Source organism: Homo sapiens, chromosome 4, assembly GCF_000001405.40.
Source record: "Homo sapiens chromosome 4, GRCh38.p14 Primary Assembly".
Taxonomy (NCBI): Eukaryota; Metazoa; Chordata; class Mammalia; order Primates; family Hominidae; genus Homo; species Homo sapiens.
Window position 1 is genome coordinate 132,570,858 of NC_000004.12, and position 144,179 is coordinate 132,715,036.

Genomic DNA, 144,179 nt, shown 5'->3' on the forward strand with positions numbered 1-144,179 from the left:
GTGTTTGCAACATCTTGATTATCTTCCTCATCATGTTTCAAGCCAAACTAAAATAATGTTCTACAACTATAGGTCTGTGAGTTGTTTTAGAATAGGATGTATCAGCCTGTCAGCATTGTTTTAAAATAAAAACTGAATTTATGCTTGCATCTTATTTTGGAGAATTCTGCTTTGGTAGAGAGCAGGAAGATTAAAAATTAAGGCTGTACATGTAGCTAGAATATGCCTGCACATCGGCTCCTTATAAGAACTCTAGCACAAGCCAACTGTGAGCTTCCTGGTAGCAAGGTGCTTCACCTTAATGTTGGTAATGACTGGAGACTTGAAGACAAGGGTTGCACAGTGGTGAAAACGCAAAGAATCTTATTTTTGAATTCCAAGGTTTCCTTTCAACACATATTCTTCTTTCATTCTTGAAGTCTGCACTTAACAACAATGCTCTTCCACAAGTTTGAAGTAGTGGAGCGGAAGAATCCATTCAGCATTCTAACACTTACAGTTAAATTAACAATTAACACTTTTAGTTAATGTACTTACTCAGAGAAAACTATCTGTACATGAAGAACAATAATTTTTCTCAGAATAGATTACTAGAACACAATAAATTTCTCTTTATTATCATTTTGTACAATGCAATTTCCAAATTTTAAAAAGTTTTGGTGTATATTTTCTTCCATGATGTGGTAAATTATGAGAACAAGAAGCATCTCTTTTTTATTTACATATATGTCCATTGAACAACACATAGTACTCAATAAATATTTGTTGACTGGCTAAAAAATAATGTAGCTGAAAAAGAGTCTTTAAGATGTATGGTAACTGAAAGTATTTTAATGTCACTGTGTCTTAACCAGTAAAGAGAAGTAAAGTTATGGTAAGGCATGGATCAATTACAGTATGGTCCCTGATGTAATGAAAAAAAGATGTTATCCACACTAGAAAAGAAAAATAAAGGGTAATATTATTTACTAAAAACAACTCTCCTCCTCTAATAATAAGTGAGAAGAAAAGGAGAATAATTAAGATAATACTGGCATTTCAAAATGTACATTTAATAAATTTATTTTTTCTCTGAAATAAGTGAAATTTTTCTGCTTGAATTAAGGGAAAGGTAGTAAGTTATAGATTAATGTTTCCGTAGAAAACCTGAAAATAAAAGAGGAAGAAGAAGCCTTACTAAAGCAGCAATTATGTGGAGAAATTGGAACACTTGTACGTTGTTGGTGTGAATATAAATGGTACAGCTGTAACTGAACCCAGCTTTGGCTACTCACACAAAGGATGAATACTATTGGAAGGAAAAGCAGGTTTAATTGGAGAGCCAGAAAAATGAGAAGATGGTGGACTATATTCACAAAAACCACCTTACATTTTTTAATTTATATGCAGGAGTGGTGCAGAGTGCAGGGTCTCTGTCTTTGTTTCAGTGGCTACCTTGGGTAATTGTTTATTCAGATATACGGTTGGTGTTATCTTGACTTTGGCCTGTTGGTGGTAGACTAATTGTTCATGACTCCCTCTACGCAGGAAAATTCCTGAATCTGGGCTGTGTGCCTGGTTTGCCTCAAGATCAGTCTCTGGAATTCCTTAAGCACGAGCAAAATTAGATAAGGATGCATTCCTGGAGGGAATGTCTAGAGAGGGAAGAAATGACGGAGTGAAAGGAGTGAGAAGGAAGAATATGAAAGTGCGTGATTAATATATGCTTTTTAAGTTGAGGCCCCCAGTTACACAGTCACGATGGAAAACAGGATGAAATTTTCTCAAAAAATTAAAACACTTTCCAACAACTGTTGGAAGAAGTATATATGTTCTCAAATTAGGCACCAATGAAAGAACACAAGAATTATTAAAATTCAAGAAAATATGAGACCATCAAAAGAAACTAATAAAGCTCCAATAATTGACCTAGAAGAAACAGAAATCTGTGAAATAAATAACAAAAAAAAAATCAGAATAATCATCTTAAAGAAGTTCAGGGAAGTCCAAAAAATAAAGACAGCAAATTAAATGAAATTTGAGAATTTGTGAACAAAATGAGAAATTTGATAAAGAAATAGAAACAATTAAAAAAATGAAATCCCTAGATATAAAAGGTACAATAACTGAAATAAAAAATTTATTAGGAATCTTTGACAACAGCCTTGAACAAGCAGAAGAAAGATTCAGTGAGCTTGAAAAGAGGACATTTGTAATTATCCATTAAGAAGAGCAAAAAGAAAAAAGATTAAAAAATAATAAAGACCTATGGAAATCATGGAATGCCACCAAACAAATTTGTCTTTGCATAATAGGAGTTATAAAAGGAAAAGAGAGAGAAAACAAATCAGAAAGTATATTTAAGAAAATAATGACTAAAAATTTCCTAAATTTGGGGAAAGATGACAATACCCAGGTGCAGGAAGCTTAGCAAGCTCCCACAAAATGTACCCCCACAAAAAATTTACCAATATACATAATAATCAAATTATCAAAAATAAAAAATAAAGAAAGACTACTAAAAGCAGTGAAATGTAAGAAACATATCACATTCAAGGCATCCCCAGTCAGCTTTTAACGTATTTCTCAGCAGAAACTCTGCAAGCCAAAACAGAGTGAGACGATATATTCAAAGTACTGAATGGAAAAACTGCCAATCAAGAATACTTTACACTGGAAAGCTGTTCTTCAGAAATGAGGAAGGAATAAAAAGTTTCTAAAACAAGTAAATGTTAAAGGAGTTCTTCACAACCAGGCCTGACATATAGGATTTGTTAAGGGAGTTCTATAAGCTGAAACACAAGACTGCTAATTAAAAACAAAAAAAAATTGACAAATAAAAAGTCAAATGACCTAAGTAATATGTAGACATATTCAGAATTTTTTAATATTTGTAAGCTCAGTATGTAAAGCAAGTTTATCTCTACCATAAGGGTTAAAAACAATTGTAGCTACAATAAATTGTTAAGAGACACAAATTTCCCTCCAAATTTAAATTTTCGTATCAAAAATCATAAAGCGTCAGGGGAGGAAGCAAAAGTGTAGAGTTTCTGTATGTGTAAAGAAAGTTATTGTCAGCTCAAAGTAGCCTGTTATAAAAATAAAATGTTTAATGTAAGCCTCATAGTAATCAGAAAGCAAGATCCTGTAGAGTTGCACAAAATACAAAAAGAAAGAGTTCAAGGCATACCACAACCGAAAACCATCAATTCACCAAGGAAGACAACAAGAGAGGAAGAAAGAAACCAAGAACCTGCAAAACAACCAGAAAAACAATTTTTAAAATATCAGTAGCAAGTTTTTACCTATCACTAATTATTTTGAATGAAAAGAGTTTGAATTTTACAATCAAAAGGCACAGAGTGGCAGACTGGATTAAAAAACAAAACAATCAAATAAACAAAAAAAACCCAAGATCTAACCATATGGTGTCTACAAAATACTTACATTACTATGAATCTTTTATATGTAAAGACACATAGATAAAAAATTAAAAGATGGTAAAACATATTTCACACAAAGAAATGTTAAGAAGAAAGCAGGAGTAGTTGTATTGATATCAAACAAAATGGACATTAAGTAATAAAATATATAAAAAGGGACAAAAAATGTAATTACATAATGAAAAAGGGGTCACTTCACCAAAAGGACATAACACTTGTAAAAATATATGCACTGAATATTAAAGCACCTAAATACATAAAGCAGTTATTAAATAATCTGAAGGAAGGGGAAGTCTGTAATACAATAATAGTAGGGGACCTCAATACCCCACTTTCAACAATGAAAGGATCATCTAGACAGAAAATCAATGGGAAAACATTGAACTTGAATTAACTTTAGACCAAATGGACCTAACACACATATATAAAACATGTGATCCCCAAACACCAAAAGACACATTCTTCTTAAACACATATGGAAAGTTAATCAGGATAGATAATAAGTTAGGACATAAAACAAGTCTTAAAACTTTAAGAATATAGAAATCATATTAAGTATTATTCTGTATCACAATTATATGAATCTAGAAATCATTAAGAAGAAAAATCTTGGTAAATACATAAATCTGTGGAAATTAAACAAAATACTTCATAACAAGCACTAGATCCAAACAGAAATAAAAAGGAAACCAAAACAGTATTTTGAGACCAATGAAAAAGGAAAGAACATACCAAAACCTATAGAATGCAGCAAAACCAATCCTAAGAGAAAAATTTATAGCAGTAAACACCTGTATCATAAAAAATTCAAATAATCTAAACTGACACCACACAGAACTAAAGAAAGAAGAAAAACTGATCCCAATGTTAGCAGAAGGAAAAAAAAAAGATTAGAGGAGAAATAAATAAAATGGAGACTAGAAAAACAATAAAAATATCAATGAAACTGAGTTGGTTTTTTGAAAGCATACTCAAAATGGAGAACCCCTTAGGTAGACTAGGCTAAAAGAGAGACATCAAATTAATAAAGTCAGAAATGAAACAGGAGACATTACAACTGTTACCACAGAAATACAAATGATCATAAGAAACTACTATGAGCACTGATATGCAAACAAATTGGATAACCTAGAAGAAATGGATGAATTTCTAGAGACACAACCTACCAAGACTGAAACATAAATAAATAGAAAATCTGAACATATCAATAGTGAGTAAGGAGACTGAATCAGTACTACAATTCTCCCAAAAAAGAAAAGTTCAAGATGGTCAGCTTCACTGCACAATGCTGCCAAACATTTAAAGAAAAACTAGTAGTAATTCTTCTATAACTGTTACAAAAAATTCAAAGTGGAGGAAATACTTTCAAACTCGGTTTGCAAGGCCAGCATTATCCTGATACTAAAGCCAGACAAGAACACTACAAGAAAATTACAGGCCAATATTCCTGATAAACATGGATGTCAAAATTCTCAACAAAATATTAGCAAACCAAATTCAACAATACATTAAAAGAATCATTCACTGTGATCAAGTGGGCTATTATACCTGGGATTTAAAGATGGTTCAATGTATGCAAATCAGTAAATGTGAAAGCCGGCATTAATAGGATAAAGAATAAAAATGACATGATCATCTCAGAAAAAGAGTTTGATAAAATTCAGCACTCTTTTGTGATAAAAACCTTCAACAGATTAGGTATATGAGGAAAGTACCTCAAAACAATGAAGACCATATGTGACAAACAGGTAGTTAACATCATTCTCAGTTTCTGAAATTTCAAAGCTTTTTTTCTAAGATTGGAGACAAGACATAGATGCTCACTTTCACTACTTATTTTCAGCATAGTACGGGATGTCCTATCCAGAGCAATTAGGCAAGACTAAAAAATAAAAGGTATCTAACAGGAAAGGAAGAAATAAAATTGTCTCATTTTACTGATAACCTGATCTTATATATAGAAAAGCCCAAAGACTACAAAAAAAGAGAGAAATTGTTAGAACTGATAAACTAAGTCAGTAAAGTTGCAGGATATAAAATCAGTGTGCAAAAATCAGTAGTATTTCTATAAGTTTATATAACATGTGAAAAGGAAATGAAGAAAACAATTCAGTTTACAAAATTAAGAAAAAATTAAAATACTTAAGTGTAAATTTAACCAAGGAGGTGAAAGACCAGTATAATATAACCTATAAAACACTGATAAAAAGAAGTTGAAGAGGACACAAATAAAAAATATATATTCCATGTTCATGGATTAAAATAATTAATATTGTGAAAATGTTCATATTACTTAAAAGTATCTACAGATTCAATGCAATCCCTATCAAAATTATAATGTTATTTTTCACAGAAATAGAAAAAAAATCTTTAATTTGTATGAAACTACAAAAGACCCCAAATAGCCAAAACAACCTTGAGCAAAAAGAACTAAGCCAGTGGCATCACACTCCCTAATTTTCAAATATATTATAAAATGATCGCATTTAAAATAGTATAGTATTCACAGAAAAACAAATAGTTTGACAAATGGAACAGGATAGAAAGCCAAAAACAAACCCATATATTTAAGGTCAATTGATTTTTGTCAGAAAAACAAATATGCACTGTGCTGAGTACACACAATGAAGAAGAGACAATCTCTTCAGTGAATGGTATTGGGAAAACTGGATGCAGGCATATAAAATTGGATCCTTATCTAATACCATACACAAAAATCAATTCAAAATGGATTAAAGACTTAAAAGTAAAACTTGAAACTGTAAAACTACCAGAAGAAAACATAGGGATGTATCTCTGTAAAATTAGTCTGGGCAATAATGTGTTTGATATGATCCTGTAAGTAAAAGAAACAAAAGCAAAAAGAAAAAAATGGAATGGTATCAAACCAAAAAGCTTCTTCACAGCATAGAGAAAACAATTAACAAAGTGAAAAGCCAATCCAAATAATGGAAGAAAATATTTGAAAATAATGCATTTGATAAGGGGTTAATATCCAATATATGTGAGAAACTCAAACAACTCAGTAGCAAAAAAAAAAAAAAAATTATAATAATTAAAAAATGGGCAAAGGACAAGAACAGACATTCCTCAAAATAAGACATACAAATGGCCAAGAGGTACATGAAAAGAAACTCAGCATTGCTAATCATTAGAGAAATGCAAATTAAAACCACAGTGAGATATCACTTTACATATTTGGAATGGCTTTTATCAAAAAGATGAAAGGCAAGTATTGGTGAGGATAAAGTAAGAAGTGAATTATTGTACATTGTTGGTGGGAAAGCAAACAATTATAGCCGCTATGAAAAATGGTATGGAGGTTCCTCAAAAAAATAAAAACGGAACTGTCATATGATCCATAATCCCACTTCTGGGTATATAGCCAAAGGAATTGAAATCAATGTGATAAATAAATACCTGCATTCCCACGTTTACTGCAGCCCTATTCACAACAGTCAAGATGTAGAATCAAGCTAAGTTTTTCTCAACAGATGAATGGATTTAAAAATGTGGTATATGTACACCAATGAAATACTATTCAGCCTTAAAAATAGAATGAAGCTCTGTCATTTGTAATAATATGAATGAACCTGGAGGACATTATGCTAAGTGAAATAATCCAGGCACGGAAAATCAACTACCAGATAATCTCACTGATATGGTATGGATCTGTGTCCCCACCCAAATCTCTTATTGAATTGTAATCCCCATTGTTGGAGGTAGGGCCAGGTAGGAGGTGATTGAATCATGGGGGCAGAGTTCTCATGAATGGTTTAGCACCACCCCGTTGCTACTGTATAGTGAGTGAGTTCTCGTAAGACCTGGTTGTTTAAAAGTATGTAGCACCTCCCGACTCTTTTCCTGCTCTGGTCATGTAAGACATGCCTACTTTCCCTTCGCCTTCTGCCATGATTGTAAGTTTCCTGAGGCCTCCTAATAAGCAGAAGCCAATAGGCTTCCTATACAGCCTGCAGAACCATAAGACAATTAAACTTCTTTTCTTTATAAATTATCCAGACTCATGTATTTCTTTACAGCAGTGTGAGACCAACTAATACACTCACTTATATGTGTAATCTAAAAATGTTGAACACATAGAAATAGAGAGTAAAATAATGGTTACCAAATCCTGCAGTAATTCTACTTCTGGGAATATTTCTCAAAAAAACTGAAATCAAGATGTTGAGATGTATTTACACCTATGTTCATCGCAACATTATTTACAATAGCTGAGATAATAAAAAATCTAAATGTCCATTGACAAATGAATAAAGAAAATGTGTTATGTACCTATAATAGGCTTTTGTTTAGACTTAAAAAGGAACGAAATCCTGCCATATGTATCAACATTAATGACACTGGAGGACATTATGCTAAATGAAATACAGCAGTTACAGAACAATACTGTATAACTTCATTTACATGAGATATTCCAGATAGTCAGACTCATAGATAGAACTCCCATTTCCCTTCCCTTACAAACTCTGGCAACCACCATTCCACTCTGCGTAAAGTAGAACCACTATTCTCCTCTGAGTATGAGTAGAATGGTGGTTGCCAGAGTTTGTAAGGGAGGGGAAATGGGGAATTGCTATTGAATGGCTGTAATATTTTTGTTATACACAAAAAGTAGTAACGATCGCTATACAACATTTGTTAAGAGGATAGATTTCATGTTTATTGTTTTTACCACTATAATTTTAAAAACAGCATATACTAATATTATTGCCCAGGACTTTCCTGTGGGACTTGTTATAGAAAATGAGGCATTTAGATAAAGAAGATTAGAGGAATTGAAATCAAAACAAAAAGGAGAGAATTTCTATGTATTACAGTTTTCAGCATATTAATAAGATTGTGAATCTCTAAGAAGCAAATATTATATCTAACATTTACTATTCCTAATAAAAACATAGTTCTCAAAGATTATGTACAGCATGAAAACATTTTCAGTTAAGATAATTAATAAGTAAAAAATAACTTTAGAAACCTATGTAAAAGAAACAAGGTTTTATTTTAAAAAGAAGATAAGAGAATGGTGAATGTGTGATTCAGAAAGATGATAACTTCGTTAAGGAGAAGCTGGGTTAGAGAGATGAGGATCTTCATATGTTTTTAGGAGTTATTATTAAAATGTGAGAATTTTTTGTATGTGGTGCTTCATGGGTATTTTTTACACTTAGATAAATATGAGTTTATAAAATTAAATGAAAAAGAAAGCTAATACATGAAAGAAGGCTAGGCCAATAGCATGTATAGAAGCAAAGATTAAGAATAATCCAAATATGTGCAGGTACAACTAAAAATAATTTAAATAACTAATGTAAGAAAACATTTTACTTCCAGTAAGAATTGTACTCTGGCTGAATCACTTTTAATAATTTCTTGAGATTTGTTGAATTTGTCATCCACTTCTAACAGTTCTAATTTACTAACTCGTGTATTTTTCTGGCCTATTTCTTCCCACCTGCTATGTCTATTTATATGTGTCTTTTTTATGTTTAGTCTTAGTCTTAGTATTGGCAATTGATTTACATTATGTGGTATAGGCCTGACAATTAACTGAGAGCAGGTATTTCCACCACCATGGGTTGGCGGAATAGCAGCAATCATGCTGCCTATTACCTTGTTAGTGCACTATAATGAGTTTTGAAGAAGTCAGTTCCATATTTTAACTCTTTCTTGGACTTTTGGAGCAAATGAAAGACAAGCTCTATCCCATGGGTCTATTGTCAACCTTACAAATGGGAGTTTACAGATTTCTTCTTATCAAATTATTCCTATGGATAGGCATGTTCTGTGGCCTTGGTATGTTCTGATGCTTGTGTCCAGGCACTTGCATATCCCACAGGAAAGAAAAGCCTTGTCAGCTCTCCTAACTAAAGCTGTGTGTGAGCTTTATTTAAGCTCAGCTGACTGCTAAACCCAAAGCCACATGCCTTGGGAAAGGTGGATAAAAGATGGTGCGAATGATGAGTATGAAACTCACAGAAAGTCATTGCTTATATCTTTTGCTTCAGGGAGCATAGTTGACTCACAGCCTCAGATACTGCCCTTCAGGATCCACCACTACCTGCCTGCAGGTAATGCTTCCCCCTTCCACCCCCTGTCCAGCATTCTCTTAGGTAATAAATGAGCATTGCTAGAGGAACCAGTGCAGGCTTCTCCTTCAGGAAGCAAGTCTTCTGTAGTGAGCAAATATGGCTTAATACTCTCATCTGCCTCCCTAAGATTTTCCTAGAACTGTGCTGTGTGCTGGAGATTCTTTCTGTGTGTTCCCAGGTGTTTGGACGGCCTTGTGGTCCAAAGATTTCCCTTCCTACTTCTACACCCTCCCCTTTGTCCTTCACAGCCATTTCCTTAAATAAATCTCAGGAATGTAAAACCTGTCATGGTGTCTTGCTTCTCAGAGGATCCAAACTGACACAACAGGAAAGCAAGTTTTGTACACAATACTGCGCTCACAGAATCTTTGGTATGGCTATAATATCATAATGTATCAAATTATAATATATTCTGACCAATTAGGTTTTATTCCAAGAATATGAGAAACATACCAATGTAATCCATTTCATCAACAAAGTAAAAGAGTTACTGTATGCTCTTATTACTAAGTGTGGAAAATGCATTTGATGAAATTTAACGGCTCTTTTTAATAAAGACATAGACTAGAAAGGGCTTATATAAACACAATAAAAATATTTACTAAGAGACAACAGAAATATTACTCTAAAAAGCACTGAAAGCAATCCAATTAAAAATATGAACTTGTCATGGCTGCCTGTGGTGACTAATAATACCTTTGCCTCAAAAGTGATTGACAGATGCCTACAGGAATATTTAAGGATATAACGTGTAGTAGAAACTTTTAGTATGACATGGCAGCTATGTAGATTATCTTGCTCCTCTCCTGGAAATCATGTAAGGTAGCAAAAATAAAATAAATTGCAGTTTCCATATTCATTGAAACTGGAAGTCAGATATGATTTACAGGTTCTGAAGTATAAGTTACTGAAATCAATTGAATCTTTGCAGATGTCATGCAAGAATAAGTGTGGAGGTTCTTTATTTGGCCCAGAGGTGGCTGATTCAAGAATGTACTGTAAAAATATGCTTCCCACAAGTAAAAGAATCATTCTAAGGGGCAAACACTATATTTCTTATTTTTAATAACCGCATATGTAACCTCATTGGGCTGAGACCACATAGAATATGCTCCCATGGAGACGAAGAGAAGAGACATGGAGAATGGAGAGTATCAAGGGAACTCAGCAGAAAGGGATTTCTAGTCAGAAAAATGCATGGTCTGAATTTAATGTGTTCACTGTGAATTAAAGAATTCCATTTTGCAGTGATTTTGGTAAAAGCAAGAATTCCAGGGTTGGTAGCAAAAGCTCTCTAGTTTCAACTTTGTTCAAGAAATACAGGAAATGGAGTTTCAATGAAAACACAGAGAAGGCTTATTTCAAAAAAACAAAAAAATCTTTCTTGGGTGCTTCAGACTCTAACCTCTCCGTGGTGAATAGAAAATCCCTGCAAATAATTAGTCTAATAAAAACCAATATGTTCAATAATGAGTAACAATATAGTATATGTTAGAACATTATTATAATATTGCTATTAGAGGAATTTAGAAAAGAGAAACAAAACTTTCAAACTGCTAAAGAATTACTTAAACGAAAAAAAGTTCATCAGGGCAATTTGTAAGCATATATTCTTTTATAAAATAATGCACACACACACACACACACACACACAAGTTTGTGCTCACTCCTACAAAGGGAGATCACAAAGCAGAAGTGCAAAAAGTCAAGGAAGAAATTATAAAAAGTTTATGAGTACAGGAAACATAAACTGGTAAAACTTAGGTAAAAATTGAAGAAAAAATAATGCCCTCAAAAGTATGAAGATGAAATTGGAAGTGATACAAGATATAATTCATCAAAGGAAATAACGGTGACATAGAGAATACAAATTTAAAAACAAACTAAAACACAGTTAAATTATTTTGTAAAACTTTTTTAAAGTGGCAATTTTTTAAAGAAGCTTTGAGGGAAAGTTCATTTCATATTTTGTTAGTAGGAGCATAAGTTTGTACAATATCTATGGAGAGCAATATCGTAACACACAAGGCCTAATAAGTTATAAAACAATGTTCCCTACCCTTTATACAGAAAATTTTGCCTCTGAGAATTTATCATACAGGTGTACTTGAAATAATACTGTTCATTGTAACTTCGCTTATAGTGGCAAAATAGTGTAATCAAACTAATTAAATGAATTAAATAAATTATTATATGTTCATACAGTGGGAAATTTCTTAGTTCTATAAACTATCTGACGAATGTCTGAATCCTTTGAAACAGGAAGACTTCTTATTTTAAAAATATTTTTAAAATCTACTCACGGTGATGAATAGTATATGTATTTTTGCTAAAAATAGGAATGGAATCAGAATCTCTCTACTTATATACTTGTGCATACATATTGACATTTTAAATACATTAATATGAAAACCTGAAGGTAGAGGGGCAGACAACTGGGTAGAAATGTCATAAGAATTAATATTCAATATGTAGAATTTTAAATTTGGATTCAAATAACTACATTATATATTTTTAAAGAAGCTAGCAAACTAAATAGAAAGGTAACAATATAAAAAAGGGATATGGGGTAATTTAAGGAGTAGAATGATAAATGTCTGTATTATAAATCTAAATAAACTTTATAGAGACAATTGAAGGTGAAATAAAGTGGATCAATTTGGTACAAACTTTGCAGAAAAACTATAGGAATTTTAGATATTTTCATTCACTTATTCCTTAAACAAATATTTATTGAGTACCTAATATATGGCAAGAATATTTAAAGGCCCTGGTTTTAGATGCTAGCAGTAGTGTGCAGAGGGAGAAGTCAGGGGTGACTAACTGCATTAGTATAAACTATTTGAAAAATGGAAGAGCGTATGCTGATGAGAAATGTCGGCATAGGAAGAAATTGAAGAAGGAGTTCCAATTTCAGTAACTGCTTCTGGGGTGTCATTATAAGACTGAGGTGAAGATCTTAGGTGAAAATTTGGATGTAGTAATACATGATTTTTTTCACATTTTAAAAAATTTGACTTCCAAGAAATTTGTCTTTTAATACATGATAAGACATACTATGCTTCTCAATGGAAAAATTCAATATTTAAAAATGATAACTGTATTTCTACTTAAGCTATAAATATAATTCAGCCCTAATGAAAATCACAGATTTTCGTACAATGGAATTTAAATTTTTTTTCTAAACATAATCTAAAGAGTAAAAGTTTTAAATTGGCCAAGAAATGTTTAAAAAATAGAATTATTATCACAGAAGATATTAAAATATTACAAAATTGTACTTTTTAAAGCACTCTGGACTTGGTGCATGATATGGTTTGGATCTGTATCCCCAGCAAATCTCATGTGAAATTTTAATCCCTGGTATTGGAGCTGGGGCCTGGTGGGAAGTGATTGCATCATGGGGGTGGATTTCTCATAAATGGTTTACCACCATCCCGTTGGTGCTGTTTTTGTGATAGTAAGTTCTTGTGAGATCTGATTGTTTAAAAGTTGTGTAGCACTCCCCTCACTCTCTCTCTTGATCCTACTCTGGCCTTGTGATGTGTTTACTCCCCCTTCACCTTTCACTATGACTGTAAGTTTCCAGAGGCCTTCCCAGAAGCCAAGCAGATGCCAGTGTCATGCTTCCTGTACAGCCTGTGGAAGTGTTAGCCAATTAAACCTCTTTTCCTTATAAATTACGCAGTCTCAGGTATTTCTTTGTAGCAATGGAAAAACACACTAATATAGTGCAGATATGGTAAAAAAATATTTCCTGTAATGGTATTTTACAGTCTTTCGTCAGAGTGTGAATTTTGAGGGAATTGAGTGGGCTGTGAGAAGTGTAGAGAATTAATCTTTTCTTTGAAAGCTTATCTTTCCCTTTTTGGGTAAAATTACCTTTGCTGAGAAAACCCTCAAAATATCCAGCTTTCTGGCAGCATACAACTTAATTTAGGCTGACGCTACTTTGTTCATGAAGGGCGTAATTCTACCCTGTGTCAGATATCTCCTTGCTATAACTGAGTAGTACTGGACTTGAATTTTGTACTCCTACAGTGCTCCTGGTCCAAATACTGGTAATTATCCCATATGAAATTGATTCCAAGTGATGTATCTGCTTTACAGTTTACCTAGTGCCTCCAGCTTGGATCTTCTAGCTGAGAAGATATTAGAGGATCTTGCCAACCTGTGTCATACCTTCTCTCCCATCCTTTTACCTTCTCTCCCATCCCTTCTATAATACATTTTTTTCAAACTTTTTGAAAAATCATCACATGTAGATAGAATTATTAAGTAAATAATGTAAGTTTTATAATATTTTAGTATTACATTACCTATTTTATTAAAAATTTTGAGGAGGCCATTTACACTTGCACGTTTGTCTCTTTTATCTTTACAAAAAAATCCTAAATTAAAATACAAAATGAAACAAAATTCCCACCCATGGAGATGAGAAACTTATTGGGAACTGTAGTAAAGATCACTCTTGCTATGCTTTAGCAAAGAAACTGGTGGAACTTTGAAATTGAGCAAGATGATTTAGGGTGTCTGATGGAAGAAATTTCTAAGCAGCAAAGTGTTCAAGATGGGACCTGGCTTTTTCTAAAAGTGTACACTCATACGCATGGAGAAAAAGATGGTCTGAAGTTGGAACTTATGTTTAAAAGGAAAGCAAGGCATAAAAGTTTAGGAAATTTGCAGCCTGACCATGTGGTAGATAAGAAAAATACATTTTCTAGGGAGGAATTCAAGCCAGCTGCAGAAATTTGCACAAGTAAAGAGAAGCCTAATGTTAATAACAAAGACAATGGGGAAAATGTCTCCAGGGCATTTCAGAGACCTTTCAGCAGCCCCTCTCATCACAGGCCCAGAGGCCTAGGAGGGAAAAATTGTTTCATGGGTCAGGCCCAGGGCCCTGCTGTTCTGTGGAGCCTCAGGACATGGTGCCCTGTGGGCTAGAATGGGCCAAGGCACCGCTCTTGCCAAGGTTACAGAGGGTGCAAGCCCCAAGCCTTGGTGGCTTCCACGTGGAGTTGGGCCTGTGGGTACACAGAAGGCAAGAATTATGGTTTGAGAACCTCTGCCTAGATTTCAGAGGATTTATGGAAATTCCTGGATGCCCAGGCAGAATTCTTCTGCAGAGATAGGGCCGTCATGAAGAACATCTACTAGGGCAGTGTGGAGGGGAAATGTGGGGTTGGAACCCCCACACAGAGTCCCCACTTGGGCATTGCCTGGTGGAGCTGTGAGAAGAAGGCCAGAATGCTAGATCCACTGACAACTTGCGCTTTGTGCCTGAAAAAGCCACAGGCAGTCAATGCCAGCCTGTAAAAACAGCTGCAAGGACTGTACCTTGCAGGGCCACAGGGGCAGACCTTCCCAAGGTGATGGGAATCCACTTGTTACATCAGTGTGCCCTGGATGTCAGGCATAGAGTTAAAGGATATTATTTTGGAGCTTTAAGATTTAATGACTGTCTTGCTGGATTTTGGAGTTACATGGGGCCTGTAGCCCCTATCTTTTGGCCCATTTCTCCCTTTCAGAATGGGAGCATTTACCCAATACCTGTACCCACATTGTGTCTTGGAAGTGACTAACATGTTTTTGATTTTATAGGATCATAAGCAGAAGGGACTTGCCTTGTCTCAGATGAAACTTTGGACTTGAACTTTTGAGTTCATGATGCCATGAGTTAAGACTTTGGGGGACTGTTGGGAAGGCATAATTGATGTTGCAATGTCAGAAGCACATAAGATTTGGGAAGGGCCAGGAATAGAATAATATGGTTTTTTTCTGTGTTCCTACCTAAATTTTTTCTTGAATTGTAATTCCCATGTATTGAGAGAGGGAACTGGTAGGAAGTGATTGAATCAAGGAGACAGATTTTCCCCATGCTATTATCATAATAGTGAGTGAGTTCTCACGAGATCTGATTATTTAAAAGTGTGGCACTTCTCCTTTGCGCCCGCTCTCTTCTGCCACCGTGAAGGATAGGTCTTGCTTCTCCTTCACCTTCTGCCATTATTGTAAGTATCCTGAGGTCACTTCAACCATGCAGAACTGTGAGTCAATTAAACCTATTTTTTTAATTACCTGGTATCAGGTAGTTCTTTATAGCAGTGTAAAAAGAGACTAACACAATCTGATAGTTAATACTAATTTGAGACTTATGGTGCACTTCTGGTTTTGCTGTGGGGTGCTGTAGTCTAAGTAATTGATGACAATTACACAGGTGGCTGTATGTATAACTGACTGAATTCCAATAACGGCCCTGGACACCAAGGCTCATGTGAGCTTTTCTGTGGCAATACTTCACATAATTTGCCACACATTTTTGTTGGGAAAACAAGTGCTTCTGTGTGATTCTGCTGAAATAGAGTGCCTGAATGCTTTTATCTGGTTAATCGTAGGACTTTTCTCATACTTTTTTTTATTTGTTGACTTTATTATGTATCTTTTCATTGTAATATACTATACTCATGATTATAACAGTTCTCCTTAGAGTCTTCTTGCAAATTTTTGTGGCTATTGAGGGTCTTGAGATCTCTCAACCCAAATATATATTCTGTTTTTATTTTCTTCCCTAATTTATCAAACTGTATAATTCGAATGCATATGTAATTCAGATTATAAAGGCTACTTTAATGATCAGTCACTAGCAAAGAGAGTATGGCTTTCATAAATTGGAACTAAAAACTTAGCCAACATCTGAGAAATTTATGTTTTCTAAGCACCATGACAATGGTTTTATATGATAAAGCACTCTTTAATTGTATGTTGTCAAATTCGATAATGTGAAATTATGAAAATTAGATTACTCTCCATAAAGTAGTATTATTAGGCAAAACTGACCCCTACATCCTTCCTTTGAGTAATTATTCTAAACTGTGTCTGGTATAATGTCCCTTGGAATATTGGAAAAAATAATTACAATGAATTTACATTTTGAAGTAAGCTTTTCAAAGATATTTAATGTTTACTTCTGTAACCAAACTATTAAATTTCATTTGTGTTCTTGTACTTTATAAGTAGTATATTGGTGTTATGAATTAGTCAGTGGCATGCCTTCTGAAAATGTATAGAAAATGTGATGTAGCAGAAAAATGTTTGAGCCTATAAGAGAACATAAAAAGTGAAAGAAAATTCTCTATTATTCACATAAATTTACTAGTGGTATTTATATTGAAATATTTATTTGCACATAAGTCCATACAGACACACAATTAAATGTTGATAATCTGATGTATGAATATTTCAGATTGAATCTTCTTTATGCAGTATTAGATTTGCTGTTTATTCTATCTTGTTCTTCTCTATTTGTTTATTGGAGTAACAATTTTGTGAATACCTTCAGTGTAGAAAGTGTTAGAAAAGGACTTTTAAGCCCAAAACAATTACTTCCTTTCCCCTGAGACACCATGACTCAGATGAACTTTAAAAAGACTGTAATTACTAGTTCAGCTTTTCTAGGTAACTCTAACTTACTTTTGTTTTGAAAGGTGACTCAGACCATTTCCAGAAGGGATTCTGGAAGAGATAACTTATTAAGGAAAAATAACTTTAAATAAAATTATGCTTCTGGCAAAATGGGTATTTTATCTTTTATGTGGGTGTGGAAAAACATGTCCCCCAAACTCTAAAGCCAAAATAACATCCAAAAATGTATTTTGTTGATTATTTATTACATTGGTCTCTTTATTTGGTACATAAAACTGGTAACTAAACTTGTGCTTAGTCTTTAATGAGCTAAAGTTATTCTGATCATAATTCAGTTTATATTGATATAAAAAATAGAATCACTTGGTAAAAGAATGGGGATAAGAGTAAAGTTATTTTCTTTCCAAGAACTTGAATCTCAACTTCCAGTACTTCTTAATTTTCAATTCTCTGCTCCCGACGAGTTACCAAAACCAAAATTAACACAATTCAGGGAGACTCTGTAGCCATGTTGATGTCTTCTTTTTAAAACTTTCTTACTTAAAAAGTACCCTTTTGGTGCCTGCATTAAAGTTATTCTTACTAAAGGTCTAAGTAAATATTTAAATTACTTTAACCAAAAGGTATGTCTCATCATGTTTTTGGTACAAAATTAGTTCTCACAGATATATAATTCATCTAGAAGTACTTAATACATTCTTACCAGTATAGCTTTTTAAAAATCAGACTTGTAGGCAAACCTAAAAAATTTTATATAGCAATTTGCTACAGTTCATAATGTTTTAATTCTATTTATATATTCTTTTTTCACAGGACAGAAAGTTAATAAAGTAGCATTTATTTGCTCTATATAAAGTTTCCCAGAAAAGAGCTTGTGCTAGTGCCATATTGTATAAAAACAACTTTCAAATTGCTTCTCAATCCTATCAGACCCAATGTCTATATTTTATAAAAGCTCTATTTAGTGTTTCCTTTATTATCTTGAAATGAAATGCATAAGGTTATAATTTAACTACAGCCATATTTTTAAAATTATTATGCTGCACTAATTGTAACATAATGAGAAATAAAAGGGAAATACATTATATTTCAATGTGTAAATGTCTGGACTGTACTACATAAATGATATAATAAAGTAGTTAGGAGGTTGCATTCATGTGTGTATTAACTCTACATGTAAACTCTACAAATCCAGACCAATAAAGGTGATTTTTGTGTTAATTCAAATACCATGAATAGTGCTTCCATCTGTGATTTAGCTAGTTAAAAATATTTAATAACTTTCCCAACAAAATAGAGTACAGTCATCTGTCCACATATACAGTGATTGAATTTATATTTATATTAAAATAATGTAGATAATATTTTGTGTTTACATATAAATTAGTGTGAGGTTCTAGGTGCATGTAACTAATATCTGGCTTTTCACATATGTGAATGACTGGTTGGATATCCAAGCCGTGCTCGGAATTGGGAGCAAATCTTTGTCGATAACTCAACATATTCAAAGACACCAAGAATCTTTGGTATCTGTTTTGCTACTTCAGTGATTAAAAATCAAAAAGACCATGAGTTTCAAACTCTTCAGATAGTCCCTCAACTTATGAAGTCACAAATTATCTTTTCAAGCTTACTATTTGCTGTGCATTTAAAATTGATTATGAATCAGTTGTCAACACAATTTCACAAATGAGCAATACTTGTTGTATCAGTAAGACAAACCTGAGAATGAGAAGCTCTTCTTTAACTTAGTAGGAACTTCAAAAAACTTCTACATAAAAACTTTATAAAGTTTTTTCCTGGTAAAATGTTTTTAAATGTTACTATTGTCTTGCGTCAATTTGGAGGACTTCAAATAGTATACAAGCAATTATTTATCATGTGTTACAGAATATTTGTTTTCAAATGTAGAAATTTAATCTGACTTCACAAAAATTTTTAGTGTCCTTTAAGATCTTTTTGTTAAGTTATGTAATTAAGTAAAAATCTCACTTATAAACTTAATTACATTGACATTTATTATTCGTTCTTGTCAGGAAATGGTGCCATTATTATTTAACACATTGTTTCATTTTATAAGTAATGAATTTATTATTTATTTATTTATAGAGTCAGAGTCTGGCTCTGTCACCTAGGCTGGAGTACAGTGGTGTGATCACAGCTAACTGGAACCCTCAAACTCCTGGGCTCAAGGTATCCTTCTGCCTCAGCCTCCTGAGTAACTAGAATAGTTGGTGTGTGCCATCATGCCCAGCTATTTTTCTGTTTTTTTTCCTTTGGTGGAAAGAGTCTTGCCACATTGCTCAGGCTGGTCTCAAACTCGTGGCCTGAACTCGGCTTCCCAAAGTGCTGAGATTACAGGCATTAGCCACTGCAGCTGGCCTCATTTTATTAGTTTTAGTTATCGTAAATATTAAAAATATTTTAGAATTTTGAAATTTGACACAATTTAATTATTGACATTATTGATGGATACATTAATATCAATTAATGTGGATTAGCACTGTAGGAGTTTTCTTAGACTGAAAACTTAGTTTTTTCATGGGTTGTAAAAGAAAATGTTGAAATACATTCATGATATGTATTAGTAAATATATGCAATTATTTTAAATCTGGAAAATGTTAGTTCAGATACAATTCTTTTATGATAGCATAAACATAATCAACAGTTTTTTAGGAAAATACATTATCAAGGCACTATATTGTCACATTGAAATAAACAGTATACAGAATATAAAGGCAGTTATGAGATTCTGTATTATTATACAGTATACAATAGTAAAATGCTATTGTTATAATAACAGTTTTGTTATAATAAAATTATTATACAGTGCACAAAAATAATAGAACATAATTAATTGTCAAAACATCAATTAAAAACATCTAAATATTTTGTAGAAAAGAAGCAGGGCTATCTTCTTGATATTTGAGAGAATAGAATCATGTGAATAATGAGGTAAAATAGCTTTTGTATGGTATTTGCTGCATTATGAGGGTGTAGCCAGAGTCCAAGATGGTTCCCAATGATACCTGCCTCTTGTTGTATATACCCCGGTAGTTTGCTCCCATTCTGTATCAGGTTTGATCTGTGTGACCAATAGAGTATGGTAGAAATATTTATAGGTCATTTCTATGGCTAGGCCATGAAAGGCATTGGTCTCTCTCTGCTTGCTTTCTTGGATCACTGGCTGTGGAGAATGCCAACCACGATGTCATAAACACGTTCAGGCAACATGTGGAGAGAACAGTGTGGCAAGGAAATAAGGTCTCTTGCCAACAGCCAGTGAAAAACTGAGGCCTCCTGTTCTCCCAAAAGCCATGAGAGTGAACCAACTTGGAAGTTGCTCGTCCAGCCCTAGTGAAGTCTTCAAATAACTGCAACCCCAGCTGAAAGCTTGACTGTTGTTGAGAGACCCTAAGCCAGAACCACAGAGCTGAGCCACTTCTGGATCACTAGACTTCTGAAACGTGTGAGATAATAAAAGTTCGTTGTTTTACCATGCTTGGTTTTAAGATATTATGATACACAATGAGTAACACATGCAGATGTCCTTCATCTTTATCAAATGACAGTATGCGTGAAATAATCTGAACACAAAAGTGCTCTATGGAGTTCATTAGTCTTTCTCTTTATGCTAAATAGGTACTAAAAATTAAAAGCTTATGTAACTTCAAAAACTATGCTTTCATAACATACATAACTTAGAAATATGATATTAAACAATAAAAATGTGTGTTTCTCAGATCTTAAAAGATCATTTTCAAATATTGAGTTGTATATGATGGTAGAAATTAAAATTTAAAATATTCTGCTATGTAAAAATAGAACAATCATTCATTTACAGAATATGGAAAATATGTATCAAATCATTCTATCAACTGCTCTAATGTCTATAATCTATATTATAAATGAAATAACAGTGGATATCTGTGCTAGTTTTTTGAAAAAGTTTGCTCGAAAATATTTATATCCTCTTTTTCTCTAGAGCACTGTTCCGGGTCCTGGAACAAACCCAATTTTATATCTTTGTTCCTTTTCCCTCCCCAACTGACCTACCATTCACAGGCATATTCTTAAAATACCACTCATATGACTTGAAGCTCAAATACAGTTTGTATTTTGAGAAATCTTTCACATATAATGAGCAGAACAAAAAGATGGTAGCACAAGGTCGATGGCAGAAGAGGGGCAAAGCTCAGCGTTAACAGGGAAAATAATAAAAAATAAATGTAGGCTTGGTGCAAATGCTGGAAATCACATGGTAAAAAGTCGAAGTTATCGCTCAGTGTGAGGAAGGAGGAATTACGAGAGACTCAAATTCCTGAAGGAAATCATGAATGACCTGGATAGGGCTAGCAAAGCATACTTCCAAAACGAGAGGGATGGAGAAGCAAAGCAGCTCATTGGCAGCAATCGCAACCAGTCCCTCCTCATCATGGAGATGGAGAGCGGTGCTTCGGCCAAAGACATGAATGGAACCTTGAAGCTTGCTTTTCCAGACTGATTTCCCTCAAAAGTTTACCATGCTCTTCAAGGGGACAACGAGCCTGAAGAGATCACATGCTTGTGTCAATTACCCCGAAATGCAGCCAACTGGAACTTAAAAACCAGCGAGGGGATGCAACAAGTGTCAGGCTTCAAAGACCCCAAAGGTGGTGGCAAAGACGTGCTCGCCCAGGCCATAGGCAATAACGTGGGATGCCAGCAGGAGGTGCTACGACTGGTCACTGAAATAAGGGGAGGGCCAGCTGCCACTCAGAAGCTCCCACCCTCAGTCGGATGTGTCAGTGCAGCCAGGAGTTCTTCGTTTGTCACAAGGACGTTTGACCTTTGAGACCTTTAAACAGCCCCATCTGTCCTCCTAACCTAACAGTAACTGAAACACGTCTGAGAGCCGTCATGCGACTCAGTGCCCCTTTACTTTTCTACCCTGAGCCCTAGGTGTCAGCACTGCATGTCTGGAACCACTAATTTGGGATTGCTATTTATCATGCTTGCTTTTGTAGATACAGTTCTCCAAGCATGAGGTTTCTGGATCTGCAAGTAGGAACAATTTTTGATGCAAAGAATAAAAGGACCAAGTAAGAAGAAAGAAAGAGAAAGAGAAAGGGAAGGGAAGGGGAGGGGAAGGGGAGGGAAGGGGAGGGGAAGGGGAGGGAAGGGGAGGGGAGAGGAAGGGAAGGGAAGGGAAGGGAAGGGAAGGGAAGGGAAGGGAGGAAGAAGGAAGGAAGGAAGGAAGGAAACAGTTGAGGACCTTTCTTAGGATAATTGAACTTCTTTCACGATAACAGTATAACTCCAGCTCCATGATAATTGCCTTACAATTCTAGTTCTCTAATGTAGGGAATCGAGCAAATGTATAATTGTATATTTTATCTGGTTTTGCTTTATACATTATTAGGTTGAGAACAAAATTCTTTGCAGGTTTTTACATCCTAAACAAAAACAGGGGTCTTTTCTCTAGCTTTGGACATTTCTATGGTAAAATCAAAACGTTCCCTTTACCAGCCTGGGAAGCTGAGCACTGATGCTATCTGCTTGAACTTAGCCAAACTATCTGTCTGCAGAATGGTGGGAGATTTCTTCGTACACCTCAGAATATTTGCCAGGCTTTGGAGTCACAGCGTAGCCTCATTAATGTTTGAAAATCCACCTGTTTGAAATCTCTTCGGATCCCTTGAATGTGGGAGAAGAGGGGCCTGTGAACTCCTAGAATGCCTTCTTTCAGCACTGTTGCCTCACCCTCAATAATTTTTTTCCCTGACAACCTAGAGTTTCTCTTCTTGATTTTTCTCAGCTCTCCTGCTCTGTCCAGATTCATTCTAATAGGTACATTGCACTTGTTAACTTAAACAAAGTAAAGCCCCACAATTTATCAATTTGGAAAAGAAGAGGAGACTTTATTTCTTATAAAGGGTTATATCCTGCAAGTTGGCTATCTCACAGGTGGAGAAGCACAGCCTCCAGCAGAGACCAGAGACAGGCACTTTGAAGGAGGAGGTGTTGGGGTAGAAGCTTTATGCTAAACAGATTGGCCAAACATAAATATTCAACAGGTTACAGGAAGGTCTAGGATTATTCATGAAGGTGGTCATGATGCTTGTGTATTGAACAAACAAGCATGTAATGTATGACTCATGTTCACTTTGGGGTGGAGACTTAACATTTAAATGTATTACATTCAGGACCTATACATCAAAAGGTATTTTCAGGACACAAAGGCCCACAAGTGCACAGTCTCTCTAAACAGGCCAGAGCCATGGTCGGTGGTGGTCTTTTTATCAGAAGAAAGTAACTGAAATCAGTGTCTTGTCCAATGAAAGCTGTAGTTATGGCCAGTAGAACAGGGATTCGGTTAGCGTCTGTGAGCTGGATGTAATTGTTTTAATATTGCTCATCTCCAGGCCAGTGCTTGTTTAGCTGCTAGAGAAAAAGAAAAACATGATGGTAGAACATAGTCATTCTTTAAGTGGAGGGGTGCAGGACTTAACCCTTGCCTGGCATGGACTTAGGTCCTGTTTATAATTTGATGTTGCCACGAAGAGTCTGTTCTGTCAGTCTTATGATCTCTTTTTTAACATTAGTGCTGATCAACTGTATCTAAACCATAAAGGTAGGGGGGGTGTGTATAATGAGGTGTTTCTGACCTCCCGTCCTGTCATAGCCAAGAACTCAGTTTTAAGGTTTTACTGGGGTTCCATTGCCGACAAGATGGTCCATTCAGTCAGTGGGAGGGAGGTGACTCAGATTTTATTTTTAGTTTACACACTTGATGGATGGAGTCTCTTCAACACAGAGTGACCACCTCAACTCTCCTCCATTCTCAGCTTTTGGTGTATTACCACTGAACATTTAATAAACACCTATGAAAACATGTGGCAGGTAAGTGGAGCTTTGGATTCACTTTGTGCCTGAGGCTCTTTGGAATTTTAATCTGTCACACCAGCCCAAGAACAGATATTGAATTTTTCTGAAAAGTTCAGCTGCTTTCATCTTCCTTTGTCACAGAGGCCTTGTGTCTTCTACCCGTAGTTCCACCATAGGTAGAAGTTCCCCCATGAAAGCTCATATGAAGAGCTTTTCATTTTCTGGAATTTATTCCACCTAGGTTTCTTTGAGTCCTCAAACTTGTCATCATTTTAAAGGAAACTATAATTTTATGGCATACTTAGATTGTTAGTTTTTTAATGTGAACACAACCTCTTGCAAATTTTCACATCCAAACTGGAGCAGAACATGTACTTATTTATTTTTAAATTTTTTATGTTTGCATCTTTAACATTTTGGGGGAATTCATTAAACAGTTAAATCTGAGTGAGCCACATGTATTCATAATAGTTTGCAAGGGAAGTGCCTAAATTAAAATGCTGTTTCAAACACTGACTTCTTGGGGAATTTGTTATTGCAAACATATTAGCAAAGCAATGAGCAGAAAAAGTAATGGTTCTATAAAAATAGCAGGAAGCTGTCTTTACTATCAAAACCTTCTATCATATTGTTTTTTTCCAACCACAAAAAAACCCCACACATTTGAGAGGAAAGAAATTATCCCTCCAGATTGAGTCCCAAGGAGGCATTTGCTTTCACCTTTAGGGATCAAACCAAAAGAGGCAATACTTGCATTCTGGAACTTTGCCTCTGGAAGCTATTTTTAAGCTACTAATATTTTATTATCTCATCTTAATTTCTTATTTTTCACACCTGGAATAATTTATTGACACCCTATCTAGTTTCTTATTACAGTCTTCCTTTTATTGAATATTCTTCCCTAATTATATTGAACAAACTAAAACAATATAGCCATAATATTAATTTTCTTTTAAACAAGTCTGCTCTGCATGGCATAAAGATGCCAATGGAGGGGAAGAAACAGTAAGACACTTTAACTAATTAAACTGGTATTTTGTATTAGAAAATATCATTTTTCTAAAATTATATTAGTTCATATTTCTTGATTGTTTACTTCATGCTAAGCATAATTTTAAGTTTATTATGATAGATTAATCAATTAATTCTCACAACAACTCTGTGAGATGATTAATATTGTTGTCATAATCCCTGTTTTACAGATAAAAAAGGATAGGTTAAAATACTGTCCGAGGTCAAAAAGCTACTGTGATACTTAGTTGGTTATTTTAGTCTTCTCTAAGACCTAAAAATGTAACCAATATACTATTCTGCCTTCTTTGATAGATTGGTTTACTTGGAAATAGTAACAGGACATAAGCTGTATGTCTAAGTCAATCATTTAAAAGAAGTGGTAATTACAGACTCACACCTGTAATCCCAGATCTTTGGGAGGCAGAGGTAGGCAGATCACTTGAGGCCAGGAGTTTGAGACCAACCTGGGCAATATAGTGAGATCCAATCTATACAAAAATATTTAAAAAACAAAAATTAGCCAAACACGATGGCACACACTTCTGGTCCCAGATACTTGGGAGGCTGAGGTGGGAGGATCACTTGAACAAGGGAGGTCAAGCCTGTAGTGAGTGATGATCATTCCACTACTCTCCAGCCTGAGTGGCAGAGTTAGAACCTGTCTCAAAAATAAATAAATAAATAAATAAATAAATAAATAAATAAATAAATAAAAGAAGTGGTAAAAGTTGCTTTTGCTTCATTTAGCTTTATTTTAAAATCAGAAATCTATGAAAAAGTAGATTAATTTTGATTTTATAGTTTAATTGGATAATTTAAATTTTACTTTCTGTAAACACAGTTTTGGAAGTAAAGGATCAAGATGAGTTTAATATTCCTGTGAATATGCTAATGAAAATCTGATCATCAGGGTCAAAAGCAACTGGAAATAACTTGGGTAGTTATTCCACTTTGATGGTGGCAGGAGGAGGCTGCAAATTTAGTAGCCAGAATTTAACTCAATAAATTTTCATCCGATTCCTGGTCTAGGGAGTAGTAATCATAACAATAATAATTAGCATGTATTATACACTTCTTCAGTGTGAGATATTGTCCTAAGTATAGATTACTTCCATGTGTTCAATATTGGACAGACAATATTTTCCTATTTAAACTTCCACTTATAAAGAGATGAAATTTATTAATAATAAATATTATAAAAATCAGAACTATATATCAAATATCTATGCTTATGCAGAAACAGGAAAATAAATTCCATCCATTAACCTTTTCAGAGATTTGAATCTATGAAAATTACATGTAGGACTACCTTGGTGAATATGAAGACTTTTCCTTTGAAGAAGGCAAGGTGAATTTGGAGAAGAACTCCATCCTGAGCTGCAAGATCCTTCCTCTAATCATTAATCTAAAGATCATTCTAATAGCACTTTCTAAAATACTCTGTATCTAATTCCCATTCAATAAAATACATTTAATTGATCAGTAAGTAAAATACTAAATTAGGGTATCATATTAGTTCTAGGATACACAGTCAAGTTTAATTACTAATGTGATAATGAAAAAAATACAGTATTAAGACTAGACCTGTTATAGAGTAAAAATCTATAGTTTTGTAATATGGAGTTATAAGATTGGCATATCATTCCTAGTCCTATAACCGACTCTCAAATTAAACTTGTGTAAGTAATTAACCTCTGTGTGACCAAGTTTGCTCATCTGTAAAACAGATGCAATAATTATTATCGCCTACCCTGTAGGCATAGTGTGAGGATTAATGAGGTAATTTTTAAAAGCGAGTTCTTCGAAAGGTATTTTAAATTTATAACATCTTACTATCTGTCCTAGGCTGTTTTCTTTATCTTCATTATATACTTACAAAGTCCAAATGCTTTAAACAAATTTATTTTTTTAACTTTTTGAAATTTTAGATGGACCAATTCTCACTAAGAGAGACCTAGATGCGTGGGAAACTAGAGTTGAAATACAATAATAATAATATAAATATTATTCAATATTTCTGTGATTTTCTTATATCTATATTTTATAGTGAACATTGTTTGGGGAAGTGATTTTATTTTCTGAAAGTTCAAAATTTCAAAAATTTTAGGTTCCGTTTTGAATCGAAAAATTAGATACAGAAGGCTGTTGTTATCTATTTGAAGTGAAGTTTCTCAGTCTCAGCACTATTGACATATTGGACAAGATTATACTTTGTTTTGGGGAACTATCCTGTTTATTGCATGAAATTTAGAAGCAAACTTGGTGTCTACCCACTTGATGCCAGTAACAATCCCCTAGTGCTGAGAATCAAGTCTCTGGATATTGACAATTGTTGCCTACAGGGCAGAATTGCGTTAAGTAGAGAATCACTGCTGTAGAGGACTTAGAGTGAGTGGCTTGTCCAATCTGTGTGGTACAGGCAATTTGAACAGTCTTGAATTGGACAAAAGCACACGTATACACAAGCCCATCGAAGGTGATTGTATTACCTGATTTGCCTAGTATTGTTCTGGTTTACAATTGGTATACTTATATCCAGCCTCATTTACAATTTGTAGCACATTTTAAAATATGCAGCGGAGTATCAATATTAATTTCATGCAGTAAAACAAACCAGGGATGATTTTGTTGGCCTATAGTTTGTAATTCTGGCATCTTTCATTTTTGCGGAGTCTTGTAATGTGTAAAATGTATATGAAGTGAATAGAAGTTTCACTTGAAGACATTTTAATATGAAAAGTATTAATTTTCTTATTCAGTCTGTCCTTTTCTAAGTCAGTGTGACTAACACTTCCCTTACAAGGCTAGTATGCTGAGGTCTATGAAGGGGAGTAGGTATTGCATCCAACAACTTCTTTAGATATCTGATGGTGGTGGGATAATGCTGCAGCCTATGCCAGTCACCTGGTGTACCAGCTAACCATGCTTTGGCAGTGCTATGGCCTGAAATGTAAGCGGAGATTCAAGGTAGTCAATTAATTGGGATTCAGTAGGAAAGGTGGGAACCTATACGTTGACTCTAAGAAAATCTAAAAAAAATAGAGACTGTGGAATCCTACTCCAGATCATATATTTTGTTGTGGTTGGTTTTACCAAATAGTGAAAATCTGCAATAACTGATTTTATTGTGTGACTTTTTCTTTTTATAACTCTTTTAGTGGGAATGAGTGTAAATAAATGAAGCTGATATTTAAAGGAAAAAAAAAGTAATAAATTGTTGAGCATACACCATGCCAGAATATTTGTTGAGTTTTTATGGCAACAAACATGGAGGACATTTGATATCAGTGATCACATGACAATCAGAAAGCAAAAAATTTCCAAAGAAATATCCACATCTACTTGAAGAGTAAGTAGATGTTTTAGCTATTTAAATGTTTCCAAAGATGATACATTAATCAATGCAGCTGCAGAAAGTGCATTTATATAGAACTCTTTGAACTTCAGTTTTCATTGATCAAATAGCTGTTACTCTAAATTACTTTTAAAAATTTTCAATTGCAAATTTCCTTATGCATGAAGGAAATGTGACACAGGGTTTTACAGTTTTAATTCAATTAACAGCAGAACTTACCAGTTAATTAAAGTTAATTTATATATAGTTAATTTTATATCAACAGATGCTTCAAACAGAAAGACACTGAGGTTCAACTCTTAAATTAGAGTTTGAGTTTTTTACCTAATCTTTGGGAAAAAAGCAAAGCTTTTCAAAGTCCATTCAGTTGAAAGTGAAAATAGAGATGCTTTTGGTAAACTTAGTTAAAAAGTAAAATACATAGGTTTTGCTTCACAGTATTTGCTATTTTAATAAAAACAAAAATACAAAGTTTCTGGAAGATAACACCATAATTTTAATAATGTTCATATAAATTAAGAATTATGGAAGCAGAAATATATATATATATTTACTTCTTCAGGAGCAATGGAAAATTATCAATAAATTACTTCATAGAACACCAATAATTTTACCTTTTATAGATTTTGAGTTAGAATTCAAGAAAATAATTCATTTTTTTCAAGCACAAAAGATGTCTTTATTGACACATAGATCCAAAGGACCAGATGCGCTGGTATGGAGATGACATTGAAGATGACTGCCTTTCCTTTTCTTCCTCTTTGATGAGTCATCCTCCTCCCTTAAAGCACAGGGTCTGGGGTCCCAGCCTCCAGACTCAGACCCCTACAACTTGGGACAGAGGAAAGGCCATGATTACAACATTCTGGGAAAAGTCCTGAGCTGGGTTACATGTTCAACTCCTGGGCTAATTGCGGAGGCAGTAGTTGGAGTTCGGGCGGGCAGCGGACCTTAAAAGCAGCACCCATAAATCCTCAGATAACAGCACCCCAACCTCCATCTGTCCCAGCAGAGTCAGCTAAGGAATGGTGGCTGGACCTTTCCTGCTCCAGGAGGCCAGAGCTGTGCTGGGGACCCCAACCTTGTAGGGTCATGTGGCTGACAAAGTGCAGCTATTAATACTTTTTCTGCAAGGGTGGAGAGCCACTGCCGCAGGTGTTGAGGAACTAGTGTCATGTTTGTAGGCAGCTCCCAAGTCTGTCTTTGGCTGTCCTGTGCTTCTCACCCAAAACATGGAGATGTTGAGATTTATATTCCAAAAAGCATAGGATATCATATGATGCCAAAATCACTCTTGTTAGTATTTACCCAAAAGAGGTGAAAATTATGTCATCACAAAAACCTGCACGCAAATGTTTACAGCAGCCCTATTCACAACTGACAAAATTTTAAATCAACAAAGATGTCCTTCAATAGGTGAATGGATACATAAACTGCAGTACATCCAAGCAATGGAATATTATTCAGCACTAAAAAGAAACGAGTTATCAAACCATAAAAGGACATGGAGGAAACTTAAATACATATAATTAAATGAAAGATGTAAATCTGAAAAGGCTACATACTATGTATTTCCAACTAAATTACTTATTGAAGAAAGCAAAACTATGGAGATAACAAAAAGATTAGTGGTTGCTAGGGGTTGGGAGGTGTGAGGGATGAATAGGCATAGCACAGAAGATTTTTAGGGCAGTGAAATTATTCTGCTATAATATTCCCATGGGTAGATACCACAATGGTTAATGCATGCCATTATACATTTGTCAAGACCCATAGAATACACGGTACCAAAAGTGAACACCAATGTAAACCATGGACTTTGGGTAAGAATGGTGTAACAATGTAGGTTCGTCAGTTGTAATAAATGTTCCACTCTTGTGTGGGACATGGATAGTGGGGTAGTTGTACATAGTGGGGACAGGGGGTACATGAGAATTCTCTGTAATTTCCCAACAATTTTGCTGTGAACTTAAAACTGCTCTAATGATTAAGTTTATTAAAACAAACAAATAGAAAGTATGGGAGGATATGAACAAATTAAGTGTACACAAATACTTACAATATTTAATTTTGAAATTTTAATTGCATTTTGAAATATACCAACTTATGTGACATCTTTTGATTGTATGCCAATTTTAATTGAAAAGTTGGTATTTTAATTTTTAAGAAATTACAGTTGTTTTACACTTCTCGGTGTATGTCTTCAATAGATGCTTATGGTATAGTTTTAACGTAGTGTTTTTCTTCTTATTCTGTATTATTTTAATTAGAAATATTGGGGTATGTAGATGTAAGTAGGTACCTTATCTTTAGTTATGAAAAATATGTGTTTTCTAATAATTTCAAAAATTTTAACAATATTTAACAAATGACAGTCAATTAAAATGCTTTCTGAAATACTTTTTGTGATTTTTTAAGAGGAGCTGAGGATAAGATAAAAGTCAAGTTTAAATATGCAAACTTTTTTAGAGGCAATAAAAATTATTATTGAAATAATTAAATATAATTAAAATCACCAGTCTATAGCAAACCAAAACATGAAATAATGTTATAAAATTTGTGGAAAAGAGGTACATAAACTGATACATTAAAAAGATAATTTTACAGAATTCTCAAAATTAAGGTCTGGACAAAACAATACTCTTTCTGGGGATATAAGGAAAAAATGGAATATTATATTATAATGCTCTAATATAATATGTTATAGTTATGGTATTCTAGTTTAATATTATATTTTTATATTATTTCAGTACAGTAATAAAACAAGAAGAATATGCAACGTTTGTGAACTCCTTATTCATTATAATATAAGTTGGAAACTTAGATTATTTATTTTAAATATTTTTTTCTCTAATAATACATTCAATGTTACAATGTTATAAATATTCCTCTAAGCACTGCTTTTGCTGCATTGCACAAATATTGATAATTTATATTACCATTTTTACTTAGTTTAAAATATGTTTTAGTTTATTTTAAGACTTCTTCTTTGACCCATATGTTGTTTAGAAGTGTGTTAGTCAATTTCTAAATATTTTGGAATTTTTCAGCTATTTTTCTATTATTCATTCCTCTAATTTAATTTCTTTGTAGTATAAATCATGCTTGGTATAATTCTTACTTTTTATATTGGTTAACATATGTTTTGTGGTCCATAATGTGGTGTATTTCAGTAAATGTTCTATGTGAGATTGAGAAAAATGTATATTTTGCTGTTATTGGATGAAGTGGTCTACAAATGTCAATGAGATCCTGTTGATTAATGGTGCTCTTCAGCTCAACTATGTCCTTACTGATGATTTTCCCGATAGATAATCAGTTAATGATAGAGGTATATTAAAGATTTCAACGATAATTGCAGATTCATCTATTACTCTTTACAGTTCTGTTTTTCTCATGTATTTTGATGCTCTGTGGTCAGGGGCATACACATTAAGAATTGTATCTTCTTAGAGAATTGATTCACTTATTACGTAATATATCTCTTCATTATAATTTTTCTCTCTCTGAAATCTGCTTTAAGTTTTATTTTAAGATGCAGTTTAATTTTGTCTACCCTAGTAGTACCTTCAGCAATAGGCTTTTTTACTCCTAAATTTATGATCCAGTAAGCTAGTTTTCCCTTTATTAGCCTGTCTCGTCAACATGGAGGGAAGTGGTTAGCCCTCTGACCTAAACTCTCTAATGCATCTAAGACGAGTTGTTGATTTTCAGTTTGTTCACTGTTTTAATTATTGTGAGGATGAGAGTGATGACGTCCAAGCTCCTTACATGCCACACCAGAAAATGAACATAGTATTTTAAATAGATATAATTGGCTATACTTCTAAGGCCCAAATAAGAATGCTTCAAATGATTATGATCTTGTTGGAAAATTATCACGGGTTAGAAAAAAATATATCTTTTTATGAAATCACTTATTAGATTTTTTTTTTTTTTTTGAGACATTGTCTCACTCTGTCACCAGACTGAAGTGCAGTGGCGCAAACTCGGCTCACTGCAATCTCCACCTCCCACGTTCAAGCAATTCTCCTGCCTCAGCCTCCTGAGTAGCTGGGACTACAGGCACGTGCCACCACTCCCAGCTAATTTTTGCATTTTTAGTAGAGACAGGGTTTCACCATGTTGGCCAGAATGGTCTCCATCTCTTGACCTCATGATCCACTTGCCTCAGCCTCCCAAAGTGCTGGGATTACAGACGTAAAGCCACCATGCCTGACCCACTTATTAAATCTTTAGTAAAAGAAGCAGAGCTACTTTTATATAAAATAGAAATAATACATTCAATATTTTAATAATATTTTATAATAAAAATATATTTGCATATAATATTTGAATACCAAGATTTCTGCAATCATTATGTTAATATTCAGAGAAACAATTTATCAAGGCTTAAGATTTTTGGTGGTATCTTCTTCATTTAGACAATTGTGTTAAAGTGTTTTCTTTAAATTTGTTTTGTTCCATATCAAAGAATATCAAATCCACACATTTTATTTTCAGCAAAAGAATACAAAGTTTAAATGAGAATTATGTAATAGGCATACGCAAGTAGAAAAATATAAGGGATGTTTACACCCTGAAAATTCCAATGTAAAATGTAGATGTTAACTTCAAAATATTTGAAAATTATTTCAACAGTTTACATATATTATAAAGAATTTTCAATCACTATGTTACTGAGAGAAATAACATTTTATCTAGATTAAAATACTTTTAAAACAATTTAAATTATTAATGAAAATCTTAAGTCATTTTGGATGGCATTTTATTCTTTCCAATAAATGATACAAATTTCTTTTCTATGTGTCTCCAATTTCTAACTGCCAGATCAATAAATATTTGCAACACTTTTTTTCAAGGTTTTACCATGTTCTTCTATATGTTTAAACCTGAAAACATTTGACACTTTAAAAAATCTACTCTATTAACTATTTGAGATAAAATTTATAAATAAAAGTGTACGCTATGTAATACTTTTCATGTCATGATAAAAAGTTAAATATCTTCCTCTCCAAATCTGATACTCAAAGTTAACCTTTTAGCTAGTCTTATTTTTCAAAGTGGTTGGTGCTACTATATAGTATTTACTTGTAATAAATACAATGAAGTAATCTTTTTCTACATTTTAATTTGAAAATTTGAAACCATAGTATTATGTAGTTATTCATTTCCTCCAAATTTGCTATAGTGCAAAGTTTAGATATGAAAGGTGGCCGTATTAAGATTTTATTTTATTGGGACATAATATAATTGAGAAAAGTGGCAGAGAATAATCATTAATGAAACATCAGACTTAAGAGTACTGATTACAGAAACATATAAGCTTTTAAACTGCATATGTAAATACCAAATTTAAAGTTAATTTAATCTGATGACATAGTAAAAAATTAAATTATAATGTCACAGGAATTGTTGCGGAAATGACTAATTAGATTTGCATATAAAATCTTATGAATAAGTTAACTTCGAAAGAAACGTAATTTGGAAGTGTTTTTCTGAAACGATAAAAAAAAGAGAGGAAAAAAAGATGCTCAAAGTAGTAGATTTAGCAATTACTAGTTAGAGGATAATTTTTTCTTCCTTAGCTTATTGTTCAAAAATATCATATGCGCTAAAACAATCAATAAGGAATGACTATATTATCCCATGATTTGTTCTTAAAAAATGGGGAACTCATTACCAAACAATGTATTTAATAGAGTAGAATAACTCAGGAATAGAGATGTTGAATTGAAACTGATAGTAGTGGTCACCGTATCCATTGATTAATTATGCAATAATATGTTTATTCTTGCAATAGAGTATCAAGACATACCTAAGGAATATTATAGGAACAAACATTTCTTACAACTGGGATACATTCTTCTGAAGATTAGTTATTCCTTTTGTTTGATCTATTTTTTTCCTATTACATGAAACAATTATAATAATATTATTACATTAAGTATGCTTTTAAAAAGATGCATAGTTTTATCCAGCTTTGTTCTAGGTAATTTCTTTCTACCTACCACTTACCTACCTTTCTAACTCTGCAAATGTGTTAAATAAAAGTATGATTACAGAATGATGGGATTTGATATAATTTTTAAAATTTTTGATCATTTTTAGTATTATGTGTTCCTTGGATTTTTAAATATGAACATATAAAAACATTACAATCATATGCAAAAAATGAATACTTATATATACTACATTTTGTAGGCTATTTCCTCCAAATTCAATTTGCAAGAGTTGTCTCTGACAATTTATTTAAGATTTTGTCACTTTTTCCCAAGGATGTGTAGGCACTCAATCTGGCTTCAAATTCTTATATTTTTTCATGCTTTTCTTTTTCTGACCAAAACACATATTAGTCATTGTGATAGGTGGGTCTCAAAGGCAATTCTGCTCTCTGGGATCTCAACTAACAAAAATAATGAAATTGAGAAATCAGACTCTGACAAATTAGAGGTCTTATCCAAGACAAAGCTTTATAATAATTTCAAAGACAAACAGTTAAGAGGCGTGTACGAAGGTAGGCAAGATTTGGGAAACAAATGCTGGCTCCAGAGTTTTTCTTATCTGAATCAGTCATGTGCTTTCCGGTCTGAAGACAAAAAGGTCTCTAAGTGAGGTATGCAAATTGATGCTTCATACAAAGGGTACAATTTATTTAATTAAATAGCTTCATTGTATAAACCAATATGTTAGGAAGAATTATATGCCTCTCCCTCAATGATGTTTCTGTCTTAATCCCCAGAACCTATGAACATAGATTCCTTACACAGGAAAAGAGGCTTTTCAGATGTGGTTAAGGTTAAGAACCTCGAGAAGGGGAGATGATCCTGATTTACCATTGTGGACCAAATATAATTTATGTGGCAAAAGAGTGGGTCAGAGAGGTGCAAAACAAGAAAGACTCTATTCAATTGCTGGCTTTACAAATGAAAGAAGGGAGACACCAGCCCAGAAATGAAGCAGGTTTTAGAAGCTAAAAACAACCTTAATTTTACAACCCACTGTAAGATGAGACCTCAGTTCTATACCTGTAAAAACTAACTTCTGCAAGGAAACTAACAAGCAGGAAACAGATACTGTGCTAGAGCCTCAAAAAGTAATACAGCCTGATAACACCTTGATTTTATTCTAGTGAGACCCATTCCAGACTTGTAAAGTAATAAATTTGTGTTATTTTAAGCAACTGAGTTTATGGTAATTTGTTACCATAATAATAGGAAACAAATACACATGGCATTTCTGGAGACTTTCATCTCATAAATCCAATTTTTGGGCTTATTTTCAATAAACAATCCTTGGCCAAGAGCATCCTTACAAGAAGATACCATAAATATGGACCATGCTTCTAACAAATATTAGTCTCCTTGTTAGCATGCATTGATCATCATATTTACGAGGAAATTAGACAAGATCACCTGCCCTTACCCAGAAGTGTTTCATAACTTTTCTTCCAAGCTCGCAAACTGATTGGAAGTGAGTTGATCTCAGGGCAGTGGCTTTCATTCTTTCTTTTTCAGTATTGTTAGTTTTCAAAAACTCCCTACTTGTTTATTGCAAGCATATAGAATGATAATTTGATATTTATATTGACCTTATTAAAGGTCAACGTTATCTACTGGTGTCTTTAATGTAATTTAGAAATTCATTTTATTCCCTCGTATTTGTGAGCTTTTTATTTTATCATGACTATATGCTGATGTTTTTCATGTTTGTTTTCTTTTTTTGCCTGAATTGGGATGTGCTGTGATTTTCTTTCTTTAACTTATTTATTTTTTCTGTTGGCTATATTAACTTCCTATGAATTCTGTATCAAACTACCATAAATTTAGTGGCTCAAACCAACAAAACTTTATTTTGTCACAGTTCTGGGGGCCATAAGTATGAAATCAGTATCAGTAGACCAAATTCAAAGTGTTCTCTGGGCTCTACTCCTCTAGATGTTCTAAGCAAGAATAAGTTCACTGCCTCTTCCAGCTTTGATAACTGTGAGCATTCCTGCCATGTAGTGGCATCACTGCAATCACTGTCTCTGTGGTCACAGTGCCTTCTCTTCAGTCTGTGTTTAAGTCTCCCTTTGTCTTCCTCTTATAGAGGTACATGAGATTGCGTGTAGAACCCACCTTAAAAATTCAGGATAATCTCCCTATCTCAAGATGCTTAACTAAATCACATCAGCAAAAAACCTGTTTTCATGTAACATAACAGTCACAGGTTCCAAACATTAAGCAGTAGATACCTTGGGTGGAAGGGTGGACATTTTTCTGCCTACTCTATTGGCCTAAGTCCTTAGAGAAGCAGACCAAGATAGGATTAAATGTGCAAGAATTGTTTTAGGGAAAATGTCTTTAGAGAAAATGGGGGAAGGAAGGGAGCCACCTGTTTACTTCATTAGTCAATGCCTCTACCATTTGATTTGTTCTTAAAAAGTTGAGAACTTATAACCAAATAATGAATTAATACACTTTAAATTAATTCATTATTTAGTCATGAGTTCTCAATTTTTCAAGCGTAGTACAAAAATCTTCACACTTCATACATCCTTCCATATGTCCATTCCCATGACTCTATTCCTGAATACCTTGTCTCTAATCATCCAGTTTTGTTTTGTTTTGTTTCCAAGTCCATGAACAGACAGCCAAGTCTTGTGTAATGCCCAGGCATCTAAATGTATGATTACCTCGGGTCACTTCTTACTCACCAAGTGGATGTCCAGGCTCACTTATTGCAGTTCTGCCCATTGGGGAGATCTGTCTTTTCTATTGTCATTACAGGGCAATATCCTCAATAGCATCTATATAGATGTCCCTCTTCCGTGTTTCAGGTTCTCAAGTGTTTCCAACTAGGGCCTGACTTATCTTGTCTGAGCAATTCACCACTTATGGAGCTCTGTAACACTAACAATTAGCTTGTCAGCTCACTGATGTTCAGCCGTAACTGCCTTCTACTTCAAGAGACAAAAGGTTTTCTGTAAGTTATCACAGAGGCCTTTCGAGTTTCCCCTTGATAACAGTCGTTGACTTTTCATAAATCTGTATATCAATAACAACTTGAAAATAACCAGCCAACTCTACTGACATTGTAGCCATTGTACCCACCATACTTTCCAAATACTTGTATCATCATGTTTTTCTCAACACCAGAACATTTTCCCTGCTTGTGGTTGGTAAAGTTCTTACCAAGTGAACTATCACCTGTGTGAAGACGGCCATAACATTCTGCCCCACCTACCCACCAGGATGATGTCCTCTGCCCTTGTCAGCTAGTGAATCAGCCTATACCAAACCTTCATCTTGCCACTTCTTTTCTCAGACCACTTCTAGTACCACTTGTTTTGGTTGGCATCTTTCAATAAGCAAATGCTAAGGTGGAATACATGTAGAAAAAATTACTTTATGGCCAGGCATGGTGGCTCACACCTGTAATCCTAGCACTTTGGGAGGCCAAAGCAAGTGGATCACCTGAGGTCAGTAGTTCAAGACCAGCCTGGCCAATATGGTGAAACCCCATCTCTACTAAAAATACAAAAATTTTCCGGGCATGGTGGTGCACACCTGTAATCCCAGCTACTCGGGAGGCTGAGGCAGGGGAATCACTTGAACTCGGGAAGAGGAGGTTTCAGTGAGTCGAGATCATGTCATTGCACTCCAGCCTGGGTGACAAGGGTGAAATTCTGTCTCAAAAAAAATAAGAAAAAATATAAAGAGGTAGCCAGGGGAGTCTAGGAGGGCCATCAAATTATGTTACAGATTCAACTCTGAGTGAAGAAAAGTGGGAGGGATGAAAGGAAGATACTTTGGGCGGAACATTCTTACATTATAATGCAGCTATAAGAACAGTTCCACAAGGCCATAGGGTATTCCATAACATTCAGACCATGTCCTAGGAGAACTCCATTCCCCAAGAAGGGGCTTCCATGAGTAGCCCTGCTGCATGGAGAGAGCAGCTTGTGGAAAGCATGGCCCTGATGCAAGTGCAGCAATCAATATAAAAGCACTGCACTTGGAGTCTTTGATCAGTTATACATTCTGTAGTTGGAGATCGGAGAGATGCATTCTTGTAGCCACCACATTTGTTTTAAATGCTGAATTATATTGATTAATTTTCAAAAATAAAACTAACCTTGTGTTCTTGGAATAAATGTGCATTACCATGATGTATTTGTTTTCAACTGGATTGCTTTGCTAATGCTCTGTTTCCTTCTAATCATGGAGCACATTTATGTAAAATTATTCCTGAATTATCCTTATTAAGTGTTGGTATCAGGGTTTTGCTCACGTCACAAAATGTGTTTGGAAATATTCCTACTTCTTTTATTTTATGTAAGGGTTGGTGTGACATAGTATTATTTCCTCTTTCAAATGTTTGATAGAATTCAACTGTGAAGTCGTATGGGTCAGAAATTTCTTTCTTCTTTTTTGGAAGGGGTAAAAAGTTTCAATAATAAATTCAATTTTTAACAGATATAAAAGTATTCTAATATTTTATTCCTTTTTGACTAATTTAGAAAGTTTCACCTTTGAAGTCAATGGTCCATTTTTTCCTACATTATGGAATCTATAGTTATGTTTCCTTTTCATTATTGAGTATTTGCAATTGTTTTCTGGATCAATATTGCTATTCATATCAATTTTAGGAATCTTTTTTAGAAAATGACCTTTGACTCTTGGTTTTCTCTATTCTTTGACTTCTATTTTATTATTATTATTATTGTTATTATTTCACTAACAGATTTAATTTTCTCTTCTTCTATAGCTTCCTAATGGAGCAATTTGAGTTACTAAGTTTTAAAGCTCTACTTTTTAAAAATTAGAAGCAGATAAAGCTAGAAATTTTCCTCTTAGCACTGCTTTAGCTGACTCCCACAAATTTTGATATGTTGTCGTTTTATAACTAGTTTCCAATATGTTATAACTTGTATTTTAATTCCTCCTTTCAAATTTTTAATATGGTTTGAAAGGTTTTAATTTATCTTGACATAAATTGTTTAGGAATATGTTGATTATTTTGTGTATATTTGGAAATTTCCTAGATACCTTTGTGTTATTCCTTTCTAATTTAATTCCATTTTGATGAATAATATATTTAATATAATTTTAACTTTCTTAAATTTATTGAGACCCTTTCTTATTACTCACAACTCTATTCTGAGAAAAGAAACATGTACCTTTTAAATGAATGTTTATTCTTGCTTTCATTGAGCATGTGTGATATTCTATATATGTCAATTAGTTTACGTTAGTCAAAAGCATTTACATATACAGTCATGCGTTGCTTAATGATGGGAATATGTTCTGAGAAGTGCAATATTAGGTAATTTTTTTGTTGTGTAAACATCATAGAGTGTACTGACAGAAATCAAGATGGTACAGCCTACTACAAACTTAGGCTATATAGTATGGCCTGTTGCTCTAGGCCACAAACTTGTACAGCATGTTACTGTACTGGATACTGTAGGCAATTTTAACACAATGGTAAGAATTTCTGTATCTAAGCATATCTAAACATAGAAAAGGTACAGTAAAAACACAGTATAAAATATAAAAAAAATTGTACACTTGTATAGGGCACTTACCATGAATGGAGCTTGCAAAATTGGAAGTAGCTCTGGGTGAGTGAGTGAGTGAGTGAGTGGTGAGTGCATGTGAAGACCTAGGACATTACTCCACACTACTGTAGACTTTATAAACACTGTATACTTAGGCTACACCAAATTTATAACAAAATATTGTTCTTTCTTAATAACAAATTAATCTTATATTGTAACTTTTTTACTTCATAGACTTTTTAAATTTGGCCTTTTTATAATAACACAGCTTAAAACACATATTGTACATCTATACAAAAATATATTATTTTATTATATCTTTATTCTATAAACCCTTTTCTATTTTAAAAATTTTTAATTATTTTTTTCTTTATTTGTTAAATGTTATTTTATTAAAAATGAAGACACACACACACATTAGCCTAGGCCTATACAGAGTCAGATCATCAATATGACTGTCTTCTACCTCTATATCTTGTCCCACTAGAAGATGGTCAGGAACAATAACATACTAGAAGCTAACTTGTACAACAATGTCTTCTTCTGGAATACCTCCTGAAGGACTTGCTTGAGGCTGTCTTTCAGTTAACTGTGTAGAAAGAACATACTCTAAAATAATAATAAACTATGACATACAAAACAAATGCTAGTGCACTATTACTTGAAAACAAATAAATAGTATATTAAAGATATGATAATAGGCAGTGGGGTATGTGTATGTGTGTGTGTATATCTACATCTATATACCTATATCTATCTATATATTTCCCCTAAGATCTAAAGGTAAAGTAGAGTCCACTGGGGAGACAAATGTAAAGAACATAATGTAGTCAATGGAAACTTCAGGTTCAATAAAAAATTAGAAAAGTGTAATTCTTATTGCCTATAGACACATTTACTTCTTTGATTCTCAATATCTACAAATATTTGTGAACATAGTCTTCTTCTAAATAGAGAAGGTTATGAAATAAAAGCTTACATTGGAGACATTTTCCAAACACACTTTTCAAACTGATAGTACAAACTAGCTCAAAAATATAAAACTGGACAAGAATTCTATTTCATTCTTAATATCAAAAGTCCTTTCTCACTTAAATGTAACTTACTGAAGCACTTTTCCTTGCATATATCCATGCATTCTCTCATTATGTTAAGCTTATTCCATTAAAAATATTTCAAATAAAATCAGTGATTGCTCTTTGTGAAATGTATGGGAATTAAGACATGATTTTCTAATTTTTATTATTGATAAATATTTTAACAATATTTAATTCAGAAGATATAAAATAGGTTTTAAAATTTTAATTATATTTCACTGAAAATACATTTTACCTTCATTTTTCATCAATTACTCAACCTGTATGTTTTTCTACATATCTAAGCTATCACTTTCTAATACTCTTTGTATCTTACTTAACTAAATAGACTATTACAGGTAAATTTTTAATGCTATTTCCAATCAATAGAATTGCAATGTTAATATCAAACAACTCCATTTAAAAAAATACACACACCTTTAAAACACTGTGCTCAAATATTAAATTACATTTCAACAAAAGCTTTCTGTTTCAGCTGCTTATGTTATAGGAGACTTAACTGAAAATATAGAGATGATAACTAATGTTGAGGGAAATTAGAAAACAACATTATTGTACAATATGTTATAATGTTAAATTAGTAAAAATGATGTTTCTACAGAACTGGGTTTATTAAAAAAACTAATAAATATTGGTATATAAATTTTGTTCATGTAAATTAGTACTCAAATTCACTTACTACCACAATTAACTATAATATTAATGTTAATAATTACTTCTTAGTATAAATAATACACCTAAAAAACACTGGTGAAAATATTTTAAATATTATCAAGGTTTTGCATAATTACATAAAGAGAAATGTGCCATTTTTCACACATCATTACTCCTTGAAATACAACCATATACATTTCTGGATATTTTGTTACTTTTAAATTGACAAAATTGAAGATGTTGGAAGAAAGAAAATTGCAGGCAGAAAATGGTAAACTTCTATAAACTTCTCTAAATCATGCTGTACAGATTAGATAACATATGCAGCCTCGTGAGAATTGTTCAAGTCTATTATATTCTGATTATTATAGTCAAATCATCTTATGATTCATTACAGTACAAGGAGACAGTATTTCAGCAGCTATCAGTATTTCTTTTTCCAGTAAATGGAGTTCCAAACTTGCATTATCCTACATTGGCTGTTTAGGCCTCTTCCCTGGGAATGCAGCTATAACAGGCTCTTTGAACCCAGGAGGACCCTATTGAGTAGCTTCCCTTTATCTACCATTGATTTATATTAAAAATTTTAAATCCTGTTACCTGTTTCTAAACTCTAAAGCCAACAAAACTGAAGAATAGCAATTTGTCTAAAAGAGTGTATGAAATTTAAAAAATTAAATAAAGAACATTAAAAGAAAAAGTAACTTGTCATATAAAATCATATTGTAACTCTAAAATTCAAAAGAGTGTAGTATTTGTATAGGTAGGCACATCACACGAGGAAAAGAAAACGAGGAAGGCTAAAATAGAGTCAAGAATATATAAAAACCTCAATTATGAGAAGAGAGTGAACACCAGTGGGGAAAAAGGATGTTGTATTTGTAATGAATACTGCTAATGTCTCTAAATTTCCTGATTTCTAGACATGCTGCACAGATATGATATTGGGTAGGAGCGAATTAACTTAGAAGAACCCTGCTATAGTAGAGTGGACTCACCAGCATCTCTTCATGAGCCCCATCTCCACGGCTTTCACTTTTTATGAGTGACTGTGAGAGTGGCCTGATATCAAAAAGACTGCTTGAGAACTAGGCAATCTGAGCTTAGGTGTTCATAGTTTACAAAATCAATTGTTAAAACCAGTTGCTAAAGTAACTGTGTCTGTAGACAGTTATAGCCAGTGGTGGAAGCCTGCACACTGGTGCTAAGCGAAGCACAGAATCTCCTGCTAAGCTGCAGTCAAGGCCCTCCTGTTCCAAACAGCTCATTACCAGGTAATCCAAGATATGTTATCATAGAACCATTCTTCTAAATAATGTTTATTATATTTAGAAACACAGAGGGGGAAAGGGCAAAAGCTGGGAAAAAAAACCTTGCATTGCCTGTAATTTACTTAAGTTTTAATATCTGAAATACATAAAAATTAAATAGAAAAAGGCAAATAATCTAGTAGAAATAGATTAAAAGATTAGCAGACAAATAACCTAATTCTTATTAGCAATCTTAGCAAAAAATTGGAACGATTAGGTCAACAGCAATTAAAAATGTGAAAACAAGTGTTGGCTAGGATGTGAAACAAACAAACTGCTAACAGGTACTTAAATCTGTTCAACTACCTTGAGAAACTGAAGATATACATATCCTATGACTCCGACATTTTGTACACATGCAGTGAGGGAAACAAACAAGGATACACATAGACACTTTGTATAATGCAAGCAAATAAAAACATTGCAAATATCTATCAACTATAAAATAGATAAATATTCAGGCAGTGTTCTACGTTAATGTAAGGAAATCAACGGCAGTGATATATGCTGCTATGGACAAAACTTAGGAACTCAATATTGGGAAAAAATAAGTTATAAATGATTCTTTACAGCAAAATCAATAGACAAAATGTGAAACTAAGCAAAATATTGCTTAGGGATAGAAATTTGTGGAAAACTAAAAGTAAATTTACAGGAATAATAACCACAACAATTTTGAAAATGGTTATCTCTGGAGTATAGAGGACAGAAGAATTTGACTAGAAAATGACACAGAAAACCTCAGTTTTTTAAAAGATTATAATTCACTTTACAATTTTATAAAGTGAAGTTGGTTTATAATATTTTCAGAAATAATAAATATATGTTGATGTTTTCATTGTAATTTTGTTTTATTTAATACAATTAGAACACTTTCAGCAAGATTGTACCTAGCTATAGATATATAAAAAATAAATTTTATTCTGTTATAAGTCTAAAATATTATATCACTGTTTAAATGTGATAATAAAAATGTAAAAAATGATACTGCATCAAAATTTGAAAACAAAAGTAGATAAATGGCATGTTTACAATTTTGTTTTGAAGAGTTCACCACCACACTGCAAATTGGAAAGAAAAAGTAAAGTTAAGTTACTAAACTTAGTAATTTTGTCTACATTTTATAGACATTTTCAAATAAAATAGTTTATAACCTTCCCAAATATTCATCTTTTTCATTAAGTCACTTTAGACAGACTATAAATGAAAAAATGTTAATAAAAAAATGCCATTGAATATCTGCCACCTGGTGGAAGTCAACTGGAACTATAAGAACAATTTTTTGTTAATTTTTCTTTCTGGTTATGTTTCTATATCTCCTTAAATAGAATGTTCTGCTTAAAGCAAAAGTGGGAATGAAAAGAGAGGGTGTTTTTTTTTGGTAGCTTCACAGACACTTAAAAATCATTTTGCAGAAATTATATAATCTCCCAAGTGAGGAATGTGGATAGTATAGTATAATTTCTTAAATGTATAATCAATACTGTGCTATGAAAATAGTATAAAGTTGTACAGTGAATTATATGAGAAAAATGGCTATACTCTGTTATAATTGATGCCAAAAATAAATATGTTTTCATTATTATTATTATTACTAACAGACTATAATAGTCATAAGTGTAAGACAAATGTAAATACCAAATAATTACATTTGGATACATTTCAGCCCTCACTTCAGTTCTCAAATACAGAAAAGGAAAGAAACATTGGTAAATAGAATATTATATATACAATAGTATCTCACATATTGTGATATTTGTCTTAGCCTTCATCTTTTGAGTCATCAGTTTTATTTGCACTGATAAAAGAACTTCCAGCCTGCTGATTTAGCTATGTTATTTCTTAATTTTTACTTAAACGGAACTTTATTTGTGTAGTTTTGGTCATTTATATTATGATTCTTTATATTGTTCAAAGTGAACAGTCATGTAAACATTTTTAAACACACATACACACACACACATATATATATCCATATGCATATATTCGACTTGTTGCAATATAGATAGCAAGAAAGGCCATCTATTTCTCTCAGTATTATTAGTTTTAAGGAGGAAATGAGCTAAAGTTACAAGAGTTTCCTTTTTTTTTTTATAAAACTAACTATATAAACTAGTATATAACCTAAAAAGAAATGTTCTATGGATTTTTTAACCCCAAATTAAAATTTCCTGCTTGCAAAATATATTGATTTGGGTGTCTTAAATTAATGCCTTGTTTCTACATAGACTCATTAATCTAAAGTAAAATTATAGTTCACTTAAAGATTCATAGTTTTCCTATATTAAGATAATTGACATGTATAATCTGAAGTGAAAAAAATGGGGAAATAATATTTTATTTCAAAAACATATAGGAAAAGTGATACAGACATATATTCCAGAATACCAAAGCAGTCCAACCTCTGTCTCAGCTAACTCCTCCCTTTATGCAAATTGCTGAGCAATTGGTTTGATTTGTAAAAGCAATGGCAACAAAAGCCAAAATTGACAAATGGGATCTAATTAAACTAAAGAGCTTCTGCACAGCAAAAGGAACTATCATCAGAGTGAACAGGCAGCCTACAGAATGGGAGAAAATTTTTGCAATCTGTCCATCTGACAAAGGGCTAACATCCAGAATATACAAAGAACTTAAACAAATTTACAAGAAACAAACAACCCCATCAAAAAATGTGTGAAGGATATGAACAGACACTTCTCAAAAGAAGACATTTATGCAGCCACCAAAGATATGAAAAAAAACTCATCTTCACTGGTCATTAGAGAAATGCAAATCAAAACCACAATGAGACACCATCTCATGCCTGTTAGAATGGCAATCATTAAAAAATCTGGAAACAACAGATGCTGGAGAGGATGTGGAGAAATAGGAACACTTTTACACTGTTGATGGGAGTGTAAATTAGTTCAACCATTGTGGAAGACAGTGTGGCGATTCCTCAAGGATCTAGAACTGGGAATACCATTTGACCCAGCAATCCCTTTACTGGGTATATACCCAAAGGATTATAAATCATTCTGCTATAAAGACACATGCACACCTATGTTTATTGCTACACTGTTCACAATAGCAAAGACTTGGAACCAACACAAATGTCCATCAATGATAGACTGGATAAAGAAAATGTGGCACATATACACCATGGAATACTATGCAGCCATAAAAAAGGATCAGTTCATGTTCATTGCAGGGGCATGGATGAAGCTGGAAACCATCATTCTCAGCAAACTAACACAAGAACAGAAAACCAAACACTGCATGTTCCCACTCATAAGTGGGAGTTGAACAATGAGAACACATGGGCACAGGGAAGGGAACATCACACACTGGGGCCTGTCGGGGGTTGGGAGGTAGGGAAGGGATAGCATTAGGAGAAATACCTAATGTAGATGACGGGTTGATGGGGGCAGCAAACCACCATGGCATGTGTATACCTATGTAACAAACCTGCATGTTCTGCACATGTACCCCAGAACTTAAAGTATAATAATAATAATAAACAAGACTGATTAATGATTTGTCTCTTTCTCCCTATTGTATAATTCAGTTCCTCAACAGTCTACCATTTCTAAAGAACATTAACTTTATGACATACACTGTTCACATGCACAGAGTAGATTTCTATTAGTGTGTTAGTCTGTTCTCACGCTGCTATAAAGATACTACCTGAGACTGGGTAACTTAAAGAAAATAGGTTTGGTCCACAGTTAGGCATGACTGAGGAAGTCTCAGGAAACTTACCATCATGGTGGAAAGTGAAGGGAAAGCAAGGCACACCTTACATGGTGGCGGGAGGGAGAGAGCAAGGAAGTACCACACTGTAAAACCATCAGCTCTCATGAGAACTCACTCATTATCATGAGAAGATCATGGGGGGACCACCCCCATGATCCAACCACCTCCCATAAGGTCCCTCCCTCAACACATGGGGATTGAAATTCAAGATGAGATTTGGGTGAGGACATAGCGCTAAACTGTATCATTCCACCCCTGACCCCTACCAAATCTCATGTCCTTCTCACATTTCAAAGCTAATCATCCCTTCCCAACAGTTCCCAAAATTTTAATTCATTCCAGCATTAACTCAAAAGTCCATAATCCAAAGTTTCATCTGAGACAAAGTCCCTTCCACCTATGAACCTGTATATCAAAAGCAAGTTAGTTACTTCCAAGAAAAAATGGCAGCACAGGAATTAGGTAAATGTTTCCATTCCAAATGGGAGAAATTGGCCAAAACAAAGGGGTCATAGACCCCATGTAAGTCTAAAACCTGGCTAGGTAGTCACTAAATCTTAAAGCTCCAAAATGATGTCCTCTTTGACTCCATGTCTCACATCCAGGATGTGCTGATGCAAAGGGTGGACTCCTATGGCCTTGGGGAGCTCTTCACCTGTGGCTTTGCATGGTACAGCCCTAGCTGCTGCTTTCACAGGCTGGCATTGAGTGCCTGTGGCTTTTCCAGGCACCCGATGCAAGCTGTCTGTGGATCTAACTTTCTGGGGTCTGGAGAATGGTAGTCCTCTTCTCACAGCTCCACTAGGCAGTACCCCCGTGGGTACTCTGTATGGGGGCTTTAACCCCACATTTCCCTTCCCCAGTGCCCTAGCAGAGATTCTGCCCCTGCAGCAAAATTCTGCCTGGACATCCAGGTGTTTTCATAGGCAGAGGTTTCTAAAACTTAACTCTTATATTCTGTACACCTGCAGGCCAAATACAATGTGGAAGCCACCAAGGCTTGTGGCTTGCACCCTCTGAAGCAATGGCTTGAGCTGCACTTTAGCCACTTTTAGCCATGGAGTGGCTGGGATGCAGGGCACCAAGTCTCAAGGCTGCACACACCAGCAGGGCCCAAGGCCGCACCCACAATACCATTTTATCTTCCTAGGCCTCTGGGCCTGTGATGGGAGGGCCTACCTTGAAGATCTCTGGCATGCCCTTGTGACTTTGTCCATTGTCTTGGGGATTAACACTTGGCCTCTCTTTACTTATGCAAATTTCTGAAGTCAGCTTGAATTACTCCTCAGAAAGTGGGTTTTTCTTTTCTACCACATGGTCAGGCTGCAAAATTTCCAAACTTTTATGCTCTGCTTCCCTTTTAAACACAATTTCCAATTTCGAAACTTCTGTTTGTAAGTGCATATAACTATAAGCTTTCAGGAAAAAAACAGCTCATATCCTGAATGCTTTGCTGCTTAGAAGTTTCTTCTGCTGGATCCCCTAAATCATCTCTCTCAAGTTCAAAGTTCCACAGATATCTAAGGCAGGGGGAAAATTCTGTCAGTCTCTTTACTAAAGTATAGCAAGAGTGACCTTTGCTCCAGTTCCCAATGAGTTTCTCATCTCCACCAGAGGCCACCTCATTCTGGAATTCAGTTTCCATATCACTATCAGAATTTTGGTTAAAACCATTCAACACATCTCTAGGAAGTTCCAGACTTTCCCACATCTTCCTGTCTTCTAAGTCCTTCAAACTGTTCTGAACTTTTCCCATTACCCAGCTCCAAATTTGCTTCTACATTTTCAGGATATCTTTGTATTATTGACCCACCCCTGGTACCAATTCTCTGTTATTGTCCATTATCACACTGCTATAAAGATACTACCTGAGATTAGGCAATTTATAAAGAGAGGTTTAATTTACTCACAGTTCTGCATGGCTGGGGAAGCCTCAGCAAACTTAAAATCATGGTGGAAGGTGAAGGGAAAGCAAGGCACATCTGACATGATGGCAGAAGAAAGAGAGTGAGGAAGTGCCTCTTTAAACTGTTACATCTCATGAGAACTCATTCACTATCATGAGAACAGCATGGGGGAATCTACTCCATGATCCAATAACCTCCAGTCAGGTCCCTCTCTCGACATGTGGGGATTATAATTTGAGATGAGATTTGGGTAAGGACACAGAGTCAAGCCATATTATTTAGTCATTTGAGCAATGCCCATGAAAATAACGTAGATTGTCAGGTCTTTTATATAGTACAGTATCTGCTGTGTCGATCTTGGGAATAGCCCCATGAGGAAAGTTTAAATTGTCTCTACTTTTCATGCTTTAGACATGAGTTTTGATTTAGATATTATCTAAGTGTGGAGTCCTAACTAGAGAAAAGAAATCAGGCTAGTAGGAGAAGGAGAAAGCAAAAAGAAGAGCAGATAACCTCTAAGTCTATATTTCTTCATGGTCCAGAACACCTCGCCTTCCTGTGCAAGTAACTCACAACCTTCCTAGGTCTGACTTATCACCAGATTCTTGGCTGATAGAAAAATGCAAGTTTGCTCACTATAACTTTGGCATTATTAGTACTGCGTGCAGCCCTCTCCAGCACATACCACAAGCCTCATCCTATAGAGTCCCCTGCAAGCCTTTGTCTCCTTGCAGTCAGCTTCCCTCTTGCTGACTTGCCTATTGCACCCATGCAACATACTTTTCTACTTTCTATAATAAGTTTGCCTTATTTTCCTACAACTGTCTTGGTAAATTTGTTTTACTACCCACATGACACTGGCCCCAGACAGTCAGCACCTGTGACAGTAAGGCTTCAAACTGCACAGTGTTCCTTTGTTCAAAGTGCCCACAAATGATGTTAACGAGATAAAGAAAGCTCCCTAGATCAAGGTTAATTTTTTCAAAGTGAACAGACACATAAATGTTTCTCTAATCCCTATTCTGGACATATACCTTCTTCCTCAGACCAACTAACCTGTTGGCCTGTGTATTTCAAACTCTCGCATTCAGCAGTTAATCTATTACAAGTCTCATTATTGGCGGGGGAGATATTTTTATTATTATTTTATAATCAGAGTTAATTATATTGCCTGAACATAGCTAATGATCAAAATGGGATGTATTTGTATTATGTCCCTTTGAAAGAACTGTTCACTTATTCTTAGATCAAGTTAGGCCTAGGGTCTTTGATGACATTTCTTAATTCAGTGAAAGCACAAATTCCTTCTGTCATCCTTGTCTTAGCAAGATTGCTTATTTGAAATATTTCTTCTCTTAAGAAAACATTAGCACACACTCTGTGCTTAATAATAAACAAATTATACTCAAAAGTCTTTTTATAATCTGCATTTTTTTGAGACAAGGTCTTGCTCTATCACTCAGGCTGAAGTGCAGTAGCCCAATCATAGTTCACTGCCACCTCCAACTCCAGGGCTCAAGTGATCCTCCTGCCTCAGCCTCCTGAGTAGCTGGTACTACAGGTGCATGCCACCATGCCTGGCTATTTTGTGTGTTTGTGTGTAGAGATGGCATCTTTTGATATTGCCCAGACTGGTCTTGAACTCCTGGGGTCAATCAATTCTCCTCCCTCAGCCTCCCAAAGGGGTAAGATTACAGGCATGAGCAACAGCACCTGGCCAATATGAACTTTCTTAATCCAACTATGTACATTTATGTAATAAAACCATGTACATTAAAAATTATAGCTTCATTTATAGGTACAGTCAATCAGCATGAGTTTTGTATATAATTTTGATTTCTCTATTGATATTTTAACCATTTTAAAGTTATCTTCTTAATTTTAGTTCCTGGAAATACAGATTATACTATGCATTTTATTTTAGTACTATCTACCTCATAATTGTACTAATATTTCTGGTAAATTACAGATACTCTGTGTCTATGTTTAAAAAATCTTTATGTGTTATAAAACCTTAATGTAAGTTAAAATATAAAAATATTCAGTTACAATTAATTTTTATATGATCTTATTTCTTTTAAAAAGCTAAGATTATAAATGAGAGGACATATATTGATAAGGATTTTTATATTTACGCAGAAGCGTTCTTAATTTTTTTTCCTGTAAATCATGGTTAACTTTGATATTAGTTCCTTTCAGTTTGAAAAACACCTTTTAGTATTTTTTATTTTTGAGACAAAGGCTTGTTCTGTCAGAGTGCAGTGGTGCCATCATAACTCACAATGCGTCCTTGAACTCCTGGGCTCAAGTGATCCTCCACTTCAGCCTCCCCAGTAACTGTGACTACAGGCAAACACCACCATGCCCAGCTAATTTATTTATTTTTTATTTTTGTAGATATGGGGTCTTTCTATTTTGATCAGGCTGGTCTTAAACTCTTGGCCTCAAGTGATTCTCATGTCTCAATCTCTACAAGTGCTGGGATTATAGTATTTTTTTTAAAGGCAGTTTGCTAACAACAACTTATGTATTTGTTTCTCTGGGGATTCCATTATTTTTCCTTTATTTTTGAAGAATTATTTTCCTGAACATACAATTATAGTTTGACCCTTGCTTGTTTTTGTTTTGTTTCCTCTAGCACTGTGAATATATAATTCCGATACTTTTTAGTCTCATGATTCCTGGAGAAAAATCACCTGTTAATCATATTGCTGCTTCCATGTCCAAGTTCCGTTGTTTCATACTTTCTACTTCCTATATTTTCTGTTTACCTTTCTATACTTTGACTATGATTTGCCTAGATGTGAATCTCTTTGTGTCTTTTCTACTTGAGTTTTGCTAAACTTCAGGGATATATAGATTAATGTACTCCATCACATTACGGAAGCTTTCACCATTATTTCATCAAATAATATGTCTTCCCCTTTATCTTTCTTCTCTCCTTCTGGCACTCTTATTACATGTACATAGTTAAACTTATTCTTCCACACATTCATAAGTTTCTGTTACTTTTTATTCATTTTTTCTTCTTTAACATATATTTTCTATTGGTCTTTATTCAAGTTCACTGGTATTTTTATATTTTTATTAAACTTTGTAAAAAAGAGTTTGACCAATTTACATTTCTCCTACAAACACACTTTTTAATTTTGTCAATTTGAAAATACATTTTAATATGAATTTATATTATTAATAAAGTGACCATTATTTCATAATGTAAAGAAGTAATTTTATTTTTATTCTGGTGAATGTTCTTGTGACTGGGTGTCCCCAAGACCACTCTCACATTTGATGATTACTGTAAGGAATCATAGACAACATAAAAGCTGTTATTTTTCATGGTTATGGCACATTACAATGAATGGTTACAGATTAAAATCAGCAAAAGTACAAGGCACATAAAGTGAAGTCCAGGAATATGAGCAAGCTTCCAGTTTTTTCTGTCAGTTGAGTCACATAGATGGTGCTCAATTCTCACAGCAATATATGTGGCAACATATATAGAGTATTGCCAACCAGAGAAGTTCACCTGAGCTTTTGTGTCTGGAGTTTTTATTAAGGACTTGTCACTCAGTCTTGAAGTGACACTATGGCTGATCTTAGTCACTATGTCTTCAGCCCCTCCGGAGGTCAAGTTGATAGAGTGTGGTCTACTGCTCCCGTGATAAACTACATTATTAGCATAAACTATCTATTGTGGTCCAAGCACCCACCATAAATCAAATCATTAATATAAGCTATCTGTTATAGCCCAAGGTCTCAGGTATATAAAGACACTTTTATTACATAGGATTTCCCAAGTGCTTGGAATTAATATTACAGGAATTGGTCAAGGACCAGTCCTTTCCTTATGATATTTAGGGTGTAAATGCCCCAAGCCTACTGAGTTAACCCTTTACTTCACAGAACTATTGTCATAATTTTCCATGATTTAAAGATATGTACATATTAAGGTGATTAGCTCATCTGGCATATGATGTATAAATTTTGACATAAGAGGGAAATATCTCTTATTTAATTCACACAGATAACGTAAAATTATTTTTTAAAATGCTGTTTGCTTTTAGAAAAAATTAAGAACACCATCATGACAGAATATATCATAAATATAGAAAATGTAGGCCAATAATAGAGTAAAAACTGTCTGCTTCTCATATAACTAATAAATAATGAATATCCAGAATATTTACATGGTGTCTACAAATCTATGAGAAAAAGTTATTCAGCCAAATATATGTAAAATCTAGAGATGACATTAAGCAGTGCATACAGGAATATACCATAACCACAAATGAACTTAGAAAAGATCTTCAATCTCCTCTGCAATCAATAAACACAAAATGAACAGACTTGTTCACAGAAATCAAATAAAAAATACTTTTACAGAAAATAACAAATATTGTTAAGCACATTTTTTCCTAAAGTATAAAATGGTAGGGTCACTTTGGAGGACAAATGAATAGCATCTAGTAATAATGATGCTGTGAATACACCCTGACCAAGAATTTCACTTGTAGGAGTCTAAGATAAAGAAATACATTTTCCAACGTGTTGTACATCTCTGTATTTTTCATTCTTTTTTTTTTTATACTTTAAGTTTTAGGGTACATGTGCACAACGTGCAGGTTAGTTACACATGTATACATGTGCCATTTGACCCAGCAATCCCATTACTGGATATATACCCAAAGGATTATAAATCATGCTGTATTTTACATTCTTAAAAATTCAAGTTGCCATTGGGTAATATGACCATTTTGGATGAATTTTCCCTGTTTTATTTTTATGTTAAAACTTCTTGGCCAGGCATGGTGGCTCACACCTGTAATCTCAGCACTTCGGGAGGCCAAGGTGGGCAAATCACTTGAGGTCAAGAGTTCAAGACCAACCTGGAATCCCCATCTTTACTAAAAAATGCAAAAATCAGCCTGGCATGGTACCGTTCACCCATAGCCCCAGCTACTCCAGAGGCTGAGGTGTGAGAATCCCTTGCACCCATGAGGCGGAGGGTGCAGTGAGCCGAGGTCACACCACTGCACTCCATCCTGGGCAACAGAGCAAGATTCTGTCTCAAAAACAATAACAAACCCCAAAACCTTTTTTATTTTATGTTCATTCATGAAGGCTTTCACTGGACATAGAATTCTGGATTGAAAGGGTTTTTCTTTTCCTTCCTTCCTTCTCCTTCTTCTCTATCTTCTCCTCATTTTTCTCCTCCTCCTCCTCTTCTGCTTTCTTCTTCTCCTTCTCCTCCTTCTCCTCCTTCTCCTCCTCATCCTCCTTCTCCTCCTCCTTCTTCTTCTCCTCCTCCTCCTCCTCTTCCTCCTCCTCCTGTTCCTACTCCTTCTTCTTCTCCTCCTCCTTCTTTTTCCTTCTTCTTATTTTTCGGGAATTTTCTTCCTCTCATTTTTCCTTATTTAGAATATTTTTTCCTTCTTTTGAATAATATTCCTCTCATTCTTCTTTATTTTGAATAACTTTGCCTTCTTTTGAACAAAGTGGATATAATTAAGTATGAAATTTTGTTTCCCTTTTTAATTCTGAGTTATTTTCTTAGTGGTTGCATTAAGGCTTATATCATACATCTTAACTTATTAGAAGTATTTCTGCTGATTTAATTCATTAATGCTGACCCAATTTTAGTGAAATATAGAAACTTCACTTCCTTATAGTTCCATTTACCCCCCTCATTGTTCTATTATTGCTGTACATGTAAAGTATATATATATTTGGCAAACCCAGTAATAAATTATTATAAATATTAGCTTTTTTCACTTTATTTTTCTTAAATAAGTTGAAGTAAAAGGGTAGAGAAAATATAGTTTATTATATTAATATTTTTGTTAACTTTTACTTGTACTCTTTCTATGAATTTAAGCTACCATCTGGTAACTAATTTGCTTATTCCATTATAGTTTTTTTCCCACCCACCTTTATTATGCTGTTATTGTCAAATATATTATATTTGTATATGTTTTAGGATATATAACATATATTCTAAATACATTATATATCTGTATGTTACAGTGCAAAAATACCCTTAAATATATTGTTTATGCAATTGCTTTTTTAAATTATTTAAGGCAGGAGAAAAATATATACAAGTAGACTGTCTTTTAAAATTACCTCCTTAATTGTTTTTACCAACACTTTTTTATGTGTATTCAGATTAATCTATGATATCACTTGCCTTCAGCCTAGAAATGTCCTTTATTTTTTTTGTGAAGCAGTTCTGCTAGCAATAAATTCTATCAGTTTTTGTTTTTCTGGGAATGCATTGATTTTTGTCTTCATTTTGAAATATAGTTTTATTAGATACAAGCTTCTTGATCAACAGCTTTTGTGTTGTTTTGCTTTGTTTTACTTAGCACTTTGCTTCTGTTGTTACACTGCCTTCTCATCGCCATTGTTTCTGATGAGTAGGCAGCTATTAATTTTATTGGAGTTTCTCTTGTATGTCATGAATCATTTTACCCTTAATGTTTTGAAGATTTTCTTTCTCTCTTTAGCTTAACCTTTTGATTAGGATGTGTTTAAGTGTATATCTCTTTTGGTTTATCCTAATTTGAGTTTATTGAGCTTCTTAATATAAGGATTTTTTTTCAACAGATTTTGAAAATGTTAAGATTATTGCATAATCCTTGTTGATCTATTTTTAAATTCACTGATTGTTTCTTTTTCTTACTCAAATCTTTCACTGTCACTCTATTTTCATATTTTTACTTTTCATCTTCATATTTTATTTGACTTTTTACAATTTCTATTTCTTTATTGATAGTCTCTCTTTTATAATCCATTGTCATTATATCTTCATTTCTTTAAATATGGTTTTCATTAATTATTTGAACATATTTATAACAGCTACTGTGAAGTCTGTGCTAATTCCACCATCTGTGTACTTCAACAGTAATTTTTATTGCCTGATTATTTTTCTCATTTGTGAGTCTCACTTGTACTTTTTCCTACATGTATCATAAATTTTTGTTGTTGAAAACTGGACATTTTAAACATATATACTGTTGAAATTCTAGGTACTGACTTCTTATTCACCTCCCCATGTTTTCTTATTGTTTTTCTTGGTGTTGGTGGTGGTGTCTTTTTGTGAGTTTTAAAATTTCATCATTTGAATAAGTTATTTTTCCAAAGTCTATTTTGCCTGTTTTCAGCCTCTGATGTTTTTGCTCAGATTTTGTTCCCTTGTTTTTAATTTTTATGTTTAGTTTAGTTACCTAGGGGTCACTTCCAGGTCAATATAAGTCACATGGTGGTCAAAGGTTGGGCTTAAGCTTCCTTTATCAGTAGATTTTTACCTTTTCTCATTGGATATGTGAATTGTTGGAGCCTACTATCACAATTCAATAAGCTTTTGTGTTTGCCCCATTTTCATCCAGGGACTAGTAGCTTCTATTTTTTTCTCTTCAGTCAGTACTGAGAAGATACAGCCATGGGCATTCCTGAGTCTTTCAAACTGCAGGGCGAAGTATGAATTTATCTATAAGCATGGCATTCTAGGAGTTGCCTCTAGGACCACGTAGCTTATTATTCAGTAGTGTTCACTCTGGGGTTGTCTTTAAACCAGTGAAGCCTCTGCCTTGTGTTGATGTGTCTATGTTTGACTGGATAAATATTTTTAAGTCTGTCCAGGTTATGTACTGATTGCTCCCGGGTTCCTACTCAATATTATTATTACACAGTCTAGCACATTTTCATCTTCTTCCTGGTTCATAGTTGAATATGATCTCTATGGAACTACCAAACTCCTATTAATTGCTCTCCACCAAGATTTCCATTGTTTCTGAAAATGTCCTCAGGCATGGAATTTCTCATGTTTGGTACCAAATATAGTCAGTTTCCTCAGTCAGATCTGTGGAAGTCTTCATTGTTAGGACTTGCCTTCCCCACATGCATAATCTCTTCACAAGTGCAACAGAACTGGTGTGTTAGAGGATCAGATTTTCCAGAAAACTACTCATATTACAAGTGTGCACTGGTGGTGGGAAGTAGATTCTTCTCTTTTCAGCTTGGCTCTCCTATCATGGAAATTATATTTATAAGCCAACTGGGAAAGGGGCACTTGGGGCCCAATATTCTTGGTCTGCATTCCTGGAGTACAATGTCCATTTTATGGTTGGGGGCTGGATGGGAAAAGGGACACCAGTGCTATCCAAAGTGCTCAGATGGTATGAAGATTCTGCAGGACAGGGCTGGGAGGCATAAGAAATGTTAGCATCCTGACCATCTTTATGTGAAACCACATCCCAAGACTATGAGTTGGATAGAGCAAGTCATTGTCTTTTTTGCCACACTTCCTTGGGAGTAGAATGCCCATGGTAGAGATTCATAACACAGAGCTAGGGGTGGAATAAGTGGGAAGGGTCAGAATATGGGTTATAGTTCAAATTCTATAGACTCTCACTGTATTTTGTGCAAAGACGGAAGATTTTCTTAAATGAATATAAGTAAAATTTCACAAATGAAACATTATTTTTGTTTTATAATTTTTATCAATTAATTTGTTATGTTGCTGATGAAAGGATCCTCTGATATTTTTATTCCACCATTCTGGAAGTTCCCTTTTGAAAGAATTTCACTGATAGTTGCTATAGTTTGGGTGTTTGTCTCCTCCAAATCTCATGTTGAAATGGGGTCCCCAGTGTTAGAGGTGGGGCCTGGTGGGAGGTGTTTAAATCATGGCAGCAAATTCTTCATAAATACCTCTGATATGGTTTGGTTCTGTGTTCCCACCCAATTTCATGTTGAATTGTAATAATACCCATGTGTCAAAGGCAGGACTAGGTGGAGAAAATTGAATCATGGGTGGTTTCCCCCATGCTGTTCTTATGATAGTGAGTGAGTTCTCACAATATCTGATTGTTTCATAAGGAGCTTCCCCCTTCACTTGGCACTCATTCTCTCTCTTGCCATCCTGTGAAGAGGTGACTTCTATCAGGATTGTAAGTTTCTTGAGGCCTACCAAGCCATGTGGAACTTTGAGTCAATTAACCTCTTCTATATAAATCACCCAGTCTTGGGTATTTTTTATAGCAGTGTGAGAATGAACTAATACAGTAAACTGGTAATGCAGAGAGTAGGTGCTGCTATAAAGATACTTGAAAATGTAGAAGTGACTTTGGAATTTGGTAAAAGGCAGAGATTGGAGCAGTTTAGAGGGCTCAGAAGAAGACAGGAAAATGTGGGAAAATTTGGAACTTCCTAGGGACTTGGAGGGCTCAGAAGACAGGAAGACATGGGAAAGTGTGGAACTTCCTAGGGACTTGTTGAATAGTTTTGACCAAAATGCTAATAGTCATATGGACAATACATTTCAGGTTGATGTGGTCACAGATGTAGATGAGGAATTTGTTGGGAACTGGAACAAAGGTGACATTTGTTATGCTCTAGTGAAGAGACTGGAGGCATTTTGCCCCTGCCCTATATATCTCTGGAAGTTTCAATTTGAGAAAGATGATTTAGGGTATCTGGTGGAAGAACTACAAAGCACTGCTCAGTGAAATAAAAGAGGACACAAACAAATGGAAGAACATTCCATGCTCATGGATAGGAAGAATCAATATTGTGAAAATGGCCATAATGCCTAAGGTAATCTATAGAGTCAATGCCATCCCCATCAAGCTACCAATGACTTTCTTCACAAAATTGGAAAAAACACTTTAAAGTTCATTTGGAACCAGAAAAAAGCCCACATAGCCAAGACAATCCTAAGCAAAAAGAACAAAGCTGGAAGCATCACGCTACCTGACTTCAAACTGTACTACAAGGCTACATTAACCAAAACAGCATGGTACTGGTACTGGTACCGAAACAGATATATAGACTAATGGAACAGAAGAGAGGCCTCAGAAATAACACCACACATCTACAACCATCTGATCTTTGACAAACCTGACAAAAACAAGAAATGGGGAAAGGATTCCCGATTTAATAAATGGTGCTGGGAAAACTGGTTAGCCATATGTAGAAAGTTGAAACTGGGCCTCTTCCTTTCACCTTATAGAAAAATTAATTCAAGATGGAATTAAAGACTTAAATGTAAGACTTAAAACCATAAAAACCCTAGAAGAAAACCAAGGCAATACCATTCAGGACATAGGCATAACCAAAAACTTCACGAGTAAAGCAATGGCAACAAAATTCAAAACGCAATGGCAACAAAAACACCAAAAGCAATGGCAACAAAAGTCAAAATAGACAAATGGGATCTAATTAAACTAAAGAGCTTCTGCACAGCAAAAGAAACTACCATCAGAGTGAGCAGGCAACCTACAGAATGGGAGAAAATTTTTGACATCTACCCAACTGACAAAGGGCTAATATACAGAATCTACAAATAACTTAAACAAATTTACAAGAAACAAACAACCCCATCAAAAAGTGGGCAAAGGATATGAACAGACACTTCTCAAAAGAAGATATTTATGCAGCCAACAGACACATGAAAAAACGCTCATCATCACTTGTCATCAGGGAATGCAAATCAAAACCACAATGAGATATCATCCCATGCCAGTTAGAATGGCAATCACTAAAAGTCAGGAAACAACAGATGCTGGAGAGGATGTGGAGAAATGAAATGCTTTTACACTGTTGGTGGGAGTGTAAATTAGTTCAACCATTGTGGAAGACAGTGTGGCAATTCCTCAGTGATCTAGAACTAGAAGTATCATTTAACTCAGTGATCCCATTACTGGGTACATACCCAAAGGATTATAAATAATGCTACTATAAAGATGCATGCACACATATGTTTACTGTGGCACTATTCACAATAGCAAAGACTTGGAACCAACCCAAATGTCCATCAGTGATAGACTGGATTAAGAAAATGGATGAGTTCATGTCCTTTGCAGTGACATGGATGAAGCTGGAAACCATCATTCTCAGCAAACTATCACAAGGACAGAAAACCAAATACCACATGTTCTCACTCATAGGTGGGAATTGAACAATGAGAACACATAGACCCAGGGTGGGGAACATCACACACTGGAGCCTGTTGGGGGGTGGGGGACTGTGGGAGGGATAGCATTAGGAGAAATACCTCATGTAAATGATGAGTTGACGGGTGCAGCAAACCAACATGGCACATGTTTATCTATGTAACAAACCTGCGTGTTGTGCACCTGTACCCTAGAGCTTAAAGTTTAATAATTAAAAAAAAGAATTGAGGTTGGGGAACCTCTGCCTAGATGCAGAGGATGTATGGAAATGCCTGGGTGTCCAGGCAGAAGTTTGCTGCAGAGGTGGAGCCCTCATGGAAAACCTCTGCTTGGGCAGTGCAGAAGGGAAGTATGGGGATGGAGTCCACACACAGATTCCCCACCCGGGCACTGCCTAGTGCAGCTGTGAGGAGAGGGACATCATCCTCCAGACCCCAGAATGGTAGATCCATCAATGGCTTGCACCATGTGCCAGGAAGAGCCACAGGCACTCAATGGCAGCCCATGAAAGCAGCCCAGAGGAGGACTGTACCCTGCAAAGTCACAGGGCTGAAGCTGCCCAACACCAGGGGAGTTCATCTCTTGCATCAGTGTAACCTGGATGTGTGACATAGAGTCAAAGAAGATCATTTTGTAACTTTAAGCTTTAATGACCACCTTATTGGATTTCAGATTTGCATGGAGCCTGTAGCCCCTTTGTTTTGACTAATTTCTCCCATTTGGAATGGGTGCATTTATGCAATGCCTGCACCCCCATTGTATCTAAAAAAGTAACTCACTTGTGTTTGATTTTACTGCCTCATAGACAGAAGGGACTTGCCTTGATGTAGGAGGACATGATATTTTGAGGGGTCAGGCATGGAACGATATGATCTGGCTCTATGTCCCGATCCAAATCTCACCTTGAATTGTAATAATCTCCATGTGTCAAGGGTGGGACCAGGTGTATACAATTGAATCATAGGACTGGTTTCCCCGTGCTGTTCTTGTGATAGGGAGTAAGTTTTCACAAGATCTGATGGTTTTATTTTATTTTATTTTTTTATTTATACTTTAAGTTTTAGGGTACATGTGCACATTGTGCTGGTTAGTTACATATGTATACATGTGCCATGCTGGTGCGCTGCACCCACTAACTCATCATCTAGCATTAGGTATATCTCCCGATGCTATCCCTCTCCCCTCCCCCCACCCCACAACAGTCCCCAGATTGTGATATTCCCCTTCCTGTGTCCATGTGATCTCATTGTTCAGTTCCCACCTATGAGTGAGAATATGCGGTGTTTGGTTTTTTGCGATAGTTTACTGAGAATGATGATTTCCAATTTCATCCATGTCCCTACAAAGGACATGAACTCATCATTTTTTATGGCCGCATAGTATTCCATGGTGTATATGTGCCACATTTTCTCAATCCAGTCTATCATTGATGGACATTTGGGTTGGTTCCAAGTCTTTGCTATTGTGAATAATGCCACAATAAACATAGGTGGGCATGTGTCTTTATAGCAGCATGATTTATAGTCCTTTGGGTATATACCCAGTAATGGGATGGCTGGGTGAAATGGTATTTCCAGTTCTAGATCCCTGAGGAATTGCCACACTGAATTCCACAATGGTTGAACTAGTTTACAGTCCCATCAACAGTGTAAAAGTGTTCCTATTTCTCCACATCCTCTCCAGCACCTGTTGTTTCCTGACTTTTTAATGATTGCCATTCTAACTGGTGTGAGATGGTATCTCATTGTGGTTTTGATTTGCATTTCTCTGATGGCCAGTGATGATGAGCATTTTTTCATGTGTTTTTTGGCTGCATAAATGTCTTCTTTTGAGAAGTGTCTGTTCATGTCCTTCGCCCACTTTTTGATGGGGTTGTTTGTTTTTTTCTTGTAAATTTGAGTTCATTGTAGATTCTGGATATTAGCCCTTTGTCAGATGAGTAGGTTGTGAAAATTTTCTCCCATTTTGTAGGTTGCCTGTTCACTCTGATGGTAGTTTCTTTTGCTGTGCAGAAGCTCTTTAGTTTAACTAGATCCCATTTGTCAATTTTGTCTTTTGTTGCCATTGCTTTTGGTGTTTTAGACAGGAAGTCCTTGCCCATGCCTATGTCCTGAATGGTAATGTCTAGGTTTTCTTCTAGAGTTTTTATGGTTTTAGGTCTAACGTTTAAGTCTTTAATCTATCTTGAATTAATTTTTGTATAAGGTGTAAGGAAGGGATCCAGTTTCAGCTTTCTACATATGGCTAGCCAGTTTTCCCAGCACCATTTATTAAATAGAGAATCCTTTCCCATTGCTTGTTTTTCTCAGGTTTGTCAAAGATCCGATAGTTGTAGATATGTGGCATTATTTCTGAGGGCTCTGTTCTGTTCCATTGATCTATATCTCTGTTTTGGTACCAGTACCATGCTGTTTTGGTTACTGTAGCCTTGTAGTATAGTTTGAAGTCAGGTAGTGTGATGCCTCCAGCTTTGTTCTTTTGCCTTAGGATTGACTTGGCAATGCGGGCTCTTTTTTGGTTCCATATGAACTTTAAAGTAGTTTTTTCCAATTCTGTGAAGAAAGTCATTGGTAGCTTGATGGGGATGGCATTGAATCTGTAAATTACCTTGGGCAGTATGGCCATTTTCACGATATTGATTCTTCCTACCCATGAGCATGGAATGTTCTTCCATTTGTTTGTATCCTCTTTTATTTCATTGAGCAGTGGTTTGTAGTTCTCCTTGAAGAGGTCCTTCACATCCCTTGTAAGTTGGATTCCTAGGTATTTTATTCTCTTTGAAGCAATTGTGAATGGGAGTTCACTCATGATTTGGCTCTGTGTTTGTCTGTTGTTGGTGTATAAGAATGCTTGTGATTTTGGTACATTGATTTTGTATCCTGAGACTTTGCTGAAGTTGCTTATCAGCTTAAGGAGATTTTGGGCTGAGACAATGGGGTTTTCTAGATATACAATCATGTCGTCTGCAAACAGGGACAATTTGACTTCCTCTTTTCCTAATTGAATACCCTTTATTTCCTTCTTCTGTCTAATTGCCCTGGCCAGAACTTCCAACACTATGTTGAATAGGAGTGGTGAGAGAGGGCATCCCTGTCTTGTGCCAGTTTTCAAAGGGAATGCTTCCAGTTTTTGCCCATTCAGTATGATATTGGCTGTGGGTTTGTCATAGATAGCTCTTATTATTTTGAAATACGTGCCATCAATACCTAATTTATTGAGAATTTTTAGCATGAAGGGTTGTTGAATTTTGTCAAAGGCTTTTTCTGTATCTATTGAGATAATCATGTGGTTTTTGTCTTTGGCTCTGTTTATATGCTGGATTACATTTATTGATTTGCGTATATTGAACCAGCCTTGCATCCCAGGGATGAAGCCCACTTGATCATGGTGGATAAGCTTTTTGATGTGCTGCTGGATTCGTTTTGCCAGTATTTTATTGAGGATTTTTGCATCAATGTTCATCAAGGATATTGTTCTAAAATTCTCTTTTTTTGTTGTGTCTCTGCCTGGCTTTGGTATCAAAATGTTGCTGGCCTCATAAAATGAGTTAGGGAGGATTCCCTCTTTTTCTATTGATTGGAATCGTTTCAGAAGGAATGGTACCCGTTTCTCCTTGTACCTCTGGTAGAATTTGGCTGTGAATCCATCTGGTCCTGGCCTCTTTTTGGTTGGTAAGCTATTGATTATTGCCACAATTTCAGATCCTGTTATTGGTCTATTCATAGATTCAACTTCTTCCTGGTTTAGTCTTGGGAGAGTGTCTGTGTCAAGGAATTTATCCATTTCTTCTAGATTTTCTAGTTTATTTGCGTAGAGGTGTTTGTAGTATTCCCTGATGGTAGTTTGTATTTCTGTGGGATCGGTGGTGATATCCCCTTTATCATTTTTTATTGTGTCTATTTGATTCTTCTCTCTTTTTTTCTTTATTAGTCTTGCTAGAGGTCTATCAATTTTGTTGATCCTTTCAAAAAACCAGCTCCTGGATTCATTAATTTTTTGAAGGTTTTTTTGTGTCTCTATTTCCTTCAGTTCTGCTCTGATTTTAGTTATTTCTTGCCTTCTGCTCGCTTTTGAATGTGTTTGCTCTTGCTTTTCTAGTTCTTTTAATTGTGATGTTAGGGTGTCAATTTTGGTCTTTCCTGCTTTCTCTTGTGGGCATTTAGTGCTATAAATTTCCCTTTATACACTGCTTTGAATGCGTCCCAGAGATTCTGGTATGTTGTATCTTTGTTCTTGTTGGTTTCAAAGAACATCTTTATTTCTGCCTTCATTTCGTTATGTACCCAGTAGTCATTCAGGAGCAGGTTGTTCAGTTTCCATGTAGTTGAGTGGTTTTGAGTGAGATTCTTAATCCTGAGTTCTAGCTTGATTGCACTGTGGTCTGAGAGATAGTTTGTTATAATTTCTGTTCTTTTACATTTGCTGAGGAGAGCTTTACTTCCCAGTATGTGGTCAATTTTGGAATAGGTGTGGTGTGGTGCTGAAAAAAATGTATATTCTCTTGATTTGGGGTGGAGAGTTCTGTAGATGTCTATTAGGTCCGCTTGGTGCAGAGCTGAGTTCAATTCCTGGGTATCCTTGTTGACTTTCTGTCTCGTTCTGTCTAATGTTGACAGTGGGGTGTTAAAGTCTCCCATTATTAATGTGTGGGAGTCTAAGTCTCTTTGTAGGTCACTCAGGACTTGCATTTTGAATCTTGGTGCTCCTGTATTGGGTGCATATATATTTAGGATAGTTAGCTCTTCTTGTTGAATTGATCCCTTTACCATTATGTAATGGCCTTCTTTGTCTCTTTTGATCTTTGTTGGTTTGAAGTCTGTTTTATCAGAGACTAGGATTGCAACCCCTGCCTTTTTTTGTTTTCCATTGGCTTGGTAGATCTTCCTGCATCCTTTTATTTTGAGCCTATATGTGTCTCTGCACGTGAGATGGGTTTCCTGAATATAGCACACTGATGGGTCTTGACTCTTTATCCAATTTGCCAGTCTGTGTCTTTTAATTGGAGCATTTAGTCCATTTACATTTAAAGTTAATATTGTTATGTGTGAATTTGATCCTGTCATTATGATGTTAGCTGGTTATTTTGCTCATTAGTTGATGCAGTTTCTTCCTAGTCTCGATGGTCTTTACATTTTGGCATGATTTTGCAGCAGCTGGTACCGGTTGTTCCTCTCCATGTTTAGTGCTTCCTTCAGGAGCTCTTGTAAGGCAGGGCTGGTGGTGACAAAATCTCTCAGCATTTGCTTGTCTGTAAAGTATTTTATTTCTCCTTCACTTATGAAGCTTAGTTTGGCTGGATATGAAATTCTGGGTTGAAAATTCTTTTCTTTAAGAATGTTGAATATTGGCCCCCTCTCTCTTCTGGCTTGTAGGGTTTCTGCCAAGAGATCCGCTGTTAGTGTGATGCGCTTCCCTTTGAGGGTAACCCGACCTTTCTCTCTGGCTGCCCTTAACATTTTTTCCTTCATTTCAACTTTGGTGAATCTGACAATTATGTGTCTTGGAGTTGCTCTTCTCGAGGAGTATCTTTGTGGCGTTCTCTGTATTTCCTGAATCTGAACGTTGGCCTGCCTTGCTAGATTGGGGAAGTTCTCCTGGATAATATCCTGCAGAGTGTTTTCCAACTTGGTTCCATTCTCCCCATCACTTTCAGGTACACCAATCAGACGTAGATTTGGTCTTTTCACATAGTCCCATATTTCTTGGAGGCTTTGCTCATTTCTTTTTATTCTTTTTTCTCTAGACTTCCCTTCTCGCTTCATTTCATTCATTTCATCTTCCATTGCTGATACCCTTTCTTCCAGTTGATCGCGTCGGCTCCTGAGGCTTCTGCATTCTTCACGTAGTTCTCGAGCCTTGGTTTTCAGCTCCATCAGCTCCTTTAAGCACTTCTCTGTATTGGTTATTCTAGTTATACATTCTTCTAAATTTTTTTCAAAGTTTTCAACTTCTTTGCCTTTAGTTTGAATGTCCTCCCGTAGCTCAGAGTAATTTGATCGTCTGAAGCCTTCTTCTCTCAGCTCGTCAAAGTCATTCTCCATCCAGCTTTGTTCCGTTGCTGCTGAGGAACTGCGTTCCTTTGGAGGAGGAGAGACGCTCTGCTTTTTAGAGTTTCCAGTTTTTCTGTTCTGTTTTTTCCCCATCTTTGTGGTTTTATCTACTTTTGGTGTTTGATGATGGTGATGTACAGATGGGTTTTTGGTGTGGATGTCCTTTCTGTTTGTTAGTTTTCCTTCTAACAGAGAGGACCCTCAGCTGCAGGTCTGTTGGAGTACCCTGCCGTGTTAGGTGTCAGTGTGCCCCTGCTGGGGGGTGCCTCCCAGTTAGGCTGCTCAGGGGTCAGGGGTCAGGGACCCATTTGAGGAGGCAGTCTGCCTGTTCTCAGATCTCCAGCTGCGTGCTGGGAGAACCACTGCTCTCTTCAAAGCTGTCAGATAGGGACATTTAAGTCTGCAGAGGTTACTGCTGTCTTTTTGTTTGTCTGTGCCCTGCCCCCAGAGGTGGAGCCTACAGAGGCAGGCAGGCCTCCTTGAGCTGTGGTGGGTTCCACCCAGTTCGAGCTTCCCGGCTGCTTTGTTTACCTAATCAAGCCTGGGCAATGGTGGGCGCCCCTCCCCCACCCTCGCTGCAGCCTTGCAGTTTGATCTCAGACTGCTGTGCTAGCAATCAGTGAGACTCCATGGGCGTAGGACCCTCCGAGCCAGGTGCGGGATATAATCTGGTGGTGCACCGTTTTTTAAGCCCGTCGGAAAAGCGCAGTATTCGGGTGGGAGTGACCCGATTTTCCAGGTGCCGTCCGTCACCCCTTTCTTTGACTCAGAAAGGGAACTCCCTGACCCCTTGCGCTTCCCAAGTGAGGCAATGCCTCGCCCTGCTTCGGCTCGTGCATGGTGTGCGCACCCACTGACCTGCGCCCACTGTCTGGCACTCCCTAGTGAGATGAACCCGGTACCTCAGATGGAAATGCAGAAATCACCCGTCTTCTGCGTCACTCACGCTGGGAGCTGTAGACCGGAGCTATTCCTATTCGGCCATCTTGGCTCCTCCCCCAGATCTGATGGTTTTATAAGGGGCTTCCCCCTTCACTTGGCACTCATTTTCTCTCCTGCCACCTTCTGAAGATGTGCCTTTTGACATGATTGTAAATTTCCTGAGCCCACCCTCAAGCCATGCAGAACTGTGAGTTAATTAGACCTCTTTTCTTTATAAATTACCCAGTCTTGGGTATTTCTTCATAGCAGTTTCAAAACAGACTAATACACCCTTCTTGTAAGGTAATGAGTGAGCTCTCCCTCTGAGTTCAGGCAAGATCTGATTACTTAAAGGAATGTGGCACCTCCTCTATCTCTTTTTTGCTTCCTCTGTCTTGCTTTCTCTCTTGCTTTGGAACATGCCTGCTCACCCTTTGCCTTCCACCATGATTGTAAGCTTCCTGGGCCCTCAACAGAAGCAGATGCCGACACTAAGCTTCCTGTATGGCCTGCAGAGCCAATAGTCAAAATAAGCTTTTTTTCTTTATAAATTAACTCGTCTCAGGTATTTCTTTATAGCAGTGCAAATAGACTAACACAAGAGTATTTCAATGTCATCTAGTTTTCCATTGTTTCTAGTGAGAAATCAGTGGATATTTGAATCTTTTTTTAATATAATTTGTCATATTTCTCTCAGGACATTATTTTCAGTTTTCAGAAATTTGTGATATAGTTATGCTTTTATTAAAACATTTAGTTGTTTTTAATTTTGTTTCAAACTGAATGATCTTGAATTTAAAAATTCATGTTTATCACTACGTTTCTGAAATGCATTTCATATTTCTTCAGATGTTATTTCTGCAGCCATTTGTTTTCCTCTTTTTCTATGTATCATTTAAATGTGTATTATAACTTTTGTATTGATCCACAGGTTTCATAAGTTCTATTCATTTTGTTAAATCTATTTTCTCCCCCTTTTTCAGAATTGGATATTTTCTAATGATCAATTTGTATATATACTGTTTCTTTGATAATTTTTAATATGTTGTTAAGCCCATATAGTGATTATTTTAAGGCCAGATATTTTATTTTTCAGATTTAAAATTTTAGCTTTAATATATTTTTTATTTATCCACTCAGATTTCCTATCTTTACATTTATTATGAGCCTATTTTTTCTTTGTATTCTAGTGTATAGTAATAATAATCATTTTAAAACTGTTAATTTCATCTTTTGAGACAACTTCAGCTTTTTCTCTATTGATTTTTTTTAAATTTGGATCATTTATTCTTATTTATTTATATATGAGTAATTTTGGAGTGTAACCTGGACATTGTGGAACATACATACTGGAGGCTCTGAATTCTGTTTTGTTTTTCTGAAGATGATTTCCTTTTCTCCCAATTAAACAGCTGAACTCAGTCTGGAAGATCTGTATCCTCTCCAGTGAGCAGCATCTGAATTCTAGCTTCAATTATTTTAGCCTGAAATGGTCTTTTTGGCATCTGCTTTACAGGTGCATGGTCAATAGATCTACCAGAGATATGAATTGAGTTTACACACAGTATTTGGTACTACTCTTTTCTGTGCCTCTCCTTTCTTGAATATCACCCCTTCAATTTCTTATGGGTCAGGAATTCAAACTCTGTCCTCTGGTTCATCCAGTTAACAAGACTACACACTGAAGAAATAAACTGTAGCTTTACCACAAGACGAAGTGTGGTGCTTGACTGTGTCCTCAAGCAGAACGCTTGTAAAATGTGAAACTTAACCAATGCATATACATTGCTGAAAGTTTTGCTATCCCTTTAATATCTGCCTAAGTTTTGTCTTTCTGATTTTTTAAAGATAATTTTCAAAGATATTACAAGTCCTTTCTAAAAGATTTGGTCTGATATCAGCTACTTAGCCATTATTGGAAGGAAAACTACTTAAGTCAAGTTTTAAACATGTTTGTAAATGATGAGTTGAAATTGTGCATGTAATAGTTTTTAGTATTGCTTTTACTTGCATCCTAACTAGAATTATCATATAACCCCTGTGATGGTTAATACTGAGTGTCAACTTGGTTAGATTGAAGGATGCAAAGTATTGATCCTGGGTTTGTCTGTGAGGGTGTTGCCAAAGGAAATTAACATTTGAGTCAGTGGGGTGGGAAGGGCAGACCAACACTTAATCTGGGTGGGCAACATCTAATCAGCTGCCAGCTCATCCAGGATATAAAGCAGGCAGAAAAACTTGAAAAGGTAGACTGGCTTAGTCTCCCAGCCTACATTTCTTTCCCATGCTGGATGCTTCCTGCCCTCGAACATTGCACTCCAAGTTCTTCAGCTTTAGGACTCAGACTGGCTTCCTCTCTCTTCAGCTTGCAGACTGCCTATTGTGGGACCTTGTGATCATGTGAGTTAATACTCCTTATTAAGCTCCTCTTTTTATATACAACTATCCTATTAGTTCTGTCCCTCTAGAGAACCCTGACTAATACAATCCCTTCCTCCTACCTTAGACCTTTAAAAATAAATTTAAAATAGAAAATTAAGTCAGGATACTATTTAAATTGGGCAACACAACAAAGTTTATGGGAAAAGACTGTATTTTGACCGCATGTGTTTACTGAAACTAAGCTCTCAGTTTTGGATAGTTTCTTGAATCTCTCGACAAGGTGTGCATTTTAACATTTTCATCAGTGTCTCAGTGTCTTTGTTTCTTTTCACAAATAACTTATTATTGTCTTTGTTCTATTAGTTGCCTAGGACTGCTATCACAAAGTACTACAAATTGAGTGGCTTAAAACAACAGAAATACATTCTCTGTTAGTTCCAGAGTCTAGATATCTGAAACCAATGAGTTAGCAGTGCCACGCTGACTCTGAGATTCTGGGTTAAATTGTTTTTAGCCTCTTCCTAGCTTCTGATGGTGGCCATTAATCCTTGGCATTCATTCGCTTGCAGCTGCGTCATTCCAATATCTGCCTCTTCCATCATGTGGTCTTCTCCTTGTGTGTCTCTGTCTTCATATGGCATTGTCTTCTTTTAAAGAAACCAGTCATATTGGATTAGGGCTCACCTTACTCTAGTATTACCTTATGCTAATTAATTACATTTGTAATGACCCTATTCCTAAATAAATTTGCATTCATGTGTACTGAGAATTAGGACTTCACATCTTTTTTGTGGAGAGCACATTTGAATGTGTAACATTGTCTTTGCACAAAAAAAATGTTATATGTAGCACTCACAAACCCCTTTATCCCCTTGTGAGACATTCTCAACTCACATATAACTAAACAGATAGAAGTGAAAAGGTCAAAATAACTTCTGTCCGAACAGAGACCTCATTTTAGCCTCTCAAACTGAACCTCCCATTAAAAAGCTTCTGGCCTAGTCTAAACATACAAATTAAAGGTATTGCAGCACTCTTCCCAATACCCAAGGTATGGAATCACTTTAAGTGGTCATCAATGGTTGAATGCATAAAGAAAATGTATATACACAATATAATATTATTCAGTCATAAAAAGAATGAAATCCTGCCATTTGCAGCAACATGGGTAGAAGTGGAGAAAATTATGTGAAATTCAATAAGCCAGACACAGAAAGACAAATATCAAGTGTTCTCACTCATATGTGGGAGCTGAAAAAAATGATCTCATAAAGGTAGCAAATACAATAGTGCTTACCAGAGGCTAGGAAGTGTATTAAGAAGGGGATAAAGAGCAGTTGGTTAATGGATACAAAAACACAATTAGACAGAGGGGATAAGACTGAGTGTTTGGTAGCATAATAGGGAGACTATAGTTTACAAAATTTATTACGTATTTTAAAATAGCTAGAAGAGAAGATACGGAATTTTTCCAACACAAAGGCATGATAAATATTTGACGTGATGAATATCCCAATTACCTGGATTTGATAATTATACATCATATGCTAGTATCAAAATATCACATGTACCCTATACATCTGTTCAATCATTAGGTGTGAATAAAAAATTAAAAGAATAAATAAAACAGGCATAGAGAGACTATGTGACTTATCTAGAAACAGAGAAATCATTAACAGCACTGGGATCATAATTTAGGAATTTTGAATTTAGCAAAGTTTAAATCGAAATCCACAGGAAGTGATGAACTTAAGGTCTAATCTGTATTGTTTTGATATCTGAGATCCAGGGAAATGGGATGCAATGTCAGTCATAATTTTGGCTGTGGCTGTCCACTAAAAACACTTTATTTGAGCTGGGGGAAAAAAGCAGCATTATAAATCTGAATCACTTTCCTAATTCATGCATAAGCCCAGTCATACTCCATGTACTTATAGTAAAGCTAAACTAAATTTTAAAGTTTACAGCAGGATTCCATAAGCAAAAACATTTCGAGTAAAAAGTCAAGAAATTAAGTCAGAATGCCTTGTACTTAAATTGAGAAACACAACCTAGGTTATAGAACAAGTCTATACCAAAACAAATCAAGCCCATATCTGTTTTTTTTCCATTGTTAGTGAACCTGAAGAAAATGCTGGAATATATTTATTCCATTCGAGAACAACCAGAAGAGATAAGAACTGTTAGGTGAAATAAATCTCTCTAGATTTATAAGGTAAAACTTGATCACTGGTTTTTGATGGCTAACATTCACCTACTCTTTTCTTTATAGATAGTTTCTTGAATCTCTAATCAAAGAGAGCTCTTAATCTTTGCTTTCCTCAATATTTAACAACTTTTGAAAATTAAACTATGCACTTTACATTAGGTGATAATCCCCAAGATAAGGTCCTGTCACTTTAAGAAGCAGATATTTCAGTTCCCAAACCAGACAAAGATATTTAAAAGATGCACAGAGCAACGCAAAAATTGTCAGAAGATATTTTCCAACTGACTACATTTCTGAAGCCTTATTATTCCTTGTTTAATTGCCTGGTGCATGGCTTTTTCTCAGTGCATCATATTTTGGCTTTACCCTTCCAGTTTTACATACCGCCCTCTAGTCTTGACTAATGGCTTGACTTGCCTCTTGGGAGTAACTTCTCTCTTGACTCAAACACAGTCTTTGTCACATAAACTACTTTTCTAATCGTTGACCACAACTTGCCACTGCAGTAACTGTCCTTTCTGAAGGCTTTCTGAGGGGTACCTTTTGCTCAACCAGCCAGCTGCTCTGTTACCCTTTGCTTCCCTCCTCTGGCAATATCTAGTCATTGCAGTCGCCTTCTCAAGTTTTATTTGAGTTCTTACACATTAGAGTTCGTTTCTGACAAAGTTTATCCATTCCTTCAAGAAATATTTATTATCAGTCAATTACTAGACAGACAGATTGTGAGGACAAAGAGTTATACAAATTAATTTTCTTTCTTGGTCATTGCTGATCTTTGAGTGGTAAAAAAAAATCCAATAATGACTTGTTTATCATTAGCATTGCCTTCCTGGACCCTCATTATCTGTATTTCCTTAATTGCCTGGGGTAGTTATTTAGGACGTATTTTGGATAATATTATATTATAATTATTACTTTTTAATAAATTATCTTATTTATTTATTCTTTCACCTCTCACTCAATATTAATTTATAAAAATCTTATGCATTAGGGCCAAAACATTGGTGATACAATATGAACACAAGAGATCTCTAGCATAAAATTTAGCATGAAGTCTGGCAGAAACCCAGCTATTAAGATCAGTAATTAAAATAAATTTATCTTGGAAAAAATTCAGAGTAAATTAGAAATATAAAAGAAGGAACATTTGAAGTATATAAAAAGTATTTATTTTCAAATATATACTTTCCGTATAATGAGAACATTATGCCAAAACTTCCACTAGTGTTTGCACATGCTAACATAATCATCTTTTTTTATGCTTTTATGTTTATGCTTTCTTTTTTGTGGGGGATCTACACATTGCCCAATTCATAGAATTATAGTATATACTTTTGAAAGTAATAAAATTACATGCAATTATTTTATGTTATATATTTTCTATTAATATATATTTTAATATTATACTGAGTTGAAAATACTGGTAATTTTTTTCAAAAATATTAAATAAGTAACAGGATCATAGGCTCTGTTCTAGATACTGTCAGAGCCACACAGAACATTCAAAACAGCAATGTAGAGATACTCCTTCACTTTTTACAGGAAAGGAAAACCATTTCAGTCAAGTTTAAGGGATTTCCTTAAGACTAAATTTCTAAAAAGTGGAAGAAATGACCTTTCAGTTGAGTTTCTGCTCTATTTCCTCTTCTTTTTCACTATACTAGGAAATGAAGATGATGACAGTATTTATTTATATGTAGCAGAATTATTCCTACATGGATTCTTGAAATTACTCTTACAATTATGCAATATTTTAAAAATGAAACACCTCCCTTCTTTCATATTTCCACTTTAATTTCATAAGGGTTAAATGTTCAGCCTACCCTTAATCTGTGGTGAATTCTGTGATGCACCACCCAAATCCACCTTCAATGGAGGATTTAGGTCTATTGCTGCAAACATCTTCAGCTTCCTTCCACGAAGTGTCTCTGAAGAGAAATTGCTGTGGGTTGAAGAGAGTCACCTCTTCAAAGCCATGCTCCTTCTCAGGGCAACCTGCATCCAACAACTAATCAATTCTTGACCATTTCAACTCATATTGAAACAATACTGAAGAAAAAGTCTAGTTCCATAACTCCCTGGGTGTCTGACAGTTCTGCCATTGAAGCTGCTTGCCGTATGACCTCTCCGTCTGTCCAAGCTGCTTCCTTTCTCTCTTTTCCATGGATATTAATTCCAAGGAAGGGTTTCCTTAATTAATAACCAGCATGCTAAGCTCCATCTCAAATGAGCTGGCTTTCAGTGGTAGCAAACCTACCACTGTTAGTTAGTAGCAGATGAGGGCCAAGAAAGTAGAAACTAAGACAAAAAATTAAAGCAGAAGCATTCATCCCCCAGCTAGCAATTAGGACCTAATCCCCGGTGGTGGTCCTATTTATTTTTTTATTTTTTTACCAGTAGTGAATTGGGATGCTTTATCTACGGAAAAGATTATATTAGCTTATGTGTTATATTAGGTGTTTGATAATTCTGGGGAACATAGTAACTACAAAAATATGAAATTCAGTTGCTATCACTAACTCAATTGATATTCTAGAGCATTGTAACTAGAAGTTGAGAGAGGAAGAATAATTAAAAATTTGAAAGATAAGTGCAAACAACAGAAGGTCTCCTTTGCGACATACAGAAACGTGTCACCTCTTTGTGGGAGGGCAGAGGAAACATGAAAACCAGATTAATGACTTAATTGGCAGAGTATCAAAGCTGGTTGGTGATGCCAAAGCCAGAACCAGATTTGGGGAAGAATTTAATTGTGACACATAGTTGGGATGTCTGAGTTGGTGTGCCATAAAACCTTGAATCCTCAGATTTCCCTAAACTTCCCTAGACTAGACTACAAAAGTAGCCAAATTTTCCTTACATACTAATCTTCTCTCATTTGTTTTATGTAGAGACTTTGCTTCTCCATGACCACGTATTTCAACACTCAATATGTCCTAGCTCCCTCTCTGCTACTGTGTCCACAACCAAGCTTAAATCATAAACTAAATAAGCTGAGGATGTTCTGAATCTGATATGAGAAGAAAGTAAGTATACCCAAAGTTACCGCAATTCATAGCCTGTAGGTATAGGCAAGAGCTGGGGGTGAACATGTGGAGTTGAATTCTGAAGGTGCTAGCTAATAGGAACATAAACTTGGATGAGGAAGTCTATAGTGATTGTGAGCACTCTCTTAGAATACTGGATTTAACATCCTGGCAATTACCCCAGGAGATGGTATAAACATGCTAGTAGAATGCCTCCTAAGATGATGGCAATGGCTCCACGAGTGAGGTGTATGTGCCAAAATTGCCAGCTCTACAATAGAATAAGTGATTAAATGGCTCAAAGAAGTGAGCATGCTAATATTTATATATTTATATATTTGGCTGGAAGTCTCACCAGATATTTATGCCTTATAAAAATATTCGGAGCATACATTATTTAACAAGGACATAAGAAATGTTCAGATGAGTGCATCACTCACATTACCAGAAAGGTCAGTGGTGACTCTCCATATTGCCATGGGATTGATTGTTGAAGAGATCATTGCAGAAGTATGTTCTCTTTTAGCAGGACAGGTGATAGTGCGCCACAAAATAGAGTGCAGGTGGCAGTGCTAAATCGGAAGCAAAATGGATGCAAAATACTGTTAACATAAAAGGAAGGAGACTGATTAAGACAGCTGTGAAAATGGTTTAAAGAACATAGCATCCTAGGAGCACATTAAGTGGGCAGGAAAATAGGGCAATACTTAATTTACACTATCAAAAGAAATCACAGGTATATGATTAGGAGGCTGAAGAATGCTGCAATATCATAATAAGTGTGCATGATTTGCTCAGTTCTTCTCTAAAGGACATATAGGTATTTATTTGGTTAATTGTGTAGTGAAGAAATGGAAATGCCCAAATACTTCAAGAGCAGTTGGATACAGGGTCCAAGTTCACATTGATATCAGAGGACCAAAGCATTATTATACATCATCTGCTGTAATTGGGAAATGTTCAGTCAAATGATAAATGGAGTCCTGGCCAAGCAGATCACAGGAGGACCAATAGAGCAATGGACCTATCGGTCATGGATTATTAATGGTTATTTTTCTGGTCTCTAAATAAATAATAGGTAGAGATGTACTTGGTAGCTGGCAAGACCATGATATTATAATCTTGTTTAGTGGGGTAAGATATAATAGAAAAAAATAAGTGAAAGCCCCTAAGATTAAATTTCCTCCAGGGTCCAAAAGCTAGGGTGAGGTGTTTCTCAGAGTCTCACAGATACAGTGCATGAGATTCATCTGCCTTGGACAGCTGTTCTGAGCTTTGAGGGACTGGCTCACCATGAATCTTAGACTTTATTATTGCTTGGTGCCAGTCTGTGAGAAATAAAGTTGCTTCTACGAACTTGTAGTATAAGTGTTCTGTCTCACTGGACTTGTGCAAGTAATAGAAATAGCAACTCAAGATGCCATGGACCCAAATGGTAATCAGTGCACAGTGAACCTCTTTGCATATAACAGATGACATGAAATGCTACCTGTTTTGAGTGCAGCCAAGAACACAAAAGGGCTCTGAGTCATATTAAGACAGTGGTTACAGAAATTTTGTCCCTTAGGCCTCATGACTCAGCAGACCATTTAGTATTAGAGGTATCAGTGGTTGAAAGGGATACTGTCTTAGCGAGTTTGGGCTGCAATAAGAAAAATATCATAGGCTAGATGACATAAACAACAAACATAATTTCTCACAGTTCTTGAGGCTGGGAAGTCCAAGAAATGTTGCCAGTATATCTGATATCTCAAGCATGCCTACTTCCTGGATTGCAGACAGCCATGTTCTTACTGCATGACAGAGAGCATAGAAAGGGAGAAGCAAACTCACTTTTGTATTCTTTTGAAGATACTAATCCCATAATCAGGCTTCACTTTCACGACCTAATTAATTTCCAATGGCTTCATCTCCAAATACGCTTGCATTGAGAATTAGGGTTTTAACATTTGATTTTTTAATTTTAATTTTTAATTTCCAGGGTACATGTGCAGGATGTACATTTGATTTTGACACAACATTCAGTCCATAGCAGATAATTTTTATAAATTCTGATAATGGTAGAATTATAACATAGATGCTTAGCATTCCAGAATAAGGTTATGCCATCAGCAGGAAATTCTATACCTCAAAACTAATTTCTGGCGTTTTTTTGGGCCATGGTAGACATGGAGCACCTAATTATCACCACTAACTGACCATATGGCTACAACTGCCCATCATGAACTGAGTTATGTCAGATCCATCAGTCATAAAGAGAGGTGACTAAAACAACAATCCATCATTAAAAAGAAGTGATGCATTCTGGATCAAGCACATGCAGAATCAGGGACCACAAACAAGTTATACAGGCAGACTCCCAAGTTGACCACCATTATTTCATTTGCCCCCCCTCTCCCTCAGCTTACACTTACTTTATAACAATATGCAGGAACCTATGTGGCCAGCTGATGGAGGATAAAAAGTCCACACTTTGCCTATAGGTGGGTAGAATATCTGTGTGTGCATATAAGTTAAAAAGTGAATGGAAATTCTCTACATATTTACTCAGTAGTAACCTTGAGAGGCACTGGCAACAGAAAATTTCCTTTGTGTGCAGAGCACCTAGTCATCCACTTTGTGTAAAAAGAGACATAGCTCAAGGTTATAATTTATACTTACTTGTAGATATTGGAAAATGGCTTAGTTCCTTGGTTAGGAGACAAGAAGTTAAAAAAGAAGGAAGAGCAGATAATTCACAGGAAACTCCTGTTTAGTGAATTAATGTATGAGAGTGGGAGCAATGAGAAGATTTTTATATCACATTATTGAAGTCCACCAGTGAGCCTCTATCATGGAAAACGTATTCAACAAACCAAGTAGATAAAGTGACTCAACCAGTTGACATCGGCCAGATTCTCATTGACTATCCCACTGCCTAGCCAAAGTAGAGGCTCAGAATGGATCCTGAAACATTGGTTCTGACTTATCAAAGTTCATGTAACTCCTTCTGCTATCAAAAGGCCAACCTGCCAGCAACAAAACCATTGTTCTGTCCTTGTTATGGGATTGTTATTTGATCACATTAAATTGCTACTTAGGGAAATTTAGAATGTGGACATCCAACATGGTTCTGGAAACCAAACAGTTGAAGCAGGAGTGGGCCTCATTACCTTTATTCTCAAAAAGCCACACAGGAAATAGAATTCTAGGCTTGACATGTTTAGAGGTCTTAGTTTCCTAAAGGGGAATACTTCCACCAGGTCCAGAGGACCCGGGAAAAATTCCTTTGAATTATATGGTAAGAGTGACACTTTTCACTATGGGATACTTGTGTCAAATGATCACCAGGGAAGAAAAGTTAAGATAATTGACATCTTGGAAGAGATAAATTGCCATGATCATCAGTAGGTGTTAGGGCTGCTGTCATGCATGGGTTCAAGAAAGAATATTTATTAAGCAGAGGTGATTCATTTGGGTACCTATGGTCATACTCCTGCTGTATTTTGACACTAAATGGACAGGTGCAGCCATTCTGGCCTGAGTAAGGTATGGTGACCATGGGCTCAGATGCTAGGAGTTAAAATCTAGGTCACACTACATGGTAAGCCATTGAGACCAATGAAGCTAACAGTTGAGGAGAAGGAAGAATTTAAATGGATAATAGAGAAGAGAAGTGATGACTGTTAGTTGTAGCCAGCTACAGAAGAAGTTCCTGGATTTTAATCCATTAATTTTCTTCTCATAAGATTCCTCCAAGCAGAGAATCCACTAGAAATACAGAGAAGATTCAGAGTGTACATGAAGTGGATTTAAGAGCTGCAAATGATGGCATCTGTGATGTGCCTCCATTTAACCTTTAGCTGTCATTCCCAGGAATTGCCTCAGCTGCAGAGGTGCCTTGCCCAAAATCATACTCATTCCCTGGGACAACTCACTTCCATTAACCGATATATGTATGAGTCTAAACACCAGGCCATCTCAAGCTAATCTTAAGGTCAACTCTGAAAGGGCGTTACTTCATGGCTAATAATGAGTTTTTCCAAGGCTGTGGATCATAATGGATTTGTCCATGTTATGGGCCTGCATGACAACTCAACACTTCCTTGGCCCAAACCTACTTCCTACTGCCTCCAGCTCCACTCAATAGTGATTGATCTCAAGGGAAGTCCTAAATATTTATTCTGCAAACTAAACTCCGTCTCAGAATCTGCATCCCAGAAAACATAACCTGCTACATGAACACTCTTTGACTAAATTTCAGTTTCACTTCTTTCTTCTTCATGTTTTGGATATTTCCATATTTAGTCAGACCAAGCTGAGATAAAACAATTTTACTTGTTGATGTTTTCAAGTACCTAATTAACTTTTTCTCAATGTCTGACATGTTTAGTCATGACCACTGTATACATTCTCTAGGTTTCATTATTTTCAGCAATTAAAGTCCTATGGTTCTAGTTAATTTTTTAAGAACTTCTGTAACATGATTTTTTTCACATATAAATATGTGTATGTGTTTATGTTGGGATGTAAAAAACAGAGCCAGAATAAGAAATTATAAAATGATTTTACTTAGGATAAATGAATTTATTTAGGTAAAAAATTATATTTAGGATAAGAATTTCATATATACTATTATCTACATGATTTCTAAATTTTTGTCTTTGATTCCATGGTTTAATGATTATGATGATACAACTCTAATTGACAGTGACACATTTCAAATTGACTCATAGATACCTATTGACATAGAAATGACTCCCTAAGACAGTACTTTTCTAAAAAGTCAGATTTTTATATAATTCTTATTAATTCAAATGATTTATATTCATTAATGCACACTATTCTAATAGCAATTTCGTGAAGTTTCAGAAATACACCAAGTCTGTAATGATAATTATACTTTTGCTAATATCTGTTAAATTTTTTTCTCCTTCCATGTAAGTGTCTGGTGTGTGCATGTCTGTGTGTGTGTGTCTGGTGTATGTGTGTGTCTGGTGTGTGTGTGTATATCACAGGGGTAAGGTTTCAGATTTTATATGAATATAGATAAGTAAAATAAATTAAACTTTTGTACTTATTTTGAATTTTTTATAAATAGAGAAAAATTGAAAGAATTATAAAATAATTGCCTTACACCCAATGACTAAATCTACTTGTTAAAATATTTTATTAACATTTTGCTACTGTTGGCATAGTAAGTCCTCAGTTTGCATAGGAAGTCCTCGTTTTGCACAGTCACATGGTGACTAGAATTATATTGCAATTATCACTAAATCTTGAAAATCATGGACTTTGGCCGGGCGCGGTGGCTCACACCTGCAATCCCAGCACTTTGGGAGGCTGAGGTGGGTGGATCACGAGGTCAGGAGATCAAGACCATCCTGGCTAACATGGTGAAACCCCGTCTCTACTAAAAATACAAAAAATTAGTCAGGTGTGGTGGCGGGTGCCTGTAGTCCCAGCTACTCGGGAGGCTGAGGCAGGAGAATGGTGTGAACCAGGGAGGCGGAACTTGCAGTGAGCCAAGATCGCACCACTGAACTCCAGCCTGGGTGACAGAGCGAGACTCCATCTGAAAGAAAGAAAGAAAAAGAAAGAAAGAGAAAGAAAGAAAGAAAGAAAGAGAGAGAGAGAGACAGAGAGAGAGAAAGAAAGAAAGAGAGAGAGAGAGAGAGAGAAAGAAAGAAAGAAAGAAGAAAGAAAGAAAGAAAGAAAGAAAGAAAGAAAGAAAGAAAGAAAGAAAGAAAGAAAGAAAGAAAGAGAGAAAGAAAATCATGGACTTTGGATAAGTATGTGTTTCAATGAACATGGTTCTGTGCAAAATAAACATTGCTTTTGTGTGTGAATTTATATGCACCAACAGATATTAAATTGCAGACATCATGACTTTTAACTCCTAAATGCTTAATTTCACACCTTTTAAGAAGTACTATATCTGTAAAATACCTACAATATAATCATAGCTTCTAAAATATTATTCCTAAAATATAACAAAAATTTTATCCAATATTGAGTTTATATTTTGAGTTATATATAAACTCAAATTTATTATATTATATTTATTATATATAATATATATATTATATTTATTATATATAATATATATATTATATATATTATATTTATTATATATATTATGTATATAATATATCTAATATATATTATAAATATATAATATATATATTATATATATAAACTCAAAGTTATTATATTGAGTTATAATTTCCCCATTAATTGTTCTTCTTCTTAGCTAGGATCCAATTAAATGTCACAAATTGTATTTTACTGTAATTCTACTATTGACTCTTTAAATATACATTTTATTTATTTAATGATTTTACATAACCTTTTTTTGAAGAATCCAGGCCAATAATCATCAATTATCTGACCCCTGAGTTGTTTCTCTCAAATGATTTTTGCCCTTTAAAATAGTTTTAGTGTTAGAAATACATACACATGCAAACTTTTCCCACTTCTATTATCATTACAAAAGAAACATTGCATTCAAGTCAGTTCATTCATTGAAGCCATTCATAGTTCTCCCTCCCACTTGCTTTGACACATATGGCACATTTCCTGACATCAACATTCTGTTTCTGTGCGCTACATATAAAACCCCTATACTGAATAGAAATTGAAATGGATTTTTCTGCTGCTCCCCTAGCAAATAGGAAGACAAGCATTACTGAGCTTTTTTGTTCCAAAGGGTAGAGATCATCATAGGCATTTTTTTCTTCCATTATAAATGTTGCTCTCGTTCCTTTTATTATGTTGTCTGAAAGAAGAAGAAAGAAAATAGGACAGTATTAGCAACTCTGTCAGTCACAAAAATAGTATACTAAGGCCTGGTATATTATATTTAAGAAGTTTTTTCTTTTTTAATATCTCTAATGTGTTTTATTTCTTGATACTTCTGATGCAGCTTCCCACACAAACTGGGATATGTAGGACAGGTGGGTGAAATGGTAATTTTTGTAACCTCCCTCATCGGTACACCTTGGTGCACATGTTACTGGTCACATATGTGATTTCTAGCGTATATTTAGTGACTATATATGCCACATAAAAATATATGGAATAAAGGATATGTGGAGGTTTTTTCCTCACATGAATAAGTGTCATGTAACCAGAGATGGGCAATTAATATGCAGATAACTTTGTGCATATATTTGTTACCGTCAACATACACTTGTTTTTTTCTCTATTTTCTTGTTTTTATTGAGACAAAATATTTTACATGTTTATGGGGTACATGTGAGTATTTGCTACATGCATAGAATGCATAATGATCAATTCAGGGAATTTAGGGTATTCACAGCCTTGAGTATTCCTCCTTTCTATGTGTTCCTAACATTTCAAATCCTATCATCTAGCTACTTGGAAATATACAGCATATTGTTGCTAACTATAGTCACCCTACTCTGCTGTCGAATATTGGAGCTTCTTTCTTTCTTTTTTTTTTTTTTTTGTATTTTTAGTAGAAACAGGGTTTCACCGTGTTAGCCAGGATGGTCTTAATCTCCTAACTTCGTGATCCGCCTGCCTCAGCCTCCCAAAGTGCTGAGATTATAGGCATGAGCACCGCGCCTAGCCTGGAGCTTATTTCTTCAACCTAACATACTAGTGGGTATCTTTGCACCCACTAGTCAACCTCTCCTCATTCCTTGCTCCCACCTACACACCCTTCTCAGCCTCTGATATAATGAAATTTTCTATCTCCATAAAATAAGTTTTTAAAGCTCCCACATATGAGTGAAAATACGTGATATCTGTTTTATCTGTCTCCTGTTCCATCAATGTTGTTGCAAATGACAAGCCTATGTTCTTTTTCGTGGCCAAATAGTGTTCAATTGTGTGTATATATTGCATGTCTTGTTTATCCATTCATCAATTGATGGACACAAGTTGTTTTCATATCTTTGCTAATGTAAGTAGTGCTGGAATGAACATGAGAGTGCAGGTATCTCTTTGATATACAGATTTATTTGCCTTTGGATATAAATACTCTGTAGTGGTATTGCTAGATCATATGGTTGTTCTATTTTTTTTTTTTTTTAGAAATACCATACTGTTTTCTATAGTGGTTGAACTAATTTTTATTGCCACCAACCATGTGTAAGAGCTCCCTTTTCTCCATATCCTCACCAGCATCTGTTATATTTTGTCTCTTTAATAATAGCAATTCTAACTGGGTAAGAAGATAACTCGTTGTGATTTTGATTTCGTTTCCCTGATGATTAGTGATGTTGTTTTTTTTTTTTTTTTCATATACCTGCAGGCCATTTGTATGTCTTCCTTTGAGAAATGTCTATTAATGTCCATAGTCCAATTTTAATGAGTTTTTTTTATTGTCAATTTGTTTGAGTTCCATGTGTATTCTGGATGTTAGTCTGTTGTCAGATGAATAGTTTGCAAATAATTTCTTCCCTTCATCAGGTTGTCTCTTCATTCTGTTGATTGTATCTTTTGCTGTGCAGAAGCTTTTTAGTTTAATATAGTCCTATTTGCCCATTTTTATTATACTTGTCTGTGCTACTGAAGTCTTAGCTATGAAATCTTTGTTAGACAGATGTCTTGAAGTGTTTTTCCTATGCTTTATTCTAGTAGTTTTATAGGTTCGGGACTTACATTTACGTTTTTAATTAATCTTAAGTTAGTTTTTATATATGGAGAGAGACAGGGGTCCAGTTTCATTCTTTCACATGTGAATATCCAGTTTTCTCAGCACCATTTAGTGAAGAGGTGTCCCTCCCCCAGCATAGGTTTTTGGCACATTTATCAAAAATCAGTTGCCTATAAATATGTGGATATAGTTCAGGACTCAGTATTCCGTTCCACTGTTCTATGTGTCTGTTTTTTATACCAGTATCATGTTGTTTTGGTTACTATAGTCTTGTAATATATTTTGAAGTAGGTAGTATAATGCCTCCATCGTGGTTCTCTTTGTAGAGGATGCTGTTGGCTATTCAGGCTCTTCTTCAGTTCCATAAGAGTTTTAGAATTTCTTTTTCGAATTCTGTGAAAAATGACATTGGTATTTTGGTAAGTATTGCATTCAATCTATAGATTACTTTGGGCAGTATGATCATTTTAGCAATAACAATTTTTTCAATCCATTAGCTTGGGTTGCCTTTTCTAGGTTGGTGTCCTCTTCAATTTCTTTCATCAGTGTTTTGTCGTTTTCCCCATAGAGGGATTTTCCCTCCTTGGTTAAATTTGTTTCTACGTTTTAAATTTTTATCACTATCGTAAATGGTATTACTTTCTTGATTTCTTTCTCAGGTATTTCTTTATTGGTGTATAGAACACTACCGATTTTTGTGTGTTGATTTTGTATCCTGAAACTTTACTGTACTCATTTATCAAATCCAGAAGTTTATTGGTGGAGTCCTTAGGTTTCTCTAGTTAAAAGAACATATCGTTTGCAAAGAGGAAAAATTCGACTTCCTCTTTTTCAATTTGGATATCTTTTATTTCTTTCACTTGCCTGATTATACCGGCTAGGATTTCTAGTGCTATACTGAATAGATGCGGTGAAAACAGACATCCTTGCCTTGTTCCAGATCTTAAAGAAAAAGTTGTAATCTTTTCCCAATTCAGTATGATGTTAGCTGTGGGTTGGTCAGATATGGCCTTTATTATTTTGAGGTATGTTCCTTGTATTCCTGGTTTGCTGAAATTTTTTATTACAAAGTGATGTTGAATTTCATCAAATGCATTTTATGCACCTATTGGGGTAATTATATGGTTTCTGTCCTTCATTCTGTTGATGTAACGTATTATGCTTATTGATTTGCATATATTGGGCCATCCTGCATCCCTACTATAAATCCCACTTTATTCTAGGGTATTGTCTTTTTGATGTGCTGTTGAATGTGGCTTGCTATACTTTGTTGAGGATTTTTGCATTTATGGTCATCATGGATATTGGAGTGTAGTTTTCTTTTCTTTTTTTTTTTTTTTTTGTTATGTTCTTGTCTGATTTTGGTATCAGGGTAATGCTGGCATCATAGAAAGAGTTAGGGAGAATTCTTCCATCTTAAGGCAATGTTTTCAAGTTGTTTAAGAAGGTTTTGGCCGGGCGCGGTGGCTCACGCCTGTAATCCCAGCACTTTGGGAGGCTGAGACGGGCGGATCACGAGGTCAGGAGATCGAGACCATCCTGGCTAACACGGTGAAACCCCGTCTCTACTAAAAATACAAAAATTAGCCGGGCATGGTGGCGCGCGCCTGTAGTCCCAGCCACACGGGAGGCTGAGGCAGGAGAATGGCGTGAACCCGGGAGGCGGAGCTTGCAGTGAGTCGAGATCGCGCCACTGCGCTCCAGCCTGGGCGACAGAGTGAAACTCCGTCTCAAAAAAAAAAAAAAAAAAAAAAGAAGGTTTTATATTCTTTATACATTTGGTAGATCTTGTCTGTGAATCCATCAGGTCCTGGGCTGTTCTTTTTTGAGAGGCTTTTTAATACTGATTGATTCTCACTGTTCAGATTTTCTACTTCTTCTTTATTCTATTTTAATAGGTTGTATGCTTCCAGAAATTTATCCACTTTCTTTAGGGTTTCCAGCTTATTAGTGTGTAGTTGTTCATAATAGTCTCAGATAACCTCTTGTATTTCTGTCATATCATTTGTAGTGTCTTCTTTTTCATTTCCGACTTTGCTTATTTGGGTTTTCTCTCTTTTCTTTGTTAGCCTTCTAGGGGTTTATCAATTGTGTTTATCTTATTGAAAAACCAACTTTTCATTTCATTAATCCTTTATTTTTTTTAGTCTCCATTTTGAAAAAAACAACTTTTCACTTCATTAATCCTTTATATATTTTAAGTCTCTACTTTGTTTATTTCTACAGTGATCTTTATTATTTTTTATAATTTCGGGTTTGGTTTGTTACTGTTTTCTTAGTTCCTTGAGTTGCACTGTTAGGTTTTATATTTGAAATCTGTCTACCATTTTGATGTAGGCATTTGTTTATTGCTATAAACTTTCCTTTTAGCACTGCTTTTGACATATCCTACAGGTTCTGGTATGTGGTGTTTTGATTTTCATTTGTTTCAAGAAACATTTTGATAACCATCTTAATTTGTTGATTGACCCAGTGATTGTTTATGAACATGCTGTTTAATTTCCATGTATTTGTATCATTCCTACAGTTCCTCCTGGAACTGATTTCAGGTTTTATTCCATGGTGGTCTTAGAAGATACTTAATATGATTTTGATTTGTTTAAACTTGTTGATACTTGTTTTGTGGCCTAATATATGTTCTCTCTTAGAGAATGTTCCATGTGCTGATGAGAAGGAAATATATTCTCTAGTTGTTGGATACAATACTCTGTAAATGGGTGTTAGGTACATTTGTTCTAATGTCCCATTCGAATCCAATGTTTCTTTCTTGATTTTCTTTTTAATACTGAGAGTGGGGTGTTGAAGTCCCTGACTGTTATTGTATAGAAGCCTCTGTCTCTCTCTCTCTTCAGATCTTGTAATATATGCTTTATAAATCTGTGTGCTACAGTGTATTTAGAAAATATATTTAAAATTGATCTAATGTCCTATTTGAATCCAATGTTTCTTTCTTGATTTTCTCTTTAATGTTGTTGAAGTCCCCCAATATTATTGTGAAATAATTGAAGTTTACCTCTCATTTGGATCTAGTAATGTATACTTTATGAATCTGTGTGCTTCAGTGTTCACTGCATATATATTTAGAATTGTTATTTCCTTTTGCTGGATTGATCTCTTCATCATTATATAGTGATCTTCTTTGTCTTTTTTTTTTTTTTTTTTTTTTTTTTTACTGTTTTTGACTTAAAGTTTGTTCTAAGTATAGGTACTCCTGTTCACTTTTGGTTTCCATATATGTGGAGTAACTTTATCCATTCCTTTACTTTGAGTATACATGTGTCTTTACAAGTAAATTGAATATCTTGTAGACAGCACATAGTTCAATCTCATTTCTATATCTTCTAGGTGGATAATTTAACCATTTATATTCAATGTTATTATTGATATGTGAAGTTTTGTTCCTGTCATATTGTTAATTGTTTTTTGGTTATTTTAATGCTATAGTGGTGCCATTTGAGTCCTTTCTCTTCCTCATTTGCGTGTTTGGTTTACCAGTGAGTTTTCTACTTTCATGTGTTTTCAGGATGGTAAATGTTATGCTTTTACTTCTAGGTTTAGGACCCCCTTGAACATTTCTTGCAGGACTGACCTAGCCATAATTAATTTTCCCAGCATTTGCTCATCTGGGAAATACTTCCTCTTTCATTTGTGGATAATTTGGCTAGATATATTATCCTTAGGTGACAGTATATTTATTTTTTTCTTTTCGCCTTTTGAATATGTCATCCCATCCTCTCCTGGCCTATAAGGTTTCTGCTGAGAAATTCATTGTTAGGCTGGTGGGTGTTCCTTTGTAGGTGAGTAGGTACTTTTCTCTTGCTATTTTTAGAATCCTCTCTTTGTCTTTGACTTTACGTACTGTGACTATAATGTGTTGTGAAAACTTCTTTGCATTGTATCTCTTTGGGGATCTTTGAGCCTCCTGTATCTGGGCATGCAATTCTCTTGCTAGATTTGGAAAGCTTTTATCTGTTATTTACTTAAATAGGTTTTCTAACCCTTTCACATTCTCCTCACAGGGACACTGAACGTTTGACTATTTATTTGCTTTAAGTTTTCTCGAAAGTCATAAAGGCTTTGCTCATTCTTTTTTATTCTTTTTTCTATATTTTTGTTTTACTAGATTACTTGAAAAGATCTGTCTTCAAGTTCTAAGTTTCTTTCTTCTGCTTGACCTAGTCTATTGTTAAATTTTTTAAATTTATTTTGTATTTCATTTAGTAAATTCTTCAGTTCTAGAATTTGTTTGGCTTTTTAAAAATTTTCTGTTTCATTAGTAAATCTCCCATTCATATCTAGAAAAACATATGAATTGTTTTATTGATTTCAGTGTATTGTTTTTGAGAAATCTCTTGTATCTGCTGAGCTTCTTTAAAATTGGTATTTTGAATTATTTATCTAGGATTTTGTGAATTTCTTTTAGACTGGGATCTGTTCCTGGAGAATTATTGCTTTCTATTCAAGGTGTTATATTTTCTTACTTTTCACTTTTCCTGGATCCTTACATTGATATCTGTGCATCTGGTGTAACAGTTGCTTCTTCCAATTTTTCGAATTTTCTTTTGTAGGGGAGGATTTTTTTTTTTCTGAATATTTATATATGTTACTGGTTAGGTAGGGTACTTTGGCCTTGAATTTGGATGCATGCAGTAGGGTAGTCCCGGTATGATTTCTTTGGTTATAAACAACACCAGTGGTATCTGTGATTTCTTCAGTGGTTTTTGGTGTGATAATTAGTGGAGGCTGTGGTGAGTTTTAGCTGGGGACCAGAATGCCAAGTGGGCCAGTCTTCAAGCCCCAGTGGTGGTAGGTGTAGTGGGCTGAGCATACCTTGTCTTGAGTTCCAGAGTGGTATGCAATGGCTTCACTGTCAGTGAGCTCAGTTGAGCCAATTCTTGGGCTTCCACGTGGTTTGCTCAGTTGGTAGTGGTGGGTTGGGCATGTGGACATGTTCTTGGGCCCTTGGACAGTGCATGTGATGTGGGCAGTGTCAGCAGCAGTGGTAAAACAACCTGCTAGAACCCTAGCAATCCATGCTGGTGGTGGCAGTGAATATGATAGGCTGAGTGGGCCAGTCCCCTCACCCATAGGTAGCTCATGTAAGTGGTCGTCAGATGTGGTAGTATCACCAGTTTAGGTCAACCCTACCTCAGACCCTGGGAGGAGTGCTAAGGTGCCAATAGTGGTGGACTGGGCTGGGTGATCTCCAGGCCCCGGATGGTACACTCGGAGGACAGGACTGGGTTGGCAGATTGGTCTTCAGGCTCTCTGAAAATAAGCTCTGGCACTGATTGTGATAGGCAGGGTTGGGATTGTCCCCATACCACCAGCAGAATGCTCATGTGGAAGCAGTGGCAGCTGCATTGCAGACCTGCCTCCAAGAAGGGCAGGACCCCGCTCAATGGAGGCAGTGAAGGCAGACAGCTGTGGGGCTTGTGCTTTCCTCACATCATGGTTGCACAACAGTCAGAGCAGCAACAGTGGGACTTGTCCTCAAGGTCCGTGACAGTGCCCAGCCTTCCCTATCCCTACTCAGCTCAGTGGCAACTGTGATAACAACAACCCCAGAACAAAATGCAGACCTTTGTAGGCCTGACTCTAAGAATGGTGCCAGCAGACTGTGGAACTCAGTGTGAATTGTGTTTCTGGAGCAGTGCCTTGGCTTCGCCTCTAGGCAGCACCCTGTGTAAGGTCTCAAGGTCTTTGAAACCAAAGGGCTTTCCTGCAGCTAAGATTTTAGAAGTTTGTGGAAGGAAAGTGGGGCCCCAGTAGTCACTCACTTAACATTTCCTCATGTCTGGGAGCTCCTCTCAGCTCCCAGCAGATCTCAGCCCAGCAGTGCAGGCTACCTTGCTTCTGGCTTCTCTCTTTGCTTTCGGTGCTTTCCCTCACTTCTCTGTTGAATTCTAATGTTCTCTTTTAGATGATCTATTCAAAGTTTAAATATCTGCTTGATATTTTGTTTCCTCTCTATGAAAGAGGCACTTACTAGATGCATCTAGTCAACCATCTTCAGAAATTGGTGTATTTTTATATGCAACTTTTGGCATTTATTTTCTCCTATGCTAAATTACTATTTGGTAAATTTAAAAAATATAAATTCAACATTTGCTGATTTGTAGGATAAAACTTGAAAAAAATGTTAAGACACCAGCTAAAGCACATTAGAACAACTTGGATTTTTAGAGGACTTATTCATAGCAATTTCTGTAAGTTGGTTAATATCCAACTAACATTTTGTGACACATATTTTGTGACACATATCAATTCTTATATCCTTAAAAATGTGTGGAGTTGTTTTGTTTGTTTTTGGATGTGGAGTTTTTAATATCTAGATTTAAGGTAGAGGTCTTTTCTATGACAATTTGGCCAATTTTCATTTTTCTATATGCCTTTCTATTAAATTCTCCTGTTTAACCATTTAAAAGCTGCTATAGTAAGACAGTGATGTCATAAGTCAAGCTCAACAGAAGTACAAATATAAATAGACATATAAATATCCTCAAATAAAATTACACCGCATGCTTTTCAAGGAGTAAAAGGTTTTTTTTTTCCATTTCATTGCATCATCTAACTGAAGAGAGCATGTATAATATGCAAATCACATTTTTGACCCTTTGTTTTAATACTGTTGAACACTTAAATGAGAGACTTTAAACAGTTGTGATAGTTACTTCTTGTCAATTGATGAAGAAAATGATGCGCTTAATAGAGGTATTTTAAAATATCTCTATCTGTGCAACCTTCTATGTTGCACCATGGAGAGATGAAGCAGAATAGAGGAAAGTTACTATAATATAATTTTCAGTGGGCTCAGTGACTCTCTACAATGTAAAAAAGAGTATTATTCAAATCTAGCTTAAATATAAGCAATGAAAGAAGAAAGTGTTGTGTATTTTATAGTGACAAGAAAGTGTTTGGCGCTGGGAATAATTAATTGCCTTTATAAAACAGCAGGAGTTCACTTAGATAAATAAACAGCATTTATATGTACTTGTAAAAAAAGTGAGATAAACTTACCAGCAACTACTAATCTAAGAACAAAGACTATAATAATAGCTGTAAACAATCTTTATTTTCAGTCAAGCTATCACAAAAATGTTTACTTCTCTACAAACAGAGGTAAAGCAGCTTTTGGTTAAATGTTAACTTCTGTGAAAATGGGTACATAAAGTACTTTTCAATACCAAAATGTTTTGCTGTATCTAAATATAAAATAGTAAAAATTTGAAAATACTATTTCTCAGAGTAATGTATTAGTACAAAATGCATATAACATGCTATAAATATCTACATTTGAATAAATCCTTCTGCAAACAGAAAGATTCCTGTGGGTCTGTGTTAAATTGGCAAATAGCTCACTAGTATGTTAAGATTTGGCTTCATTACCTCTTAAACAAAACATTTCGGTATAATTTCAAAATATTTATATAATATGCCAGGATTTAAATAGAATATTAGTTAAGAATAACTTCTAGAATGGATTCAGGAAATGTATTTTTATTCTGCCTTGTTCCAATTTGGAAATGTATATATACTTCCAGGAATGACTCAAATCAGTTCACATTTATCCATTGGCAGTGCAATCAAAAGAAATTATTTGGCGTTAACTTAGTTTCAATTTTTATCAAGTTAATGTTTATCATCTACCATTTTACTTTCCAGATAATAATCCAAATATATATCACTCTCTAGTGATGTCTTAAGCAATTACACATGTACTTTAATTCTTTTGCTTTACAGAAGTTATTTTGCTTTTATATTTCAACTTATAAAAAAATTTTGTCCCAAGAGTTTATACAAATAATCAGGCTTTACATATCAGAGAAAAAAAATAAACAAATATTTTCACCTTTTTCATACTCTACCATTGCCTCTAAATTTTCTTCTAGAATGCAGTATAAAAATCCCAAAATTATTAACCATGAAAAAAAAAAAACAAACAGAGGCAACTGTATCCAAGTATATTGAATGCATCATTCAGATATATTCTACTTTGAAGAGACAGTGCATGGCATTTTTAAAAGTATGAGATGAATAATACTAAAATTGTCTCTTCTACTTTCTTTAAATATAAATCACATGATGATAAATCATAGACTTCTATTGTGTTAGGCATCTGCAGTCTTAGTGTGTGTTAATACCCCTGAGCACAGTGTAGTGCATTTTAACTAATATTTAATAAAATTTATAAGGTGCATAATATATACTAAAATTTATATGGCCTATTAATCATACCAATTATTAACAAAAACATCAACTCAAGCACATAATCCTGAGTAAATATATCTGAGTCAAAATCAAGGTAAAGATAAATTAAAATCCTTGTTTTTCAAGGTGTATTTTGAATAATGGGTGAGTACATCTATCTTTCTGCCTGCTGGCTGGAAGTTTTCATGATTGTCTAGATTCACATTACCAGTTCCCTTTGCTCATTATTCCCCCTTGGCTAATTGTCTCTTTCCTTCATTTGTACTAATTAGGCTACATTTTGTTTGGCACATTAGCTTGAATTGTGTCACTAAGGTAAAACAACTTTAATAAAACCTAGCTTTGCAACATTGCTACTAAGGTCATTATCAATCCGAAATGTACCTTCAAAAATGAATTTAAATAAGGTGTAATCAAATGATGCATAAAGACACATATTTTAATTTTTTGGAAAGTAACCTCATTCTCATATCTTTTCTTTACCTCTTTTAAATATTTTCTATGAAACTTGTGATGTCAATTTTTATTTCATAGATGTGTAAAAGTTTTGTGCTTTTAAAAGTTTAATCATCTTTTCTCACTGTCTTTTATATTTCCTCTTAGATACTATTGGTCCTGTGGTCATCAGAAATTATAACAGAATTGGAGAAGATTGCTGCCATTTGGTGCCCAGATTGCTTCAAAAAATTGTAGGAGACTGCCATCCAGTAAGTTGACTTGTTCTATAATTTTGCAAGCTGATCATGCTGATGAATTTGTGACCATATGTAGAGGCTCCACTGAAAGAGCAAACAGAGAATTTTGCCTCAAGCGAAGAAGTTGAAACTTACTAAGTATGTATCCTTTGCCTAAAGTAGTTGTTTTAATAATTCCAGAGAGTAAGAAAAGATTCCAATTCCATTATATGTTTCTATCAAGATGTTATCCTTGTCCTGAGAGACTTCTGTCCAACTATTGTTGGGAAGTGGCCATTTAGTAAGAACAGATGGTGACAACAAGCACAAGAGAATATGGACAACTTCCAGGTCTCAGAGAAATAGAATCATGATCTTAGCTTTGAAAACAACTTAAATCCTACAAGGGAGGTAAAGCATATATAATAGATCCAGGAACAATGAAAAGACAACCAAAGATCATGACCCAGTTATAGGTTTCTTGCCATCTCCTAATAGGAAAAGTCTCAGAGTTAGGGAGCTGCTGCAAAAAAGCCCAATGATAAGATTCACATCAGAAGCATGTAAAGTGATTTTGTGGATAAAACTATATTAGTAAATTAAGAAAATCATGATGGCACTATTAAAGTGGAATAATTATTACAGTGAAAGTTAGATAAAAATGCACAACTTAGTAACCTTAAAGGGTAGTGTTTTATTAAATGAAAATACATTAATCCATAGCTCATATTTCTTAATGCATAACAAGCAAATAGTCTTCAAAAAATTTGCAAAAAGGAAGAAATTGAATGTAATACGTTTAAAAATATCATTATATAGAAATTAGATAATTAATATTGTGCTTGTCAATTCATAGGTCATTTTGTATCATATGGTGAACAATAAGGTTTTCAAGCTTAGATTCTCTAAATGCCAACAATCAGCAAAAAGCAGGTGATCTGTTTATATTTGTTTGATTTTACTGCCAAACATACAAAGTCAATATCTAGAGGTGGGCGAAACAAAGCACAAGTGCATGATTTACACAGGATCAAAGAAATATAATAGAATAGTATCTTGCTAACCTCACCCTCATAGTGGATGGATCAGATAACTCAATATATATATACATACCTTATTAAATATATATATATTTAATAACCGTGCCCCAGAAATGTAAATGTAATTATAATAATTTTTTTGAAAATTGCTGTAGATCAGTATTCTAATGTTTTTACTCTAAGTTTCATCTTTAATAATATTAATAAGACATAATCTAATTCACTTTTTTCTTTTTTAATTATAATTTAACCTGGAGCCTGAAGTTTGTAAACACCTTCTCAAGCTTGCTAAGTGTCACCCTGTATGATCCATTCTGTCACTCCAATGTGCCAAAAGCTTTTTGAGATTCTAATTCAGTCATCTAAAATACCTATTATTCCAGGTCTCTGCTGGTATCCTAAAAATTGTTTCCAATATTATACAAGTTACTGACTGCATTTGGTGGGAGTACTGTGGAGGTTAAAGAGTCAAATATTATCATAAATTTCTCCCTATTTTGAAATTAACACATAATTTCATACATATTTCCAAGATCACTTTATGTATGACATGAGAATTATGTAAGTTGATATCAGATATTACATTCCAATTGCATAAACTAAAACATAGCAAACATTTTCTGAATTCATTTAGACTCATTCCACTTTGTTAGTGCTGAAGCCTTTCCTCTTGCCTGCAATAGCTTGCGGTGAAAGCCAGCAATCAGCAGATCACACAGCCATCCACCTGTTACCCTGGCATCAGGGAATGTGCATTGAGGTAATTTAGCTTCTCTTAGGCTCAAAGCCTTTTTCTGCTACACAGCATAGCCAGGGCACATGGTCAGGTAATTCCCAACTCTAACCTCTACAGTGTGAGGTTACATGGTGTAACGGTGAGCACTCTGGACTCTGAATACACCAACTGTAACCTCTGCTTCAAGGCGCTAAATGCCTAGAATGGATCTGAAAAGTATAATTTTCTCCCCACACTGCCATCTTAGGACCAACCAAGGGAGTCCATGGCCAGTTGTCCAAACATGTAGTTGACTATTATGAGGTGCTAATCCTGCTGACAGGCTGCCACCTTGCTTCATCCTATCACATTCCTCTTGTCTGCCTCACAAAAGAATCAAATACAGAAAAACTGACAGTTGAAAGAGATCAGGACAGGAGTATAAGATAGTAATTTTATGTGAGAGAAAAAGTTGCAGGAGTTTGCTGGTAAAAAGAAACCAAATAATTGTAGAGAGGTCATGTGAGAAGGTTGTCGAAAATTTTCCCTTAAATCTTCACAGTGTCCAGGGGATATACACACCTCGTTGTTGTTTTTAAAATATCTTCTGAGATTATTTTTTGCTTTTTGGTTTTTGTTGTTTTTGGTGGCCTAGTCTTTTCCAATTTCACGAGTAACTGGAAGGCTGAAACATCATGGAGTTGTTTGAAATAATCATATCTTGGCTGTTGTTTGAAGGGATCTTTCACACACAATATACCATTGAAGGTCATATTTCATTTCCTCATATAATCTTATAACATGTGAAATAATAATTTAAAAACCTGGCTCATTAGCAGGCACTAGGAATGGGGGTGATTAATATTTATCTTTTCTTTGGTACCATTATTATTACAGACTCATGCTGACAGACTTTTGATGCTACAAACTTCTATAGGAACATCAGTTAAGGTACTCAGATTTCACATAGTTCCTTCTATTTCCTCACACTCAATATTAAATATAAGCATCTTTATTTATGAAGGCAATTGAACCAAAGCTGACATGGAGATTTTATATCTCTATCATTCATATACTCTGCAATACTCTATGCACTTATTTAAAACTAAACAAAAGATGAAGATATGGTCATATGGCCATTGGTTGAAGGAAAGTATTATTCTGATGTGAAACAATGTTGCACAAATAGTTACTGAAATAAATTCTATATAGGAGGGGTATGTACAAGGGGCTAGGGAAGTATATTGATGAGTAGTTAATGAAATATGGGGGTATGGGGAAGAAAATGCACATATTTGGGGGGAAGATAATATCTAAAATATGGCTTAAAAGTTGATTAGTGCATAGATAGATTTTGGAAGGTTAGGGAACACATATATTATTCATGTTCTTTTGAAATAACATATCATTACATCATTGAACCAGCTCTTTTCTACAGCTATTTTTGATCAAACTATTCTAAAAGCATGTAAAAATGTTTCGAAGGATATTCATATATTCTGAAAACTAAATGGTTTTTAAACATTAGAAAAAATAAGCAAATTAGACTTGTTTTCCAGAAAGAAAAATCCAAGAGACAATGATACAAGTTTCCGGGAGTCTTCTGCCTTTATTCTTTCAATTTTTTGAAACAATATAGAGTGAAAACTTCCATCTTCCAGCTCTCCTCTTAGAAGAATGGGATTTGGCCAGATATGATGAGCTGGATTCTAGCAATTTTCCTCAAATGTCTGACTCCTAATCTAGGTAAAATTACAAATAATATATTTGCAGATATAGTAAAGATGACCAATTAGGAGACTTTAAAATTGAGACATTACCTTGGATTATCCAAGTAGGTACAACATATTCACATAATCCCAAAAGCAGCAGAAAAAAGTGGGAGGGAAGAAGCTTAAGAAGTTGGGCAAATTTAAAGCATGAGAATGAATCATCAGCATTCATTGCTTTCAAGATGGAGAAAGAACTACAGCTTATCTCCAGAAGCTGGGAAGGATCCCTGGCCAATCAGGAAAAAAAATCAGGAACTCAGTCCAACAGTCCCATTTAACTAAGTTCTGCCCAAACCTCAGCGAGCTTGGAAGTACATTCCTCCATTCAGCCTGCAAAAAGGAACACAGCCTGCTAAAACCTTGATTTTAAGCTTATGCATCTCTGTCAGAGAGATAAGTGGGCTACACTGTGCTCAGACTTCTAATCCACAAAAACGGTGAGAAATCCAGTAGGTGCTACTTTACATCATTAAATTTGTGACAATTTGTTAAAGCAGCAATAGAAAGGTAATCCACCGACATTAGCAAACTCTTCCCCTCCTCTACATTCTCCCACATTTTTTGACTTAATTATTTCCTATTTATTTTCAGAATTAGGTTCTAGTAAAAGTGAGGAGCCACTGTCTTAGACACCTAAGAGTGAGAGAACAGTCAACAGCATGAGATGTATTACCTTGCAATTTCTTTTTTCTGTCTCCTTGTAGCCATGACAATTACTTTTTTTTTTGAGGGCAAATAAAGTTAAAGTTTAATATGTAATTTTGTTGTGAGAATATTAGTTCCAACTTACTGTGTTCTGAAAAATGATAATAAGTTATCATTCAAAAAGAAAGTGTTAATATTCTCCCCAAGATATTAAAGGCTTTCCAGCAAGGGTCCTAAACTTTTCTATTTGTTTTTTGGATGGAAAAAGTGGCCAATGTAAGAGCTAGGTTTAAAGAATATAGACTTGAGGAATAATTTTAGAGTGTTTTTTTGACAACGTGTGGGTAAGATACAAGTACTTGGAACAAACAAAAATATGACTAAAGCAACCAAAAGAATAACCAAAAGTTTCATAAATTCAAAAAGAACAAAACATTTCAAGGAGATGTGAAAACAGTCCTAAATGTGGCTCCTGAATTTTAACATAAGGAATTGGATTTGATAAACAGGAGCACATTAGTTTTCTTAATTAAATTAAATTTTGCTGGTAAAAATCAGATGTAAGTGTACTGAGAAGTGAGTACAAAAAGTGTGTTATTGAGAAGTTTATATGATAAATGGACAAGTGATAGAAGTTAATAGATGAAGTGGATTAATACATAATGGAAGAAATTATTTAGAATGAAAAACACTTTTGCTTGTCCATAACTGAGAAGAATTCCTCAATGAAAGAGATATTTTAAAGATGGAGAAAAATAGAAATAAAAGCTAAAATAATAAGGGTAAGTGATTGTAACAATGTAATCAGTCTCTTGGAGTTTAAGAGAATAGCTGCCACAACTGGTAGTAAGGTAGTATGGGCATGGGGGAGAAATTAAAGGCCTGGTGGTCAACAGGTGAGCCTCACAGGGCTGCTGAGGGAATGCAGATTAGATGAGAACATGGAGGGGCACAAGCAAGATGCCTGTGAGCCTGCAGGTAATAGTAGGGCACCAACATGGGTGTGAGGATGTCCTTCAGAAGATTTTCCATTTTCTCAACTTAAGCATTGATTTCTATTCCTCTAAGCCCAAGAGGTTGGATTTTGAAAGAGAAACAGGACTTGAGCACCATTGCTTAGTATTGGTACATGCTCTAAGGGCATGCCAAGTTCTTACTCTCATACTAAGTTTATCTCTGTTCATGAGGAAATTGCCTTTCAAATCTTCAATGTCTTTAAGATTTGTTAAAAGCTATTTCAGTGGAAATGTTGACCAGTTCAACTTTCAACTCCTATTACTGAAGACCAGTACAGATACAAGTTCAATTTTGACTCTTTGGCCGGGCATGGTGGCTCACACCTGTAATTCCAGCACTTTGGAAGGCTGAGGCAGGCGGACCATGAGGTCAGGAGATCGAGACCATCCTGGCTAACATGGTGAAACCCTGTCTCTACTAAAAATACAAAAAATTAGCCGGGCATGGTGGCAGGCACCTGTAGTCTCAGCTACTTGGGAGGCTGAGGCAGGAGAATGGCGTGAACCCAGGAGGTGGAGCTTGCAGTGAGCAGAGATCGTGCCACTGCACTCCAGCCTGGGGGACAGAGTGAGACTCTGTCTCAAAAAAAAAAAAAAAAAAAGGAAGAAATTTGACTCTTTATAGCTCTTTGTTCATTCTGGGCTACTATAACAAAATCCCACAGACTGAGTAACTTATAAATACTAGAAATTTCTTTCTCACAGTTCTAGAGGCTGGGAAGTCCAAGATCAGGGCACTGGCAGGTTCTTTGCTGAGGGCCCAGTCTTGCTTTCAAGACTGTTGCTGTATCCTCACATGGTGGAAGGGGGGAAAAAGGGATAAAATCTGTCTCCTCTCATGGCTTAAGAGATGGAAAGGCAAAAAGCCTACAGTGTTCTTTTCAACCTCCTGTATAAGGTCATGCATCTCATTCAAGATGGCTCCTCTCTTATAATTTAATTGTCTCCTAAAAGCACTACCCCTTAATATTATTATGTTGGTGATTAAGCTTTGACATTAAGACCATAGCAATCCCTAAGACTTATATATTCAAATTTGCAGAAAATTCCTTTGCACCTTTACACTCAGATTCACATCATTTTAGTAACAGCATACTGTCAAATAAATAGTATAAGTTTTCTTACATTATACTTTGTAACATGTATATGTATGGCATGACCAAAGCTCTTTCTGGCCATTAGAAATTGTAGAATGATACAATTTTTTTTTTTCTTTTTTTTTTTGCCTAAAGTTCCCAATAGTTTTTCTCAGTCAAGTATTAATATTCATTGTTTGGGCAACAGTGAACTTCACAATTATTTCTCTCTTTCTGCTAAATGGAATAATCAATAAGGAAAACTAAGAACTCGTTTGTTTAAAATAAAAAGTATTAAAAACCTATAAATAATCTCTTAATATGATTTATCTTTCCATTTTTGCTTTTTCAGGCTATGGACTTGAGTCTATAGATCTTCATCTTGGCTTTGCAATTTGATTCTACTTTCTCTTAGAGTTGCCTTTTTGAATATTCCTGCTGCAACCCAAAATTTATCTCTCTGTTTCTTACTTTGTGTTGTTAACTTTACAAACACACTTAATTGCTTCCTTGCTGATGGGTTTGTGCCAAGGACATACCTGACTAATTAATCCATTTATAATATGTCAAAAATAAACAAAAACTCATTTTCCAGTGCCATCCAGATTGCTAATTTTAATTAATTAACTTAACTCTTAACTTATTTAATTTTAAATTAGTTTATTTAATTTTTTCAGTATTATCCATATTATTAATTTTCAACATCCATCTTCATATGGTTAAGAGGTTTTTTCCTAGTTCTAATATTTAATAGCTTTGACTTTAGCAAGTTACTTAGCATTTTTTGTGCCTTTTTCTTCATTTGTAATAGAATGACATTAATACCTATCTCACAATGTTCTTTTCAAAATCAAATACTTAATTCCTACAAATTGAAGGGAGTAATTGCTGTACACAGTAAACATTGAAATGCTAACTGTTGTGATTATGATTTTAGTGTGAATTTACTAGAAACAATCTTATTTTATTATCTATTGAATACATGCCAAATAATATAACTTTTTAAATTTGTACTCCTCATCCATTATATTACTATCTACATTAATTCTATGATTAAAAATACATGCTCCTTATTTTCTTCAAAATACCTTACTAAATGATAGTATATCCTAGGCTTATTAGTTATTAAATACGAATGAATAATTTCAGCTCAGTTCTGGTAAAGATGGTGAACTGCTAGTTTTCCCTTATTTTTATTTTAGAACTTTTATTGGCTTATTAAATACCACAAATATTTTTCTAGATATTGATCTTAACAAAAATCTTTTTAAAATCTAGGTTAAAGCAGATGGTCCATGTAGGAAGAACACATTGGTTAACTCAATTTCATGAAGTAGTATGAATCTTTGTATACAGAATCCTCAGTAGAGTCAGTTTTGCTGACCAGGTTGACAAAGCTTATGACACATCAAAGAAATATGGGCATAAATAATGTTGTAATTTTGTAAGCACAAACTAATCTTGAAAGCAGTATTTTTCTTCGACCAAAAACTTTCTAAAAAATGATTTAAAACAACAAAAAATAATTAGGGGTTTTATTTTTCAAAAGCAATTATTGTTTGTAAAGAAATCCCTGCTTATTAAGTTAATCTAAAACATTATTATAGGAGTTTTACTCTACTGGTTTTAAAGAAAGCTTTAGTAATTTAATAAACAATTTGAAACAACAAGCACAAGTTACAGTTTATCAATGGTACCGTATTTGTATAAGCTGTACAACAAACTGCAGTCTTACTGAGAGTTTTATAATTTAATAATTGTGGTAAGAAACAACTTAAAAGAAATTCAACATTTATCATTCTCTAGCCTTAGCATTTACAAGTATGTAAAATAAAATCCACTGGCAGCTATTTCTTTATCTATGTAATACTACAAAAGAGAAATGCTTATGGGGAAATTTTGGTATGGTATGGTTAATTTTCAAAATGTTAAAAAAATTCAACCTTTTTAAATTATAAAATTTAAATTATATCTTTTAAAACATATTGTCCACAGGGTTAAGATTTGTAGTGCAGTACAAATATTTCATACTTTCAACAAATTACTAAACAATTAAACATTTTGAAATGGGAAAGCACAACTGCATTCATTAAATGACAGATAATTTAACAGTACGACCATTAAAAACATCCAGAAATCATGAGAAAACTTGCACTTACTAAAAACAAAACAACTACAGGGAACTGAAACATATTTTGCAAATATCAATCAAACTTGTAAGAGTTCAAAACAATTCTATTTCCAAGATATCTCAGAGTTACATTGAGGTATTCAGAGAAGTATTTTAAATGTCTCAAACAGAAAAGAGATCACTTGCTACTTTAAAGTAACTGCAACAATTTTACAACATTGTGAAAAATTGCAATTTTAAAATAATTATTTTCTTTAAAAAAAGCAACTTACCACAGAAAGTTATTGAGTTACAGAAACAAATTTCAAAATAAATTCTGCATCTGTAAAATTTTACTTCATCCTCTGATTTTATGGCAACAAACAAAAAAATCATAGCTTCTAAATCTCAACATTTAATTTTCACATCACCTTGCTGAAATGGAAACAAGTTACAGCTTTCCATCAGTAGAGGTGTTATAAATGGGGAGACAGCAATTCAAAATAAAGAAACAACTAAACTTTTCATATTATTCTGTATCATCAAAAATTTTAACTTCAGGAGGTAAACAAAATAGTTAGTTTTTGGTTTTGCTGCAATTGCTTTTAGGGACTTAGCCAAAACTGCTCTGCCAAGGCCTATGTCGAGAAAAGTATTTCCTAAGTTTTCTTGTAGGGCTTCTATAGTTTGAGGTCTTATATTTAAATCTTTAATCCATCTTGAGTTAATTTTTGCATGTGGTGAAAGGAAAGGGTCTAGTTGCAGCAACATAGATGTATCTGCAAGCCATGATACTAAGTGAATTAATGCCGGAACAAAAAACCAAATATCACATGTTCTCACTTTATAAGTGGGAGTAAACACTGAGTACACATGGACATAAACAGGGGAACAATGGACACTATGGACTACTAGAGGGGGAAGGGAGGGGAGTATGGTTTGAAAAACTACCGATTGAGTACTATCCTCACTAGCTGGGTGTAATATACGTACATAATAATCCTACGCAAGTACCCCCTGTATCTAAAATAAAAGTCGAAACTTTTTTAAAAAGTGGAATTTTATTAATATTAGTAACAAGTGACTGTTGTATGCAATTTCTCATTCAACATCTAGATTTATGTAAAGCAATTTTCCTATCAGTTCAATTAGTAATCATGTCAAATTTTTATTTTAAGTTTTCTTCACATCTTATCCAAGGCCACCCATATTTAATTGTGTAAAGCATGTAAAAGCTAAACTAAGCAATGTGAAGTATATTAGTTAACCGTTAGGTAACTGTGAGTAATTTAAAATAATTGTTGTTTATAATAAAGTCTATCATATACATTTTGCCAATAAAGCTGAACTTTTTATTACATTTGAATTGTATACATGTATTATTATATTCCAGATCAAAACTAATGATCAGAATGTTTTGTTGGTTTTTGTAAAAATTTAACATAGAAAGTGCTTTTTTAAAGGCTCATTATTGGAAGTCATTCCACATTTGAAAATACCATATTTCTGTGTGTGTGTGTGTGTGTGTGTGTGTGTGTGTGTACATGTATTGTAGCCTAGAAAACCAGACTTAAATCAAAATAGGGTTATAGTAAAAAATGCTTATGAAAAGTGGAAAGTAGTTTAATTGACAAGAACACAGACTTGTATATGAATATGTATTAAATAAAAGCAGAGGAAATTATTTTTATCTCTAAAAATTTTAAATTACATTTTTGAATACTTTCATAATATAAAATTAATTCCTTCACAAAAATATCTGAAAATTAAAACTTCATTCTTTTTTTCTATTAATGGAAATAATTTGACTATGAAATCAGATTCCCAAATGTTGAATTTATTCATGGTTTCTTATCTCATAAACTGTTCAATGAAATAAAAGAATACTTAGTCACGAGTATTGTTTAATCTTCCTATCTCATGTTAAATTAAAAAAAAAATTCTCCATTAACTTAATTATTTTAACCCAATTCTATTTCCCAGTTTCCCTCTACTGAATCACTTCTTTTTGCACTACTTACTGCTTCTCCACAATTTTATGATTTGTTTTCCCTTGAAAAAATCAGTTTAGCATTGTTGTCAACAGTGTAAAATATGACAGTTTATACTTCTTAAAACACATGAAGAATCAAAATGTATATTTGTAAAATTAGTTATGAAAAAAGAAAGGAAAATATATTCCTATGTATCTTGTCTACTTCATCCACCTATCAACCTCTTTCATAAATGCAATTTCTCAATATTGTTCTATTTATTACTGCCTGGGAATACCAAGGCCACAGTTTACCTTGATTGCTGTAGGAAAATAACATGTTTTCTAGAATTCCACAGCCACAGAAAAATACTGCCTAAGAAAAAAATGGGGATTGTGTTTTTAAATTAAATCTGGCTTAAAATTAAAGAAAATATATTGTTTCTTGAAATTACTATCAATTAAAAATACAAATAGATATACCAAGAAGATAAATCATATGGATACAAATTTGTTTATATTAATTAACAAAAAGTATCAAAATATTAAGGCATAAATTACTATGTTCATAGTTATAGAACTATGTTCGTAGTTATAGAAGTATCATAACTCACTGTGGTACTGTAGAAGAAAGGGGTTTTAGAGAATGACTACTAGAAAAAGGGAGTTATGAATAATAAACTACAGTCTTCTGATCAAATACAGAAAGATGAACAGCACAAATCAACCATATCATTTTTGCTTGCACACATTTCTATAAAGTGCACTAATTAGTGGTTAAATTTGTAGTTAGTTTATAGATTACAAAATATAAAGATAGAATTTATAAAGATAAGTAAACAAATAATGAAAATAAATCTATGGCGTTACGGTGAAGGCAGAAAACAGATCTAAATAAACTCAGAAACACATTCCTCACTCACATGATTTTGTATTATAAAAATGTTGAGTTTTTGTCAAATTAATATAATACTATATTTGCACAACATTTTAAGAAGTTATGTTAAAAACTGGTCCCAATAATTTTATAGTTCATACAAAAGAACATTGCAATTTCTAAGAAATATAGCATAAAAAAATGAAGAAAATGTTCAATGTTCATTAACATATACTATGAGAGAACCCTAATAAATATCAACAATTATAATATGTTGATATTCAATTAAATTTAAATTGAATTGAATTATGCTGCTTTATTTTAAAATGTTTTAGAATAATTGAGTATATATCGGTTATAAAACAGAACATAATTATACAATCTCTAAAGTAAATTTCAAATTGATTAGCAAGTTAAATGTAAAACAAACTGACAAGCATTTTATTTCTTCAAAAATAAGTATGGGAATTATATGAAAACAAGAGGACTGGGTTACATACCGATTTTAAATGAATGATAAATTTTCTGTAAAGCAAAGACTATGTAAATGAAAACAAAAATAACTCTAAGATAGGAGAAAATATGCAAAACATGTAAGTCTGAAGTTGGATTGCTATGCCAATAAAAATTACATGCCAGCATATAGTATCATGTTGAATTTAAAAGAGTAAGTTCTAGGATAGATTGCATGGTTTATTTTATGAATTAATTTATTATTTTTGTGATACAATATATGAAATTCTCATTTAAGAATGATGATAAAAATTGAAGTATACACAGCTAACTTACAGCTTTACTTACAATTATATAAATTAGCATTATGCATGACACATGGTAAATGTTCAATAAATGTTAACCTTATTACTTGTAAGTATCAGTACTGTATAGACTATTTAGAAGTCATTACACTAAGAAAGAAAACTTGGAATCGTGAGTAAAGGGCATATAAGCAATACAGAAAAAAGGCCACAGTATTCACAACATTGTCATTAATTAAATAGACAATATTAAAGGGTGAAATTTCTACAACATTTTTGGATTCTGGATGTACCTCTTTATTATATGATTTCCAAAGACTTTTACTAGGCAATCATGCTCATCCAACTCTACTTTATATAATTAAATATGTCACCTTAGGAGGTATATTTAAAAATTTTTATTGTAGTATGAACTGATAAAAGAGGAGACATAAAATAAAATAAACGGGTGTGGGGGAGAGAGAAAAACAAAACCCAAAAACAACTTGAATGGATACCATTAGAGAAATGGTTAGAATAATTACATTATATTCATATATGACTCATTATATAATGTTTGGCCACGTGACTTTGGCAAAAGGAATTTGACAAATGTTACCTATACCTTGTCTAAGGAAAGCTTTATATTCAGTTGTTTGATTTCACTCAGCACCTTTCAATCTGCCTTTTGCTATGTGTACAACACATTTTAGAGGCTTATCCTTCAGCCTTGATCATGGAATGAGAACGTACATGGAACAGACAAGCAAGTGACTAGCAGCCTGAAGCAGAGCTGCAGTTGACTGTAGCTTTAGTATAAAATGAGTCAGAAATATAACATTTTGTTGATTTAATACACAGAGCTTCAGTAGTTATTTGTTATTACTGCAAAAGCTAATTAATAATTCTGCAATAAAATATTACAAGGCTATTAAAATAATTATATATGGCTATGTATTAACACGCAAATAAGCCAGATGTACTGGTGCACATGTGTTTATAATATGCAACTTACAGAGTATTTTCTAATTTTAACTTGTTCTCTTAAAAACTGTTAAATGTATTTGTATGTATACATGTGTTATATTTGTGTAAGTATAAATAAATATATGTAAAGTAAAAAAAAAACAACTTTAATTTTGGTTGCCATGAATAAAGGGAAAGGAGATGTCATGGTGAGGGTTGGTCAGAAAGACTGGATTAGGGTGATACTATTAATTTTTCAATAAAGTATTTTATCAAACTAGCCTCTGTTTCTTCCATGATGAATTATAATAATTAAAATAATGTCAAAGTAAAATGCAATGAACATTCAACATAAAGATATTTTATCCCATTTTATGTCTTTAAAAAACATTGAAAATATTATAAAAAGTGCAAAAAAATCATAAATGCTAACTTCAACTAAAATCGAAATGGCTCTTACTAACTAAAATAATCTAAAACTCAGAAATTTTAAAGCAAATCTTTACTGAAAGATGGGAAATGATTTAGGCTCTCTCAAACTTTTGTTTTCAAGTGAATGATGGAGGGAACAGAAAAAATATTCTGTTCCCATAGACGTGCAAAACAACACATGGCAGAACTGCAGGAATAAAGCTAGAAAACCTTCTATCATTACTGTCTAACAAATCACTCTGTGTATACTGAGATTTCTTTATTTGAGTGAAGTATAGAAAGAAGAGATAACATCACTTACATTACAATCCTGAGGATTCAGACTAAAGGGTGTTTTTTTGTTTGTTTTTTTTTTTCTTGAACTTTACTGATCCAATGAAAAGGGGAAAATGAGGGAAGATGGCCCATCTGGAATGAAGAATATAATGGATGGGGTCGTTAATAAGCAGGATAACAAATTAAAACTGATGAAGTTTCAACTTGCATCTGGTCTCCTCCGAACAAATACACGTTAATTATTTTGAAAGGCACTTACATATTTAACTTGTAAACAACAAGAGAAAACCTAGCATATTTACTTAATTTTGAGGTGAAGTTAAGAATTCAAGACATATTTGTTCTTGAACAGATGGGAAAACATCCAACAGCACATTTGAGGTCAAAAAACTCTGGAGTCAGTTCTACAAAGTTTTGAGGGAGAACAAATGGGACACATGACATTGTTGTCCAGTCAAATTGTCATCCAAATAAAAAGTAAGAAAGCGACTAATAGAAGTGTTAAATTTTGTAAGAATTTAGGAAATATATAGGCCTTGAATCCAGGTTAAGAATAGTAATATAATTACTGGCCGAATTCAGTGGCTCACGCCTGCAATTCCAAGACCTTGGGAGGCCGAGGCAGGCGGATCACCTGAGCTCAGGAGTTTGAAACCAGTCTGGCCAACATGGCGAAACCCCATCACTACTAAAAATGCAAATATTAGCTAGGCATATGGTGTGCACCTGTAATTCCAGCTACTCAGGGGACTGAGGCAGGAGAATCGCTTGAACCCAGGAGGTGGAGATTGCGGTGAGCCGAGATTGCACCACTGCACTCCTAGCCTGGGTGACAGAGCAACACTTCATCTTAAAATAATAAATATTAATCACAACAAAAAATATGGAAATTGAGAACCTTAATATATTAACTGCTACTGGCATTTTATCCATTTAAATACTAGGAATAGACAACAATTTTGGGGCCTGGACATATAATTATTTTGACCATAAAAGTAATAAAATTCTGATCTGAAAGATGTAAAATAAATGTAAGCATGCTTTCTGTACATATTTAGCAGCAATATAATAATAGAAATAATAACAATGGCAATGATAATTAAAACAACAAAATACAATCCTAGTCTTACAAATATTTTCATAATCCATTTTTATACCTGGGAAATACTTATAACAAACTAATAGTTATTACTCACTGGAAATTCAAATTTAATTATGTATCCTAATTTTCTTTGGCAGTCTTATTGGTGGGGATGCATTTGCTGGAGAACAAAACAATGTTAATATAAAATCTGATACTGTACTAAATTGTATATCATTTGGGGATAAAAAAGCTGTTACAAGAATATTTTTAGGACAATTGGAAAAATGTGGACATGGAATGGGTATTGGAAACTGAAAAAACATAGCCATGAAAAATGATTATTGTTAACTAAAAAATGCCTGGAGATATTATGTGAAGTACAATATCAATTTGTAAAATATATATGTTTATACAAACATAGGAAAAGATCCTAAAGAATACACTTTTAATGGTAGTTTTCTCTGAGGGCCAAGAAAATGTACTTAATCATTTTATTTTTGTGCTTTCCCATCTTTTCTCTGTATCTAATATATATGTATATATATGTACTTATTTGTTATATTAATTTTTGTTCTCTGTCTCTGAAATATTGCATAATAAAAAATGGGGCTATATGGAAACTCTTTGTCCTTTCTACTCAATTTTGCTGTGAACTTAAAACTTCTCTAAATATAAATTTTATTAGAAACACACAAACTATTCTTACTGTCATTTCATATCTTCATAATAATTCATTTAAAAAATGCATGAATTAATTTTGTTTAAGTTAGAGATTCTGGATTACTCATTTTCTCCTTGATCTCCTAAATACATACTTCCAGCCTACAAGTATTTTATCCTAATATAATATATATTTTTTGCTTGCCAATTTCTGTGCAATATATCATACTATGTTATAAAAAACTATGTAAAATGAAATTTAGTACATTTAAAATTTTTCCTTGGACTATAAACTTCTAACCAAGCATCTTCAGGATTAAATCATTATTGTGAATATTAATAAAAGCTAATTAAAATATAAATGTATTAGAGAGACTGATTAAAGTAATAAACACAAATAAAATTATATGGGAAATGCATCAAAAATGGCCTTTATAGGAATGCTCTCTTTCAATTATTTTGTGTTCATGTACAAATAGTATTTATTACTAGAATGATGTTAATCTGTAAACATTTACGAACAAAATGTATGTGGCCTCTAGTAAGTGTGAAACCTACAGAAAGTATTTAATGTTTGATATGTTAGTTGCCATAGAGGAAAAGCATATTCTGTTAGAACTATTCTAGTAAGTATGTAAGTAGAATAAATAAATAAAGAGAGAAGCTGATGAGTGAAAGCTATTTTCAATGTCTTCCCCTTGTGTTGTTTCAGGATTATTCCTCAGAAGCTATAAAACCTTTTGTAATATTGGAAGTTGACAAGCCAAGCGCATTAAATGAAAACTGTCAAAAATCCTGCTCCCTTATGCTATTATGTGTGTACTCAGAATATCCAAACAGAGGTCAAACTATCTCATCTGTAGTGCCATGCTTCCCTTTTAACAATTATATGCGTAACACATGGAAAGAATTCAAGTCACACAGAAGTATACGTTGGCTTGAGAGAACAGGCTTCTCAAACATCAAAATTTAAAATAGTCCCTTTGTTTTAAGGTTTTACCTCTTGATAAATGTATCAAATTGAGTCTCAAGAAGAGATAGAGATAAGGTTTTATTTATTAAGGTGGAAATAAAGTTATTCTTGAGGGCCTTCTCAAGCAGAGCAAGTGAGAAAAGAGTAAGTACAAATAGAAGAGAAGATTTAAAATTGATTCCTTAAAGATCCTCATGCTTTGAGAAATTCCTTGGAAGGTATTTTCATAAACCAGGGGTTCTCACACAATTGCTAGGTCCCACAATAGACCATCTGCAAGCTGAGGAGCAAGGAAACCCGTCCGAGTCCCAAAGCTGAAGAATTTGCAGTCTGATGTTCAAGGGCAGGAAGCATTCATCACAGGAGAAAGATGTAGGCTGAGAGCCTAAGCTGGTCTAGGCTCTTCATCTTTTTCTGCCTGCTTTTATATTCTGGCCACACTGGTAGCTGATTAGATGGTGCCCACTCAGATTAAGGGTGGGTCTGCCTTTGCCAGACCACTGACTCAAATATTAATCTCCTTTGGCAACACCCTCACAGATACACGCAGGATTAATACTTTGTATCCTTCAACTCAATCAAGTTGACACTCAGTATTAATCATCACAGAGATACTATAAGAACAGAATGAGAATCACACTAAAATGGTAGATGTCTCAGTAAAATGATAGTTAATAGATCAACCAGGGACTTCATAATGTATAGAATGGAACATCAGACCAAAAAGAGGCTGAGAGATTTGAGAATATGTAATTGTAGCAAAAGACTATAGGTCCAGGAATTACTGAAACTTTGGGAAGTTTAGCAGTTTGGAGTTGTGACTGTGGGTGTGGTAGGTCGATCCAAGAGCAGAAGTGATAAGCAGACATAGAAAATGATAAGCCCTGGTATGGAATTGGTCATTCATACAGATCAGGTCTGTGCTTGTGGGTGGGCAGAAACACTTGATCCATGTTGCAAGGCCTTTAATAAGTGACATTGTTATATCTATTCAAAGATATTATTATTAGTAGATGACAAAATAGTTTCAAATATTTTTAAGAAGTAGAGAGTAGCACAGCTAAATGACATGATCTTAACATGATTGCTTTGCTTGTTTGTTTTATGTTTAAAGAAGAGCAGTCAAATTGCCTGACTGGTGTTTTGGGATAAGGATAAGAGTGATTGAAGGCCAAAGAGCTCACCAGCAAAACCTAATACACATTTCTGTGGCAAACCTGAGGTGTTTTTGGTGTAATCGAAGGGCAGCCTCCTTTTTTTGTAACAACCCCTGGGATGATAAAGTCTTTAGTGGAACAGTAGATTTTATTTTAAGCAAAGAAACATTAAAGAAGTAGATGATTTTATGCCTTAATAAGGAGCTGAAGAAGACATACTGAAAAGAAAGAAAGTCTAAGAATTTTGGTTAAACGAAGAACAAAGTAATTGGAGGTGAGAGGGAAGAGTTTCAGATAACCAGAATAGAGGCTTTAATTCAGTGTTCAGAGTAAGCAAATGAGCAGGAGAGTCTTGATATATTTAGCTTTTAGTCAGGCAAACACATTTCAGTGTCCTCTGGATGGTTAGAAAGTCAGTCTACCTCTGAATTCAGCTGCAGCTGGAATCTCATTTCCCTTAGATTCTCAGGGATGGAAACTGGCAGGGTATGAAGACTGATTCTGGTGGCTGCTCAGTCAGTCATGCCTGACAGGTGCTGGGATGTTGCTTTGTGTTCTGCCTTACAGTCTGGTGAGGAGTTTTCATAAATATATGAGAAGCCATATTAAAAGCTTTGGACACTGAACAGGTTAGATTGCTTCCAAATTCTCGAGGTGGGGGTAAAGTCCTGTTTATCTGATCTATTTTTATCTATGTCGGGTAAAATGTAGTTATGTTTACAATAATTAAAGATAAGTTTTGTGTAATATAGATGACTGAAAGGCATGAACAATTTCTACCTTACCTTTTTATTTTATAGAGGAAATGTTAAGTGACAATATTGGGGGAATGATTATTATGAGTAGATATATGGGGTCCTATTTACAGCCATCAATATCAAAAGCATATATTGTTCCAGGATAATTTATTTGAATAATAAATGCTTTTTATCATAATGATCACAAAATAAACCTCCATATTTTGGTGTGTAAAATATTGCAATGAATAAAATATATTAAATTGTAATGTATAAAATAAGCAATGTAAATCATTAATACATAAAAATAGCATTTACATTCTCTAAGTAAAATAAATATTCATGCCACATTCTATGTAAACTTTAAAACTCTGTATTCATCATCCAGAAGAAAATTTTTCCTGGAACACTGAAATTGTTTTTTGCTATTTTGCTTCAATTATTTTTTGAAAAAATAAAGTGATTTTATTTTCAGCAACTTTTCAGAATGGTTGTGTTATTTATAAGTAAAACAAATAACTACATTTAATAAGTAATTCAAAATACATTATTTTACTTTTTGCTTTAAAAAATTGCTTAAATGTTTTTATGGTAATAATGTTAAATTATTTATTTTTATTACTCCTACATATTTGTATTAGTATACTTAAATTTACTTATAATATTTATAACTCATATCAGGGTTTCATGTTCTGGGTCTTTTTTATAGCAAGTATTAAATATTTTAGATTACATTACCAGTATGTTCTGTGTATTGAGCATGGTTTGAGTATTAGAATTAAGTGTTATAAAGTAGATACCAGGGTCTAGCAGGGTGAAACAGTGGAAGAAATGGAAATAAAAATCAGCTCTCCTAGGTCCTATTTTTTATTTTGTCCCTCAAGTAATTTTTTGATCCTTAGCCTCTCACCAGAAAATATCTATTCCGTGCTTTTCAAAAATGCCTAACACTTCTTTACCAGATAATAACATGTCTTATTAGACAATTTGAATAGCAGACTAAGTCATGATACATTTAAAAAAGATAAATACACAAATCCTTATGCCAGGAAGGAAGTGAACACTCTTTTACTGACTAGGGTTCTATTTAGCATCTTATATTCCAGTAAATAAAACTAAGGTTCAGCACAATAATATAGTAGTGTAAGAGCCCAATTGAAACACAGTTTTTATTCTGTAATATAATATTATGCTTTCTATTGCACATTGTTTAACATTTTTATAGAAAGAAAAACATTCCACTCAGTTTTCACTGCCTTTAATCTAAACCTGGTCTCTAGTAGACAAGATACTGTGAGAGGAATGGACTTCATGACAAAGGGAACAAGAAGTGGGCTAATACAAAGTTATTTGACAAGAATCCTCACTGGATTGCAGAAATCACATTGATTAGTGATTGGTCATACATTGTTAAACAATAGAGTATGAATTATGGTATCAGGCAAATAGCATTTTATGGCTTCTGGGCATCATTTATTCTAGAGCCCATATAGCTAGTGGCTTCAAGAGTGTTTTTTAGCTTAAGGGGGAGTGACATAACTGCCGTTTTATTCCATTGCCTTTCTAGAACTGATAATTTAAAGGGGCTCACATTCCTCAGAAAAAATTTTATTTTCTTCTTTACTTTTTCCAAATTATTTGAGCTGATTAATTGGTGCCTTACTTAGGGTAGGTTAGGTATACCATATATTCCATTGTGTCATCATTTTTGCATATATATATATATATATACACACACATATATATCAATATATATTGCTTTTGAATATATGTGTGTGTATCTGTATGTTTATATATATATATATATATAACCATTTTTGCTTATCAAAATTCTGAAAAACAGTACCAATTGATTGCTAGTCCTTTTATTTATAACAGTTTTTATATGCTAAGGGAATGATTTCAATTTATTCACACTTAAATGGTAAAAGTGCTCTTTTTCTAAGACCTATTTGCTGACTGGAAAGCCTGTAGAGTCTTTTATTATGAGGCTTTTGTGGCTATGATTTTCCCAGAAAGGAAGTCACAATTAACAAGAAAAAGAGAAATCCCAAACCTTAAAGATCTGACCTCACTTTCAGACATGGAGCCCATTTAATTGTAATGATCTCAAATCCTTAGCTTCTTGGTGAGAATAATTTCTTTGTACTTTTATTTTTTCTTAAGTCCCCAGAACAATAACTCTAATGTTTAAACTTTAGAAAATCTTTAACAGAATAAAAAAATACTGATGCAATAATTCTTTCATAAGGTTTACTTTACTATGAAAGTGTTCTCAAGGATAATTAATGTATTAATTCATTCTCATGCTGCTATGAAGAAATACTGGAGACTGGCTAATTTATGAAGAAAAGAGTTTTAATTGACTCACAGTTCTTCATGGCTGAAAAGGCCTCTGGAAACTTACAATCATGGTGGAAGGAGAAGGGGAAGAAAGATAGCTTCTTTACAGGATGGCAGGAAGAAGAAGTGACAAGCAAAGAGGAAAAAGACCCTTATAAAACCACCAGGTCTCCTGAGAACTCACTCGCTGTCACAAGAACAGCATGGGGGGTAACCACCCCCATGATTCAATTACCTCCCATAGGATCCCTCCCTAAACATGTAGTGATTATGGGAATTATAATTCAAGATGAGATTTGGGTGGAGATACAGACAAACCATGTCATTTCAACCTTGGCACCTCCAAAATCTCATGTCCTCACATTTCAAAACACAATCATGCCTTTCTAGCAGTCTCCTAAACTCTTAGCTCATTCCAGCATTAACCCAAATGTCCAAGTCCAAAGTCTCATCTAAGAAAAGAAAATTTCCTTTTGCCTATGAGTCTGTAAAACCAAAGAAAGTAAGTTGCTTCCTAGATACAATGAGGGGAGAGGCATTGGGTAAATACACCCATTCCAAATGGGAGAAATTGGCCAAAACAAAGGGGCTACAGGATTCATGCAAATCTTAAATCCAATAGGGCATTCATCAAACTTTAAAGTTTGAAAATAATCTTTGATTCTATGTCTCACATCCAGGTCACGCTGATGCAAGAGGTAGGTTCCAATGGCCTTGGGCAGCACAGACCCTGTGGCTTTGCAGGATGCAGCTTCCTCCCAGCTGTTTTCACAGGCTGGTGTTGAGTGTCTATGGCTTTTCCAGGCTTATGGTGCAAGTTGTCAGTGGATCTACCATTCTGGGGTCTGGAGGAGACTGACCCTCCTCTCACAGCTTCACTAGATAGTGCCACAGTGGGGACTCTATGTGGGAGCTCTAACCCCACATTTATCTTCCACATTGCCCTAGCAGAGATTCCACATGAGGGTTCCACCCCTGCAGCAAACTTCTGCCTGTACATCCAGGCATTTCCATACATCCTCTGAAATCTAGACAGAGGTTCTCAAACTTCAATTCTTGACTCCTATGTACCCACAGGCTCAACATCACATGGAAGCCACCAGGGATTGGGGCTTGCACCCACTGAAGCAATGGCCCAAGCTGTACTTTGGCCCCTTTTAGCCATGGCTGGAGCTGAAGCACCTGGGATGCAGGGCAACATGTCCTGAGGCTGCACACAGCAGGGGGCCCTGGACTCAGAAGGACATCATTTTTTCCTCCTAGGCCCCCAGGCCTGTAATGGGAGGGGCTGCTTGAAGGTCTCTGAAATGCCCTGGAGCCATTTTCCCCATTGTTTTGGTGATTAACAGTTTTCTCCTAGCTACTTATGCAAATTTCTGCAGCAGGCTTGAATTTCTCCCCAGAAAATGTTTTTTTGTTTGTTTGTTTGTTTGTTTTTTCCTATTACATCATCAGGCTGCAAATTTTCCAAACTTTTGTGTTCTGCTTCCTCTTGAATGTTTTGCTGCATAGAAATTTCTTCTGCAAGATACCCTAAATCATCTCTCTCAAATGTAATGTTCCACAGATCTCTAGATAGAGGCAAAATGCTACCAGTCTCTTTGCTAAAGCACAGCAAGAGTGACCCTTACTCCAGTTCCCAACAAGTTTTTCATCTCCACCTCAGCCTCAACTTTATTGTCCATATCACTATCAGCATTTGGTCAAAGCCATTCAACAAGTCTCTAAAAAGTGACAAACTTTCCCACATCTTCCTGTCTTTCTTTGAGTCCTCCAAATATTCCAACGTCTGCCCAGATCCAAAGTTGCTTCCACATTTCTGGGTATTCTTATCTTTATTCCCCACTCCCTCAGTACTAATTTACTGTATTAATTCATTCTCATGCTGCTGTAAGAAATACCCAAGACTGAGTAATTTATAAAGAAAGGAGGTTTAATTGACTCACGGTTCTGCATGACTGGGAAATCCTCAGGAAACTTACAGTCATGGCAGAGAGCAAAGGGGAAGAAAGACACCTGCTTCAAAGGGTGGCAGGAAGGAGAAATGCTGAGAAAAAGGGGAAGAGCTACTTATAAAACCATGAGGTCTCATGAGAACTCACTCACTATCAGGAGAACAGCAGCATGGTGATAACTGCCCCCATGATTTAATTACCTCCTACCAGTTTCCTTGCATGACACGTGGGGATTATGGGAACTACAATTCAAGATGATGTTTGGGTGGGGACACAACCAAGGCATATCAATTAAGAAGGCTGCACTTACAGAATATTATTGAAAAGTTATTAATGTATTACATTCAAATTCTTCATTATTTATATTCATGAAATACAGCAAAAGTTTAAGTAATTAAAATCCAGGCTGCATGCTGTGGCTCATGCCTGCAATCCCAGGACTTTGGGAGGCTGAGCTGGGTGGATCACGAGGTCAAGAGTTTAAGACAAGCCTGGCCAACATGGTGAAACCCTGTCTCTACTAAAAACACAAGAATTAGCCATGCATGGTGGTGTGTGCTTGTAGTACCAGCTACTAGGGAGGCTGAGCCAGGAGGATTGCTTGAACCTGGGAGGCAGAAGTTGCAGTGAGCCGAGATTGTGCCACTGTGCTCCAGCCTGGGTGACAGAGTGACAATCCATCTCAAAACAAAACAAACAAACAAACAAAAAACAAATCTAGACAGTATAAATTACAAATTAATCTTAAAATGCAGTTACTTCATTTGTTGTGTTCTCATTTATGCAATAGCAAACACATAATTACTTTAGCAAATTTTATCCTTATATCAGTTCACTTATCATTTCATAGTGTTTCTGGGTTGGAATAACTCACTGAATAATTTCTCAGCAGTAAGAGCTAGAAGTGCATCAACAATTATCATTACATCAAAATCTATCTTAATTACAACATTCATAATAATATAATATCTATAAGTATTTGGTATATCATCTGCCAAGCTGTGAGCTAAATTCTTTAAATGTGTTAATTTATTTAAGCTTTACCACAATTCTATGAATGAAATAGCATTATTAGTTTCCTTTTGCAGATGAGGAAATTGAGTCTTAGAAAGTTTAAACGAAGAGTTCCAAATTGCATAACAATTAAATATTCGACTTAGAATGTAAACTCAAGTAGTTTTACTTTGGGTGACACTCTAAATATTACTCTTTAAATAGATCAGTATTATGATACATTAAAATTATTCCTTTTCTAAAGTAATGTCTTCCATTACATTATAAGGTATGTTTTAATTCCTCATATTTCTTTGTTGCACTATGTCATGGCAATTTATTTAAACAGTCACATAGGAAAAAAATGGCATGACAGAAAATGCTCAGACAAAACATAATAGGCTGGGCATGGTGGCTCACACTTGTAATCCCAGCACTTTGGAAAGCTGAGGCAGGTGAATTACCTGAGGTCAGGAGTTTGAGACCAGTCTGGCCAACATGGTGAAACCCCATCTCTACTAAAATTACAAAAAATTAGCCAGGTGTAGTGGCATGTGCCTCTAGTCCCAGCTACTCAAGAGACTGATGCATGAGCATCCCTTGAAGCCAAAAGGCAGAGATTGCAGTGAGCTGAGATCACACCCCTGCACTCCAACCTGGGTAACAGAATGAGATTTTGTCTGAAAAAATTTAAAACAATTAAAAAAAAATTTTTTTAATTAATTATTTTTATTTTATTATTATTATACTTTAAGTTTTAGGGTACATGTGCCCAATGTGCAGGTTAGTTACATATGTATACATGTGCCATGGTGGTGTGCTGCACCCATTAACTCACCATTTAACCTTAAGTATTTCTCCTAATGCTATCCCTCCTCCCTCTCCCCACCCCACAACAGGCCCTGGTGTGTGATGTTCCCCTTCCTGTGTCCATGTGTTCTCATTGTTCAATTCCCACTTATGAGTGAGAACATGCGGTGTTTGGCTTTTTGTCCTTGCAATAGTTTACTGAGAATGATGATTTCCAATTTCATCCATGTCCCTACAAAGGACATGAACTCATCATTTTTTATGGCTGCATAGTATTCCATGGTGTATATGTGCCACATTTTCTCAATCCAGTCTATCATTGTTGGACATTTGGGTTGGTTCCAAGTCTTTGCTATTGTGAATAGTGCTGCAATAAACATACGTGTGCATGTGTCTTTATAGCAGCATGATTTATAGTCCTTTGGGTATATACCCAGTAATGGGATGGCTGGGTCAAATGGTATTTCTAGTTCTAGATCCCTGAGGAATAGCTGCACTGACTTCCACAATGGTTGAACTAGTTTACAGTCCCACCAACAGTGTAAAAGTGTTCCTATTTCTCCACATCCTCTCCAGCACCTGTTGTTTCCTGACTTTTTAATGATCTCCATTGTAACTGGTGTGAGATGATATCTCATGGTGGTTTTGATTTGCATTTCTCTGATGGCCAGTGATGGTGAGCATTTTTTTCATGTGTTTTTTGGCTGCATAAATGTCTTCTTTTGAGAAGTGTCTGTTCATGTCCTTCACCCACTTTTTGATGGGGTTGTTTGTTTTTTTCTTGTAAATTTGTGTGAGTTCATTGTAGATTCTGGATATTAGCCCTTTGTCAGATGAGTAGGTTGAAAAGACATAATAACTTATTCTGTCTATCTGAGCTGGAATTTCCTGAAGTTTTATTTAACTTTGGATTCCAATGTCTGCCTTAAAATTGTATACAGAAGATATTACACAACAGCTAAGAAACCTTTTATAACCTCTAAATTGTATATGACTATTGATTATTTATCAATCTATAAGCCTATAGCAGTTCAAGTTAATGTGAATAAAGATGTAAAAGGATAGGCTATTCTCAGTAAATTTATAAAATTCTTGGAATTTGTTTTCTCTTTCTTCCTTTTTTTTTAAATTATTTTTTTAAGATGCAGGGTCTCCCTATGTTGCTCAGTTGTTCTCAATCTCTTGGCCTCAAGTGATCCTCCTGCCTCAGCCTCCCAAGTAGCTAAGATTACAAGCACAATATAGCATGCCTGGCTTATTTCTTCACTTTATTTCTGCACCCTCAATTCATAGCCTCCCATCAAGAATGAAGTAAATTCATTATCTTACCCTTCTTTCTCTCAGTTCCTCTTTCTCTCTAACTTTATAAATTTGTGTATCTCAAATTATTTGGTAGTATTGTCAACATGTTACTTTATTCCTCTGAATTATTGAGTAGTTATTTCTTATAAACAAGGACAGTCTTTAACATAATCACAACAAAACCACCAAATCCAGAATTAACATTGATACATTACTATTTAATTATCAGACACCATTAAAATGTTTCCAAATGTCACAATATTGTCTTCATATCAAATGAATTTACTTCAGAATCAAATCATTCCTCTAGTCAAAATGTCTCTTCAGTCTCTATATTAACAGGGCTATTTCCTAAACTTTTTCTCAATTTTATTACCAGGGCTATTTTCTAAAATTGTTCCCTGGTATTTTTCATATTATATGGGAGTTGTTTTGTAGAATTTCACTCAACATGAATTTATTTGCTGTTTCCTTATAATTAGATTCAGGTTATGCATCTTTCGTAGGAACACAGAAACAATAATGTGTTATTTTCATTGCGTCCTATCAGGTAGTGCACAATTTTATTTTACCCTATTAAATATGATGTTCATTTTAATCACTCGGTTAAGGTGACTTTTGGCCAGGGTAATCCACCATAAAGTTTTTCCTTCTCTATCATAATCAATCAGCATTTTGTGGAGTGGAATTTTGAAACTATGTAAATGTTCATTCTTCATTAATCCTTCAATTTATTTGTTTAATAAATTATTTAAGAACATATTCATGGTACTCTACCTTATGGCAAGGATTGTAATCCATTACTACTGTTATTTATTTTGATATTAATTATTTCCCATGTTTTACGAGTTGGAATCCTTTTAATGACCTCTGTTCCTGCTAATATGCTCCCTGCCTTGTTTACATAATTCTTTGCTTTCTGGCAATACAAGGGTTTTCAGAAACTTCTTATAATTTCTTGCTTCTGCTCCAGAGTCATTAGGCTCTTCAGGGCAGCCCTAGTTCCTTTAGTAGAGAAAGTTATTTAGGAGCCAAATTATGTGCATGCACATGTACACACATACATGTATATTTACATGCTAATTTATATTTGTATCTATTTTTGTATCTACCTTTATGTATTGCAAATAATGTATTCCAATATACCTACAGAGAGTTTATTAGTTTCTTCTTCTACATATTTGAAACTCTTCCAACAGAAGGAAATCAGTCTGTCATTATTTTTGATATAATTATGTATATAATCAAATTATTTGAAATTAACCTATCTCATTAGTATTGTATGTTCTCATCCTCTGCAAGGATGTTTTCACCACCCTTGGACTTTGACCATCCATACCAACAGTTCCCTATATATGGACACTGTCTTTTGGCTCTGAAAGCCTGCACCTAGATACCTGACATGGTTTGACTCTGTGTCCCGACCCAAATCTCATGAATTGTATTCCCCACATGTCAGAGGAAGGACCTCGTGGGAGGTGATTGGACTATGAAGGCAGATTTTCCCCATGCTATTCTTGTGATGGTGAGTTCTCATGAGATGTGATGGTTTAAAAGTGTGGCACTTTCCTCCTCACTCTCTCTCTCCTGCCACCATGTAAGAAGCGCCTTCCTTCTCATTTGCCTTCCAACATGACTGTAAGTTTCCTGAGGCATCATCCCCAGCCATGAGAAACTGTGAGTCAATTAAGCCTCTTTTTCTTAATAAATTACCCAGTCTCAGGTCTCTTTTTTTTTTTTTTTTTTGAGACAGAGTATTGCTCTGTCACCCCAGGTGGAGTGCAGTTGTGTGATCTCAGCTCACTGCAACCTCCGCCTCCCAGGTTCAGGCAATTCTCCTGCCTCAGCTTCCTGAGTAGCTGGGATTACGGGCACCCGCCACCACACCCAGCTACTTTTTTTGTATTTTTAGTAGAGATGGGGTTTCACCACATTGGCCAGGCTGATCTAAAACTCCTGGCCTCAAGTGATCCCCCACTTCAGCCTCCTAGAGTGCTGGCATTACAGGTGTGAGCCATCACACTTGGCCTTTAGGTAGTTATTTACAGCAGTATGAAAACGAACTAATACAATCCCTTTCTCATCTCATTCTGGCTCTAATTCCCATACTAGGCCAACTACATGAGTGCTTTTGCTCCACATCCTGCCCAGGCTCTGACACCTCAAGTGGGTTTCCCTCCCATGTACATGGCTGCTCACCCCATTTGTTCTCTGATTCCTCACACTGGGCAGCCCTTCCATATAGATGCATTCCTTACCTTGCTGGGGTTCTGAGACTCCGGATTAGGATAATGGCATTTCCCCTGCCTACCACCAGATGTGGACCTATCACGTCTTAATGGTTTTAAGACTCTAATTTTCAGAAAGAGGAAGAAAAAAAACAATCCCAAAGTAAGTAAATTCTAGTATACGAATAGGAAATTATGTGTTGATATATATTAAAGCATGCTGATTGATAAATCAGTATATTTTCCAACATATTTGTATTTTGTCAGAGGAAAAAAGTCTTTGTACAAAGATATAAATATAAAATATTGAATTTTAAGAATTGGAAAAATGAAAAAATAATTTTCTCCCTCATTTATAAATTTATTCTGAAGAGAGAGTTGTTAAGGGTTGACATTAATGACCTTCAGATTTCCTTAACGTTGAATCCGTAAGGTGGCTATCTATTCTGCTTACATAAAATATAGTTATAAATAGAAGCCACACTTCTAGACTAAGGAGTTTGTTGATATAAGAATTACATATACACAGGAAGTGAAATACAGTTTTAAGCTACATGAATCTACAGGATTTTAGAAACTATCCTGAACTAATACTCATGGACTATTTCCATATGGGCAACATTCTAAACAATCACATGTAATAACTTATTTAATCTTTGTGACAACACTGTGACACAATTTTTCTCTCATTATACAAGTGAGGAAATTGAGGCTCAGATGTTATTAAAATTGCTCTCGAAACATACACAAACTACTGGGTGGCAAGGCTGGGATCCAAACCTAAGCACTTGCATTGGTAACCACTGTGCAATGTTGGTTTGAATAATTTAGCAAACATAGTGATTATTCTGTCCTGGATCAGAAACTTCTCTGATATCCCAGCAACTTTTTATATTAAAAAAGCAAGTCCCAAAAGTGTACTAGAATTGCCATATATGGTAGTTTTTGTTATCAATCTTTAGCGTTTTCTCCTTTGAATCATCAGAGGCACACTTATCTGTGAACAGAGAAAACAGACCTTTACTCTTATCTGTCCTTTTAAGGCAATAAATGAGATAAGATTCCTTTTCAGTGGTGCAGCTTGCTTATGTCTGACTTTTCTTATTTTTTTATAGAATAAGTTAAAACTTGGCATCTTTTATTTCACTGAAGATATAGCTAATTCTTCTCCTTTTCGCTCCTGCAGAGAGGTGTGTTAACAGCAATGTGTCATCCTAAACAAACTGTTTATAAGCAATTACTTCCCAAAGTTCTTAGTTTAAATTATTTTGGGACATTTGTATTCTCCAAACATTTTGATTTTTGAGTTAACAAAATTTTCTGATCTCAATAAGGAAAAATGTTTAGCATTAAAAGTATAAGACAGATTAATAACTAGTGTGTTCATTGTACCTTTTTTCTTTTAAATGCTCTCAACAATCCCATATATATTAAGCTGTATTTCAGTAGAACATGCATGTAAAGTACAATAATGTATGTCTATTTTAACGTTATAATAGTTTTCTTCCTTGTACTATTCTTGAAAATTTTTTAGTATGTCATCTATCTTTCTTAAATGTAATGCCTGGCATCATCACCAAAGTGCATTATGAATCACCAATTCTGCACACTAATAAGCTGTGCAGTTTCAGTGTTTAAGATAAGAAAGTGTGATAACATCTCTTGAAATAACAATATGCCTCTTTCTATAGTGCACCTTGTCAGAGTCTCTCAAAGCAATTAAAAATAAATGGGAAAATACTGTTCTCAGGAAAATTTGTTTCATGGTTAGAAACAGATAAATCCATGTCACAGCTGAAAATATTGGCGACAGAATCAGATAAGTGAATTCCAAAAAATCCACATTTTGCCAAGAATAGTCCATGATTTCTATGGACTGGTACATGTTCTAATCACTAATAATGTTTCCTTCCTTTTCTGTATAATTAAGTCCCTGAATTGACGTTTTTATAAACCATTTTACAGTGCAGAACAAATGTAAGATTATTAGTCAGTGTAGTATATTAAACTGAATATTAGACTATAGTTTGGGAAAATGAAGTTCTAGTCCTGTCTCTAAAATTTTTTAGTCATATAATTATAAGCAAACATTTTGCATTTTAAAATCTTGATTTGAAATAATAACTAATTTAATGGTCTGACTGCCAGTCATTGCTAAAGAGTTTTTGGAAAACAAAAGAAACAAAAAGAATACAGATTGAAACTACAGAGTATTGCACATGCAATTTTTTATGATGATTAATATGATAATGATGTTGAAGAGAGCAATATTATTTCTGAAATAACTGATTAATTATCTTCAAGAAACAATCATTGAAGATCTTTTTTAGAGTTCATTAAAGGTACAATGAGCAATCTTGTGTAGCCTTTTGTCAAATATATGATGACCTATTCTTCCTGGAACTCCATAAAATATTGAAAACAAATGTCACCCTTATCCTTTTGATAGTATAAAATAAAAACATTTTAGAATGAATTGCATTATCTTAGACACTTAATAAGATTTCTAAGAATAGTTTGTTGTTGAAAAAAAGTAAAAAGTCAGTTATTTCAGTGCATATAACTTTGAATAATTTAATAATTAATTTTACATAATTTCCCTAAATTGGGCTCAGAATTACTGGGAGTGGAACCATTCATATAAATGCAGTACATGACAGCCAACAATATCAGCATGTCTTTTAAGGTATTGCTATGGTTATTGTAAGTACAATTTTCAAAACCTAACTACGGTAGACCTGTCTCAGTTCCAAAAACAGTTTGACATTTATTGAGACAAATTAAAACCAAAACAACAAAGAAGACAGGTCAGTTTGGTCCAGAAACAATGAAAATAGCCAAATATTTAAAGGTTTAATAATAAATAATAATTATATATATTAAAATATAAATAATAATTATGTATATTAAAATAGTTAAGATGTCACATATCATTTCAGTAAAATTGTGTCACATGTGGTAAAAATGAAAGATTGGTAGCAACAAAGAGTTTTCTTTGACCATCATAATTAACATTTCTTTGAAAATGTACTGAGAGAATAAAGTCATCAAAAGTAGAATGATGTCAGTGACATCCCTACTTTTAAGTAAGAAATTCAAAAAGCCAGTCTGTACATAAAAACATATTAAAAACTGGAAAAATAACTATCAGAATCAACATTATTAGAACTCTGAAAACTAACTGAAAGCTTGCCACAACCTGGGGAGCTTTTACTCAGGAGAAAAAAAAAAAAGCAAATTTTATGGTGTTTAACCATGCTCTGTTCCCCAGCTCAGGGATGGCTTGAGAAATCACAGGCCTCATCATTCCAAGTATTGGTAGAGAAAGGAAAAGAATGGAACTTATGCATTAATTATATGTTGGTCTAGTGGATCTCTGGAAGACCTGCTTAGAAGACTTGTCTTTATCTCAACTGACTGAAATTTGCCTTTTACTAAAGCTGCTAGGCAGAGATGTTTATTGAAGACATTTATAAACAAACATTTTAGACACTGCTGCTGAGGAATTGGTTAATAATTGGGGCAAATACTAAACTATGTCAAAAGCTTGAAAGTAAAGACTGGATAGTGAGTTGCTTAGAATAAGGGCTCTGAAAAGCTTTGACATATTACTGGAAAACAAGAAAGATACACAAGTCCATAGCTCTGCCCATGCTTCAGAAAGGCTTGAAAATTCCTCACCTCTCACATCTGTCTGATCTGGAAACTCTGCAGAAAAAGAAAGTTAAGGCTAAGGTAAACTTTTAAACTTCTTAACTGAGTTTTGAAAGTGTGCCATAACACACACAGAACATTTCTGCAAAGACTGGAAGACAGTTTGGTTCCAAGCATTTAATAAAATTATTCAATCATTACACATTAAGCTAACAAAATTGTCAATTCAGTGAACACAAATGCCAAAAAAATACATAATTTACAAAATCAAATCAGAGAAGTTATTAAACAAACAAACGTGTGTAGGGACATGAATGAAATTGGAAATCATTCTCAGTAAACTATCGCAAGAACATCAAAAATGAAAAGCAGCAAGAACACTCTACAGAGAAGAAAAAACCTGATATCCAGATTTCGCACATCATAACGTTCAAACTGTTCCAAATTCAACAATATGTATGAGATCTGCAAAGAAACAAGAAAGTATGGCCCACACACAAAAAAGTGATCAAAACTAATTTAATAACCAGACAATTAATTTACTAGACAAATACTTTAAATAATTCCAATATGTTCAAAGATCTAAAAGAAATCTTATCTAAATTACTAAAGAAAAACGTTAAAATGTATCACCAAATACAGAATAATAATAAAGGAATATAAACTTTTAAAAGGAGTCAAACAGAAATTGTGGAGTCGAAAAGTACAACTAAAATAAAAAAAAATATTTTAGAGGGGCTACACATCAGATCTCCACATACAGAAGGAAGACTCATTCAAGTTGATCAATTGAGATTTTCAATTTGAGAAAAATAGAGAAAAAAATGATGAGAAGATAAAGAACAAATCCTCAAAGACCTATGAGACTCCATCAAGCACACTATTATGTGCACAATAGGAGTTTCAGAAGGTGTGGAAAAAGGGCAGAAACAAATATTTAAAGACATAATGGGAGAAAACCCAAATTTGATAAAAAATACTAATCTTCACATCCAAGATTCTCAACCAGCTCCAAGTAGAATAAACTAACAGAGAGCCATGCCTATACATATTATAATCAAACTGATAAAAGCAGAAACACAAATAGGAACTTGAAAGCAGCAAGAAAGTAGTGACTCCTCACATACAAGGGATTAATACATATAGTAAGATTAACATCTGATTGTGCATAATAAATTATGGAGGCCAGAAATCAATGGTATGCCATATTTAAACTGCAGAAAGAAAAGAAAAATCTGTGAAACATAAATTTTATATTTGTCAAAATGATCTTTCAGAAATAAAGAATAAATTAATACATTCTCAGATTAAAAAAATAAAAACAAAACTGAGTTTGTTGTTAACATAGCTGCAGTGTAAAAAAATGCTAAAGTCCTTCAGGGTAAATTTAGAGAAAACTAAACAATAACTTGAAACCATGTGAAGGGTAAAGATAACTACATAGGTAAAAATAAAGAGCAGTATTAATTTTTTGTTTCTATCTCTTCTTGTTTTCTACATATTATTTTCTATTTGCATAACATAATATTTATAAATATGTGTTAATGGGCACACAATTTATAAAAATGTAATTTGTCATAATAATAGAATGAACAGGAGTAAAATTATATAAAAGATAAAATTTGTAAATTATTAAAATTAAGTGGCTAGTACTCCAAATTATATTATTAATTAAATAGTTTATGATAATCTCCAGGACAATATTTAAGAAACTAACTCAAAATACATAGTACAAGGAATGACACAAGAATAAAAAGAGTACCTTGGAAAATAACTACCTAACATAAAATAAGGCAGTAATGGAGAAATTGGGGAACAAGAAAAAGACAGAGGCCACATAAGAAACAAAAGCTAAATGGCAAAAGTAAGTCCATTTTTGTAACTTAATGGAATAGATATAAATGAAGTAAGGGCTCCAGGGAAGAGGTAAGGATTGACAGAATACATTTTTAGGAGCATCCAACTGTATGCTATCTGCAAGAGAGTCAATTAATATTTAAAGACACAAAGATGTTGAAAAAAATAATAAAATACATATTTCTTACAAACATTAACCAAAAGAGAGCTTGAGTGTCAATACTAATATTAGACACAATAAGCTTTAGGACAAAAATTGTCATGAGAGAGAACAATATATTATATAAAAACAAAGAATTCAATCTAACAAGAAGATACAACAAGTACTTTTCAATGTACTTACCAACAGAGACCACAAATACATAAATCAGAAAATGAGAGAATTAAAGACAAAAATAGATTTCAAAAATAATAATTGGATATTGTAACAACCTACTTAAAATATTGGATACAATTGGAGAGAAAATTTCCAGAAATTTTAAGTTTTGAACAATACTGAAAACCAAATGCAACCAACAGACGTCTCAACCCAACAAGAATAGAATGCACATAATTTTCAAGTGCATATGCAAAAGAAATCCATGTGCACTTGAGAATCATGTGCATTCTATTCTTGTTGAATTGAATTCTATTAGAATTCTAATGGAATTCTATTCCTGTTGACCATGTCAATCTATTGGACACAAAACAAGTATAAATAAGTTTGGAAAGTCTGAATCTTTCAAATTATGTGCTTTGATCACAATGGAGTGAAATTAGAAATAAATTAAAACAGAATGTGGGGAAAATTAACAAACATTTCAAAGATAGATGACACACTTCTAAATAAATGATCAAAGATAAGCCATAAGTGAAATTAAAAAAATATTTTGAAATTAAGGAAAACAAAATAATGACATGCAAAAACTTATGGATGTGGTGAAAGCAGCATTCAGAGGAAAATTTACATCTATAAACCATCTATAAAAAAGAGAAAAATCTCAAGTAAGTTATCTAACATTCCACTCTAAGAATCACAAAAAAGAAGATAAAATTAAATCTAATGCAAGAAATGCAAAGAAAATAATAAAGGCTGGAATTAAACATAATAGGGAACAGAAAAACAACAGAGAAAAATCAATAAAAATAAATGTTGACCCTGTGAAAATATCAAGAAAACTGGCAATCCTTTAGCTAGACTTACCAATAAAAGAAAAAGGCTCAAATTACTAAAATAGAATAAAAGTATGTACATTATATTGAAATTTAAAAAAAATATAGATAATACTATGATAACTGTATACCACCAAATATGATAACATAGATGAAATGGATAAATTTCTAGAAACACTCAAACTATCAGAACATTATCAAGAGGAAAAAGAAACGTGAATAGGCATACAATAAGAAAAGCAGTGGAGTCAGTAATCAAAACACTTCCAACAATGAAAAGCCCAGAACCAGATAGACTCATGCGTGAATTCTACCAAGCATTTAATGAAAACTTAACACCAATTCTTCTCGAACTCTTTTAAAAAACAGAAGAGGAGGAGACATTTCCTAACGGATTCTGGGAGAACAGTGTTACCTTGACACTAAAGTTAAAGATACTACCAGAAAATAAAACAAGAGTTCAGTATCCCTTTTGAAGATAGAGGCAATATTCTTTATGTATATATATACTTTAAGTTCTGGGGCACATGTGAAGAACGTGCAGGTTTGTTACATAGGTATACATGTGCCATGTTGGTTTGCTGCACCCATCAACTCGTCATTTACATTAGATATTTCTCCTAATGCTATCCCTGCCACAGTCCCCCAACCCCCGACAGGCCCCGGTGTGTGATGTTCCCCTCCCTGTGTCCATGTGTTCTCATTGTTCAACTCCCACTTATGAGAGAGAACATGCAGTGCTTGGTTTTCTCTTCTTGTGTTACTTTGCTGAGAATGATGCTTTCCAGTTTAATCCATGACCCTGCAAAGGACATTAACTCATCCTTTTTCACGGCTGCATAGTATTCCATGGTGTATATGTGCCACATTCTCTTTAGAAGACAGAGGCAATATTCGATACTTAACAATCCAAAATCAGCAGCATATGAAATATATTACACACATGATTAAGTAGGATTTATCCCAATAATGTAAAGTTGATTTAACATACAAAAATCAAACTATATAATAAACAATACTAGATTAAAGGAAAATAAACACATGGTCATAGCAATAGAAAAATCATTTGTCAAAATCCAGCATACTTCCATGATAAAAATACTCAAAAAACTAGGAAAGAAAGGAAAGTCCTCAAGCTAACAAAGCACATCTGTTAGAAAAAAAAAAAAAAAAAGAAAAAACTAACATTATATTCAATGATGAAAGTCTGAAGGTTTTTCCCTTAAAATCAGGAACAAGATGAGATGAGAGGATGTCTCCTCTCACCACTTCTATTCAATATTGTAGTGGTAGTTCTATTCAGGACAAAAAGGCAAGAAAATAAAATAAAAGGGATGCAAATGTTTATATATTAAAAAATCCACCTCGAAACTGAGTTCAACAAAGTTGCTGAATAAATGATAAATATAAAAAAGTAATTGCACTTATACATACTAGCCTGAGCAATCTGAAAATGACATTAAGAAAATTATTCTATTCACAATAATATTAAAATAATAAAATACTTACAAGTAAATTTAATCAAAGAGGTGAAAGAGTTGTACATTAAAAATTGCAAAACGTTGTTGAACAAAATTAAAGAAACCCTAAGTAAATGGAAAGACATTCCATGTTTATGAATAGGAGTACAAAATGTTCTTTAGATTGTAATACTCTCCAAATTAATCTACAAATTCAATGTAATCTCCATCAAAATTTCAATTGCCTATTTTTGTAAAATTAACAAGCTGATTCTAAAATTCACGTGAAAATAGAGACTCCAAATAACCAAAACAATCTTGAAAAATAACAAAGTAGAAGGAATTGCACTTCCCAATTTCACTGGTAAGATACAATAATCAAAATAGTGTGATACTTGCATTTTTTTTTTTTTTTTTTTTTTTTTTTGAGACGGAGTCTCGTTCTGTCGCCCAGGCGGGAGTGCTGTGGCGCGATCTCCGCTCACTGCAAGCTCCGCCTTCCGGGTTCACGCCATTCTCCTGCCTCAGCCTCCCGAGTAGCTGGGACTACAGGCGCCCGCCACTGCGCCCGGCTAATTTTTTGTATTTTTAGTAGAGACGGGGTTTCACCGTGGTCTCGATCTCCTGACCTCGTGATCCGCCCGCCTCGGCCTCCCAAAGTGCTGGGATTACAGGCGTGAGCCACCGCGCCCGGCCGATACTTGCATTTTGATAGACATAGATCAATTAAATAGAATTGAAAGTACAGAAATAAAAACATACATCTATGGATATATAAAGTTACAATGCTTATTTTGGTGGCCCTCTTCATGCAGCTTCTCGTTTTCAGTATTCTTCTCAAAGGCACCTAAATGACTTGTCCTGCTCCTTAAGCTTTGCTTTCAGCACTGCCAAAAAATGCCAAAACAATTAAATGGGGAAGTAATTGTCTTCCAACATATAGTGCTGGGATAACTGGATTTTCATATGTAAAACAGTTGCATTTAGACCCTATCCAACATCATACACACACTCACACACACACAAAGTAACTCAGAATTGATCAAAGACATAATTGTAAGGAATAAAACTACAAAACTTAAAAAAAGAACATTAGTGTAAATCTTTTGTGACCTTAGATTGCTCAATGATTTCTTAAATATGACATTCTAGGGCATAATGAACAAAAGACAGATAGATATATTGGACTTTCACAAAATTAAAAAAACACTTTTTGCATCAAAAGATATTATCAAAAAAATTAAAAGGCCAACCACAAAATATCTGTAAATTACATATCCACCGTCTATCATATAGATATATAAAGAACTCTTCCAATTCAATAATAACATAGACAAATAATCCAATTGAATAACAGGCAAAAGATTTGAACAGACATTTCTCCAAAGAAGATATACAAATAACCAATAAAGAATGTGAAATGAAAGAAAATGAATTCCTCATACATTGCTAATGAAAATGTAACATGTCAGATCTATTTTGAGATATCTAGCAATTCTCCAAAAAGTTAAACAAATGAACATATTACTCAGCAATTTCACTCTTAGGTACTTACACACACACACACACACACACACACGCAAAATGTAGTAGAAATTCTCCTTGCAGCACTATTCATAGTGGCCAAAAAGTGAAAACAAAAACAATACAAATGTCTATCAACCAATGAACAGATAAAATACATGCCATGTATCCATATAATGAAATATTATTGTCACATAAGACAAATAAATATTTATATATTCCACAGCACTGATGAAGCTTGAAAACATTATGCTGAATGAAAGAATCTAGACACAAAAGACTGCCTATTGTCTGATTCCATTTATACGAAATATCCAGAGTAGGCAAATCCATAGAGACAGGAGGTTCATTAATGGTTGATGAGAGATGGAGGTGGGGAAAACTGGAAGTGACTTTTAGTAGATATGTGGTTTCTTTCTGTGCTGATAAAACTATTTTGAAATTCTGTTAGTGGGGATGGTTGAAAACCATTCTGAACACACTACAAATACTGACTTGTTAACTTAAATGGTTAAGATCGTGATTTTTATGTTATTAATTTCATTTAGATAAAAAAGTACTGAAGAAAGTTTATAATATAAAAAATAGGTTATTTTTTTAAATGGTTAGGATATGAAAAAATAGCATAATATAAGCTACTAACTTAAATGAATTTCTTCCAACGGAGCTTACATTCTCTATCTATGGAGAGTGATATAGAGATAATCATACACACAGACACACACACATGCTTAATTTCTGAGTATCTTAATAAAGTATACTAAGAAAATGTGTGTGTGATAATAATTTTCTATTTTCTGCATTTAAGCTGTGCATATCCAATACATGTTTGTGTCTATAGCAGATATTTAAAATTACATACAAAATAACTATCAAAGATCAAGCTTCATCCTATCTCTACTTCTCAAGGTATAGTTCCTTGCTTTTTTTTTTCTTTTCCTCCTGCAACCTACCTTCTTCTAATGTAATGATTTTATCTCCATCATTATTCAAATGTGTGTTAGTACTTTCTGTATTTAAGAAAAGTGCTTGTTGTTTTTCTCCAATGATTCAAATACTACAATTTCATCTATTTTTATTAACAGGTGATTTTCTTGAAAATATTCATATATGCTATCGATTCATTCATGAGTTGAAATTCTGTTCTTTCCAATATATCAAGACTTTTTTGCTAATTTTGCCATTGATTTTCACATTGCCAATGTAATCTCCACATTGATCTTTACAATGCTCAATTTTTAGTTTTGTTTTACTAGATCTCTCAGCACCATTCTGTACAACACATGACCTTTTTCTTATAATAATTTCATCCTCTGATTTAATGACAACACACACTTTTAATTTCTTACTGTTTCTCTGGCTACTTGAACTTCGTTAACCTATTTCCTTAACTATACTATAATAACAGAAGTTATTCAGAGTTGTATCTTGAATTTTCTCTATTCTTACTCTACATATACTTTCTCATTTAGAGAAGTCACCCATTCAAATGGCTTTAAGTAACGTTTCTATTTTAGAATATTTAAATTTAGTAATCTAATATTGATACTTCTTCAGAGATCCAGATTGTATATCCTAATGCCTCCTTAACATTCATTTGACTGTCTTTCAGCTATCTTAACAACAAAAAGCTCCAAACTGAACATTCTCCTTTTGAAACCAAATAAGCATATTCATTAGTTAAGTAATTTAAGGCAACAACCTATGTTTTACCCATAATATCTTCCTCTCTGCCTTATTATACCTTTTTATCTTAATTATAAAAAATCAAATTTTGCTTATAAAATATTTCTCAAGCTTATCCATTTGTCTCTTTTTTTCAGTACCTATACAACTCATAATTAAAGGTCATTTTTTAACGAGAGAATTGCTGTAATCTCTTCATTAAGGTTACACTTGTTTTCCTTCCTGTAATAAGCTTTGCTATGAATACAAAGATTTCTTTCTCAAACAACAACAATGACAATTTTTTTTTACCAATTACTACTGGGTTTCCACATATATTTGAATCTAAGACAACTATTCTCCAGGCATAACACTCTACTCTCAAGTTTCTTTATGACATCAAGTATTTTTATTCCACAGGGCATTTTTACCCTAAAAACCCTTCCATCCAATTTTTTCCTGGTGCACTGTTATTCAGATCACTAATGAAAAGCCATTTCTGACATTTTCATGTCAACTAGAACCTTCGTAATTTATTTTTAAAACAAAATTCTTTTCTCCCGTAATTGCTACTAGAAGGCATAATCATTTATTTGTGAGACTATTACTTAATATAGTTCTCCTTTATCAGACTCTAACCTCCATTTTGGTAGATCCTGTGAATATTGTGTTCCAGAATATGTTAATTACTTTAGTGAGAAAAGGAATCAACTGTAGGATGAAGAAGAGAAAAATTGACATTTAAGTTAAAGCAAAGAGATGTTTGAATGTGCCATCAACTAAGTGGTATAATTGACAAAGACCTCTGTTTTCCTGTAGCATCCCTAGAAATAATTTTCAGGTCTGAAAGATCCCCTGTGTAGAAATTATTATATTTATAGTTCATAGTGTATCAGCATCAGGTAGCTGTAGATATAATAATGTAATTATAATCACCATTTTTTTCTCAAATACAGAATTATATTTTCATTTTGGACAGCATGTTAGACCTTTATTTTGTATGATTCTTCTTTTTCACGTAAAAGTTATCAACCTTAATGTAAATCAGTAATGTAAGTAAAGTTCATGTTATTTCTTTAAAAAAATAAATTCAACATGATTTTTTAGCCTTTCCAAAGTTAACCCAGAAATCCTGTCAAAAATTTCAACTATGCAGATACTAAGGACACACAATGTGTGATATATGATGTGGGCAAAAGTGTTTTGTTTTACTTATGTAAAGCTGAAAATTACTTTTAGCCAACTATTCATATTAAAAAGGTATTTAAGCTTTGCTTACCATTCTAAGAATTTTAAAACTTTTTTTAAAAAGTGTTTTCAACACATAAGACAATTTTTCATCTTAAATAACTGTCCTAGGCCAAATAGGATTTATTTATATAAAGATTGGCTCAGCAGATTTAACGGTTTATAAATTGCTTTTAATTAATGTTATTTGCAACATGAAAATTGACTAACAACATTGTATAGCAAAGCTACTAAAGCTATAAGTCAGCTCAATATGAATGAAAATTTAGGTTAAGACAATTTTATATAACACTTTTAATTTTATTGTTGACTATGATCAGGCTCAAAAAACACTAAGCATTTATGAAACTATTACCACATATTTTGCTACCTTGATTTCAGGTATAAGACCATACATGCATAAAACTACTGATTTTGAAAAGACTACACATTGGGTGAAGTGTACACTGCTCAGATGATGGATACACCAAAATCTCAGAAATCACCTCTAAATAACGTATTCAGGTAACCAAACACCACCTGTTCCCCCAAAAACCTATTGAAATAAAAAAAAAAGAACAATGAAAATACTGGTTTTAAAAGTAAAATTAAACAACTAAATTTATGACTTTATTGTAAAACCTGTTCTTAATGTTTTCTATATTTAAATGTGGAACAAACTTAAGAAAAAGATTTTGTTTGCATAAATGGACATACTTGTATTTTCTTTTCTGGTGAGAATACTTAACCGAGTGTCTTATATTTTATCTGATCACTCTACATCTTCTTAAAATTATCAGTCTCCAACTAACAAAGTTCTTTCTTTTCCCTCCAAGTTAAGTTGTCAGGCTTTGCAAAAGTTTCATTGAAAGGATCCATTACCAGCCAAACCGTGGTTTTGAAAGAGAGGAAAAAATATGGTAATTTTAATAAAATTTGAGTCTTGGTGATATCGCTTCTCACTTAAGCCAAAGAAGCAATAAAACAACATTTTAAAATTTCCTTTTACCACATAATTTTTTCCAAAGAGTTATTTTCCTTTTAAATCCCGAAATTATCTCACCGGAAGTAAAAAACGTTCTCCAGAGCTTTTTTCAGAGTCAAGTAGTTCATGTGACTATAAAAATAGACTAAGCAGGCTAGTTTGGGCACTCAGTTTTTATCTTCAAATAACTCAGCTAAATATGGCCTACGACTACTTGAAAGTACTCTCAGAACTCACCTCCAACTCAAACTCCTGGCTGAAAATATTTCTACTATATTGCCAAATTTCTGTGTGTAACAGGTCTATATGCTCTTTGACCACGTTTTCACGAAGTTAAAAAATAAATAAATAAAATACACATTCTTGAGTTAGCTCGTCTTTGTTTAATGAAGTTATCCATAGCATCATTCAGAATTTTATTTTTTTATTTATAAAATTAAAAAACTCCAAGAATTTTGACATTAGCTCTTCTCTGTGAAGAAAGTAGCTTGTTTTGATGTCAACTTCCTTTTTCTTTTTTGCTTGCTTGCTTGCTTTCTTGCATTTTCATAAGAGAATTAAAACTTTCTTTGAGTCAATCATTGATGAGGCCACATTAGTACAAATTCTGACACATTTCCTTCAAGATATATCTTTTGTTTCCAGATATAAAGAAAAAATATTAAATGAGCCTCAGATTGTTAGTTTGGGATAACCTGATGCTCTAGAAAAAATTTTCTAAATTTTCTGACATTTACAAATGCTATATCATAATATTTATTGGTAAAAGGTATTGATTCAGCCACCTAAAGAAGTTATTGTGTATTTTCTTAATGAAAATCTCTTCGGCCTAATGTGACATGCTATTGACGCAATGATTTATTATGCTCTTTGAGAGTGGAAAATTTTCATTTTCTTGTAGGCTTTTGCTAACTATAATATTACTTCCCCTCATTGTAAGATTCTCACCAAATCTATGATTTATCTTTGTCTGGGTAATAAGTTCTGTCAACAAACTTGCTCCTTGAGACTTTTTATTAACAATGTAGTTAAAATTTAATGAGATTTCAATATTCACATGAAATAATACATTTACTTCTCAAATGACTATGATTTTAGGTATATTTTTAATTTTACACAATAGAAGAGTACCAGCTCCTATGAAATTCACTAAAAACTAGCTTCATTGTAAAGACATATTTGTGTTTGTGTGTTTGTGTGTTCCTTTTTATTTTAGAGAAATGACTATATCGTCTTTCCTCATAAACCTCATCAGAATTGTCTGTAGGCCCTAGGCCTGGAGTCTTCCTTTCCTAAAACATAACTAATTTGCAAAAATTACCACACTGGAACTTCAGATGTCTTTGTAAAACATAAACTAAAATCTAATATAAAAACAGAAGGACATTATATAAAACTAAATTATTAAATCCCATTGTATATGAAAGTTTAACCATGTAATTCATATCTAACTATATAATTTATGCTTTGCACCATTCACAACAGTAAGATGCTATGGGAAGCTGAATCAAGGAATGTAAAAAAAAATTCTCTTTAAGAATGAAAACATCTTTTGATGTTCTCTTACAGCAGCAGTTTGTTCTCTCTTGGTAGTCAGTTGGTGGCAGTTAATTCAGGAGAGAGAGGATGGCATCACCAGCTAATGGTTCTTCTTTCTGTAGAAGAGTTTACCTTCAGCTGTTGCCTATGTTTTAAGTCAAAACCTGAGAATTGACTAAATCAAATGGACATGATCCTACTTAGTGTGCACTGCCATGGAAAACCAAAAGATTTGTATCAAAATTGCTAACATGCCTGCACAGTAGAGGTTCATAAGGGCAAGCCCTAGCATTTTGCAGTATGCAAAAAATCAAAAAATGTATATTTTTTCAGTCATGTTCATTCACAAAATCTCTAACTATAACTCATACCATTGTGCAATATCTTTGCTAAGAAACTCTGTTTTAATTAATAGTATTTTAAGGAGATTGAATATATTAATATTAGACTGAGCAGAAATCTTTCTATTATTTTGAACTGTCTTTCAGGCTTCTCCTATAACTACATTTTACAAAGGAGAGGCCAGGCTCACTGAATATCTGTGCTTGAATAGATCATGTACTTTTCTAGGTCATGTCATTTACATAACAATTGTTCATTGACCCCAAGTTTGTAACATTTGTAGGTAAGCCCTTCAAATCTCAATTGTTCAAGGAATCCACTTATAAAATTTTGTCTCCTTTCTTTGGTATCATATTTTTCTCTCAATGTTTATTGCTAATGGCATTGTGAATATGTTCATTATCTACCATCTAAAAATTAATAATAGTTATCTAAAAAGTATAATTTCAGTGATAAGATAAAGAAAATTAATTATGACTGAGGAAGTATAGTTATAAAATATGAAATCTTTGTTTTCAGAAGGAAAAGATTTGGAAAGTAGGTATGGTTACATTCAGGGTCAGGTTGAATGCACAGTTAGTAGAATTAACCTCATCTTCAGTTCCTCTACTCTATTCTTAAGTAAATAAATAACTTTGCTTCTTAATTATTTTTCTCTCTTGAATTATGATTTTCTATCTGTATTATATCAGCCATTTTATATAAAAATCTGAATTAAGAGTGAATACACTAAAGTTCCTTTCATATCATTTACCTCATTTTTTTACTTACCAGCAGATTTTCTCAAAAAGAAAAAAAGTCATCTGTCTTATTTATCTTCAAATAGTATCTCATGTTCTCTTCTCCAGGTTCTCCAACTAGTCTTTCCTTCTCATAATGCCACTGAAAATTCTCATAGCAAGCTCACCAATGCCTATGGCTTATTTCCAATTTTCATCTACTGAATCTCTTAGTACTCTTGGTATTATTTAATTGTCATATTTATTATTTGTATCTACGTTTTCTTCCTACAATGGCTCATATTTCCTATGAATTAATATGTCATTTTCATTCATATTAACCACAGAATCTCTCTTTTTATGATAGATATTGACTAGTATGCCAGACTCATAAACAACAGCCACCCTGAGATGTCCATTTGGCTGTCTAAAAGGCATATCCAATTTAATGTGATGTAAACAGAATCACTGAATTTCTACATCCAACTCCCAAATTTGCTTTCACTTAATTCTTCCACATTTTAATTAGTAAATGCTAGACTCATTTACCCAATTCCCCAGGCCTAAAAATCATCCTGATTATACCCACCCCACACAAAATAAATCATATTAAATTTATCTGAAAGATCTATTGGTGCTACCTGTTAAATACACCCTAAAATATAGTGTTCTCACTACTGCCGTTGCTACCACCTGAGCTAAAGCCATCATTATCACTCCCCTGGGATATTTTCTCCCATTCTCCATATAATATACTCCCCTCTGTTCATTTTATCTTACAGTCCAATCTTTATCTCTAAAGCAAGCTTGACAGACAGTCTTAAGTACAAAATTATACCATTTATTCTTCTGATTAAAGCCCTGTAATGCCTTTTCATTGCTATACACAATTTATTCAGAACTGGAATCCCCACCTCGAGCCATATCTATCAAAGCCTAGTATGACCTTCCCCTAGATAGTCTTTGTAACTACATCTCTCCATATCCTCCCTCTCCCTCATAAAGCTGTAATTTTGCTGAACATCTTTCTTACTCACAACAAACATTAATATCCCATTCCCAACTTACATGTTTTGCTTGTTTTTTTCAGCTTGCAATATGCTTAATTTCTATACCACATATTTGTCTGGCTGAATATTCTTATATTCATATTTCAGCTCAATGTCATCCCCTCAGAAAAGTCTTCTTTGATTACTCATATTGAAAGTTTTATGATAGATCACCATCTGTCAAACAATGTGACCACCAATTTTAGCAGGAAAGTTGCTTAGCGTTAGACAAGCTTCTAGCATTCCATAATATGCTTGATAAACAACAGAAAATATGTACAAAACTGTCCTGCCTAAACAGTATTTCTCAACCTATAACAAGACTTAAACTTCCACTTTTTAAGAAATATTCTGGTAAAATGGAAGTATCCAAAATATTGTAAAACTGTTAATCACACAAATCTAGCAAGGCCATGATGAGAGAAAAAAAAAAAAGATAAATCAGAAACAAACGTCATGGATTTAAAATGGGAGGAACTAATCTTTGAATGTGGCAGTGCTCAAAGAAAAGCTACGGAGCAGTAACAATGGTGTTTGTGCTTTTGGGAAAGATACAGAATATGAGCAAATAGACGTAGAAGGCCACCAAAATGACTTTTGTAATTTCTCAAGTCTAGACCTGCCTCATCTCCGTTTCTTTTGAAAATTAAATTAACTTGCCATGTGACTAAGTGACAAAGCATTTTTTACAAAGCACTGCCAAATCTAATATTCTTACTTAGTATTGATTTTTCTCAGAAGAAAACTGACAAAGTAAATAAATTTTATCTCAAGTAAAATAAATTTAAATTTTTGGCTGAAGCAAAGTTTGCACATTTGTTACTCCACTAGAGAGTTCATGAGCTCAGCTGTACCTCCACTGTGTGTATTTAAGGCTCTTCTTTGGTTCTTAGCCTCACCTGTGACTGGCAGGCTATGAACAATAAAATAGTCCACTTTTTAATTTATGTTTATATATTTATTTATGTATGCTGAAGCGTCATTGTTAAACAGTGTTAAACAGTGTTCCTTACTTTTCTCTTGATGTTCCAAATGCCTACATTCAAGTTTTCAAGTTGCAGATCTATTCTTTTTTTTTTTTTTTTTTTTTTTTTTTTTTTTTTTTTTTTGGAGACGGAGTCTCATTCTGTCGTCCAGGCTGGAGTGCAGTGGTGCAATCTCGGCTCACTGCAACCTCCACCTCCCGAGTTCAAGCAATTCTCCTGCCTCAGCCTCTTGAGTACCTGGGACTACAGGCGTGTGCCATCACGCCCTACTAATTTTTTTGTATTATAGTAGAGACGGGGTTTCACTGTGTTGCCCAGGCTGGTCTCGAACTCCTGAGTTCAGGCAATTTGCCTGCCTCAACCTCTCAAAGTGCTAGAATTATAGTTGGGAGCCACCACGCCTGGCCTGCAGATCTATTCTAAGTGACAAGCCAACAGAACTTTAGTACCTGGTAATGTGCTATGGTAACATCAGATATCCCCTATTTGTTTGTGTTGTTTTACCTAAGGAATTTTAGAGCAAACAGAAAGCTGCTCATGAAATCACCTGTGGAGTAAGCTCCTGTACAAACAATCAGTTTTCTCATCTCACCTTTTAAAATACATGTATTAACCTGTATATCACTTTTTTTGCATTTTGGCATAGCTATTAAAAGAAAATGATCCTCCTATGGTTTACAGTATTGTAATTCTGTAGCCTCAGAACGTTAAAGAAATTATAACTTGCTAGGTATCAAAAAGAAATAAGTCATTTTACCTGATGCTGTAGCCACTGGGCTGGAATAAATGTATGAATTGTCTAATAAACAATAATGTGGTTTTCAGAAGGTTTCACTTTCACTTCACAGCATACTATTTGATCAGTGTACAGTGAATTTGAATGAATCACTACTTGTAGTGATATTAAAAAGACATATCTGTGTATATCTGTATTTATGCATGTATATGCATATATATGCAGGTGTGCATATATATATGCACACATATATGTACATATATGTATACACACATATAAATTCACACATTTATATATATATAGAAAGAGTGGATGAGTGAGATAATTTAGAGATGATGTAACACTAGTGTAGATTGATTAACAATCTCATTGTTTTTGGGGTAGTACAAGAATGACAACACACATACACACATAACCACATAAGAAAAACAAAACAAAACAAAAAAATGAGGTATATAGCACATATTGAATTTGAAGACTAATATTAAGGTGCCAATTTTCTTTAGCTAGTTTCTATTCTTGAACATAGCATTCTACTTAAAGTGTATATTAATATCTTTAGGTTAATTTTTTTAAGTTAAAGGACAGAGAAAATGCTTTTATAAATATAAATACTTATTCAGTTTTTCAGTGAGGGATGTGTGAGTCAGCATACTGCATACAAATAGAACCAATAGGATATTTATATATAACTACAATAGAGGAGAGGAGATTTATTATGAGAATTGCCTCACACAATTATTGAGGTTGAGAAGTCCCACGACCTGCCATCTGCAAGCTGGAGAACCAGCAGTGTATTTCAGTTCATGTACAACGACTTGAGAACAAGGACCTCCAGTGTCTAAGGGCAGAAGATGGATGTCCTAGCTCAAGAAGAGATAGGAAAAATTTGTCCTTCATACCCTCAAAGAATTGAATGATGCCTGCCCAAACTGGTGAGGGATCTTCTTTACTCAGTCTACATATTCAAATGCTAATCTCTTCTGGAACTACCGTCATAGACGCACCCAGACAAGTTGACACACAAAATTAACCATCACAAGGTGTAAACATCATAGTTCAAAAATTTTTTTTTAAAAAAAAGGAAGAAAAAACCAATTTTTTAATTAAGAAAGTTTTGGCTTATATTTCTCACTTTATTACACACAGTCATAAAAGTATTAATAATACCTTTCTTCTGGCTGTATATCCTGAGTTGCATTGCATTTGTGATTGTTAATGCCATATATTACATAACCTCTAGCGAACTGATGAACTATAATAATTTATTTTATTTCAATGGAAAACTCATTAAACTCAATGAAACATACATCTTTGTATAGGTTCAATTTACATTGCGTCATGCTTTTTAAGAGGTAGTGTTTTTATTATGCCTGATTCAAAGCAGTAAAAGCCAGAAAATAATCCCTGAATGTGTTATGACTCTAACTTGTGATTTTGTAATAATTTCTTAGTGTTTTCTAAAAGTTAATATATTAGCATACTGATGTAAATACTTTGAATTTTTTGATTGTACCTGCTAAGGCAATTTTTATGATTTCTAGCTTAGATTATAGAGTATAAGTATAGTACATTGAGAAGATATTAAATTCAGATTATAATCTTCTATATTTCATTGTAAGAAATGCTGTATACATACTGTCTAGAGTTCGTAAAACATTTTTATTTATTTTTATTTTTTGCTTTTCTGAATTATTCTTTAAGTTCTGGGATACATGTGCAGAATGTGCAGGCTTGTTACATAGGTATACATGTGCCATGGTGGACATTTTTATTTTCTAACTGAATGACTGGCATTTGAGTTTTCCAGCCTTACCTCATTTAGTATTTTTTCTTTCAATAATTTTTCATTAACATTTAATGTCTACCTATCATACACACAAAAATATTTGTATTAAATATCTACTTAGCATATACACAAGAATATTTATAACTGAGAAAAGAATGAAGGTAATAAATTTACTACAGTTGAGAAATCCACAGTCTAGTGTAAGCGACAAACCAGCAAGCAAGTAATTTCAGAAATATGCTCATACTACAGAAAGTTCAGAATGGTAAGGGAGTGGGAAGAAAGGTCCAACTTGTAGAGACTTGCGGAAAGCACAGTGATAAATGAACAGTTGCCCAGGAAGCCTTCATTCTTTCTCTTTTTACTTCCAGAGGTACCCAAATTTTCTCTGGCAAAACCACCTATTAATCAGTACATAGCATTTATGAATTTTGCATCATACTGATCCTACACTCATGATCATCAGTAGGGCCCTATTGCTGAAATCAGTGAGATCTCATCTATTTCACCAAAGTGGTTGGTCCAAATTTGCCCAGTCAGAACTGTCATTTACTTGAAATAAGATTTACCTCTGGAGTTCAGGACTTGTTTCAACTATGACGTTGCCAGTGTTTTCATCTTCCTTCTTCAACTAGTTGTTTCTCTTATTCCTCATGTGTAACTTTATTTCTTTCTCAATGAGTGATGCTCTCTTGCCCTGCCTAAGTCAACCATTCTTGAAATAATGCAGTCACTTATAAAACCATTGACCTTTCTCTGTTTGCATCTGTCACAGATGTAATTTTATGTAGTGTGCTTATTTTATCAATGTCACTCACCCACATAATACTACCATTTTTTTAGTCCAGGAACTATTTCTTTAGATTTTTATTGTATTCTTGTTATGTTACCCAACCCTGTGTAAGAGGTGATTGATAAATAAGTATTATATAATATTATAATTAAAGAATAGATACGTGGACATTCAGTACACCTAGTTTCCTATAGGTAGTATATAGTATGTTTTTCTGGTCCATTTATATCATTGTCCTCAATTAAGCAGATAAATATTTCTAGCTTTTAAAATAAGTGCAGGCCAAGTATTCCTACAACTTTTCTATTTTTACCTAATTTTCTTTTAAAAATATTTTATTTTAGTAAGAATGTAACATGAATTCTACTCTCAACAAATGTTTAAGTGCACAATACATATTGTTGACATACATTCTGGGCACAATGTTGTACAGCAGATCTCTAAAGCTCATCCATCTTGCTTAACTGAAACAATGCCCACAGGTTAGTAACCCCTACCTTCTCCCTGTCGTCAGGCCCTGGCAACCAGCACTTCACTCACTGATTCTGTGAATTTGACTATTTTAGATACCTTATATATGTGGAATCATGCAATATTCATCTGTGACTGGCTTATTTTATTCAGCATAATATTCTCAAGTGTCATCCATGTTGTTGAGTGTTGCATAATTTTTCTTGTTTTTAAGGCTGAATAGTATTCTGTTGTACATATAAACTAAATTTTCTTTACTTCTTCATTTTTGATGGATATTGAAGCTGTTCTCACATCTTGGCTATTGTGAACAGTGCTGCAATAAGCATAGGAGTACAGGTATCTCTTCAACATCAATTTCTTGGAAAAATAGAAGTGGAGTTGCTGGATCGTATGGAATCTCTAATTTTTATTTTGTGGGAGCCTTCATACTGTCTTACATAGCAGCAGTATTTCTTTTCGGTTTCAAAGATTGGACCAGTGACTACAAATGTCTATTTTTCAAACAAAATCCGTCAGCTGTAGCCTTTTTAATTCTTCATTCACATTTTCTAATTGAAAGACCTTCAGCCCTCCTTGGGCAAAAAGTTCATTATGCAAGAGTATATAGATAAATAGAAATGACTTTAAAACCTGCATATTTTCTAAATACAGTTTCTCATTTGAAAATCCTAAATATGGCCATACAAAGCAGTCTCTCAGTATTGCCTCTACAAGGGAGAATGAATATAATAGAAAGATGGAGTCACAGCTTACATACTTTGATTGTGTTAAGTGAGTCTCTTTCATTATCTAAATGGTAAGGTTATTTTCATCTGAAGAATCTCTGGATACTATGGAGAAACACTTAAAGACTTTCTAAAAAGTATTCTAAAATGTTTCCAAAACCTGATGGCACCAGCAAGTGGAAAAAACTTATTTCTTAAAACTTTGAAGCTATAACTAAATAGTTGAACACATTCTAAAGATCAGGTTATGGAGAATGATTCAGAGAGTTTCTTAAAAAAAGTGCTGGAAAAAATTTTCTTCATAACCATATGTCCAGAAAATAATTCTCAACTTGTAATATTTTCATAGAGGACACTCAAATATATTCTGCCTTTTCTACTAACACATATGCAAGGTATGGATTGTTAAAGCCAGATAACAGCAAGACTTAATTGTGTTATTATCCTTAGCAAACTAATGCAGGAACAGAAGAATCAATCACCTCATGTTCTCACTTATAAGTGGGAGGTAAGCGATGAGAACACATGAACAGATAAAGCGAACAACACACACTGAGGACTATCAGAAGGTGGAGGCTGGGAGGAGGGAGAGGATTAGAGTAAATAACTAATGGGTACTAGGCTTAATACCTGAGTGATGAAATAAGCTGTACAACAAACCCCCATGATAAATTAACCTATATAACAAGCCCACAAATGTGCTCCTGAACTTCAAATAAAAGTTTAAAGAATGTAAAACAATAAACTAGTGTTGGCACTGCTAGTTTTACATCAATATTTCTCCTTCTGAGTTTCGGCTAGGCAGATGGTCATCAACCCAGAATTAAACGTCTCAGGTTTTGTTGCAATGTTAAGTTTCCCTTTCCCCATTAGTATGTGAGATTCTGCAATGATGTAAGACATTTCAAAGTCACACACTTAAAGGCATAAGCATGTTCCTTATTTTGGTCATGTCTAACAGATTGGGTGACAAATGCTGCAGCCATCTTGCAGCCAAAGATGATGTATTAGTCCATTCTCATGCTGCTAATAAAGACAGACCCAAGATTGGGTAATTTATAAAGCAAAGTGGTTTAATTGACTCACAGTTCAGCACGGCAAACGGGGGCCTTCGGAAACTTACAATCACGTAGGAAGGAGAAGCAAACACATCCTTCTTCACATGGTGGCAGCAAGGAGCAGTGCCAAGCCAAAATGGGGGGAAATTCCCTTATAAACCCATGAAATCTTATGAGAACTCAATATCACGAGAGCAGCAGCATGGTGGTAACCACTGCCATGATTCAATTACCTCCAACCAGGTCCCTCCCATGACATGTGGGGATTATAGGAACTACAATTCAAGATGAGATTTGGGTGAGGACATAGCCAGACCATATCACATGATATCCACCTGCCCCCACATGTTCCGCATCTGAACTCTCCAAATACTTTTATAAGATAGAGTAATAATTTTTTCTCTATTTAAGTCATAAAGTTCTCATCTTAATTTTGTAATAATACAGCTTAGGCATTACTCTAGTAAAATTTAAAAGTTCAAATTATTTTAAAATCAGTGATATAAAGCTGATAATAAACAATTATGAATACTTTTATTTTCTATATAAGAAATATTGACAGAGTCATTTAAAGAATAATTTACTTTATCATGAGCTTTTAAAATACATTTAAAATGTTAAATATAATAATATTTTGCCATTACTTATGTTATATAGTTCTTCTGATTTCATATCAGTGCACATTGTTTTTTCCTTTATGATGATAATATGAAATTTTCACACTTAAGTTTTCTTGGAGTAAAAAGTGGGTCAACCTGAATAGCAATATTGGATGATACATTTAATCATAAAGATTACACATAGATATAGCAACAATTATAAAGGTTGCACAGAAAGTACACTGCAATCAGCATTTTTTTAGAAATGTTAATGCTTTCTAACAAGAAGCAGCTTGAAAAAATAAGACCTATATGCTTGCTATGGCTATATGACTGAATAATTTACTCAGACTCTATCTCTCAGTTTATTCTTTTGTGAATAAGAGTGATAAACGTTCCAACTCAATAAGACTGTAATGTGGATAAAATGAGATATAGTTTTGAGATTGCAAAATACAGTTCCTGGCTCATAGTGAACACTCAAGGGCATGGTGT

At 34.3% G+C, this 144,179-nt stretch overlaps 1 long non-coding RNA gene and 1 pseudogene across 1 annotated transcript, besides 1 other annotated feature; both read left to right on the forward strand.

Annotated features, from left to right (window-relative positions):
* The first annotated feature begins 20,231 nt into the window (after positions 1-20,231).
* Positions 20,232-107,646, forward strand: LINC01256 (long intergenic non-protein coding RNA 1256). Its single transcript, NR_126401.1, has 4 exons — positions 20,232-20,419; positions 73,851-73,985; positions 91,405-91,508; positions 107,566-107,646. It is a non-coding gene; the product is annotated as a long intergenic non-protein coding RNA 1256 (long non-coding RNA).
* On the forward strand, positions 21,227-21,679 carry AARS1P1 (alanyl-tRNA synthetase 1 pseudogene 1; annotated as a pseudogene).
* Positions 87,460-87,960: an enhancer, noted in NCBI's record as "H3K27ac hESC enhancer chr4:133579472-133579972 (GRCh37/hg19 assembly coordinates)". NCBI's record gives its function as "activates a minimal SCP1, AML or CMV promoter by ChIP-STARR-seq in primed H9 embryonic stem cells {active_cell/tissue: H9 hESC(primed)}" and the evidence as "EXISTENCE:reporter gene assay evidence [ECO:0000049][PMID:30033119]".
* Positions 107,647-144,179: the final 36,533 nt, after the last annotated feature.